Source organism: Cervus elaphus, chromosome 1 (genome assembly GCF_910594005.1).
Source record: "Cervus elaphus chromosome 1, mCerEla1.1, whole genome shotgun sequence".
In the NCBI taxonomy this organism is placed as follows: Eukaryota; Metazoa; Chordata; class Mammalia; order Artiodactyla; family Cervidae; genus Cervus; species Cervus elaphus.
The window spans coordinates 93,894,344-94,025,308 of NC_057815.1; the positions used below are offsets into that span (position 1 = coordinate 93,894,344).

At 41.1% G+C, this 130,965-nt stretch overlaps 3 protein-coding genes, 1 long non-coding RNA gene, 1 other non-coding gene and 3 pseudogenes across 5 annotated transcripts; 6 read left to right on the forward strand and 2 right to left on the reverse strand.

Moving 5' to 3' along the window:
- The first annotated feature begins 8,984 nt into the window (after positions 1-8,984).
- LOC122703043 lies at positions 8,985-9,990 on the forward strand (annotated as a pseudogene).
- Positions 9,991-16,403: 6,413 nt separating this feature from the next.
- Positions 16,404-19,636, forward strand: LOC122700328 (annotated as a pseudogene).
- LOC122700481 (olfactory receptor 4C3-like) lies at positions 16,411-26,537 on the forward strand. The gene is made up of 2 exons (XM_043913395.1): positions 16,411-16,487; positions 25,681-26,537. Exon 2 carries the CDS (start codon positions 25,719-25,721, stop codon positions 26,535-26,537), a length of 819 nt encoding a protein of 272 aa, XP_043769330.1. The 5' UTR covers positions 16,411-16,487; positions 25,681-25,718.
- Positions 26,538-29,087: 2,550 nt separating this feature from the next.
- On the forward strand, positions 29,088-53,486 carry LOC122700543. The gene is made up of 5 exons (XR_006342803.1): positions 29,088-29,157; positions 44,373-44,480; positions 51,907-51,969; positions 53,242-53,252; positions 53,354-53,486. It is a non-coding gene; the product is annotated as an uncharacterized LOC122700543 (long non-coding RNA).
- LOC122700129 (fatty acid desaturase 2-like protein FADS2B) lies at positions 44,318-85,824 on the reverse strand. The gene is made up of 12 exons (XM_043912781.1): positions 85,513-85,824; positions 72,769-72,879; positions 62,757-62,954; positions 60,950-61,051; positions 57,603-57,728; positions 53,404-53,464; positions 50,716-50,792; positions 50,457-50,569; positions 48,659-48,755; positions 46,683-46,762; positions 45,823-45,948; positions 44,318-44,449 (listed from the first exon to the last, which is right to left on the reverse strand). Exons 1-12 carry the CDS (start codon positions 85,822-85,824, stop codon positions 44,389-44,391), a joined length of 1,464 nt encoding a protein of 487 aa, XP_043768716.1. The 3' UTR covers positions 44,318-44,388.
- On the forward strand, positions 78,714-78,820 carry LOC122703954. Its single transcript, XR_006343683.1, has one exon. It is a non-coding gene; the product is annotated as a U6 spliceosomal RNA (small nuclear RNA).
- Positions 85,825-96,175: 10,351 nt separating the features above from the next.
- LOC122703050 lies at positions 96,176-98,357 on the reverse strand (annotated as a pseudogene).
- A 25,272-nt stretch (positions 98,358-123,629) lies between these two features.
- LOC122703060 (olfactory receptor 1013-like) lies at positions 123,630-124,559 on the forward strand. Its single transcript, XM_043917159.1, has one exon. The coding sequence runs from the start codon at positions 123,630-123,632 to the stop codon at positions 124,557-124,559; it is 930 nt and encodes a 309-aa protein (XP_043773094.1).
- Positions 124,560-130,965: the final 6,406 nt, after the last annotated feature.

Below are 130,965 nucleotides of genomic sequence, written 5' to 3' on the forward strand. Positions count from 1 at the left end.
CTCAGTCCAAAATCCCACTGATTACTGACAAGTGGCAATTCTGGCATTCCCTTGTGAAAAAGCATTTTCCAGAAAAGAAAATAAACTGCTTCCATGACTCTTATTAGGAACAAAGAAGCATCACTCTGAAGTGCACCCACATGTGGAGAAAAGGGAACCCTCCTACAAAGTTGGTGGGAATGCATATTGGTGCAGCCACTATGGAAAAGAGGATGGAGGTTCCTGAAAGAAACAAAACTAGCATTGCCACGTGACACAGCAATTGCACGTCTGAGCATTTACTCAGACAAACTAATTCATTTATTTTATTTTTTATTTTTTGCAGTTTTATGAAAACAGTTTATTTTTTTTTTTAATTTATTTATTTTTTCAGTGGGTTTTGTCATACACTGACATGAATCAGCAACAGATTTACACATATTCCCCATCCCGATCCCCCCTCCCACCTCCCTCTCCACCCGATTCCTCTGGGTCTTCCCAGTGCACCAGGCCCGAGCACTTGTCTCATGCATCCCACCTGGGCTGGTGATCTGTTTCACCATAGATAGTATATATGCTGTTCTTTTGAAATATCCCACCCTCACATTCTCCCACAGAGTTCAAAAGTCTGTTCTGTATTTCTGTGTCTCTTTTTCTGTTTTGCATATAGGGTTATTGTTACCATCTTTCTAAATTCCATATATATGTGTTAGTATACTGTAATGTTCTTTATCTTTCTGGCTTACTTCACTCTGTATAATGGGCTCCAGTTTCATCCATCTCATTAGAACTGGTTCAAATGAATTCTTTTTAATGGCTGAGTAATATTCCATGGTGTATATGTACCACAGCTTCCTTATCCATTCATCTGCTGATGGGCATCTAGGTTGCTTCCATGTCCTGGCTATTATAAACAGTGCTGCAATGAACATTGGGGTGCACGTGTCTCTTTCAGATCTGGTTTCCTCAGTGTGTATGCCCAGAAGTGGGATTGCTGGGTCATATGGCAGTTCTATTTCCAGTTTTTTAAGGAATCTCCACACTGTTCTCCATAGCGGCTGTACTAGTTTGCATTCCCACCAACAGTGTAAGAGGGTTCCCTTTTCTCCACAGCCTCTCCAGCATGTATTGCTTGTAGACTTTTGGATAGCAGCCATCCTGACTGGCGTGTAATGGTACCTCATTGTGGTTTTGATTTGCATTTCTCTGATAATGAGTGATGTTGAGCATCTTTTCATGTGTTCAGACAAACTAATTCAAAAGATACAGGCATGCCTGCATTCACAGCAACACTGTTTACATAGCCAATACAAGGAAACAGCCTACATGTCCATAACAGAGGAACGGATAAAGAAAGATGCGGTACATATATGCAGCGGAATATTATCCAACCCTCAAAAAGAATGAAACAATGCCATCTGCAGCAACGTGGGTGGACCGAGAGATTATAATACTAAGAAAAGGAAGTCAGGAAGAGAAATATAAACACCTTATGACATCACTTATATGGGGAATCTAAAATATGACACCAAAAAATGAGTGGGTATATGTATAGGTATAATTGCTTCACTTTGCTATACACCTGAAACTAACATAACATTGCAAATCAGCCATACTCCAATAAACATTACAATAAATAAATAAAATATGACATAAATGAACATATCTACAAAACAGAAACAGATTCACAGACAGAGAGAAAAGAGTTGTGGTTGTCAAGGGGGAAGGTGAATAGGGGAGGGAAGGAATGGAATGGGATTTAGGATTAGCAGAAGCAAAGTGTTATATACAGGATGGATAAACAAGGTCTGATGATTTAGCACCAGGAGCCATATTCAATATCTTGTGACAAATCATAATGGAAAAGAATATAGACATATATATATACATACATACATATATATACACACATACATACATATATATATATGTGTATATATATATATTCTGAGTCACTTTGCTGTACAGAAGAAATTAACACAGTATTGTGAATCAACTGTATTTCAATAAAATGTTTTTGAAAAGAACACCCATAGTTTTTTCCTTAGCGAGAATTGTGTCACATGCCTATCCCTAAGTTTATCACTAGAAAGGAGAAAAACATAGTCATAGCTACTTAAACTAATTCAGATTCACACTATGAACTGGGGATGGACCAGTTTCTCCCAAACACATGGCACCTGGTACCAGAACAAATGGAGACTTGGTTGAGAGAAAGGAGCTGAGAAATAGCTCCTCTGTGGACAACTAACACTATCTGCATACATAATAAGCCTCTACTGACTGCTCCCTCCTCACGCCTATAGCTTTATCTCTCCTTCCCTGTCCTCTCCCATCTTCCTTCCCCTACGTCTTCCTCTTCTCTTCCTCTCTCCCAATTTCTCACCCTCCCTCATCTGCTCTTTTAGCTCTTCCCATCGGTATTTAGACATGACCAACTTTCTCCCATTTTGAAAAACAATCATCTTCAATCCCATATCCCAAGACAGTACCTAAGTACCTAATTTGATTCTATGAGGTACTATTATTATCTTTCTTTATAAACTAAAGGAAAGTGAGGCACAGAGAAGTTGAATAACTTACCCAAGATTGCACAGCTTAGCTAGGATTCAATAAATGATGATCAATAGTATTATAGTAGTGAAGAAATGCAATATTTTCTCTCAACTTATTTCAGGAAACATTTTTTATGCATAAAGCACTAATGGATAATTTTATGTGCTATTTTTTGGCATTACTCCTAATAACCCCTATTTATTTAAGCTGCACTTAAGCTGTTTTACAGCTTCTGATAAGTTCAGTAACAAGCATAAAATCTTACAGTAAATAGGATTGATCATCAATACCCAGGTTTGTGTCTTTGGTATACTATTTCTCTAGGACTCCACCATGTCCCATTCATATAGAGGATACTCCTGGTCCTGGGTCTGAACATCTGGTCAGTCTTCCCTTCTACTCTGAAAGTATCTGGAAATTTCCAGAATGAAAACTCCCAACAGAGTGCTTAGGAAGATATCCCAGATGAGGGCCAAATGTGGAAATGAAGATGAGAAATGTCCTCTTTTCTCAATGGTCCTTTCTGGTCAATGCTACACAGGGGGTCTGTCTGCGGGATATGTCCTCCGTGCCACTGGTGGTAAGAGCAAGGCCTCTAGACAACGCACAGCTGGTCTGAATCAGCACCTCCTCCCCCACCTCCCCCACCTCATCCCAGCGCATGAATCACATCACGGAATCAATGTCCAGTGCCCTAAAATAACATAATTGTTAGAGCTCAAGCTTAGAAATTAGACCAGCTTGTATTTCAATCCAAGGTCTACTTATTAATTAAATCAAGGTCTACCTTTTAGATCTTGGTCAAAAGATGCTCACAGTAAGCATCAATTTTCATTTATATAAAGTAGGATTAATATATCCCACATGGAGATTATGTGAGAATTAGATGAAATACCACATGTAGGTAGCACAGTGATGCAAATACAGAGTGCTCATTATCTGTTAGTTCTCATTGCATCCACATTTCCTGTATCTCCTACAACCTTTCTAAGACTCAACTACACTGTCAGATTTTTTAGTGAGAGATGGCTGAACATCCATAGATTTCTGAACTATAATGACTTATGAATCAGTATTCAATACTTTAAAACTTAACCTTCCTTCTCTCTTAGTTTCTGTATTTGCCCAGATTCTACCAACCTTAAGAATAAAGAAGCCATGTATGTGAGTTAAGACAATTCTTTCCAGAAACTTGAATCAGTCGAGCCATGTGCTCTGGTTTCCTCTACAGAAAGTGACAACAGACACCGATGAGCTTTTGCTTTATGCCAAGCACCACTGTAAGCACTTCACACGTGCTAACTCGTAGAAACCCCACAATATCCCATGACAGGTACTCCTATCACCCTCGTCTTACAAGTGAGAGAACTCAGGTATAAAGAAAGAGGCTGAGGAGCTTGCCCAAGATCACATAGTTAGCCAACAGAAGAGGCAGCAAAACTCTTACAGTTAATCACAATTCACTATTCTGTTACTAAAAGCAGTTTCTCTAGCCTGGCAGTTGCTCAGTCGTGTCTGAGTCGTTGCAATCCCAAGGACTGTAGCCCCCTAGGCTCCTCTGTCTCTGGAATTCTCCAGGCGAGAACACTGGAATGGGTTGCCATTCCCTTCTCCAGGGCACCTTCTTGACCCAAGGACTAAACCCAGATGCCCTGCATTGCAGGCAAATTCTTTACAGTCTGAGCCAATCTAGCCTACACGCCTTTATCTCCAGGGCATTAGCAGTAGAATAGCAGTTCTACAGGGACTTAGATATTTCCACATGTTATCTTCCTCAATCCCTCCTGTAACTCTGTGAGACAGGTATTAACAAGGCTGTTTTATGAACACTAGGGAGCTCATGCATCCATTATCCCATGACTAGGACCTTCTGTGCCTTGGGTCCCAGAGTCCAAGATCATTTTATAAACACAGTCATAGAGCGGCTGCAAACCCAGCCCAGATGCCCCTCCTTCATCTCCTTGATCAAGATGCCATGGCCACAAGAGAGAATGGATAAACTGGTTTGGCTGCCATCCTGGTTGAAGCTGTTAGTTCTAACCCTCTGGGAGCTGAGAGAACAGAGACTCCCTAACTCCTTGCACTTGAGTAATACTTATTTAAATATTTCCCTGTAACCACACTTGAAAGTGTTGGTAAAGATGAACCCAGGAAGACCATATAAGCATAATCATCCCCGAATCACAGAAGCTGTGTGGTTTTGAGTCTTCAACACATTTGGATCCAGACTCCTAGGAACCAAATAAGATATCTATAGGCTTAGCACAGGCTTAGTAAGAAAAAGATTTGAAAGAGATAACTTCAGGGAATTGCTACCTCAAATCAACTTTTATTTGTTGCTGATTTTATGGTGCTTACAATTCTTAATTTTTCTACTTTAACAGTTTGCTATTTCCAGGGCTTTAAGTCAGGATAGATATCAAGTCAAGTGGCTCTTTTTAATACACTTCATCTGAGCAAAAGATAGACTGACAAATGTATAGTAAGACGGCATAAATGGAAATTTCCTCCAATGGTTAGGTTTTTTCCCATCACTTTCTTTCAAAGCCTAACACTTCGGAAGGTGTCAGACTAAAGAAATTTGTTATCTGAGCTGAGATGTGTGTACCTCACTCACATAATGGTATGAGCGAATAAAGTAAACCTAAAACACAGTCCATGAACTCAGCATTATTTAGGAATTCTCTTTCAGCAATCATTTTCAAATCATTAAGTAAGGAAAAGGAAATTTACAATTAAGATAAAAAGTGAATAAACCTTTGAAGCAGCAGTTGTTGATAGGTCAATGATCGCTACCCCCAAGCAAATTATGCTCTACAAGTAACACCTTGTTATGAAATGAGCACGTCACTTATTTCCCAAATGCACCCGGAGAGGTAAGCACAATCTGTGGCTGCTTTATCACGTTTTCCCAAGGGGATGCTTTGCTGTTGTTGCTCAATCGCCATGTCCACCTCTTTGCGACCCCGTGGACTGCAGCACGACAGTCTTCTCTGTGCTTCATCATCTCCCAGAGACTGCCCAAGTTCATGTCCATTGACTCGGTGATGCCAACCATCTCATACTAGGGTATTCAAATTACAGGTGAGTTAGGTTTAGACACCTATTTCTGCTGTCACAGATTTTTATGAATAATAAGCAAAGGAGTCACACAGAATACTATCTCTTTTATTAAATTATTTTTCTTATTATAAAGGTAATATATTCTCTTTGTAGGAAATTCAGATCAGAAAATTTTAAAAAGAATAAAAAATTTATCTTAAATCCATAATCCAAATAAGCATTACTAGACTTTAGAGCATTTCTTTCAGGTGCTTTTCTATGTTTATATGTCATTTTGGACCATTTAGATCATAATAAAGAAGCTGTTTAATATCTTGTGTTTTCCACTCAATATTATGTTGGACGAATTTTTTCACACCACATTAATTTTTCCTGTAAATAGCCCCAATGGTCACTTGATATTTTATAATTATAATTTGCTTAATTGTTCCTCTTTATGTAGACATTTGAATTGTTTTCACTTTTTTATTATCATACAAAATATAAAATATAGCTTGTGTGCAGTTTTTGTCCATAATCTTTATACAGAATAGATTCTGAAGGATAAGGAGTACTGGATCAAGGGGTATGACCAATTTTAAAGCCCTTACTATACAAAGTCAAACTTCTTTCCAGAATATTTTATATTAACACAATACTAATAAAACTATCATAATTTTTTGCTCATTTTCTAATGTAAAGTATTTCACTGTTTTTAAATTGTATTTCCTTGATGGCTTATGAAATAGGGATTTTTTTAAGGCATCTAATGTTTTTTCTAAGAATTTTCTTTTTATTAAAAAGTTTTGTTAATTTTTATAATTGTGTAGGTAGAACATTTTTTTTGTAAAAACTATGTCTATGATAATAGTTATCTATCAGACTTGTTGCAAATAGTTTCCCAATGTGTTCTATACCTTTATGTAGTTAAATCTGTTAGCTTTGTCCTAGTTTTTATACCACTGGATTTTGCTTAAAATGCTCTTCCCCACCTAGAGATTAGATATATATTTGTTCATTTGATTTTCTGTTTTTGAAGATATCTGTTTTATTAAAAGTCTTTAATGCATGCTACCTTTTTTTTCTCTCTTTTCCTTTTTATTTTATTTGGTGATGGCATAAAAGATATTTGAAAAATGTATATTCAGTTGTTAAAAAATCTTTTATGAACTACACATAATATTTCTTCAAATTTTCTTTAAAAATAATGGCCTTTTACAGTTTGACCATACTTGCCTCTTATTGAGCTTATCTGCTCATTTATTTCATTCATATTTTTAAAACTCTAAAAAGCATTTGAATTCCTTTATAGTCTACTAGTTTTCTATTATTTAATATGTTGATTTCTGCATTCAACTTTTTCTGAATATATTTAGTTGCTTTTCTAACCTCTTGAGTTGATTAATTAATTCACTTATTTTCTCTCTTTGTGTTCTTTCTAGATACCAACTATAATAATCAAGTATTTCAAAGATAAGAATAATGATAGGTCTGTTTGTTCACCTTTATACTCATCAAAAATTTGGAGTATGTGGCAAGTTATGCATTTTACTTTTAGTACAACATTTTGATCTATATAATAATAATATTCTTCAATTCCTCCATACCATCTGTTATTTTTCTTTATTTGTACATGAGAAAGTTTAGGTACAGTAAGACTAAGGTCATCACATAGCTTCTAACCAGTGAAAACAGAATTTAGAAATACCTTACTGCACAGAACACACGCTGCTAAACAAATTATAATGCTTGAGTTTCCTTACCTTAAAAGTACCTGTTTTCTAAAGAGATCTAGAGTATTTTTCATAGTCTTCCGTAAAGCGAGCTTGATTTACAAAATTCCTCTGAAACCTAAACATGATAAAAATTCTCCAAGTAGTGAATCATAATGTTTCAAATAAATCTGGGGGATATTGCATTCAGTTCAGTTCAGTCGCTCAGTCGTGTCTGACTCTTTGCGACCCCATGAATTGCAGCACGCCAGGCCTCCCTGTCCATCACCAGCTCCCGGAGTTTCCTCAAACTCACGTCCATCGAGTCGGTTACACCATCCAGCCATCTCATCCTCTGTCGTCCCCTTCTCCTCCTGCCCCCAATCCCTCCCAGCATCAGGGTCTTTTCCAATGAGTCAACTCTTTGCATGAGGTGGCCAAAGTATTGGAGTTTCAGCTTCAAAATCAGTCCTACAAAAGAACACCCAGGACTGATCTCCTTTAGGATGGACTGGTTGGATCTCCTTGCAGTCCAAGGGACTCTCAAGAGTCTTCTCCAACACCACAGTTCAAAAGCATCAATTCTTCGGCGCTCAGCTTTCTTCACAGTCCAACTCTCACATCCATACATGACTACTGGAAAAACCATAGCCTTGACTAGATGGACCTTTGTTGGCAAAGTAATGTCTCTGCTTTTTAATATGATATTTAGGTTCCTTTCAAGGAGTAAGCGTCTTTTAATTTCATGGCTGCAATCACCATCTGCAGTGATTTTGGAGATATTGCATTACATCATGCTATTTTATCCTCCTCAAAATATTCTTTTTTCTTCTTGTGTGGTGGTATTCTTAGAAAGTTTTATTTGAATGTAATATAAATTCACAAATATAACTGCCAGTTATACCTCAAAAGTGAAAGCACAAAAAGTGAAGTTGCTCAGTCATGTCTGACTCTTTGTGACCCCCGTGGACTGTAGCCCACCAGGTTCCTCTATCCATGGGATTCTCCAGGCAGGAATACTGGAGTGTGTTGCCATTTCTTTCTCCAGGGGATCTTCCCTAGCAAGGGATTGGGCCAGGGTCTCCTGCACTGCAGGTGAATTCTTTACCACCTGAGCCACCAGGGACGCCCTCAGTGATACCTCGTTAAGAAGTATACCTTAAGTAAAGAAGTTGTACCTTACTGGGGCCTTAAACATTCATTCCATTCAGTTTTTTCTGAGGTGTAACTACATTATCCCTAATTTTGAGTTGAGTTTACCTGATGTTTTATATTCACCCTGAAACTAGGTAAAAGTGATAATAGTAAATTCTGCAGCACCTCATCAGCCAAGTGACTAGAAAAGGGACACAGGGAGTAAATTCTCAGGAACTCAAGCCTCTGCTCCTTCGTGTGGGTCCTCTTTTTATTCCTCTTCCTACAGGAGAAAATACATGAGCATTTGGGGGGGAATACCCATCAATGTACACTTGTAGGAAGATGACTGGAATGTCAACAGTGATAAAACTGCATTTGTGTACATGAATGTGTATGTGCATGTGTGGGTGAGTGGGGGTGTGTGTGTGAGAGAGAAGACAGTTATGTGTTCATTTTGTGGCTAATAATAATGTGGCCCAACTTTAAGTCTTGGGTTTATCTGCCTAATGTTTTTCTTACAAAAAATAATTCTGAGAAAATATACTGGGATTGGTCTAAATTGATCCTCACAATTGTGATCCCTGTGCTATTCTCAGGGAAATCAGTTATCTGAACGCTAGACTGGACTCCGGGAACAAGTGAACAATGTGACGGAATTCATCCTGCTTGGCCTGACACAGAGCCCAGAGGTACAGAAGTTCCTGTTCGCTCTGTTTACCCTCCTCTGCTTTCTCACTGTGGCAGGCGACCTACTCATCACTGTGACAGTCGCCACTAGCAGAGCCTTAGGTTCCCCCATGTATTTTTTCCTGTCTTCTTGTCCTTCATAGACTGCTGCTGCTCTTCTACCATGGCCCCCAAAATGATATTTGACTTACTTGCTCAAAAGAAAGCCATCTCCCTCAGTGGGTGTATGACTCAGCTCTTTGCAGAGCGTTTCTTTGGAGGAGTTGAGATCCTCTTGCTTGTGGTGAGGGCCTGTGACCGCTACGTGGCCTCTGCAAGCCCCTGCAGTGCGCCATCACAGTGAACAGGCGCGTGTGTGGCCTCCTGGCGGCCATGGCCTGGGCCGGAGGGTTTCTTCACTCTCTGTTTCAAATTATTTTTATAGGCTAGTTGTCCTTCTGTGGCCCCAGCGTCATTGACCATTTCATCTGTGACCTTTTCCCTCTGCTGAACTCTCCTGCACTGCCACTCACGTCTTTGGTCTTTTTGTTGCTGCCAACAGGGGGCTGATGAGTATGCTCATCTTTTCTATTCTTATCACCTCCTGTGTTCTCATCCTCTGCTCTCTAAGAACACACAGCACTGCAGAACAGCAGAAAGCTCCCTCCACTTGCGCTCCCCATGTTGCTGTAGCGGTCCTGTTCTCTGTAGCCTGTATGTTTGTGTACCTTCGGCCCATGATCACCTTCCCTACTGAAAAAGCGCTGGCTGTGCTTTATACCATGGTAACACCCATGTTAGACACTTTAATCTACACCCTCAGAAACTCAGAGGTGAAAATGCCATGAAGACACTCTGGAGCCAAAGAGTAACCTTGGGTAATAATTTTTGTGAGTAGAGAAGATAAAATCTATTCATACTTAAGGACAAGAGTGACTAATAGAAAGGAAAATGATTCTGAAGTTAACATATGTGACTTTAAGTATATTATTCACCCCCTTGCTTTCTGGAATCTTTAATGGTTCATCTTTAATAAAATATCAAGATTTGATTAAATGATGACTAAAGCTCTTCAATTAGAAACTTATTTGCTTCTATAAATTACTACTAATCAAGGGATGTTGTTTTTAAAAAAATTACTTTTTAATCTTCCTTTTTCAGGGTTTTTTGTTTTTTTTTTTGCTACACTGAGTCTTCGTTGCAGCATGCGGGCTTTCTCTTGTAGCAGTGAGCAAGGGCATCTCTCTAGTTGACGTGCTCAGGCTTCTCATCACAGCTGCTTCTTAATTTCAGAGCACGGGCTCTAGGTGTCAGGGCTTCAGCAGTCGTGGTGCGTGGGCTTCTGCAGTTGTGGCTCACAGGTTTAGTTGCTTCTCAGCATGTGGGATCTTCCCGGGTCAGAGACTGAACCGTATCCCCTGCAATGGCAGGTGGATTCTTCACTGGACCACCAGGGAAGCCCTCAAAGGGGCATTGTTAATCAACTTAAAGAATCACAGAGGCTGGAAAAACTTTGAGTTACTGTTTTCAGTAGAATGATTCTCTGTAAAGCTTCAGATATACAGTATATAACCAATAGGCCAAATAATTAAAATAAGTCCTAACAACCACAGTATTTAAATAAACAATAAGTCCAAACAACCACATATTTTTTTTTAAATGAATAGTTTTAGTACTGTAGGCAAGGTAGGGTTATTATTGTGAGAGATGATGACCAGTGAGAAATGAATGAGTTTTGAGAAATGAGAGTGACATAAAGGCAGGACTCATTCCAAAATTAGTACCAAGTGCTGCACAATTCCAGGGGCACCCTTTACAGTGTAATCTGGGCTCTTATCAAAATGAATTATTATCTATGTCTAAAGCCAAGAAGGGATATAAAATTCTTCCAGGCACAACTGTAGAGCTATCTTGCACACAATTTCCCAGGCAGAGTTTTGTGGAGCGCTGTTTTTGTAAAAGATATCCAAATAGTTTTAGGGGGACAGATTTGTGCTTTAGCTAATGGATAGAAAAGTATCCTGTACAAACAAAAATTAAGTTGGTGAGAGGTAAATAATCAAGTGAGAAAGCATGCACATTCAAATTTGAATGGAAAATTTTAGACCAATTGTAAACCAATGAGATGGAAAATAATTTGAGATATAGACACAGTGCAAGTTTAAAGGAAATAATCCCAATAAAAGAAAGGGATCCAAATTGGGGCCAGGACTCAAGTTTTGGAAATCCATCAAAGTTACATCTACCTTCAGAAGGACTTGAATTAACCCAAATGACTCCATAGGAATACCTAAGGTGTTCATTGCATATACATTAATCTTCAGTGGTTTAGTAAGTAATTTATTCTAAATGGGAGACACTCAGTCATGTCTGACTCTGACTCCATGAACTGCAGTCCGCCAGACTCCTCTGTCCATGGGATTTTCCAGTCTAGAATACTGGAGTGGGTTGCCATTCCCTTCCCCAGGGGATATTCCTGACCTAGTGATTGAACCCATGTCTCTCTGTCTCCTGCATTGGCAGGTGGACTCTTTACCACGGCACCATCTGGGAAACCCCTGAAATGGGAGATTGTTTTTTTTTATTTTTTCGAGTGTTACCAATCCATTTGCTGATCACTAAGAATCCATATGTTACTACGATATTTTCCAGCCCCTTTGCTTTTAAACAGGAAGTAATATGTGTCACAGTTAGGCTAAAACATTGAGAAGTCAGTATGTTCCTCGCCAGGACTATTTCCATTTCTTTTTCCCTGCTACAGCAAGCCTGGAAGACACACACTGAGATGGCAGGGCGACCCAGTGAAGCAAGCTGTGTCAACCCATAGCTATCTGGAAAAGCTGTCCTAGAGAAGCAACTATCTCTCCGTGAATTAGGCCTGAACACAACATGAAAGTTGAAGTGTTAAGCCACTGAGAATTCAGGATTCATTTGTTGCCACAGCAAAATGATCCTTCCTGACCAGTTACCTTGACTCCTTTCATCTTTTAAAAGACTTATAAATATCAAGGAGAGAAAAGGTTTCCATCACTTTTGCAGTTATCTTCATTCTCAAAACACAGAATGAGTAAATGGCAATCTTTACAAAAACAAGTCCAAATAGAGCATTTTTGCTTCATTGGTCATGTATGGATGTGAGAGTTGGACTATCAAGAAAGCTGAGCACCGAAGAATTGATGCTTTTGAACTGTGGTGTTGGAGAAGACTCTTGAGAGTCCCTTGGACTGCAAGGAGATCCAACCAGTCCATCCTAAAGGAGATCAGTCCTGGGTGTTCATTGGAAGGACTGATGTTGAAGCTGAAACTCCAATATTTTGGTCACCTCATGAGAAGAGCTGACTCATTTGAAAAGACCCTCATGTTGGGAAAAATTGAGGGCAGGAGAAGAAGGGGACGACTGACAGAGGATGAGATGGCTGGATGGCATCACCGGCTCAATGGACATGAGTTTGGTTGGACTCCGGGAGTTGATGATGGACAGGGAGGCCTGGCGTGCTGCAGTTCATGGGGTCACAAAGAGTCGGACATGCCTGAGCGACTGAACTGAACTGAACTAAATGCACTACAGTAACTGAAGTATCTAAACCACATGTTCATACACAATCATGTCTTTCCCTCCACCTGAGATATAAGGTAATCTTGAAGAAAATTATTAACTAGCTATTGCTGCTCAGTCAGTCAGTCATGTCTGACTATATGTGACCCCATGGGCTGACTGTAGCCCTCCAGGCTCCTCTGTCAGTGGGATTTTCCAGGCAAGAATACTTAAGTGGATGACCATGTCTTCCTCCAGGGGATCTTCCCTACCCAGGGATCTAACCTGAGTCTCCTGCAGCTCCTGCATTGGCAGGCAGATTCTCTACCACTGAGCTACCTGGGGAGCCCATTATTAACTAGGAGTGACAACAAAAATTTCAACTCTAATGTGAACTACATCTTCAAAACTTCTTAAGCACATGTTCTGGCTGTTCCAAACAGTTCCTTCTTCCCACACATTCTTTTTAGTATATGTTCTAAATTTTCACTGATCTCCTATAAACTTTATCCCCACAAAATTTCCATGTATCTCAGGAGGATGCTATGCTCCCTACTTCTCAGGAAAAACTGGGACCAAAACAGAATCTTGCTCTTAATCTCAAGCCTCCTCATGAATAATTGTATCCATATCACATTTTTGCCCTCTATTGCGAGCTATTAATAGATATGCAAGGGTTCCAATTTAGTTTTAATGTAGCTATGTGTGTTCTGCATGCAACTGCCTTCTCTCCTCTTAGAAATCTTAGTTGCTAACTATTAAAATTTTAACCTTTGTTCATTAATCTTTATGCTCTAACTGAACCCCCATTCACACGCAAGCTGGGGTCAAAACAAGGAAACAGTACCTTAGGCTCCAATCTATGCGATCACTTAAGTCCCTCCTCAGTTATTCCTAACCTCAACCCTGCTCTTCCCTCTCCCACCCAATTCTCATTGTTAGCTTGTTTCCCTTTCCAATACATCCTTCCTTCTATAAATTAGGAGACCAGCTCTTCCTATTGAATTCGCAATCTCTTTGCATGATTTCACCGTTCTGTCAACTATCAGATCACACTCAAATGTCCTTGTTGTTGTTCAGTCACGAAGTCACGCCCCCCTCTTTGAGACCCCATGGACTGACTTGAAGTACGCCTGGCCTCCCTGTCCCTCACTATCTCTCAGAGTGTCTCTGGGTCTTGATAAATCTAAGGGATTGTGTTCCAGAAGAAAAAAAAAAAAAAAGGGATGATTACAAAAGCAGTTTCCTTCTTGTCTTCTCGAAATCAATGATCAATCAGAATTGCAATTATTTTGGGTCATTGCTAAGGAGGTCCCACTATGGGTCAGTCATCCTGTGTCTGCTGGCATCCTCCTCCCAGGACAAAACCCCAACCAACCAGTCAAGCTGATGGAATCGATGTTCTACTTATGTGAATAAGTATTTCTCTAAATTCCCAAGGACTCTGACATTTTCCTCAAAGACAGCCTCTCAATAGGGCATTGTTCTGTGGGTAGGGAGCATAACCATTCCTACTCCTGATCCATTCCTTAGGTAGAGAAACATCCTGAACTCAAAATGCCCAGTGAATTACATCACTCCAGATGACTGGTGGCAAGGTTGCAATTAACTCCACATCAGAGTCTGAAAAAGAGGAAACAGAAGCAAAGCTCTCCTACTTACAGTGTTTTTCTTCATTTTCATACAGGGGTATTCTACAAAGAAGTTTGGTTGAGTGTGATTTTCTCAGTCACTTCTGCACATAAGCATAATCCTTTATGTCCTCAAGATTCCCCATCATAGAGTAGGAAGCAAACCTCTATTCTCCCAAACAGATTATGATATATGGACACCTAGACCCTCATGGGAGATGGCAATGGCACCCCACTCCAATACACTTGCCTGGAAAATCCCATGGATGGAGGAGCCTGGTAAGCTGCAGTCCATGGGGTTGCTAAGAGTCGTTCACCACTGAGTGACTTCACTTTCACTTTTGACTTTCATGCATTGGAGAAGGAAATGGCAACCCACTCCAGTGTTCTTGCCTGGAGAATCCCAGGGATGGGGGAGCCTGGTGGGCTGCCGTCTATGGGCTCCCACAGAGTCGGACACGACTGAAGTGACTTAGCAGCAGTAGCAGACCCTCATGAAAAAAAAGTTGTATAATGATGTCTAGGACGTGAGGGGAGGGAGGAATGATAAATAATTATTTAATGAATATGGAGTTTCAGTCTGAGAAGGTGAAACATTATGAAGATGGTTGGTGAGGTGTTTGCACAACAATGTGGAGGTATTTAATGCCACTCAAGTGTGTATTTAAAATGGTAAATTTCATCTTATATGTGTTTTATGACAATTAAAAAAAAAAATCAGGGGAGTGGGACAGACTGAGTGAGGGTGGCCACTAACAGAAGCAGCATCGTTAACTGTTGAGAACAGAACTGAAAGCATTGCTTCTCTCTCTGTTCTGAGCTCCAGGAATGCATCAGTTTGGTTTAAAGTTAAAGGTAGGTGAGACATGTAAATCTATGGCTGATTCATGTCAGTGTATGGCAAAAACCACTACATTATTGTAAAGTAATTAGCCTCCAACTAATAAAAATAAATGGGAAAAAAATTAAAAATAAAACAGAATGCTTTCTGTAGTGTTTGTATTCTTTCCCTCTGGATGTCTTTATACACACATGCTTGGCTGAGCATGACTTTTTTCAAAGGCTACTCCAAGAAAGCATAGAGTGCAGTAAAATCACTATACATTCCTGTGGTTCTCTCTGTGTGTGGCAGAGCTACAAGCTCTATAACACACCATGAGACTCTGTCACCTAGGTACTCATCCCAGAGATAGTTTAAATGTTCATGACTTTTAAATTACTCGAAAGGATGCTCCACTGTAGTCTTCTCTCCCTCAGCTTTGAGGTGATGAAGAGCTGGCTGGAACTCTGCACAGAATCATGTTTCTTTCTCACCTGCCTTTAACTTTAAACCAAACTGATGCATTCCTGGAGTTCAGAACAGAGAGAGAAGCAATGCTTTCAGTTCTGTTCTCAACAGTTAACGATGCTGCTTCTGTTAGTGGCCACCCTCACTCTCAGTCTGTCCCACTGTCCTGATTTTTTTTTTTTTTAATTGGGAGCTGGGAACCTGCTATTTAAGTCTCCTCGGTCAGTCACTAATAAACATGTCACAATGTCCAAAGGTAATCTGGCCCAGACTGGCATTTCTACTCTGAGGTTAACCATATTGTACCAAACACTCATGTTTTCAGAGAGAAATCCATCCTCTGAACTCTGACCTATGCCTAAAATCACCCCATATATCCTTTGGCAAGGTCACCAACATCAAAATGAGCAACAAAATCCTAATACCAAGCTTTGCACTTACCTTACCTAAGTTTCCTCCTAAACTACAGCCAGAAGTGTGTGTGACTCAGTCATGTCCAGGCAAGAACACTGGAGTGGATAGCCATTCCCTTCTCTGGGGGACCTTCCCAACCCAGGGATCAACAACGTCTCCTGCATTGCAGGCAGATTCTTCACCACCTGAGCCAGCAGGGAAGCCCATGGCCAGAAGTATATTTTTAACCAAAGCTCAACAGCATTTCTAAAGCTCGTCTCTAATGTTGTTTGTGCAAGTCAAACAGGAGCAAAAAAAAAGTCCTTGGCTGATGCTTTAGCAAAGATTCCAACAGAGCCAATTACTAATCCTCTGAGGACTTGGGAGGTCAATGTATTACCAAGCCCTGAGCTGTTTTGAAATTCTATTTAAACATTTCTCTAGAGTCAGTGAAGAAAGAATTACAAACAAGGACCTTGAAGTAAATAACAGCCACAGAGCCATTCATCAACAAGGTGAAGGTCTGTTCGGGAGACCCTGCTCCCAAGGTCAGTATGAGTTAGAAGAAGGGCTTAAATCAGGAATAAAGGAGCTCGATCCATGGAGTCAGGAAGACCCCCTGGAGGAGGAAATGGCAACCCACTCCAGTATTCTTGTCTGGAGAATTCCACAGATAGAGGAGCCTGGTGGGCTACAATCCATGGGGTCACAAAGAGTTGAACACAACTAAGCGATTAATACTTTCACTTTCACATACATTCTACAATTTCATATACAAGTTTTTTCTTACTTTGAAGAATCAAATTTGAATAATTTGATGTATACATTTGAATAATATATGTTTTGAAGATGCATTTATAATCTCATAATAAGCCCAGAAAGTGAGTTAAAATTAAATCTGAAAGCTATCAAAGTTTCCTAACTAAAGCAGCTTGTTTTCTGAGTAAATCCAGAAAATGGGAGAGTTGTCTAGAGACAGAAGAATTCCACTGTCCTTCTCCTTAGTTTACAGTCTATCTACAGCTGTGGGGCAAATGCCTGGTGGGAAGAAAGCGATGTCCGGGTTTAATCTAGAAACTGAGGAATCCACAACCAAATGATCCAAGTTAGTGATAACTAATTCTTTTCCCCAAAATTTAAGAAGGTTAACTTAGCCAATTTCATTTCACTGAAATAATATTTGTAGTTAGATTCTGTAAATTGAAACTTAGCCTTTCTCTCTAAAAATGAATTTGGACACAATGACTTGAAAATGTCAATAGGAAATATTGTCTGGAATGTTCCCAAGCAAGATGATGTTGAGAACCACTAAAGCCACTTGTACAAGATTGGGATTAACATTTATGCCTCACTAAGTAGACTGATCCTGAAGATCTCTGTAATTATTAAAAATTCTTTCCTCTTTTCATGACTTCCATGCTACCACATTGAAGTCAGGATTTGTGAGTTAAATCTTTAAAGAATGATTGGCCATAGTCACCATCATTGGAGTCATGGAGAGAGAAAAACAGCTCAGGCATAAACTTTCCTGAAAACTCTAAACTATCTTACCTCATCTTTACTGAAACCTGAGAGATCATGATGCTGACTTCTGTGCCCAGAAATTTTTGAGGAAAAAATATGTGGTTATGGTTTTGGCAAGGATTGGGGAAAGAAGAGAAGAAGAAAGATAATGAATAAAATAACTTATAATCTTGGTTTCAACAATGTGTAGTCTATCTTGAAAACCTATATACAGGCTCACTCCCCAAGAAAAAGAATGCATTCTTATATATATTCAATATTTTTACATTAGTAATGAAAATTTCAAGTTCATCTTAATTGATAAAACTTATTCCAGAAGGGGAAATTGTATTATTTCAGGTGGTCCTAACATTTTTGTCTGGTCAATAGGAAACTCAGGAAAACTTCTTGACTTATATCACTTCATAACAAGATGTGAGTAGGGTAATATAACTAACCCAGAGCATTATTCTATGTGCGATGAAAGAACAATTGCACAGAAAGTTCATTTCAGAAATATTGAGAACGTTTCAGGGAACTTTGCATCACTTACATGTTCACATTCAAAGATGTGGAAAGAGTGAGCATAACTGTCTTATTGAGCCAGACACAACATCCGGGGCTGTTGAGTGAATTTGCATTTTGAGGGACAAAAACTCCATCTGCAGCTCTGCCTCTGCGTGTGCATGTGCATTAATGTGAAAAAAAGGAATAATGGGTCACAGAACACAGCTGGTATGAGTAAGGTTTGATTGGTACTTTTCATGTCTGATACAAAGTTAATTTTTAAAATATTGTGTCCATATACCTATGAATATTCATTCTAATAGACAAGCATTAATATAATTTTACAAAGAATTGTCAATGAAATTTGTCCCCCAGAGCAAAAGAAAGCTATCTGTGAGACATTCAGAGCTAAAAAGAAAATTTAGAAGTTAACTGCATGTCAATATTCATTAAAAAAATCTTGCTTTTATTGTGGTATTTATAAGGTATTGTCACAATATATTTAAATTATATGAATCAGGAGAGATTCAAACTCCTCCCATTCTTCTTTCCAGCTAGTTGTAAAATATCAGAGGTAAGTGAAAGGAGTAGCTCCACCAGTCTCAGGGACTTGGGCTAAAGAGACGATGAAATATTTTCTATCAAATTTAAAATACCATCACTCAGAAATACTGTGATCTTTTCAGATCAACCATGTGCTAATAACAACTCAAGATGAATTGATGGAGAGGATGAGCAATGTAACAGAATTCATCCTCCTGGGCCTGACCCAGAATCCAGGACTGCAGACACTCTTATTTGCTGTGTTTTTAATCATCTACTTGATCACATTGGCAGGTAACCTGCTCATCTCAGTCACCATCTTCACCAGCCCAGCCCTCGGTTCTCCTATGTACTATTTTCTGTCCTATTTGTCCATGATAGACGGCTTCTACTCTTCCTCCATAGCACCCAAGCTGATCTTTGACTTGGTCTCTGGAAAGAACACCATTTCCTTCAGTGGCTGCATGACTCAGGTCTTTGCTGAACACTTCTTTGCTGGAGCTGATTGTCTTGTTGACTGTCATGGCCTACGGCCGCTATGCAGCCATCGGTAAGCCCCTGCACCACATGACCGTCACCAGTCGGCCTGTGTGTGCTTCCCTGGCTGGAATGGCTGGGGCTTCAGGCTTTCTCCATGGAGGGATCCAGATTTTGTTCCTGGTTCAGTTACCATTCTGTGGCCCCCATGTCACTGACCATTTCATGTGTGATTTAATACCTCTCCTGGAGCTAGCCTGCACAGACACGCACACTCTGGGGCCCCTGCTTTCTGCCAACAGTGGGTCACTGTGTTTGCTGACTTTCTCAATGCTGGTGGCTTCCTACGCTGTCATCCTGCGCTCCCTGAGGACCCACAGCTCTGAAGGGCGTCGCGAGGCCCTGTCCCCCTGTGCCTCTCACGTCACAGTCGTCGTCTTATTCTTTGTTCCTTGTTCATTCCTCTTCCTCAGACCCACGACCGCCTTCCACTGACAAAGCTGTGACTGTGTTTTGCACCATAGTAACTCCTATGCTGAACCCTTTAATCTACACCCTGAGAAATGCAGAAGTGAAAAACGTCATGAAGAAGCTCTGGGGACAAATAATGAAAACTGGTGATGAATAAACCTTGTGTGGAGTATTTAGGCAAAAAAAGAAAAATCTAGTGATGTTTTACAGAAATTTTCTCCCCTTCTTAATTGATTGAACTGGGAAGATTCTCCTGTCTGGATCAGTCATCTCCAGGGGCTCACGCATTGTAAGCCAGGGTTGGTATTCAGAGGCCATAGTAGAGACAGTGCCAAGAGCCCATGATAGTCTTACGAGGCCATGAAGTGTTTTCATTTCTTTTACAACAGAAAGAAAGAAATTCATATAATCCAAATGCAGCTTAGATTATAGTCATCTATATAGCAATGCAGTCAGAAAAGATAATTTTTCACATTTTGATGGAGGAGAAGACCCAAGAAGATAAAAGTACCAAGGGTCCACAAAAGTCATAATGTTGCCCTGACTGTGGGTATGAGACAGATCAACAGCAATATTCTTGAACACTCGTTATACCCAGCACCATAGCTAGAGTGAAGTTTTATTTTAAAAGAGGGAAAACAACTACGCATGAAAAAGGGACAGAACAGTAGTAAATAAATTTTCAAAAAGTACATTTATACGCTTTTCCTGATCTTTCCAGGTTTGAGAGGTTTATAAATAAAATAAACACAGCAATAAAAAGAAATTCTTACTCATCACAATCCCACAAAGATAACATTTGCACACAAAAGTACTTTTTGAAAATTACATTTCATCATTCCCTGTAGTATACAAGAGTTTACAAAAAGAATTAGAAACAGAATTGGATGGCATAAAATAAACATAATTAATAAAGTCCATAGAGCTAAGGCAGAAAATATCTATACATTAAAGTCTGGTTTTAGACACAGACAAAGGAAAAGAAGATTCTGAAGACAAAACAGTGGTTATAGGAAATTTCCAGTGATTTAAGAACAAGTCATGGAGCTGTCATGGAACAGCACAAAATCACAAATCTGAGCTTGAGTAAAGAATCCATACCATGTACATAATGAAATTCTAAGAGATTCTACAATAGTCAGAGATTAAGTGCTTTGGACCAAATAGGCTTAATTTCTCTTATTGTCTCCAGCATTAATTATTCCAGTAAATGTTAACAAATTGTTTCACCTTTCTATTTTTTTCATCTTTAATAAGAAGAAAATAGAATTTCCCAGGTGGCTCAGTAGTAAAGAATGCCTGCCAAGCAGGAGACATAGGTTCGATCCCTGGGTTGGGAAGATCCCCTGGGGAGGGAGGACTTGGCAACTCACTCCAGTGTTCTTGCCTGAGAAATCCCACGGACCGTTGGTGGGCTACAGTCCGTGGGGCTGCAAAGAGTCAGGCACAACATCTCAGCTAAGCAACAACAACAAATAGGAAAATAACATTATATGCTTCCTTAAACTGTGCAGATTAAATGACTTCAAGTGGAAAACTGAGTCAGCTAAAATGAACAAAAATTGCTTGGATCACCAGCACAGGTTGGATGCATGAGACAAGTGCTCAGGGCTGGTGCACTGGGATGACCCAGAGGGATGATGGGGAGGCAGGTGGGCGGGGGGATCAGGATGGGGAACACATGTAAATCCATGGCTGATTCATGTCAATGGATGGCAAAAACCACTACAATATTGTAAAGTAATTAGCCTCCAACTAATAAAAATAAATGAGAAAAAAAAATTGCTCAGACTTCATTTCAACTTTCAGAGATTCCACAAGAGCATAAACTATGCTGGGAACAGTGGTTCCTAATAGAGGAGCCCAAGAGCACCGTTACTGTTATTCACTAACCAGGATGGTAGGGAGACCAAACGTCCATCCCAGCCTCACTTCACTCCAAAATGTGTCATCTCAGCCAATAAAAAGTTCTCTGAATGTTGAGAGCGAGTGCCTCACCAACTCCCTATTCTGGGATTAAACTGCACTTAAATATCTCTGTAGTGACAAATGGGAGAGTCGGTGGGATCAACTATGAGATGTTTGAAAGTGAAAGTCACTCAGTCACGTCTGACTCTTTGCGACCCCATTGACTATACAGTTCATGGAATTCTCCAGGCCAGAATACTGGAATGGGTAGCCAGTACCCTCCTCCAGGGGATCTTCCCAATCCAGCGATCAAACCCATGTGTCCCACATTTCAGGTGGCTTCTTTATTGGCTGAACCACCAGGGAAGCCCAAGAATACCAGAGTGGGGGGCCTATCCATTCTCCAGTGGGTCTTTCCAACCCAGGAATCAAACCAGGGTCTTCTGCGTTGCAGGCGGGTTCTTTACCAGCTGAGCTACCAGGGAAGCTTGAGCAGCACTTATTTCAGAAGCTCTCACTGGTAATGAATCCTTTTATCCTGTTTCCATCCTCTGGAAGAAAGAGAAAAAGGGAGAGCTCAGTTGGAGAGACCAAGAGATCCATCTCTGCACAGAGTTTGTGATTTATGGAGAAGACTTCAGAAACTTGTTTTCAGGAGAGTTCCCAACCAGGAATTTGAACATAAGCTGATGCCAGCATTACATTTCTAGTGTTCTTAAGCTTTTATTATCAGGTTAGCTCTCGCTGTATTTATAAAGGCTTTAAACAATAGATATTTTGCCATAATGAGTGATTATTTTGAAAACTATATATATATAAGCAACTGTGTATTTAAAAACTCAAAATTATCTTTTAAGCATCTAGTTGTAGTTCCCAAGAAACATGGAATGTCACAGAATGATGTAGGAAAAAAGGTGGTGAGGGTGACGATGATACTGGTAACGCTGACGACAACAGCTGTTTACTAAGCCCTTTCTGTGAATAAAGTCTTGACCTGAGCACTCATTCTATGTGTTTGGGAGGCAACAGATTTCTGACCTTAATTTATGACTTTCTTTAAGCCTCAAGCTGAGAAAACCTCTGTCTAAAATATTTCTTTATTTGAACATAATGGTGAACCTACCCTTAGGATGGGGTAAACATCAAAAAATCAATGCTAGTGTAAAAAAGATAATTATGACAGTTTTTCTTATTTGTGTCTTTACTCTGTGCAAAGAGCTTTTCTTTTGCTATTTAATTCTTATTAAAGCCCAGTAAGTACAGTAATGTTCATATTTATTTAACATTGTTTTGTGTAATATATGGCCTCCCCGGTGGCTCAGCAGTAAGGAGTCACATGCAATGCAGGAGACCTGGGTTCGATCCCTGGGTTGGGGAAATCCCCTGGAGAAGGAAATGGCAAACCACTCCAGTATTCCTGCCTGGAGAATTCCATGGACAGAGGAGCCTGTGGATTACAGTCCGTGGGGTCGCAAAGAGTCAGACACAACTTAGGGAGTAAACGACAAAGGATACTATATGTGAAAGCGCCTAGGACCTGCACTTAGAACTCGAAGATGATCAGTAAATGCTATTAATTTTTGTACTTGCTGTCCAGTCAGCAATTTTCCTAAAGACACGAACCCTCCAATATCTGTTCCTGAAATATCCTAACTCCCTTTTCCTCCTGACAACTTGTGGACTCTCTCTAGACACTAGAAGGACACTGGGCACTTTTAGGAAGTAAGGTGAAAGTCTCTTCCTTGTGAGACCAAAACTGCATTCAAAGGGATTAATTAACGATGGCACCACATTGTGTTCTAACCTGTGAATGAGGCAAAACCAAGCCCCAGAACTGTTTCAGCAAGTGATGCTGCGGGGAGAGCATTAGTCTTCAGAGAAACCTAGCAGTGATAATCACCGTGTTATCACACCCACCTTATAAGTCACCTTTTTCAGTGGCAAGAGAAAGTGTTTCTGAGACCATGTTGACGAGCATTGTTGGTAGAAAGCAGGGACGACAAGCCAGCTATTTTGTTTCAAGGCTTTTCTCCCTAACGTGAGCCACAGCATGGCTTGTCAATGATAGAGAAAGTAGATATTGGAAGCGGGTGGTGATGTTGGAAAGCACAGAGCCTGGAGTGTCGAGTGACCTGGGTTCCAGCTGCACCTCCACCACGAACCATCAGTTCAACTTCGGACAGTCTGCACCGCATCTTTCTGAGTCTTAAATCCACTACCTTTAAAACAGAGCCAACTGGAAAGGGTGGTTTTAAATGCCGTAGGGTTTTTCAGGAAATAAGAGGGAAATGGACAATGGAACAAATTCTCGGCTGCTTATGAATGAATGATGCCCTTTGGGGTTTTCTCCTAATACTAGTCTAAGAAACTTTCAGCTCAGATGCATTCCTGCAATCAACAGTACTTCCCCAGTCTGAGATCTGCCTAAATGAGAAAAGCAACTTTAATCTCATGCAGGAGTTTAAGCACATGAAACAGTGATATTTGCGTTGATATGCTTGGAGCTGGTCTAGGTGACCCTTTAATAACTCGCCCAGGCCCACCATTTCACGATGTTAGGATGTAAAAGAACAAAAACGAAGACAAAACACCTGATGACATACTTGTGCCCTCAGATCCAGTAAATGTAAGTTGTTGTCCATGGCATTGATGACGGTGACCTCAGCAATACCATTGCTGGAGTGGCTATCATATCCAGGCTCTGTACAAACACTTACATGCACTGTTTACATTGACCGCTCTTTGCAGACTCAGGGCGTAGCTACTCTTATTTTCATTTTATAGATAAGAACACTGAGGCTTTGAGAAACTGTCCATGATTACACGGAAAATAAATGGTACTGGAAATATTCAAACTTAAGTGAGTTTATGTGTCAGGATACTACGGTGAAGCCCACAGTTCTATAGCAGAACTGCCTGGGTGCAAGTCTTAACTCTGCAACTTATTAGCTGAGTATGCTTCTGTAAGTTTCTAAATGTGCCTCTCCCTTTCTTCCTCTGAAGAAATGAGGAGAAAAATAATAATCTATCTTATGGGGATGTTATGAGCTTATATAATATATAAATGAGCTTATATATTTAAAGCACTTAGGACAGTGCTTGCAAAGACTGTTACACAGGTGGCCATACACTCTTGGCCATAATGTCGTCCTCTGAAAAGGTCGCAGTCAGATGTGTTTCCTGCAAACTGTATTTGCCTTTGTAACCAGGCTTAGGAAGAGAGTGCGCAGCTTCCTGATCAACACAAGAATCTTCTCTCCAGCATTTCTTAGATTTGTGCGTCTCTTCCTCTGACACTCAATGATTCTCCTTTTATTCATATCATCCTCAGCAAGTTGGGAGATTTAGTTACTTTAAGAAGATTTATGTTTCCAGGAAAATAATAGATGGTTGGTGGGTAGGATGAGTGACAGTTTTTGTTTAATCAAAACTTAGACTAGCACAGACATTTCCTTAATATAATTAGGAGAATAAAGCATGAGTAGGAATGTTTTGTCAGATGAGATTATAATTTACAAGGACATTGGTCAAGACAGAGTATCTCTTCTCCCTCCTCCTGTAGCTTCCTTTATGTAGTGAATAGGTGGATAATCATAGAATCTTTCACTGATGGTCACTTTTTTTTTTAACTTTGACTCATCCCTGTAGACTGTAGGAGGACTGGAAGCCTTTAACTAGAAGGATTTCGCCAGGTCCAGAGAAAGTAAAGCCCAGACATTCATATAATGTGTGAAGCAAGGGGGAAGAGTAATTTAACTTATACATGATACTGCCCGCAGCAGAGGCAGAAGTGGGAGTAAATGAACAAGCAGAGAAACAGAGAACTGGGGCGTCTCCAGCTGCAACAAAGTCAACGTCTCCCTACTCTACTTCAGTTTGCTTTGCATCAATTTCTGCTACTATTGGAAGCATAACAGAAAATGTAGCAAACCTCACTGCAAAGAAGAAAGAGTTACTTCAAAGGGTATGAACTATGCATGCAGAGATTTCAGAAGATCCTAAATATTCATGGGTTTCTTGAGAGCTGTTGTATCTATGTGGAACCCCACTGAAAACTGTCAGAGATGTTCTCTGGTCAAGTTAGAAAATCGATGTCCACCAAATGTTCCACTTAACAAAATAAATTCTAGATAATTAAATAATTATTTTCATACAATAACTTAGGTATCTATTACCCAGTGATGCTAAAGTTAACAGACATGCTTACATTTTGTTGTTAACAGGATGAACTGGTACACAAATTTTGGAACAGAAAGGGTTAAGAGGGGTAAAGAGAAGTGGGTTTGGTCAAAGGAAATCTTGTAACATTTTGTTTCTCTCTTGACTTTATAGGAAATACTGGACTTGCATCCTCAGTGTCCTTGGACTATATGGAAATACCATACAATGTCACAGAATTTTTCATGCTGGGACTCTCACAGAACCCAGAAGCACAAAGAGTGCTCTTTGTGGCCTTTTTGACCATATATGGGATCACAGCTTGTGGCAATATTCTCATCGTGATCACCATCACCTTTAGGCCCACCCTGGTTTCCCCTGTGTATTTTTTCCTGGCCAACCTGTCCTTTACTGATACCTGTTATTCTTCTTCTACGGCTCCTAGACTCATAGCTGACTCCTTGCAGGAGGGGAGAGCCATCTCCTATGAGGGCTGCATGGCTCAGCTCTCTGGAGCTCATGTTTTTGAAGGTGCTGAGATCATCCTGCTCACGGTGATGGCCTATGACTGCTACGTGGCCATCTGCAAGCCCCTGCACTACACGCCCGTCATGACCCGGCATCTCTGTGCCCTGCTGGTGGGGCTGGCTTGGCTGGGGGGCTTCCTGCACTCCCTGGCTCAGCTCCTGCTGGTCCTTCAGTTGCCCTTCTGCGGGCCTCACGTGATCAATCACTTTGTCTGTGACTTGTACCCCTTGCTGGAACTTGCCTGCACCGACACCTCTGTCATCGGCCTGCTGGTGGTGGCCAACAGCGGCGTGAGCTGCGTGCTGAACTTCCTCCTGCTGGCTGCCTCCTACCCCGTCATCCTGCGCTCCTTGAGGTCCCACAGTGCAGAGGGGAGGCTCAGAGCCCCCTCCACCTGCGGGGCCCACTTCACGGCTGTTGCCGTGTTCTTCGTGCCCTGTATGTTTACCTACATGCGTCCATCATCTACTTTGTCTATAGACAAAAACATGGCAGTGTTTTAGGGTATCCTGACTCCTATGTTGAATCCACTCATTACACTCTGAGCAATGAGGAGGTGAAGAAGCCGTGACAAAGTTCTCCACACAGTGAGATCTTAAATGTAGCTAATAAGTTGGAAAGTAGGAAATAAAATGACTTTTTTTGGAAAGAGGAACAAACCAAAACCTGTTCCTTATTGCTGTGTACATCTTAATCCATCTTATCCATCCTTTCATCTTCACAGACTTTATGATTTACTCAGACCTTCATATGAATGGCCTAATTTGATAATAAAACAACTGTATGAAATGCATATGGCATGAATGATTATTATTCTTGTTTTAGAAATGAAGAAACCATATCTATTGATGTGGTTAATTGATTCATTAAAATTATCTAGCTTTGAACTGCCTGAAACAAAACTCAGAATCAGTTATTTTTGATCTGTCTTACTGATCTTTAAATGGCGATCTATGCTGACATCATTGGAGTTTGTGTGATAATCAATTGAGTTATAGAAATGAGAGGCAAAACCCTTAAAGCAAATAACTTCACTCACAGCCATATGTAGTAGTCTGTGTGCATGCAAGTCTGGCTTCTCTTCCTTCTCATCACCATTTACAGCATCAGTAGTACAGTTACTACAGTACAGCAGAGGGTGAGATCTCAGTTCTGGAGACAGACCCACCTGAGTTTGAGTCTCTTTTCCCATACTTCTTCACGGCACAAACTAGAGCAAGTGACAAAACCTTTATAAGCCTCTGGTGCTTGCCTTGAAAATAGACATAAAATAAACATGCCCAAAGAATTATCATAAGAATTAAATTAAACAATCTATGTAAAGTTTTTAATCCAATTTATGGCACATATGGCCCCCTAAATTTAGCTGCTATTTCTACTTCAACCTTCTGTAACCTTCCATAAAGAGGCTGCTTCCTTTCACTTTTCTGTATCTATTTAAAGTTTGAAATACATACTTCATTTAGAACAGAAGGGCTTATTTTTCAACAAATGATGGAAAGTGACATTTCCTTATATATTTACTGACTCTTTCTCTTTCAAACTCTAAGGGATCCTAGTGTTCTGAAAGTTTAAAACATGCACCCATGTTCATTTCATTCCTTTCCTGGAATGAGAGGAATGAAACTCTGACCATATCCATCCCAAGCTGCACCCTTTAGAAGTGTGGACTCCTATTGTCCTGCCCATAGTCTGGATCCCCAATCGGGAAAGAAGACTCCTCGAGACAATGCAACTTGCAATAGGGGAATTTATTACTGACTCGAGCCAGGGCCTCCCGCCCTCACCAAGGGTGTGAGGGCGAAAAGGCCCTGAGCCCCAGTTCTCTAGGGTATTTATTGGGTACAATCAGGTAGTTGGAGCAAGCGGATTGGTTACACAGTTGCAAGGCAATTTTTATTGGCCCAATCCTTGTGGGCTTTCAGCTTTCCCCTGATAGGTTCCCTTTTTCTTGCTAGGCACATGTTGATTGGCTGGCTCCAGGTGGCCTGATAATTATGTTACCCCGGGAAACCAGGCCTACTCCTAATCTAGGCTGCCTGTCATGGCGTTAGCCGTGACAGCCTCACAATAGTCGAGAAAATCCTTTACAATATATTGTTTAAGCAACAAGTGATAGATTTGGCATGGTTTCCACTAAAGAGTTGTGCACTCACATGGTTAATTGGAAGTTGGGAAACTGGAGCCCATGGCTCACTAATCCTCTGGCTTGAGATCTGGCTGCTGGTTCCAGGGGACTGAGTAAAGTCAGAAGTGGAAGGTGGCTCCCAGGTGTTACCTGTTGTGATAGGAGAAATCATGGTCTCACTTGTGCTCATAATCCTCTCATTGAAGGAAATGTGCCCTCTTCACCATTAAGATGGTTCAGTGTCTTTCTGTCCTGAGAATCTATTTGACCTTGTACCTGCTCTTGATTTTGATGGTCCAGGATGGGAGGAACCCTCATTACATTAATAATAACAACCAGCATTTGAATGAGTGTTCCTGGCTTATGAAAGTATTCTATTTACCTTACTTTATTTGTCTGTCCAAACAATGCATTGATGCAAATAGGCCAGATAATATTATACACTCACCTATTTTAAGGATCGAGGCAATGTGTGAGAGCCATGGCTAATTTCATGGTAGGGTACTGAGGAGCTGAAATTTGGACTGAGGTTCCTGACTTCTAATCCAATCATTCACCCTTATCTAATGCCCGACGGAAAATGTAAGCAATTTTTTTACTACCTGATTTTATCGAAAGGAGGGAGGCTTTCAAGGAAATAGAGTATCAGAGAAAAGCCACAGGGAAAGGGAACTTTTCCCAGGTTGAATTCATGCTATGTTATCCCAAAATCTCGAATCCACTTCTCGATTCTGCTGAACAACAGCAACATTTACACACAGCTTTTTCTTCCTGCCTCCTCCCTCCCTCCCTCCCTTCCTTCCTCCTGTAGACTGAAAGAAACGTACAACATGAGAGCTGTGAGTTAGGTTTTGTTGGAGCAAAATGAGGACTCCAGCCTGGGAGACAGCATTTCTGATAGCTCTGAGAAACTGCTCCAAAGAGCAACTGCTGCCTGACTTACAGTTTTGTTCTTTTATCTCTGAAAACATTTCAGTGTCTTGTTAGGGGATGAGGTAAGTGTCGTATATGATTTTAGTGAAGGGGGAACCTGCAGCCATGCACACATTTTGGCAGAGGTTTGCTGCTAGTCATGAGGAGCAAATTCACCATTAATGAGTTTAGTGCTTTTCTGGATATGAACAAATGTAATAACTGGGCTCATAAAATCTTCTCCTGAAAATATCTAACTATCTGAAGGCTTTTCCTGCCAGTTTTTCGAAGAGCACAGAGTGCCTCATTCCTATTCTCCACTCTTAATTCCTTTCAGAGGGTATGGAATGTCAGCAGCACTTGATTTATTCCTTGTAGAGGTAGCTGTCAAGTGCCAATTTGTAGTTGACAAATTCCTTCTTTCCTTTCTCCGCTCCAGCTCCCTCCCTCCCTCCCTTCCTTCTTCATGTCTTCATTGAGTGTCTCTATAATGTCAGGCAGTCTCTACTCTTATGGATATTGCAGGTTACAGTGGAAGACTAAGGAATCACACAAATGGATGTAAAAATATACCTCTAGTAATTACTACAGAGTATATCACAAGGACACCCCACTCCAGTACTCTTGCCTGGAAAATCCCATGGACGGAGGAGTCTGGTAGGCTACAGTCCATGGGGTCGCTAAGAGTCGGACACGAATGAGCGACTTCACTTTCACTTTTCACTGGAAATGGCAACCCACTCCAGTGTTCTTGCCCGGAGAATCCCATGGATGGCGGAGCCTGGTGGGCTGCTGTGTATGGGGTCGCACAGAGTTGGACACGACTGAAGCGACTTAGCAGCAGCAGTAGCAGCATATCACAAGGAGGCCTTGAATTAATGGGGAGGCTTCCCTGAAATCTTTGCCAAGCAAAGGGCTCGCTGCTTGAAGCATGTAGAAACCAATACTATGGCAGCAGCTTTTGAGAAGAGTGTTTTGAGGCCAACTGGCAAGGAGACATGGGAAGGGCTCAAATCTGTGTCTTTGATCTGGGGTTCGATCAAACATTATGAGTTGTGGAGGATGTATTATGAGTTGGCAGAAATGTTGGTGGAGCAGGTTTCAATTAGTGGGCTTTGGAACCTGTCCTTTTAGGATAAGATATGGTTGAAGCTTCAACATAGGATCTTCTAGGACGGAGAACCCTTCACTTCTAAAAGGATTCTGGCATTCAAGTTCTAGTCATGTCCTGATCCTTTGGTTCCCTGGGGGTGGTGCGGAGACTTAGTTTTTGGGTGTTATTTGAGGTCAGACATTCTTCCCTTGTGCCTGCTTTGGCTGCCTGGGCCTGAAGCTGAGGGAGGGAGTGGCACAAGGGGGGAGAGGGTTCCTGGAGGAAGGCCGGTGTTGGTAGTCTGCTGGCAATCACCAGGTTGCAGATTGCAACCTTATTCCAAGGGCAATGGGAATCCACTGAAGAATTTCAGGTAGGACTGTAACATAACTCTCATGAGTCATTTAGTTTAAATGGAAGCCTGCCCAATTAAGCCATCTTTATTCATGTGGCCAGTGAGCACAGGGCCGACATGATCCACAGGATTGATCATCTGAATTCTAACGCCATGCTCAGTGATCTGGGAAGTTGTGAAAGTAATAGACCTTGGTGTCCTCCTATGGGAAGCTTATTGAACAAGCTATTAAACAAAAATTCAACTGAGTAAATTTAAAGATTTCATTGGCTTTATTCAATGACTTCTGAATCAAGCAATATCCCAGTTAGTAAGCAGAAGGGAATTCTGAGGGGTTGTGCAAATGGAAGGTTTTTATAGGAAGAAAGGAGGGGCAAGGAAGCCATCAGCAAAGTATATTGAGGAGGAGGGCAGTGGTAGAAAGTGAAGATGGATCACTGTTCAGGGGTCAGATCTGACCAGGTCTAGCCTTGATGGCTTATTTATTCATATTAATAAGGTACTGTTTTTCTTTTTCCTAATCTGAAAATAAAAAAAAAAATCAGCCAAGGTTTTGGCTGTTAATTTGATGGGCACAGGATTCTCTAGGGAACTGTGCAAACTTTAGGATGAGTGTGGCTTCTCAGTTCCTATAGGAAGAGTCACCCCTGCCTGTCCCACCAGAGCCTGCAAGCATCTTAGTTTTCAACCCTGATCCAGATGAATGGAGAGTCCCTTCTACTGGTTAAGTTCTAAAGCATGTCAAGGCTTTGTGGGTGATACAAAGACAAATAATACAGAACCCTGGTTTATAAGAAGCTTGTAATTAAGTTTGGCACCAAGGTATTTTCACTAAGAAGTACCTAGAAGGCAGCAGGTAAACGGTAGGAATGACTGTTATCATTTCTCTGTTAGTGTTGTTCCTTACAGAGCCTCCTGTCCATGCTGGGCACATGAATGTTCCTTAATAAATAACTATTGACTGAATGATGATTGATAAAGCAGTGAAGAGTCTGGGGACCAGCAGTGAAGGGAAATGAGAGCTGTGGGTTGGGGGACTGTTATTACCTGAGAGTATCTCCAAATGCCTTCAACATGGGCTTGTTCACATACGGCAGTCCATGCTTGGCACACAGTGACTTCACCAGAGGTGCCACCTTGTGATAATTATGGCGTGGCATTGTGGGAAACAGACTAGGGAAACAGAGGATATATAAATCTTTTCAGACCTAAAGAGAAACCCAAAGCTCCCTCTCCCCTTTAACAAAATAAAATGGGATCAGCCACGCAGACCCAACCTTGACCTTGCACAATACTTTTGTTCTGGGAAGTTAAAAGACTTGCTGGCAGACTCATCTTATCCCTTCAGTTCAGTTCAGTTCAGTCGCTCAGTCATGTCTGAGTCTTTCTGACCCCATGAACAGCAGCACGCCCGGCCTCCCTGTCCATCCCCAACTCCCGGAGTTTACCCAAACTAATGTTATTGAATCGGTGACGCCATCTAACCATCTCATCCTCTACCGTCCCCTTCTCCTCTTGCCTTCAGTCTTTCCCAACATCAGGGTCTTTTCAAATGAGTTAGCTCTTAACCCTCTACAAGCCTTGTGGGTGGCAGGTGTTTAGGAAGAATTAAGAGAATATATTTTAGCTCCATCAACTGTTGATTTTTGGCCTGATCAAATGAAAGTGTACGATTTAGAACTTTCTACCATTTAGAACTACCCAGAGATCTGGAGATACTCAAACTCCCACCTTGCCCCTACTAATCTCTGTCTTAGTTTCTGTCTTTCTAACTTCCTTAGCAAGAATAGATGAATGTATATTAAGTCATGGTAAATAGCTAACAGTCCCAAGAAAGGAATAAGAAGTGAGGAGAGATGGATTTTTAATCCCAAGTTTTCATTAGTCAGCCAGATGACAGTCTTGGATGTAAACCTCTCCTTTAACAAAACTATGATGAGTAATTTTTTGCTGAAATTCTCAAGCCCTAATATGACAAATAGAAGGAAAAAAATTCCTTGGACAAATAAGGTCTTGTTCCTTCTTTGACTATCATAGACTCACATGGCTTAGACAAAGAGAATGTGGAAAGCCTCTCCCCTAATACTCTGGAGAAACTGACTCTCAATGTTTTAACTTGCATCAAGGCGTGAACTACCCATTTCCTCTCTGTAACTGGCCCATTGGTGAAGTATTTCCAGATACCATTTAGAAATTGCAGCAGGGACTCCACTTCATTTATTTTGTAACCTTAGCTCTAAAGACACAGATAAGTAAATATTTGAATTATAGCATAGTTAAGTTTGAACACAAGTTGGTTACCCAAGTGTCCTGATTTTTCTTAGGTTTTGCCAACAAAGCAAATGCAAAGAGATTCCTAAGCCCATAGGATTCTGGAAACTGAGTCACTGATACTTTTCCAAGATTTCACTCCATTTACTCACAATTGTGACACTTCCTCCATTTCTTTCTTCCTTTCCTTAACATTGTTGTTAATCCTTTAGAGAATCCTGGTTCATTTTTTTCCCTTAAGATTGCGAGTCTACTGCTCCGCTCTGGATTATATGGAGGGCAGTTACGAGTAACAGCCCTTGCCCTTTATCGTGAACTATTTCTCTTACTCACTGGTGCTCAATTTGGAAGTTCATGTGCCCAGTGAACCAGTCGTTGAAAAAGGACTGTTCAACATTACAGGTGGCCAAGATCTGCAAAGAAAAAGCTTACATTAGATGTAAATGAACCCATGACAAACAAGGGATTTAATTACTCTGTTATTCATCCATCATTCAGCAAGTGCTGATGGAGTACACATTTTGTGTAACAAACCATGAGGGATAGAAATAAGTCCCAGGTCTCAGGGACCTGACAATTATAAAGGAAATAAGGCATTTTTCTAAGAAGTATTGATAAGGCAATAGATATGAAGAAGTAAATATGATTTGAGAGGACTAAGTCACTATTTGCCCTCAAAATCAGAAGACTAAGGTGTCATGAGTAAGGAGTTTGGCAGATGGAAGTGGGATTGTAGGACTCTGGTAGAAATTATAGGAGTTTGAATGTTATTACCACAGAATAGACTTAAAGGACTTCTAAATGGGGAATAAAGCATACAAGGGCTTTAATCAAGGGTTTTGTGCATAGAAATACATTTATTAATATACACAAGTAGCTTCCTTTTTAATCTCATGTATTTTATTTTATTCAAAGACAGACTGAGAAGAAGTTCATAGGATTCTCCAGACTACTTAGAATGCTTATGAATGTGATTTTATTCAGTGCCTTTCTAAGATTTAATCCTTGTTAGGGTTGTTGCCATTTTGAATGTTATTTTTGCAGTTATTCTAAGTCATGGTTCCTCAAAGTGTACTTCAGAGCACCTTGGGGCTCCCTAGGACACTTTCAGGGGATCTTCAAGGTCAAAATGATCCCCATAATACTTCTGAAACAGTATTTGCCTTTTTCATTCTCATTCATGCATGCTTACAGCATGGGTTTTACCAGAGGCTATTAAACATGGGATGATGTCATCACTCTGATGTTAACCTTTATTGGCTTTATCTTGTTATTTTAAAATTAATAGATATTTTAAAACTCTCATATTCAGTTTCAAATACAGTAAGTATCAGTGGATATAACTTCCACAAATGAAAGCTCTTTGATGTTCTCAATAAGTTTTAAGAGTAGTTTCTTGACCACAAAGATTGAGAAGCACTACTGTGTGGAACGTCCACTGAATATGGAAATGGGCATGGAGGAGGAAGCAGTATGATGTCTGGATTCTCCACTTAATCACGGCACAGCCAGTATTAGGCTTAGGAGGCAGTGGTATTCGCATGGGTCACAAATCTTTTAATCGTTAACAGCATGCTTGCAGAGAAGGCAGTCTCCTCTCTGGGCCCCACCACCTATACAATGAAATGAGGGGGATTCCAGGGTTCTTCTTTCTGTTATTCTAGGAGTGTGAGATTCATTGAAAGATTGAAAGATTCATTGAAAGATTCATGTTGAGGCAGGTTTAGTAAACCTTGCCTGTAACGTGCTACCCAGTAAATGTTTTAATTGTGCATCACAGCTATGCAGTTCTACTGTTTAAGAATGAAAGCTATCATAGAGAATATGTAATGTCTTAGTGTGACTGTGTTCCAATAAGACTACAAAAACACACACTGGGCTGGACTGACCCTTTGGCTGTAGTTTATAAGACTTGGTTAAGAGCAAAAACTCTTGAGAGTCCCTTGGACTGCAAGGAGATCCAACCAGTTCATCCTAAAGGACATCAGTCCTGGGTGTTCATTGGAAGGACTGATGTTGAAGTTGAAACTCCAATACTTTGGCCATCTGATGCGAAGAGTTGACTCATTGGAAAAGACCCTGATGCTGGGAAAGATTGAGGGCAGGAGGAGAAGGGGATGACAGAGAATGAGATGGTTGGATGGCATCACTGACTCAACGGACATGAGTTTGGGTAAACTCCAGGAGTTGGTGATGGACAGGGAGGCCTGGCGTGCTGTGGTTCATTGGGTCGCAGAGAGCTGGACACGACTGAGTGACTGAACTGAACTGAACTGAAGAGCAAAGGTTCTGAAATCAAACTGCCAAGGTTTAAAACCTGCTTCTAGGGAACTCCCGCTGGTCCACAGGTTAAGACTGTGTACTAAACACAGGTTTGATTCCTGGTAGGAGAACTAACACCCTGCATGCCACACAGTGTGGCCAAATAAATAACTAAAACCTGCTTCTAGCAGTTAGCTGTGTGATCTTACACAAGTTATATAACTTATTCTACCTCAATTTTATCATTTTTAAAGTGGGAATACTCCGAGCACATAGCTACATGTAGCTACATGCAAAACAGCTGACAGTGCCTGGCCCCTGGCAAGCCTCTAATAAATATTATTTGAGGTAAGCAGATGGTAATCAGGATGCTTTGGTGGATGCTTTCCCACGAACAGCATTATTACCTGAGTGCTGAACCAGTCCTGGTTCTCCTCTTTGCTCACTTTCATTGGTATGTGGCTCATCTGGGTAACATATGCAATCCACGGACTCTCAAGAAACCTTTAAGAGAATAAAAGGAAGATGTGATCACTCCTTGGGGAGTTTCAGTTCCAGTCACTGGGCTTGCATACCCACTTGCAGATCTGGCTGAGCATTAGAGGAAATGGCAGTAACTCAAAAGATCCAATAAAGTGGTGGTTATTTATTTTTCATCTTTGTAGACTTTTTATATCTAAAGATGGCACACTAGGGAATCAGTCACACTCCCTGTCTTGCAGCCTACTGTACCAGAGCAGTGTCCCCAGTATTTTCTGAAGGCGTTGGTGCAAGGCTCAGAAAATACCTAGATAACTGAAGGTCAGGCTTCCCTGCTGGTTCAGTGGTCAAGATTCCATATGCCAATGCAGGAGATCTGGGTTTGATTCTTGGGTCAGGTAGATGTCCTGGACAAAGAAATGGTAACCCACTCCAGTATTCTTGCCTGTGAAACCCCCCGAGCAGAGGAGCCTGGCAGGCTACAGTCCACGGGGTTGCAAAAGAGTCAGACATGACTTTGTGACTAAAGCAACAACAACTTAAGGATATATGCAATGTGATTAAGAGCTTGGCTGTTGTCATCAGATAGAACTGGGTACAAGTTGTGATTTGGCACTGCTACTGGCCCTTATTTGCTCTTGAGTAAGTGATTTCATTCCTCTGAACTTTAGTTCTCTTACCAGAAAAACGAAATTGATACTATCTACATTGCCTGGTTGTGCATTTTTGATTACATCAAATAAGGTAATGCATGTAGAGTGAGTGAAGTCGCTCAGTCATGTATGACTCTTTGCGACCCCGTGGACTGTAGCCCACCAGCTCCTGCATCCATGGAATTTTCCAGGCAAGAATACTGGAGCGGGTTGCCGTTTCCTTCTCCGGGGGATCTCCCCCACCCAGGGATGGAGCCCGGGTCTCCCACAATGCAGGCGGGCACGTTGCCGTTTCCTTCTCCGGGGGATCTCCCCCACCCAGGGATGGAGCCCGGGTCTCCCACAATGCAGGCGGGCGCGTTGCTGTCTGAGCCAGCAGGGAGGCCCACCGTGAGCCGTCAGCCCACCGCCTGACGCAGCGGAGCCCCTGCCGCTGCTATGAGCAGGGATGCGAGTGATGAGGGAGGGATGCATCGCGAGGTGAACGGGGTGATTCAGTTTAAAGTGCTTTTGATGTGGGGAAAATCTCTAGTCATAAAATAACTTTTTAAAAAACTGGGCTCCTACTACCTTCAGTAAGAATTATGATGTCCAGCTGGATTACAGTTTGAAGGACTTGGTGATCAGGCACAATGCAATTGTCCTTTGAGAAACACGCAGGTCCACTTAAATGTGGCTATTTTTAAGTACACAGTACTGCAAGATTAGTGCTTGCCTGAATCCACAGTTGAGGAACCACATACTGGATAGATGACTATGGAGCCTGAATATCTTTGGATTTCAGTAACTGAGGTGGGTCTAGGGACTAATCCTCCTCAGATGCTGAGGGATTACTATACTGCAATTGGGAATTAATCACATGGGAAAAAAAGGCATTATTGGGAAATTCAGTTTCCAAGAAACTCAACTACTTCAGCTGCTTCACCCCACATTTTCTTGGAAACATTTCGGTTACAAGAATGTGGTCTGGTGTCATAATATGCTAATCATTGCTAATGTAAGTGAAGAATAGATATATAACTATTAAGAGAATCCAAATCTAGGGCTAAAAACTCCACATTGTGGTTTAGGGCAGCGTTCACTTTCTCATCTCTTCAGCTCTGCCTATTCCTTCCCCCAAAAAACATGTGTCAGAATACAAATTCAGTTTGTGTGAGTCAGCATTTGGGTCTGTTCCACTGTGACACAGATCCAAGTAACCCTTGTGCAGCTTTTTTCAATTGACTGAGCAAAGGGTTCCGAGTTGCAGGCTTTAACAATTCCTTTCACTTAGGAGTGTTATTATTATTATTTTTTAATCTGGAATGTGAAGTAAAGGGGGCTTTAAAAAGCATCACTAGGGACAAAGCTAGTGGAGGTGATGGAATCCCAGTTGAGCTAACTCAAATCCTGAAAGATGATGCTGTGAAAGTGCTGCACTCAATATGTCAGCAAATTTGGAAAACTCAACAGTGGCCACAGGACTGGAAAAGGTCAGTTTTCATTCCAATCCCCAAAAAGGGCAATGCCAAAGAATGCTCAAACTACCACACATTTGCACTCTTGTCACACACTAGTAAAGTAATGCTCAAAATTCTCCAAGCCAGGCTTCAGCAATACGTGAACCGTGAACTTCCAGATGTTCAAGCTGGTTTTAGCAAAAGCAGGGGAATCAGAGATCAAATTGCCAACATCCGTTGGATCATTGAAAAAGCAAGAGAGTTCCAGAAAAACATCTATTTCTGCTTTATTGACTATGCCAAAGCTTTTGACTGTGTGGATCACAATAAATTGTGGAAAACTCTGAAAGAGATGGGAATACCAGACCACCTGACCTGCCTATTGGGAAACCTGTATGCAGGTCAGGAAGAAACAGTTAGAACTGGACATGCAACAACAGACTGGTTCCAAATAGGAAGAGGAGTATGTCAAGGCTGCATATTGTCACCCTGCTTCTTTAACTTATATGCAGAGTACATAATGAGAAATGCTGGGCTGGAAGAAGCACAAGCTGGAATCAAGATTACAGGGAGAAATATCAATAATCTCAGATATGCAGATGACTCCACCCTTATGGCAGAAAGTGAAGAAGAACTAAAGAGCCTCTTGATGAAAGTGAAAAAGGAGAGTGAAAAAGTTGACTTAAAGCTCAACATTCAGAAAACTAAGATCAAGGCATCCGGTCCCATCACTTCATGGGAAATGGATGGGGAAACAATGGAAGACTTTATTTTTTGTGGCTCCCAAATCACTGCAGATGGTGATTGCAGCCATGAAATTAAAAGACATTTACTCCTTGGAAGGAAAGTTATGATCAACCTAGACGCCATACTAAAAAGCAGAGACATTACTTTGCCAACAAAGGTCCGTCTAGTGGAAGCTATGATTTTTCCAGTGGTCATGTATGGATGTGAGAGTTGGACTACAAAGAAAGCTTAGCACAAAAGAATTGATGCTTTTGAACTGTGGTGTTGGAGAAGACTCTTGAGAGTCCCTTGGACTGCAAGGAGATCCATCCTGTCCATCCTAATGTAGATGAGTCCTGGGTGTTCATTGGAGGGACTGATGCTGAAGCTGAAACTCCAATACTTTGGCCACCTGATGTGAAAAGCTGACTCATGTGAAAAGACCCTGATCCTGGGAAAGACTGAGGGGAGGAAGAGAAGTGGATGACAGAGGATGAGATGGCTGGATGGCAACACCGTCTCGATGGACATGGGTTTGTGTAGACTCCGGGTGTTGGTAATGGACAAGGAGTCCTGGTGGGCTGTGGTTCATGGGGTCGCAAGAGTCAGACACGACTGAGTGACTGAGCTGAACTGAATCTCCATATGGAACAGAGAGCATCAGGATTACAGCTGGATTCTAGGCAGCAATTACAAGGAGTTTTGGAATGCTTGTTAAGAGAAGAATGATTAATTATTCCTTAAAAATTATTGAATACCTGGTCAATGCCAAACATTGGAGTGGGCCTGGTGATAAAATGGTAATAACATACAGGGTGGTCACTACCCTCATGGAGTTTTCAGTTTTCAGTGGTTGCACAGGCAGAAATAAATTGTATAAGTGAGGCACATAGGACACAGAGCTCATGAAGGGAGATTTACCTAGTCAGTTAAATCTGGGAGAATTTCCCAGAGAAAACTATGCTTGTACAAATAATAGAAAATACTTTTATTATTTTTTATTGAAGTGTCATTGATTCACAATATTATTTTAAGTTTCAGGTGTACATCATGATGCTCCAGCATTTTTACAGTTTATACCCCACTAAAATTATTACAAGATAATGGCTATAATTCCCTGTGCTCTATAATTTATCCTTGTTGCTTATCTAGAAAATTATTTTTGAATGCCCCTGAAAAGTCAAGGCAAAATACACTGAAGAAATGAAGTTGAAGTAACATTGAGGGAAAAACTGGGACACTATTCCACTGTCATTCAGGCCTCCTGCTGTGTTCTTTGAACAGAAGCTTATTCCTGCCTTAGGGCCTTTGCACTTGGTTGATGCCACTGTTCCTTCGCTGCTCCTTCGAATCTGATTGCAGACTCTTTCATATTCTTCTTATGGTCACTTTTCCATGACCCTCCTTATTTTGATTAGTCCCTGCTTATCACTCTCAAAACATCCTTTTGTTTTCTTCAGATGTGACGATTTTGGATTTTCTTCCATTTATATATATATTTATTTATTTTTTATACTAGATTGTAAGCTTCAAGAACCTGGGCTCCTGGGTCTCTGGGTCACATTAACTGGTCCAAGTCTGACACATGATAAGCACTCAAAAAATATTGAAGTGCTCAATAAATAATGAAGGATAAAGGTTTGCACAAGAAGGTTTGTACTGAATTAATTTATTTTGCACGATATTAACCATGTTGTATTCCCTTCACGTTGCAAAATTCCAATAAAACTCCCTTAAAGGTGAAGCTGCTACACAATTCTTTATTGAAGATGAGAAATGAACTTTGTTATTTGCATAATCTGAGGTTTAGTTTTAAAAATAAGCCCCTGGAAATTTACTTTGAAGCACGTGAAAAGGATAGATTAATGGATATATAGACAGGTAGATGGATATATATAAAATAAAACAAGTTTACTAAAATGTAACTTCAAAATTTTGATTATGGCTAAACAGATAGATGTTCACTTGTAAATTCTTTCAACACAACTGTCTTTATGCAAATTTTCATAAATAAGTGTGTGCAAAAATATGTACCTGATTATATTCCTCCTCTGAGTAGAGTTAAGCTTAGTCTATATTTTGTGTCCTTCAGGTCAATGATTAGCAAGAGAATAGTCAAGAAAATCCTTTACAGTATATTGTTTAAGCAACAAATGATAGATTTGGTAGATTTCCACTAGAGCGTTGTGCACTCACATGGTTAATTGGAAGTTGGGAAACTAGAGCCCATGACTCACTATTCCTCTGGCTTGAGATCTGGCTGCTGGTTCCAGGGAACTGAGTAAAGTCAGAAGTGGAAGGTGACTCCCAGGTGTTACCTGTTGTGATAGGAGAAATCATGGTCTGACTTGTGACTCATAATCCTCTCATCGAAGGAAATGTGCCCTCTTCACCATTAAGATGGTTCAGTGTCTTTCTGTCCTGTGAATCTGCTTGACCTCGAAATTGCTCTTGATTTTGATGATCCAGGATGGGAGGAACCTTCATTACATTAATAACAACCAGCATCTAAATGAGTGCTCCTGGCTTATGAAAGTATTCTAATTGCCTTACTTTATTTGGTTGTCCCAGCAATGCTATGTTGCAAATAAGCCAGGTAATATTATGCATCCACGTATTTTACAGATTGAGGCAATGTGTGAGAGACACGGCCAATTTCATAGCAGCGTACTGAGGAGCTGAAACTAGGACTGAGATTCCTGATTTCTAATTCAATCAGTCACCCTTATCTAATGCCCGACTGAAAATGTAGGCAATTTTTTTACTACCTGATTCTATCAAAAGGAGGGAGACTTTCAAGAAAATAGAGTGTCAGAGAAAAGCCACAGGGAAAGTGAACTTTTCCCAGGTTGAATTCATGCTATGTTATCCCAAAATCTCGAATCCAATTCTCTGTTCTGTTCTTCCATGCTTTTTGCAGTGTCTGTCCCTTCTGAAAGTTTAAATCTCTGCTTGAATCTCTCCCAGTGAATTCTTCTGAGTTGGATAATACTCTTTAAGGATTGGGGAGTAGAGACTAGCTATCAGGCATTCTTACTATGCTGCTGCTGTGCCTGTCCTATGTTTCTTGTATCTTCCCCTCCCCAGGTGGCTGTTCTTAGTGAGGTGGAATGATAACTACTTTAATGCATATTCCATCAGCTCCTGGGAAACTATTAGTTCAAATGTGCCCACTGCTCATGATTTGTAATGCAACTTAATTCCCCTTTACTTTTGGTTTCTTGAATGTTTTTGAATGTTTACTACAGAGTCAGACATCCCTGCATCTGAGACTATACTCAACTTACCTGTGCCATCAGGCAAGTTGCTTGGCCTCCCTTAAGTCTCATGTTTTTATTTATAAAATGAGATTAATTATAAAACTTGCCTTTTCTAACTGTGTGAGGACTAAATGGAATAATACTTATGAAGGGTGCAACTCAGTATTTACAGCTTAGGAGATGCTCATAACTGTTGCTAAGAATTTTAATAATTCAGTTAGAATATAGAAATGCTCCTTACAAGTTTGATAAAATTCATCTTACTCTCTAATTAGAAGGAATTACATTTACAGCATTTTGTCAACAAAGGTCCATATAGTCAAAGCTTTAGTTTTTCCAGTAGTTATGTACAGATGTGAGATTTGGACCATTAAGAAGACTGAGCTCCAAAGAATTGTTGCTTTTCCATTGTAATGGAGAAGACTCTCAAGAGTCCCTTGGATAGCCTAGAGATTAAACTAGTCAATCCTAAAAGAAATCAACCCTGAGTATACACTGGAAGGACTGATGCTGAAGTTGAAACTTCAGGATTTGGCCACCTATTTTGAAGAGCCGACTCATTGGAAAAGACCCTGATGCTACGAGAGACTGAAGAGAAGTGAGCGACAGAGTATGAGATGGTTAGATGGCATCCCTGACTCAATGGACATGAGTTTGAGCAAACCCCGGGAGACAGCGAAGGACAGGGAAGCCTGCGGTGCTGCAGTTCACTGGGTCACAAAGAGTTCAACACAGCTTAGCTACTGAACAACAGCAACATTTACACACAGCTTTGTCTTCCTGCATCCTCCCTCCCTCCCTCCCTTCCTTCCTCCTGTAGACTGAAAGAAAGGCGCAACATGAGAGCTGTGAGTTAGGTTTTGTTGGAGCAAAATGAGGACTCCAGCCTGGGAGACAGCATTTCTGATAGCTCTGAGAAACTGCTCCAAAGAGGAACTGCTGCCTGACTTTCAGTTTTGTTCTTTTATCTCTGAAAACATTTCAGGGTCTTGTTAGGGGATAAGGTAAGTGTCGTATATGATTTTAGTGAAGAGGGGACCTGCAGTCATGCACACATTTTGGCAGATATTTGCTGCTAGTCATGAGGAGCAGATTCACCATTAATGAGTTTTTCTGGATATGAACAGATGTAATAACTGGGCTGAAAAAATCTTCTCCTGAAAATATCTAACTATCTGAAGACCTGTCCTGCCAGTTTTTCCAAGAGCACAGAGTGCCTCATTCCTGTTCTCCACTCTAAATTTTTTTCAGAGGGTATTAATGTCAGCAGCTGCAGCAGCACTTGATTTATTCCTTGTAGAGGTAGCTGTCAAGTGCCAATTTATAGTTGACACTTCCTTCTTTCCCTCCTTCATTTCTCCCCTCCAGCTCCCTCTCTGCCTTCCTTCCTTCTGCATGTCTTCATTGAGTGTCTCTATCATGTCAGGCAGTCTCTACTTTTATGGATATTGCAGGTTACAGCAGAAGACTAAGGAATCACACAAATGGATGTAAAAATATACCTCTAGTAATTACTACAGAGTATATCACAAGGAGGCCTTGAATTAATGGGGCGGCTTCCCTGAAATCTTTACCAAGCAAAGGGCTCACTGCTTGAAGCATGTAGAAAGCAATACTATGGGACCAGCTCTTGAGAAGAGTTTTATTTTGAGGCCAACTGGCAAGGAGACATGGGAAGGGCTCAAATCTGTGTCTTTGATCTGGGGTTCGGTCAAACATTATGAGTTTGTGGAGGATGTATTAGTTAGCAGAAATGTTGGTGGAGCAGGTTTCAACTAGTGGACTTTGGAACTTGTCCATTTATGATAGGATATGGTTGAAGCGTCAACCTGGGATCTTCTAGGATGGAGAACCCTTCACTTCTAAAAAGATTCTGGCATTCAAGTTCTAGTCATGTCCTGATCCTTAGGTTCCCTGGAGGTGGTGCGGAGACTTAGTTTTTGGGTGTTATTTGAGGTCAGACATTCTTCCCTTGTGCCTGCTTTGGCTGCCTGGGCCTGAAGCTGAGGGAGGGAGTGGCACAAGGCGGGAGAGGGTTCCTGGAGGAAGGCCGGTGCTGGTCGTCTGCTGGCAATCACCAGGTTGCAGATTGCAACTTTATTCCAAGGGCAATGGGAATCCACTGAAGAATTTCAGGTAGGACTGTAACGTAACTCTCATGAGTCATTTAGTTTAAATGGAAGTCTGCCCAATTAAGCCATCTTTATTCATGTGGATAGTGAGCAGAGGGCAGACATGATCCACAGGATTGATCATCTGAATTCTAACGCCACACTCAGTGATCTGGGAAGTTGTGAAAGTAATAGACCTTGAGTGTCCTCCTCTGGGAATCTTATTGAACAAGCTGTTAAAAATTCAATTGAGTAAATCTGAAGACTTCATTGGCTTTATTCAATGACTTCTGAATCAAGCAATATCCCAGTTAGTAAGCAGAAGGGAATTCTGAGGGGTTGTGCAAATGGAAGGTTTTTATAGGAAGAAAGGAGGGGCAAGGAAGCCATCAGCAAAGTATATTGAGGGCAGACACTTTTTTTTTTTCCCCGTTGGGGGAGGGATTACAAGGGTTTTCTCTGAGCCAGGGGCAGGAATGGAGAAGGAGTAAAACACAGCACATTGCCTACCCAAAAATTCCAGACTAGTTGATTAAGATAACAATTCTGGGGAAGGCTGTAACTGCAATTATGTCAGGTATTGTAGAGTTTTGGTACCATGGGCTTTAGCACAAGTGACACTTTTGGGGCCTGTGGTTTTCTCTTTAGCACCTGCACATCTGCATTATGTTTGTGGATGCATGCAGTAAGCCTCCTTCCAGAGGGCTCCGGACTTCTTCAGGGCCCTGCAAGAGGAGCAGACAAAATCATGAGCGGGTAAGACTCAGGTCAAAGGAGCTACTTCATGGAACATTTGCTCTTTTACTTAATACTTTACAACATTGTCATTTTCAACTATATCTGAAAGACCTCTTTCTATCTTGTCCGGCGGAGGGAGTCAAATACTCTGACTTATGAAGGTGAGTTCACATTTTCTATATGGAGGAGACTGATATTTTGTTTTATGCTTTTCTGTACTCCAAAGCATCACTTTCCTTTTCTCCAGTATTAAAAGAAAAAGCTCTGCTGAATCTCTGTAAGATAAACCATATGACTATAAACCAACTCGTCCTGTATCCACCTACCTCTCCTACTTTATAAAGTGAAACATTTTTCTAGGCTCTGGTGACACAGAAGTGAATAAGAGTGATGAGAGTCTTGTCCACCTGGAGTTCCTGGTCTGCACTGGGAGACACATATTACCCAACATGCTATTTAATCATGATTGTGATAAAAGTCAGACATGAAGAGAAGCAAGCATGTGACAGGTTTAGTCTTGGGGGAAAAGGAGGACTGAGATGAAGAAAAGACCTTTCAGGTGAACTTTGGAGAGTGAATGGAACTTGAGAAGGTGACGGGGGCGGGGGGAGGCAGGTTGGAAGATTATTCTAGGTAGAAGTAAAGGTGAGCAAGGATGTGTCATGGGCAAGGGGCAGGGAGTTCTGTAGCAACTGAAGGGGGTTCAGATATCTGGAGGCCAGGAAAGGAAGAGGGCAGTGGTAGAAAGTGAAGATGGATTACTGCTCAGGGATCAGATCTGACCAGGTCTAGCCTTGATGGCTTATTTATTCATATTAATAAATATTTTTTCCTAATCTGAAGATAAAAAATATTCAACCAAGGTTTTGGCTGTTAATTTGATGAGCACAGGATTTTCTAGGTAACTGTGCATGCTTTAGGATGAGTGTGGCTTCTCAGTTCCTATAGGAAGAGTCACCCCTGCCTGTCCCACCAGAGCCTGCAAGCATCTTAGTTTTCAACCCTGATCCAGATGAACGGAGAGTCCCTTCTACTGGTTAAGTTCTAAAGCATGTCAAGGCTTTGTGGGTGATACAAAGACAAATAATACAGAACCCTGGTTTATAAGAAGCTTGTAATTTAGTAGGGCACCAAGGTATTTTCACTAAGAAGTACCTAGAAGGCAGCAGGTAAATGGTAGGAATGACTGTTATCATTTCTCTGTTAGTGTTGCTCCTTATAAAGCCTCCTGTCCATGCTGGGCACATGAATGTTCCTTAATAAATAGCTATTGACTGAATGATGATTGATAAAGCAGTGAAGAGTCTGGGGACCAGCAGTGAAGGGAAATGAGAGCTGTGGATTGGGGGACTGTTATTACCTGAGAGTATCTCCAAATGCCTTCAACATGGGCTTGTTCACATACGGCAGTCCATGCTTGGCACACAGTGACTTCACCAGAGGTGCCACCTTGTGATAATTATGGCGTGGCATTGTGGGAAACAGACTAGGGGAACAGAGGAGATATACAACTTTTCAGACCTAAGGAGAAACCCAAAGTTCCCTTCCTTCTTTTAGAAAATAAAATGGTATCAGCCACAGAGACCCAACCTTGACCTTGCACAATTCTTTAGTTCTGGAAAGTTAAAAGACTTGCTGGCAGACTCATCTTATCCCTTCAGTTCAGTTCAGTTCAGCCGCTCAGTCATGTCTGAGTCTTTCCGACCCCATGAACAGCAGCAGTGAACTACCCGTTTCCTCTCTGTAACTGATCCTTTGGTAAAGTATTTTCAGATACCGTTTAGAAATTGCAGCAGGGACTCCACTTCCTTAGTTATTTTGTAAACTTGGCTCCAAAGACACAGATAAGAAAATATTTGAATTATAACATAGTTAAGTTTGAACACAAGTTGGTTACCCAAGTGTCCTGATATTTCTTAGGTTTTGCCAACAAAGCAAATGCAAAGAAATCGCCAATTTCTAAGCCCATAGGAATCTGGAAACTGAGTCACTGATACTTTTCCAAGATTTCACTCCATTTACTCACAATTGTGACACTTCCTCCATTTCTTTCTTCCCTTATCTATCATTGTTGTTAATTGAAAAATAGCATCCTTTAGAGAGCCCTGGTTCATTTTTTTCCCTTAAGTTGGTGAGTCTTCTGCTCCGCTCTGGACTATATGGAGGGCAGTTATTAGTGACAGCCCTTGCCCTTTATCATGAACTGTTTCTCTTACTCACTGGTGCTCAATTTGGAAGTTCAAGTGCCCAGTGAACCAGTCATTGAAAAAGGACTGTTCAACATTACAGGTGGCCAAGACCTGCAAAGAAAAAGCTTACATTAGATGTAAATGAGCCCGTGACAAACAAGAGATTTAGTTACTCTTTTATTTATCCATCATTCAACATGTGCTGATTGAGTATGCATTTTGTGTCACAAACCATGAGGGATAGAAATAAGTCCCAGGTCTCAGGGACCTTGCAACTATAAAGGAAATAAGGCATTTTGCTAAGAAGTATAGATAAGGCAATAGATATAAAGAAGTGAATAGGATCTGAGAGGACTAAGTCACTATCAGCCCTCAAAATCAGAAGACTAAGGTATTGTGAGTAAGGACTTTGGCATACGGAAGTGGGATTGTAGGACTCTTGTAGAAATTATAGGAGTTTGAATGTTATTACCACAGAATAGACTTAAAGGACTTCTGAATGGGGAATAAAGCATGCATGGGCTTTAATCAAGGGCTCTGTGCCTAGAAATACATTTATTAATATATTAATATATACAAGTAGCTTCCTTTTTAATCTAATGTATTTTATTTTACACAAAGACAGACTGACAAGAAGTTTATAGGATTCTCCAGACTATGTAGAATGCTCATGAATGTGACTTTTATTCAGTGCCTTTCTAAGATTTAATTCTTGTTAGGGTTGTTGCCATTTTTAACGTTATTTTTGCAGTTGTTCTATGTCAGGGTTCCTTGAAGTGTACTTTAGAGCACCTTGGGGTTCCCTAGGACACTTTCAGGGAATCTTCAAGGTCAAAATGATCCCCATAATACTTCTGAGACAGTATTTGCCTTTTTCATTCTTGTTCATGCATGCTTATACCATGGGTTTTTCCAGAGACTATTAAACATGGGATGATGTCATCACTCTGATGTTAACCTTTATTGACTTTATCTCGTTTTTTTTTTAAATCAATTAATACATATTTTAAAACTCTCAGTTTCAATTTCAAATACAGTAAGTATCAGTGGATATAACCTCCACAAAAGAAAGCTCTTTCACATTCTCAATAAGTTTTGAGAGTGGTTTCTCGATCAAAAAGATTGAGAACCACTGCTGTGTGGAGTGTCCACTGAACTTGGAAATGAGCATGGAGAAGGAAGCAGTATGATGCCTGGATTCTCCAGGTAATCACAACACAGCCAGTGTCAGGCTTAGGGGGCAGTGGTATTCTACATGGGTCACAAGTCTTTTAATTGTTAGCTGCATTCTCCCCGAGAATGCTGAGTCTCCCCTCTGGGCCCCACTATCTATACAATGAAATGAGGGGGATTGCAGGGTTCTCCATTCTGTTATTCTAGGAGTGTGAGATTCGTTGAAAGACTGTATCATGTTGAGGCAGGTTTAGTAAACCTTGCTTGTAAAGTGCCGCACAGTAAATGTTTTAATTCTGCATCACAGCTACACAGTTCTGCTGTTTTAGAATGAAAGTTATCAGAGAATATGTAATGTATAAATGTGGCTGTGTTCCAATAGAACTACAAAAACACAGACTGGACTAGATTGGCCCTTGGACTATAGTTTATTAAGCCTTGGTTAAGAGCAAAGTTTCTGAAATCAAACTCCCGAGGTTTAAAACCTGCTTCTAGGGATTTCCCACTGGTCTACTGGTTAAGACTGTGTGCTTAACACAGGTTTGATCCCTGGTAGGAGAACTAAGACCCGGCATGCCACACAGTGTGGCCAAATAAATAAATAAATAAAACTTGCTTCTACCACTTATTAGCTGTGTGATCTTACACAAGTTATATAACTTATTCATACCCCAATTTTACCATTTGTGAAGTGGGAGTACTCTGAGCATGTAGCTACATGCAAAACAGTTGACAAAGCCTGGCCCCTGTAAGCCTCCAATAAGTATTATGTAAGGTAAGCAGATGGTAATCAGGATGCTTTGGTGGATGCTTTCCCAAGAACAGCATTATTACCTGAGTGCTGAACCAGTCCTGGTTCTCCTCTTTGCTTATTTTCATTGGTATGTGGCTCATCTGGGTAACATATGCAATCCATGGACTCTCAAGAAACCTTTAAGAGAATAAAAGGAAGATACCACTTCTTGGGATGTTTCAGTTCCAGTCACTGGGCTTGCATACCCACTGGCAGATCTGGCTGAGCGTTAGAGGAAATGGCAGTGACTCAAAGGTTGCAATAAAGTGGTGGTTATTTGTTTTTCATCTTTGCAGACCTTTGATATCTGAAGATTACACACTAGGTATCAGTCACAGTCCCTGTCTTGCAGCCTACTGTACCAGAGCAGCGTCCCCAGTATTTTCTGAAGGCGTTGGTGCAAGGCTCAGAAGACCCTAGATAACTGAAGGTCAGGCTTCCCTGGTGGCTCAGTGGTCAAGATTCCATCTGCCAGTGCAGGAGATCTGGGTTTGATTCCTGGGTCAGGAAGATCCCCTGGACAAAGAAATGGCAACCCACTCCAGTATTCTTGCCTGTGAAACCCCCAGAGCAGAGGAGCCAGGCAGGCTACAGTCCATGGGGTCACAAAAGTGTTAGACATGACTTAGCGACTATAGTGACAACAACTTAAGCATATATGCAATGTGATTAACAGTTTGGCTGTTGTCATCAGATAGAACTGGGGACGAGTTGTGATTTGGCACTGCTACTGGCCCTTATTTGCTCTTGAGTAAGTGATTTCATTTCTCTGAACTTTAGTTCTCTTACCAGAAAAATGAAATTGATACTATCTACATTGCCTGGTTGTGCATTGTTTTATTACATCAAATAAGATAATGCATGTAGAGTGAGTGAAGTCGCTCAGTCATGTATGACTCTTTGCGACCCCGTGGACTGTAGCCCACTAGCTCCTGCATCCATGGAATTTTCCAGGCAAGAATACTGGAGCGGGTTGCCGTTTCCTTCTCCGGGGGATCCTCCCGACCCAGGGATGGAGCCCGGGTCTCCCACAATGCAGGCGGGCACGTTGCCGTTTCCTTCTCCGGGGGATCTCCCCCACCCAGGGATGGAGCCCGGGTCTCCCACAATGCAGGCGGGCGCGTTGCTGTCTGAGCCAGCAGGGAGGCCCACCGTGAGCCGTCAGCAAACCGCCTGACGCGGAGGAGCCGCCGCCGCTATGAGCAGGGACGCGAGTGATGAGGCAGGGATGCATCGCGAGGTCAACAGGGCGATTCAGTTTAAAGTGCTTTTGATGTGGGGAAAATCTCTAGTCATAAAATAACTTTTTAAAAAGCTGGGCTCTTACTATCTTCGGTAAGAATTATGATGTCCAGCTGGATTACAGTTTGAAGGACTTGGTGATCAGGCAGAATGCAATTGTCCTTTGAGAAACGTGCAGGTCCACTTAAATGTGGATATTTTTAAGTAAACACACAGTACTACAAGATTAGTGTTTGCCTGAATTCTCAGTTGTGGAACCACATATATGAATAGATGACTTTAGAGCTTGAATATCTTTGGATTTTGGTAACTGAGGTGGGTCCAGGGAATAATCCTCCTCAGATGCTGAGGGATTACTATACTGCAATTGGGAATTAATCATGTGGGAAAAAAGGCAAGATTGGGCAAATTCAGTTTCCAAGAAACTCATTCAACTATTTCAGCTGTTTTATCCCACATTTTCTTGGAAATATCTCAGCTACTAGAATCTGGTCTGGTGTCATAATCTGCTAATCATTGCTATTCATAAATAGCTCAGATAAGAAAGGTAAGAGGACCATCCAGAATAAGAGTGGGGGAATATTATTCTTTACTTACTTGACTAAGCACATGAGCCCCAAGGTTCCAAAGAGTCCATAGAAAGGAACAAATGTGATGAAATAGCGAATGTAAGAGCTGCTGACCCAGGCAATGTCCTGCAGAAAGAAGTGCTTGAAAGTTAAGCTAGTGGAAATAAAACTGGCTAAATCTTATATCCTGGTACTCAAGGAACCTGCATCTGGAAAGGACCAAGCATGCACAGTTCCCCTTTTCTACTAGCCTGATCGAGCTCTAGAAAAGGAATCGAGTTGCTCACCTCCCAGTACCTTCTTTGGTACATCTCTTTCATGGATTTCAGGTTAAAAGCTACCGGCGTGAAAAGGTGGACCCCAACTGAGGAAAAAAAAAAAAGAAAGAGGATAGTGAAAAAATAAGCAGATATGATTCCTGTGGAAGCGAGTGGGAGTTGATCTTAGCATGCTACCCCTGGAATATTTCCCCTGAGAAGGGATGCAAGATGGAGATCCACAGCCACATCCTGGATGCTGCTGGGCTTTTAGAGTCTCTGAGGCTGAACCAGGACTTTGGTTCAAGCACCCTTAGGGAGACTAGGGAAGCTTTGAAGATCTGAGTCATTCCTGATGAAGGCATCCTGGAATGCTTCTGCTCTGAGCTTTCAAGTTTTCTCAAGGTCCCTGGAATCCTTCAGTCCTTCATGATCCTTCGTGTTGAGCCCTGTCACAATATGTCGAGGTGGCAGATATAGAGCAGGCATACTGAGTCTGGTCTGGTAGTTATTTACCTGCTCATCCCCTAGGACCACTGAAGTTGCCTGGAGCACATAGGAGTCATATGGACAAGCTTCAGACTTTGACAACTCTCTCCTTGATCAAACTTGAGCCAGAAGCTCTGGAGTCCCCTTCCTGACTAGGCTCCAAACTTGACCTGCAAACTTTCAAAGTCTGTGAACTGTCAACACAGATGATTTTGTCCACCCTACACACTAAGAGACTCACAGAAATGCTAGAAATCGTTTCTAAGAACAGTTCAAGGCCATGCTCTTGGGATGACTCCAGCCCCCTTAAAATTCTTGCATGAGAAAGTTCAAGACTGTCCAAAGAACTTAATGCATGTTCAGTAGGCTTCTGACCTCCTTTTTCTTCGATCATTTGTTAGAAAACTTACAGTTATAAAATTCTTACTCTGTCCCTCTGAGATGGATCTTCCCTGACCCAGAAATGTCTTTCTCAAGGATTTGGGAGTCATCCCTTTGAAGTACAGTCTTAGAGGATCGGGCTCTGTCCTGCAGTCTTTGGAAGGGTAAGGAGTTTGACTTTGATAAGCACCAGTGAGAAGACACACATGGCTTAACCACATGACCAGCTTCCCCTCCCTTTATCCTCTTTCCCTAATTTCCTTTAGCATGTCCCAGTGTTTTAAAAGTCTCCCAACTTTCTTTTCTGAGAGTTGAGTTCAGCTTATACTGAAGTACCTTTCCTTACTACAGGAATCTGCATGGAAGCTGTCTCGCCACCTTTATGAAATGTCAAGCTTCATCTCCCTTTGACAGGTTAAGTATGACTCATTTGTACATGTCATACTAAGTTGAAGACATTTGAAAGAAAATGACAAAATGAAACAGTTCCTGAGGATGATGTGGTTTGTAAGCTGGGCATTCTGCAGTGAAGCTAAAATATTCACCCATTCCTCATAAGCTAAGGCTGTATTGTTTTACTACACACAGGAGGAGAGTTCAGACAAGAGACCCCAACAGTTTTTCTTATGTGAATACACATCTGTCTGGGCTGGAATAGTTCCCTTTCAAACTGGGGAACCAGTGTCCTCCACACCCTTTTTGGTCATGAAAGAGAATAACCGCACTAGGAGAAGTCCTCAGAATTCTAGCACTGGAAGAGGCTGCAGTGGTGGTTGAGCCTCGTGTCTTAAGAAATGGACTCACAGGCCACCCCGGTCAGGCAGGAGACAGATGACCACTGGTGGCCAGTGTTTGGGTGAGCCAGATCATCTGCAACCGCTTCTCAATCTTAACACTGCTGGCATCTTAGGGTCAGATAATTCTTTACTGTTCAGGGCTGTTCTGTGTCCTGTAAGGCATTTCATGACACCCCTGGCTTCTGCCCCATGGATGTCAGTACCATTCTCCCGCTTTGTTTTGATAATCAAAAAAGTATCTATACGGTGTCAAATGTTGGGGGCAACTATGCTCTTAGGTGAGCACCACTGATCTACAGGAAATGTTTGGAATCTTTCCTTATTTGGGTTTCTTTTCCAAATGAGTAAGCATGTTTTAGACGAGCATATTTTGGGGTCCTAAACTTTCCTTTGTGAGCTATCATCAGTTTGACTTGGTTAAGAGCAGAACATTTTTGCTTCTAATAGTTTCATTGGTATTAGCATTATTCAGCTACCCTATTTTCTCTCAAGCCTAGAACATGTCCAGATCTATCTTATATGTGTGTGTGTGTGTATCTGTCCACTAAAATATGTTCTCCAGCTGTATGTAAGCTGTGGGAACAGTCAACTTTCTTTCACACAGAAGCTCTGCAGATGACTTTTATTCACGAGACTCTGCTTTTTCTGGCACCTACTGTCAGTACTTGAGCATTCTTTTCCTATTTTTCCTCCCTATGCATATACACTATCCTTTTCTTCTTCATAAGTATTGTATTTAGTTTATCCAGCACAAGAGTCACATATTCTAGACCCCTTGATTGGAATCCTGCCTCCCATCCTTCTTGGAACATCTCCTTCCCTGTACAGCAGCCAGAGTGATGAGATGCCCATTAAGAATGCCTAATTACTCTTCTGTTTTCCTTTTCAGATTTCACCCAGGTAAGTCTGAAATAAAGCATGCTGCTTTTTTGAGGCACAACAAGACATGGGATCGTCTCTCTGTGGGAGGATTTCATTCATGCCTTCTGGTTTGACAACAGTTTGCTTCAAGGAAATGGGAAGATAAGGATTGTGGCCCCCTGGGACTCACCCGTGCAGAAGTACAGGTGCTGCTTCTCGTAGTTGATGAATTTGATTTTGTTCCTGCCATACTGAATGAAGAGAGAATAAAACTAAAGTAAGAACAATATAGACTTCTGTTATTATACTCAAGGTTGTGTGTGTGTGTGTGTGTGTGTGTAGAATCTCTATAGAAAGAGCCACCTGGTCAGAGTTCATTTACTGTCAAACTGAAGCCACTGAAGAACCAGAACTGAAGGGGGCGGAAATACTGTGGTGCCTTTTTCTTTATTTAAATGTGGGCAGTTCTTGCAGGGGTGGCTTATCCCATTTGAATTCAGGGATTGTGATTGTTTATTATTATTCCCATGGGAGCCATTTTAAAATATTTGTCCTGGTGTGGAACGGAATGGTGATTCAGGAGAAATATTTCTGATAAGTTTTTAAGGTCTTCTTCAAACTATGTGCTTAGAATTTTGCTTGAAGCACAGTCTGCTTGTATCTATTCATCCATTTAACAGGTATTTGTTGAATGGTTGTGTTATAAGACACATAGTCATAACCTCTAGTATCTACTTCATCTTTCCTCCTTTGACTCCATCGTGGATCTCATGCTGTGATTTACTCATTTTAAGGCTTGATAATATATAATCTTACCACTGGGAATTTGAGTCATTTCCTAGGGGTCTTCTTAGTTAATTTAGTCTGTGTCCAAATGTACAAAGGCAGCAAGTATCTTAAGAGGAAGCATAGAAGTAATGGTTTATCTCTATTACCTAAGAGACACTTAATAAATGTTTAGTTGAAGGAATTAATGAATGAATGATAATTCAGATCTCCTCTATAATTTTACCATATGTCAGTCACTTAAAACACTGTGAGCCGTGTTTAATTTTTTGCTTTTCCCATTCTTTTGATACCTTCCCTTCTACATATTTCTTCTGTTATTTCGATATTAGACTTGACCCTTCTTTCTCTTACTATTGTAAATAAAAATAAATGTCATGGTGATAAAGAAATGATAGTCATTTGCAGTTACTCCCAAGCTTCTGGATATTTAAGAGGTAGGAAACTTGAAAGAGGGAGTCAGTGGGAAATTTTGGAGAGCTGGCAAATGTAGGTCAAGGATTGATTTTTGAGTATTGCTCCAAAGGAGAAGTCTAACTTTTCCAGAGTATGAGTACAGGACCTGGCCCTAGAGGATCTAATTAATACTTATTAAAAGAATGAAAGTTTGAAGAAAGTGGTAGAAAGACTGACAGTAAAATGGGAAGAACAGAAACAGTTAAGGCTTACCAGAATTAGTTTTGTTGTGAAACAACTGAATTTTAGAAATTAAAACATTTTAAGTAAGGTGTTGTGCAGTTGTTTTGAAATTAAAGTATACAGAACCTAAGGCTCAAGGGATATGTCTCTAGAATGGTGGAGAAGTGATGATGTCTCCATCCTCTGTGAAGAGGCAGCATGAGAACTGGATACAGTTCTACAGAAGGCACTTCTGGAGGGGGTCAGGCTGCCTCATGAACTCCAGTGAGGCAACTCTCCATTGCTGTGAGGGAATGAGGAGAGAAGTCAAAATGTGATAAGTTTAGTGGTCAGCCGAGGAGTTCACAGGGATTCCTTGGTGGCTCAGACTGTAAAGAGTCTGCCTGTAATGTGGGAGGTCCAGGTTGGATCCCTGGAGAAGGAAATGACAACCCACTCCACTATTCTTCCCTGGAAAAGCCCATGGATGGAGGAGCCTGGTGGGCTGTAGTCCAAAAGGTCACAAAGAGTCAGACATGACTGATCGACTTCACTTCAGGAGTTTGCAGACTTTAGAGAGCTCTGACTCCTTTGCAGAGTCATTGTGAAGAACAACTGACTGAAGACTACAGTCAAGGTATCTTTCTTTTTTCCTTTATATCTCGGCAGGAGACTTTTTTTGCTAATTGGAAGAAGGTTGTCTTCCAAAACTGGGAAAACCTATTTTCAGAAAGTTGCACAATTCTGGTCACCACAAAGTCCATGGAGCAACTGACCAAGCTACACTCCTTTGTTGTTAGAAAGCTCCTAAATTCTTCCAGAAGGAGATAGAGCCTCTTCCTAAGCACTTAATTCTCAGGATCCATTATTTCTTCTCAAGGAAAGATACCTTTCTGTGCTTATCCTTATACCTTCTATGTTGAAATCAGACTCTGAAAATCTTGGTAATAATCCTTACATGCTGGTTTTTAAGCTGAGGTTTAAGAAAGTCAACAGCTAAGACATCCTGGAGTTTGCCGTCCTTTTTCTGCTGCTTAAGAAGTCTGAATTAATCAATGGAACAAAAAAGAAAGCCCAGAGATAAATCCATGTACCTACGGACACCTTATCTTCAACAAAGGAGGCAAGAATATACAATGGAAAATAGACAACCTCTTTAACAAGTGGTGCTGGGAAAACTGGTCAACCACTTGTAAAAGAATGAAACTAGAACACTTTCTAACACCATCCACAAAAATAAACTCAAAATGGATTAAAGATCTAAATGTAAGACCAGAAACTTTAAAACTCCTAGAGGAGAACATAGGCAAAACACTCTCTGACATAAATCACAGCAAGATCCTCTATGACCCACCTCCCAGAAATTGGAAATAAAAGCAAAAATAAACACATGGGACCTAATGAAACTTAAAAGCTTTTGAACAACAAAAGAAACTATAAGCAAGGTGAAAAAACAGCCTTCAGAATGGGAGAAAATAATAGCAAATGAAGGAACAAAGGATTGATCTCAAAAATATACAAGCAACTCCAGCAGCTCAATCCCAGAAAAATAAATGACCCGATCAAAAATTGGGCCAAAGATCTAAACAGACATTTCTCCAAAGAAGACTTACAGATGGCTAACAGACACATGAAAAGATGCTCAACATCACTCATTATCAGAGAAATGCAAATCAAAACCTCAATGAGGTACCATTACATGTCAGTCAGAATGGCTGCTATCCAAAAGTCTACAAGCAATAAATGCTGGAGAGGGTGTGGAGAAAAGGGAACCCTCTTACACTGTTGGGGGGAATGCAAACTAGTACAGCCACTGTGGAGAACAGTGTGGAGATTCCTTAAAAAACTGGAAATAGAACTGCCATATGACCCAGCAATCCCACTCCTAGGCATACACACCGAGGAAACCAGAGCTGAAAGAGACACGTGCACCCCAGTGTTCATCGCAGCACTGTTTATAATAGCCAGGACATGGAAGCAACCTAGATGCCCATCAGCAAATGAATGGATAAGAAAGCTGTGCTACATATACACTATGGAATATCACTCAGCCATTACAAAGAATTCATTTGAATCAGTTCTAATGAGATGGATGAAACTGGAGCCCATTATGCAGAGTGAAGTAAGCCAGAAAGATAAAGACCAATACAGTATACTAATGCATATATATGGAAATTAAAAAGATGGTAACGATAATCCTACATGAAAAATAGAAAAAGAGACACAGATGTACAGAACAGACTTTTAGACTGTGGGAGAAGGCGAGGGTGGGATGTTCAGAGAGAACAGCATTGAAACAAGTATACTATCAAGGGTGAAACAGATCACCAGCCCAGGTTGGATGCATGAGACGGGTGCTCAGGGCTGGTGCACTGGGAAGACCCAGAAGAATGGGATGGAGAGGGAGGCAAGAGGGGGGATCGGGATGGGGAAAACATGTAAATCCATATCTGATTCATGTCAATGTATGGCAAAAACCACTACAATATTGTAAAGTAATTAGCCTCCAACTAATAGAAATACATGGGAAAAAAAAAAAAAAAAAAACGAATTCTGAATTAGAGGTGAGGTCCTAAGTGTATTATGAGGCATTTGAGGTGAGTTTCATGTATAAATGAACCAAAATAACCTAAACTAAAAATAACAGCTTAGTTTCCTCCAACAGCTAGAATTAGTTGACATAAATAGATACATAGGTGTTTCCTGATTTAGCACTCCTCGAATGTACTGCCATGCCTTCTTATGAGTGATTTAAACTGAATGACTTTTAAAATCATAGAGTCATTCATTCCACATTTTCTTCTTTTCTTACAACACCAGATTCACTTATTTCAAATCTATATCCTGGACTTAAAAGAAGAAGAGATGTTCTGACAACATACTTGAATCCAGAATTTCCAGCCTGATCTCAAGACAAAGGTGTAGACCTTTCCAAGAGCCACTTCCTGAAACATTTCTCTAAGTGCCTAGTATTTCTAAACATACCTTGACAGGTTGTAAATCTCCAATAAGAAGAAATGGGTCTACATCAATATCTGGGTCTTTGAGGTAGATGTTTGTTTTGACATGGTGTTGGAAGTGCTGGTTATTCCACCATTTTACAGATAGGCCCTGAGGAGAAGAGAACATTCATTAGTTGCAAGATTTCTCTCCTGAAATATCTTTCATTATCAGAGTTTTCCAAAACTAAAGAAAATCAACCTTGAATATTCATTGGAAGGACTGTTGCTGAAGCTGAAGCTCCAATACTGACCACCTGATGTGAAGAGCCAACTCACTGGAAAAGACCCTGACCCTGGGAAAGATTGAGGGCAGGAGGAAAAGGGGATGACAGAGGATGAGATGGTAGGATGGCATCACCGACTCAATGGGCATGAGTCTGAGCAAACTTTATGAACTGGTGAAGGACAGGGAAGCCTGGTGTGCTGTGTTCATGGGGTCTCAGTGAGCCGGACATGACTAGCGCCTGAATAGTAACAATCAGCGTTTTCTGCCTACATCTCCAAAGTTTAATTAGGATATGGATTCCTGGGACATGCCATCCCCCATTCCTGGGTCACAGAATGATTTATTGGCTAGAGGCTCTAAAAGCCTACCAGCAAATAATTATCTTATCCAGGAACACAAATTCCAGGCTAAAACAACTCCTGATAATGAAGAAGAATAAAACCGATTAAATGAAATGTTTTTCCATCTTTTTTTTTTTTGGTCCTGCTTTTAAAAAGAGATATGAAATAGGTAGAGCAGAGAGTACACTTCTTATTTTATCAGTAAAGAAACCAGCTCTAAAACTAATTAGTTCTGGGGGGAAAATGGCCCCCGGGTTCCTACTTTAATAAATATTTTAAAGAGTCATGGATCTGAAGTCATCTCCTACGAGAGTTTGCCTCTGATCATCACATTTTCAAATTTCAATGATCTCATTAAATATAAATGAGAATAAAACTATTTTAGTTGATGCTGAGCTCATATCATTTCTGATTAGGTTGTTTGGGATTTTTTTTTTCTCTTTCAGTGAAAATCTGAAGGTTTTAACAGAGAAAAGGTTTTGGAAGCACATCAACTTAGTTGAATCCACTGGATTGTATAAATGCTTCTGTGTGGTTTGGGAAAATTATCTACCCTTTGATGTTCAATTTCATCTTCAGTGAATATAGTATAATGTAATGACATTTACCTGCATGGGTTGTTTAAGGAGACATGAGATTCTGTATGTAGAATGCTGGCATATTGAGATATTCAATTTCTCTTCCCTTCCCATATTTCATTAATCATTTATAGAAGAATAAGCAATAGTCATAGTTTTTATTGCATATCTGACATTTCTCAAAAATCTCAAATGTATATTTTAGATCTGCAGTGCTCAATAGAGTAGCCATTATCTATGTGTGGCCACTGAGCACTTAATATGTGACCACTCGAATTGAGGCAGGCTGTGTAAGTATATAATACATACTAGATTCAAAGGCTCAGAATGAAAAAAGAAATGTAAAATATATTAATAATTTGTATATTTCTTTCATGTTAAAGTGAAAATATTTGGAATATATACAGGAGTGATAAAGTTGGAAGAGGGTGTTTGCTGTGAGCAGTGTGTTCTCTCGGCAAAATTCTGTTGGCCTTTGCCCTGCTTCATTCACTCCAAGGTCAAACTTGCCTGTTACTCCAGGTGTCTCTTGGTTTCCTACTTTTGCAACCAGTCCCCTATGATGAAAAAGACATCTTTTTTTGGTGTTAGTTCTAGAAGGTCTTATAGATCTTCAAAGAACCATTCAACTTCAGCTTCTTCAGCATTGATGTTTGGGGCATAGCCTTCGATTACTATGATATTGAAGGGTTTGCCTTGGAAATGAAGAGAGATCATTCTTTCATTTTTGAGATTGCATCCAAGTACTGCATTTTGGACTCTTTTGTTGATTATGAGGGCTACTCCATTTCTTCGAGGGGTTTTTGCCCACAGTCATAGATATAATGGTCACCTGAATTAAATTCGCCCATTCTGGTCCATTTTAGTTCACTGATTCCTACAATGTCAATGTTCACCCTTGCCATCTTCTGTTTGACCACTTCCAATTTGCCTTGATTCATGGACCTAACATTTCAGGTTCTTATGCAATATCACTCTCTATGGTATCAGAGTTTACTTCCAGCACCAGTCACATCCATAGCTCAGCATTGTTTTCACTTTGGCTCCATCTCTTCATTCTTGCTGGAGTTATTTCTCCACTCTTCTCCAGTAGCAGGTACCTACCGACCTGGGAGTTCATCTTTCACTGTCATATCTTTTTGCCATTTCATACTGTTCATGGGGTTATCAAGGCAAGAATACTGGAGTACAAAATGAAGCAGGGCGAAGGCTAGCAGAGTTAGCTAGACTTGGATTAATGTGATACTGAATGGTTTGCCTTGGAAATCAACAGAGATCATTCTGTCATTTGGTTTCTCACCGAATCCTAGAACATCAGAGAAAAGCTGAGATTCAGCTGAAGTCCTAATTTTAGAGATGAGAACTCTGAGAGCCAGAGATGGAATCTGACTTGTTCAGGGTTGCACAGTGAGCATTATCAGAGCCAGGGCTGAAACCGGCTGTCATCAATCCTTGTACTGTTATCAGGTTTCCACCCATCATTCCATTCCTGCATCCATCCCTTCATGCATTCCACACATGCTTATGGAAGGCCTACTGCGTGTTAGGCACTCTGCTAGGCGCTGCATTTCAGGGGTGCATAGGGCAGTGTGCCTGTCCTCCTGGAGCATATGTGAGGGGGATAAGGCCAACTGCCCTGCTTTTTCCAGCAGACTGGGTTTTGCAACCCTCAACTCTTAAACAGAGCCATCTAACTTTCTGTGGTTTCTCTCTTTTGTTAAACTTTTCTCTATTCTGCATCTTTTCTTTTATTTATACATAGTCCTCCCAGGGATAAAATGGTTGGCTGGATTCCCCTAGTCCCCCAGAAGTACATGTCCAGATCCCTTCTAAGAATATCCCTACTCATGACTTTATAGGGTATATCTCCTGAGAGGTGTTTCTTTAGTGGTGTCCCAGGGATTGGGCCAAATAGTTTATTGGCTAAGAAAAAAACAGAACTTCTTAATAAAAATAAACCTTTCCTCCTAAACAGTTAAAATTCTAATTTTAGCATATATGTTATAATGTTATATATATATATATATATATATATATATATATATATATAGTCACTGCATTGTCAGTATATTTAAAGTTACTTGTGGAGTGTGTAGTAACATTTTTTGCTGATAAGTGTATGTAGAAACCACTACTTGGTGAGATGACTTTCAGAATCCCATCATACTCCTGGAACATTCTGTACCTTGAGATGACCCATCACAAATTTTTGCATCAGGCGGTTCCACTTGGACTTCTTAAATATGGATAGGTGTCCCATGTCATGCTGCAGAAATGAACCCTGAGCCTGGAAGAGACAGGGTTGCAGTCAGAGAAGTTGACAAGGAAAGAAGAAAGCAGTAAGTGGGCCCGCTGGTGGGTTCGGGACCCATGAGAACAGTGGAGGTCTCTGTATCTGTCACACTGGCTGAGTGCTTTCCCGTCCCTGCACCTTTGCACAGGTGGCTCTCGAAGCCTAGAAACTTCTCTCTACTGTCAGAATTGTCCAATGTGGAATGGAAGGAGGATGCCTTTGGAGTCAGGCTGACTAGGGCTCTGAACTGTCCTTCACCACTTTACAAGTTATACAACTCTTGCCAAGCTAGTCGGTGGCTCTGAGCTCAGTTCTTTGTCTGAGAAGCAGGGATTATAACATTATACCTTGCTCATTCAGCTGTCTTGCAGGCAAAATACATGTAAAATTCCTGATAATGCTAAGCTGTCAAATATTTTTTTCCTTTCTTGATTCCAGAAGTTGCTTTTCAAAGAATAAAGCAAGTTGACTTTTCAAGAAAAAAATTAGCATATAAAATTTTGTAATTAACATTGATGTTACTTCTCCATGAAATCATCCCCAGTTGCCTCAATTAGAATTAGATGCCTCTTTCTGCTTCAACAGCACATGCTTGTTTCTTTCCCTTCTGCCTTGTATCGTGTCTAGATATTTAAATGACCATCTCCTCCACTGGATGACTGCTGCCCAAGTGCAGGGTCAGGTGTGTTTCCCTTTGTGTCCCCAATACAGAGTTGTGGGCATAGAATGCCATTTTCAGAAGTCTGTGCTTCATTCAAAGCATTTATCAATTGCCCTGCTACATGCCAGTTGCTGATTGCCATTTCTGCAGAATCCATGATCCTATTATCATGGGATAATAAATAGACTCTCTTCATAGACTGGTGTATTGATAAATATTGGTGAAATGAGGCTTTTGGCAAGGGTCTCAGGGAATTTTTTTAAAAATACAGATATATAACTTCTTTTTAGTAGAATTTTTTATTATGAAGTAGCATGTATAAATAGTGAGATATATATATATATATATATATATAAACACATGTATAGGTATAAATTAATGTGGGGCTTTCTTTCTTCATGGTGGCTAAGACGGTAAAGAATCTGCCTATAATGTGGGAGACTCAGATTTGATCCCTGGGTCAGGAAGATTCCCTGGTAAATGGAATGGCAACCTACTCCAGTATTGTTGCCTGAAGAAATCCATGGACAGAGGAGCCTGGTGGATTACAGTCCACGGGGTCTAAAATAATTGGAAACAACTGAGCGATTAAAAAGAAAACAAAATAAGTTCACATATGTGCCCTAGTCTTAGTAAAATCATTGAACAACCATTAAAAATGTTGGTTGGATAACGAATGAAAGATATAGGTGAAGGTTACATGGCCCAGAACGGAACTTCAGTTACTGACATTGTGTGGATACTGTTGGGCAAAGGGTAGCAACTGTCAAGGATATTTACCACATGCCAGTCTCTGTGCTAGGCACTCTACAGAGTAACTTGTTTAGTTTTTTTAGAACATTTCCATAAAAAATCATTACCCGGTGTTACAGATGAGAGAACTGGGGCTCATTGGGTTTTGATAACTTGCTGGTGTCAGACACTGATGAGTAACTTGCCAGGAAGTGCCGGGCAGCCGTTGACACCAGTGTAAAGAGGGAAGAAAAAATTCTGAGGCTTCCCATAGAGCCGCTGCCTGGGCTTAGGACACCTACTTACCTGAGCAACCGTGAGAAGACAAGAAATGAACATTGTGACAAGCCAGCCACTGCCAAAATGCCACACTATTACCCAAGCCAGGGCTTCCAAAATCAAGATCTGGGCGAGGTGAAGGGAGAAGAACCCCAGGTTGGCATTGAACAAATTCATGGTCTCTAATGTCCTCCGCAGTTCTTGGAAATCTTCCACCAACTGGGACTGTGAGATAAACATGCAAGAAAGGAATTAGTTCCTTCAGTGGAGTGGGAGCACAGATGAACATAATTATTAATCTATTTTATCAATGTATGATACCTTAATTTGATGAACTGACATTTATTTATTTAATAAATATAATTAGGCATAATTCAAACAAAAAATGAAACCTTAAAAAATTAACTAAAATCAAAATGCTTAAAACAAGTTATGATAAATTTTTTTCCTGGAGAAGAGACAGATGAGTAGTGATTTGTAAACTCTCCTCAAATTGCTGTGGGACTTATAATTTACTTCTTTTTGGGGGGATGGGGGAGGTTCATTGAACAGATACATAACTCTAAGAATTCTCTTTTTTAAACTGATTAATTATTTTTTTTTTTATGCAGATCATTTCTTTTGAAGTCTGTATTGAATTTGTGGCAATATTGCTTTCATTTTATGTTTTATTTATTTATTGCTGTGAGGCATGTGAGATCTTGGTTCCCTGACGAGGGATCAAACCTGCGCCCCCTTCACTGAAAGGAGAAGTCTTAACGGCTGGGCTGCCAGGGAAGCCCCCATAAGAAGTTTCCTCCTTTCAGACAAAGGCCACGTTGACGTGTGGGCGACGAGCAGCGTCGCACTGCCGTCAGGTGCACAGCACGTGACCCACACGCACTGTTCCCTCAGAGCCCAGTCCCCGGTCGGCCATTGTGAGGTACTGAGTGTAGGTCCCTGCCGAACAGCAGGGCCTTGCTGGTTGTCCGCTTTATGTGTAGACGTGAGTATCTATTCATAACAGTCGCCTTTTTAGATCAATGTGCTGTTTGATCTCTGATTATACTTTGGGGGACTTTGCTATCTATACGGATCTCTGTTACTTTCTATGTTATCAGCTATTTAACGTGTGCAAAAGATTCCTTTATGAAAGATAGAGTTCACTTTGATTAGTTCTGTGAGATGAATTTCCTGTGAGATGCTCAGAAGCTCTACAGGAATGAGACAGGGTCTCCTGTGGTATTAGAGTGTGTGTCCATTGGTTGGAGGAGTCCTGATTCTGTGTACAAGTACTGTGCTTATGTATGTACGTCAAGTACTAGCACTGATTTACGAACTTGCACATACTCGAGAGTCAGCGTAAGGCCTGGGAAGAAATATCTCCTTAGCTTAATAACTATAATGTGTTTGAAACTCAGACTGTTGAGAAAGTAACCAGGGTATAAGAAGGAAACTTGTTTGTTCAAATATAAAAGAGAAGAGAAATTTGAAATAATAATAAAAAAGTGCTATGAACATAATCCTAGAAGCAAGAAAATTCATTTCAAATTCACTGATACAACTTTTAAATGATCCAGTGCCTGGGAAAGGTTTGGATGGGCTCATCTCTAGAGGCCCCACGAACATCAGAATTCTGGTGGCCATAGATAACTTTAAGAGATCACACAGTGTACTAGTCCACAAAAGAGTCTGAAATAGAGTACTTGGGTACAAAAAACAAAGATGAAAGATGATCTCTGTTCATTTCTAAGGGAAACCATTCAATATCAGAGTAATCCAAGCCTGTGCTCTGATCACTAATGTTGAAGAAGCTGAAGTTGGATGGTTCTCTGAAGACTTACAAGACCTTCTAGAACTAACACCAAAAAAGATGTCCTTTTCATCATCAGTTCAGTTCAGTCATTCAGTCGTGTCCGACACTTTGCAACCAAATGGACTGCTGCACGCTAGGTTTCCCTGTCCATCACCAACTCCTGGAGCTTACTCAAACTCATGTCCATTTAGGTGGTGATGCCATCCCACCATCTCATCCTCTGTCATCCCCTTCTCCTCCCACATTCAATCTACCCCAGCATCAGGGTCTTTTCCAGTGAGTCAACTCTTCACATGAGGTGGCCAAAGAGTTTCAGCTTCAGCATCAGTCCTTCCAATGAACACCCAGGACTGATCTCCTTTACAATGGACTGGTAGAAATCTCCTTACAGTCCAAGGGACTCTCAAGAGTCTTCTCCAACACCACAGTTCAAAAACATCAATTCTTCAGCGCTTAGATTTCTTTCATCATAGGGGATTAGAATGCAAAAGTAGGAAGTTAAAAGGTACCTGGAATAACAGGCAAGCATGGCCTTGGAGTACAAAATGAAGCTGGGCAGATGCTAACAGAGTTTTGCGAAGAGAACACACTGGTCATGACAAACACCCTCTTCCAACAACATAATAGATGACTCTACACATGGACATCACCAGATCGTCAATACCGAAATCAGATTGATTATATTCTTTGCAGCCAAAGATAGAGAAGCTCTATACATTAGCAAAAACAAGACCTGGAGCTGATTATGGCTCAGATCGTGAACTCTTTATTTCAAAATTCAGACTTAAATTGAAGAAAGTAGGGGAAACCACTAGGCCATTCAGGTATGACCTAAAGTAAATCCCTTGCAGTTATACAGTGGAAGTGAGAAATAGATTCAAGGTGTAAGATCTGATAGAGTGCCTGAAGAACTATGGACAGAGGTTCATAACATTGTACTGGAGGTGGTGATCAAAATCATCCCCATGGAAAAGAAATGCAAAATGGCAAACTGATACTTGAGGAGGCCTTACAGATAGCTGAGAAAAGAAGAGAAGTGAAAGGCAAAGGAGAAAAAGAAAGATATACACATCTGAATGCAGAGTTCCAAAGAATAGCACGGAGAGATAAGAAAGCCTTCCTCAGTGATCAATGCAAAGAAATAGAGGAAAACAATAGAATGGGAAAGACTGGAGACCTCTTTGAGAAAATTAGAGATATCAAGGGAAAATTTCATACAAAGATGGGCATAATAAAGGACAGGAAACATATGGACCTAACAGAAGCAGAAGATATCAAGAAGAAGTGGCAAGAATACACAGAAGAACTACACAAAAAAGATCTTAATGACCCAGATAACCACGATGGTGTTGTGATCACTTACCTAGAGCCAGACATGCTGGAGTGTGAAGTCAAGTGGGCCTTAGGAAGCATCACTACCAACAAAGGTAGCAGAGGTGATAGAATTCCAGCTGAGTTATTTCAAACCCTAAAAGATGATGCTGTGAAAGTGCTGCACTCAGTATGCCAGCAAACTTGGGAAGCACAGCAGTGGTCACAGGACTTGAAAAATCAATTTTCATTCCAATCCCAAAGAAAGGCAATACGAAAGGATGTTCAGACTTCTGCACAATTGCAATCATTCCACATGCTAACAAAGTGATGTTTAAAATTCTCCAAGCTAGGCTTCAACAGTATGTGAACTGAGAACGTTCAGATTTCTAGTTGGGTTTAGAAGAGGCAGAGGAACCAGAAATCAAATTGCTAACATCTGTTGGATCATAGAGAAAGCAAAGGAATTCCAAAAGACATCTACTTCTGCTTCACTGACTATGCTAATGTCTTTGACCATGTGGATCACAACAAACTGAGGGAAATTCTTCAATAGCTGGAAATACCAGGCCGCCTTACCTGCCTCCTGAGCAACCTATATGCAGGCCAAGAAGCAACAGTTAGAACTGGACATGGAACAATGGAGTGGTTCTGTTAGGTAGTTAGAATAGGGAAAAAGAGTCCAAAATGACGGTGGCTAAAAGACCTGGAAGGGAAAGCCCATGAAAATAGAACAAAGGAAGGTCCGAGGACCAGAGTGAGAACCTCAGGTAAAACAAACAACGCTCTTGCCTAAGTCCAATTTACATAAGACAGGCCCAGGGACAGAGAAACATATAAAAAGAGGAGCCAAAGCCCTCTTCTCTCCTTTTTGCTCCCTCCCTCTCCCGCATGATGGGGCGATCTTCTCTTCGCGTCTTTGGATCGAAGTGCCCTCATGCCTCAAAGATGGATTTTCCTGCTATTATCTAAATAAATAGAGCTGTAACACTGATTTATTTAAGAGCTATAACACGGTCCGTTTGAGACCTGAGAGCTATAACACGGTCTGTCCTCCGAGAGCTGTGACCCGCCAAGGGGCTTTAATGTCCGTCACTCCAAATATTTGTTGTGACAAGACAAAGAACCGAGGAGCATACACTCGCTTGACAGTCCCAAATTGGGAAAGGAGTACATCAAGGCTGTATGTTGTCACCCTGCTTATTTAATTTCTATGCAGAGTATATAATGAGAAATGTTGGGCTGGATGACGCAGAAGCTGGAATCAAGATTGCTGGGAGAAATATCAATACCCTCTCATATGCAGATGACACCCTTAGGGCAGAAAGCAAAGAGGACCTAAAGAGCCTCTTGATGAAGGTGAAAAGGAGAGTGAAAAAGCTGGTTTAAAATGCAACATTCAAAAATGAAGATAATCGCAACAGGTCCCATGATTTCATGAGAAACAGATGGGGTAAACAATTAAAACAGTGACAGACTTTATTTTCTTGGGCTCCAAAATCACTGCAGATTGTGACTGCAGCCATGAAACTAAACTTTGCTTGATGCTTGGAAGAAAAGCAGTGACAAACCCAGTGTATTTAAAAGCAGAGACATTACTTTGCCAACAAATGTCTGTCTAGTCAAAGTTATGGTCTTTCCTGTAGTCATGTATAGATGTGAGAACTTGACTATAAAGAAGTCTGAGCACTGAAGAATTGATGCTTTTGAATCATGGTGTTGGAGAAGACTCTTGAGAGTCCCTTGGACTGCAAGGAGATCCAACCAGTCCATCCCAAAGGAAATCAGTCTTGAATATCATTTGGAAGGGCTGATGTTGAAGCTGAAGTTCCAATCCTTTGGCCACCTAATAGGAAGAGCTGACTCATTGGAAAAGACCCTGATGCTGGGAAAGACTTAAGGTACAGGGAGAAGGGGATGACAGAGAATGAGATGGCTGGATGGGCATCACTGACTCCATGGATATGAGTTTGAACAAGCTCTGGGAAATGGTGAAGGACAGGGAAGCCTGCTGTGCTGCAGTCCATGAGGTCACAATGAGTCAGACACAACCTAGCGACTGAACAACAGCAACAGGGCGCTTCCCTGATTTTACCATCACGTTCACTGTACTGTTGGGGTCACTGAACCCCAGAAGGGTGGTTAATGTGAAGTCCTCCGCAAGTGACGGAAGCTGGACTTTAGCCTGTACTTCCTGACATTCAGTTCTGTGCTCAAACATCAATTGTCTACATACATATCTCTGGGTAATCACAGATGCACAAAGAAAATTCATATCAGATCTTTACCTTCAGTGATCAGCACTGTTTTAGATAGTGAATAATTATAGCTCTCAGCCATGAATGGGATTTCTTTTCTTTAGAGAAAATATTTAGGTAAAACAACTAAACTCTGCACCATTTCCTCTTTTTAACCTAGGGCATCCTGCCCTAAATAATTCTGTAAATTTAGAGGCTTGTAAATTACTTGTGTGACTGTTGGGCTTATGATGATTACAATATCTAAAGTTTACTGAATATTTGCTACATTCCATACACTGTTCTAAGCACTTTAAATGCCTTTAACTCTCAGTAATCTCCCAATAACAATTATGTGGTTGGTTCTATTGTTGCTATTTTACAGAGAGAGAAACTGAACCACAGACAGGTTTGGTAACTGGCCTAGACTCATATCCCACAGTCTCAAGCCTTTCAAAGTTAGGGTCCCAAGACGGATGCACCATGGTGGAAAGTTGTGATCAAATGTGGTCAGAAGGGAATGGCAAACAACTTCAGTATTCTTGCCTCAAGAATCCCATGAAAAGTATGAAAAGGCTAAAGCTATGACGCTGAAAGATGAGCTCCCCAAGTAAGTAGATATCCAATATGCTACTGGGGAAGAATGAAGAAATAGCTCCAGAAAGAATACGAGACTAGGCCAAGGCAGACATTACACCCAGTTATGTATGTGTTTAATGACAAAAGTAAAGTCCAATTATGTAAACAACAATATTGCATAGGGACCTTGAAAGTTAGGTCCATGAACCAAAGTAAACTGGATGGGGTCAAGCAAGAGATGGCAAGGGTTAGCATCAACATTTTAGGAATCAGTGAACTACAATGTATGGGAATGGGTGAATTTAATTCATATGACCAATGTATCTACCACTGTGGGCAAGAATCCCTTATAAGAAATGGAGTAGCCATCATAGTCAACAAAAGAGTCTAAAATGCAGTACTTGGGTGCAGTCTCAAAAATGAGAGTATGATCTCTGTTTGATTCCAAAGCAAACCATTCAGTATCACAGTAATCCAAATCTATGCCCTGACCACTAATGCTGAAGAAGCTGAAGTTGAATGGTTCTCTGAAGACCTACCAGACCTTCTAACACTAACACCAAAAAAAAAAAAAAAAAAGGTGTCCTTTTCATCATAGGGAATTGGAATGCAAAAGTAGGAAGTCAAGAGATACCTGAAGTAATAAGCAAGCTTGGCCTTGGAGTACAAAATGAAGCCAGGCAAATGCTAACAAATTTTTGCCAAGAGAATGCACTGGTCATAGCAAACACTCTCTTCCAACAACACAAGAAATGACTCTATACATGGACATCACCAGATCGTCAATACTGAAATCAGATTGATTATATACTTTGCAGCCAAAGATGGAGAAGCTCTATACATCAGCAAAAACAAGACCAGGAGCTGATTATGGCTCAGATCATGAACTCCTTATAGCCAAATTCAGACTTAAATTGAAAAAAGTAGGGAAAACCACTAGGCCATTCAGGTATGAACTTGCAGTTATGCAGTGGAAGTGACAAATAAATTCAAGGCATAAGATCTGATAGACAAAGTGCTTGAAGAACTGTGGACAGAGCTTTGTAACATTGTCTTGCAGATGATGATCAAAATCATCCCCAAGGAAAAGAAATGCAAAAAGGTAAAATGGTGTCTGAGGAGGCCTTAAATAGCTGAGAAAAGAAGAGAAGTGAAAGGCAAAGGAGAAAAGGAAAGATATACCCATCTGAATGAAGATTTCCAGAGAATAGCAAGTAGAGATAAGAAAGCATTCTTATGCAAACAAAAAGTAGAGGAAAATGATAGAATGGAAAAAAACTAGAGATCCCTTCAACAATATTGGAAATGTCAAAGGACCATTTCATGCAAAGATGGGCATAAAAAGGATAGAAATGAAAAAAAAAAAAAAAGGGACAGAAATGGTAAAAACCTAACAGAAAAGAAGATATTAAGGAGATGTGGCAAGAATAAACAGAATTATACAAAAAAACTCTAGAGATCCAGATAACCACGATGGTATGGTCATTCACCTAGAGCCAGACATTTTGCAATGTGAAGTCAAGAGGTCCTTAGAAAGCATTGGGATGAACAATGCTAATGGAGGTGTTTTAATGCTAATTGAGGTGGTGGAATTCCAGTAGAACTACTTCAAATCCCAAAAGATAATGCTACTATAGTGCTACACTCGATATGCCAGCAAATTTGGAAAACTCAACAGTGGTCACAGGACTTAAAAAGTCAATTTTCATTCCAATCCCAAAGAAAGGCAATGCCAAAGAACATTCAAAGTACCACATAATTGCTCTTATTTCACATGCTAGCAAGGTAATGCTCAAAATCCTTCAAACTAGGCTTCAACAGTACATGAACTGAGAACTTCCAGATATACAAGTTGGATTTAGAAAAGGCAGAGGAACCAAAAATCAAATTACCAATATCTGTTGGATCATAGAAGAAGCAAGAGAATTCCAAAAAATAAAAATAAAAATTAAAAAAATCTGCTTCACTGACTACACTAATATTCCTCTAGGTTTACTGTTTCTTCTGATCCTTTGTGGATCACAACAAGCCGTGGAAAATTCTTAACGAGATGGGAGTACTAGACCATCTTACCTGCCTCCTGAGAAACCTGTATGCATGCCAAGAAGCAACAGTTCAAACCAGACTTGGAACAATGGACTGGTTCAAAATTGGGAAAGGAGTACATCATGGCTGTATATTGTCACCCTGCTTATTTAATTTATATGCAGAGTACATCATGTGAAATGCTGTGCTGAATGAAGCAGAAGCTGGGATCAAGATTGCTGGGAGAAATATCAACAACTTCAGATAAGATCATACCACTCTAATGGTAGAAAGTGAAGAGGAACTAAAGAATCTGTTGATGAAGGTGAAAGAGGAGGGTAAAAAAGCTGGCTTCAAACTCAACATTCAAAAAATGAAGATCATGACATTCAGTCCAATCACTTCATTCAAATAGATGGGGAGAAAATAGAAACAGTGACAGGCTTTATTTTCTTGGGCTTCAAAAATCACTGCAGCCAGTGATTGCAGCCATGAAATTAAAAGATGCTTGCTCCTTGGAAGAAAAGCAGTGACAAAGGTAGACAGCATATTATAAAGCAGAGACGTTAGTTTGCCAACAAAGGTCCATATAGTCAAAGTTATGGGTTTTCCAGTAGTCATGTATGGATGTGAGAGTTGGACATGAAAGAAGGCTGAGAATCAAAGAATTGTTGCTTTTGAACTGTGGTGTTGGAGAAAACCCTTGAGAGTCCCTTGGACAGCAGGGAGATCAAACATGTCAGTCCTACAGGAAATCAACCCTGGGTATTCATTGAAATGACTGATGGTTAAGCTGAAGCTCCAATACACTGGCCACCTGATGGAAGAACAGAATCATTGGAAAAGACCCTGGTGCCTGGAAAGGTTGAGGGCAGGAAGAGCAGAGGGCGACAGAAGATGAGATGGTTGGATGGCATCATGGACTCAATGGACATGAGTTTGAGCAAACTGGGAGATAGTGAGGAAACATGGAGGCCTGGCGTGCTGCAGTTCATGGGGTCGCAGAGTCAGAGGTGACTTACTGACTGAACAACACCATCTCAGCTCCTACACCTTGTCACAGGAACCGGGCTCTGTGTCCAGGCTGTCAGCCTGAGGGCGCACTCATCTCAATACAGTGCATTGCTTCCTGAAACACAGCCTTGAGGGATGCACTTGGGCCTAAGGAGTCAGCCTAAGTATTCATCTTGGGCCTGCATGTAATCAGTCCTGTCTCCTCAGATTCCTCCTATCCCCTTGAGAGTTTGTTTCTTCATTTCTTAAAGTGGAAATGTAATTCTTATTCTTTCTGCCTCACAGCGATATCTGGATCACCACTTTGTACAAATTATTTCAAAAGAATGGTACAATTGTAAACTGTTTTAAAACATGAAGTGCAAAAGAAAAAAAATGCCATGCTTAATATTAGCTAAAATCCCTTTAAGCTTTATGTGCAACCATTCTAGAAACTCTAGTCTTATGGAGGTGCCTGCCCTCTGCAGACAGTTTTTCAGTCAACCAAAGTCTTGGCGAAAGAAAAGTGGTGCTTTTCATGGGGAATACCCAAAGGTTTGGAGCCAGAAGGAGGTGAACTGGAGTTCCTGTTCTTTGCTTTTCAGAAGGTAGTTTATTCTCCTAGAATTGTAATTTCTCCGATTGTAAAAAGAACTATAGTTAGGATATAGTCACATCATTGATTCAACAGCTATTTATGGAATTCCTACTACAAGTCCAATCCTGTGCCGGTAGGTACTGAGGACACATAGTCTCTGCTCTCATGGAAACTAACAGCGAGCATCAAACAATTATAAGAAGTCATGGAAAAAGAAAAGTTATGTGTAAGTTGCGTGGCAAGAAGTAGGTAGTTAGACACATGGAATTACTGTTTGGCACAGGGCCAAGCATTCCATTCCTTTGTTTCTCAGAGGTTTAAGAATTCTGAGGATCTCAGGAGGATGACATTATTTTGAAATACTTGGAATCCTCTTATTTATGCTATTGCAGACCCTCTCAGACATGATGGCTGGTTTCCCACAGAAAAGGATAAGTTGGCCTTGAAATATACCTTGTCCCCATCCCTCTGCATACTCTTGAGTCCTGAGACCTCACTCACATTTTTGTTTCTCTCCTGATTGGGCTCTTCTAGAGCAAGCTCTCCGATGAGCAGTGGTTTGAGGTACAACCGCACAATGTCAGGGTCCGGATGCATGGCTCTGAAGACATCCTGTGAATCAGAGAGAACTGTTAGAGGCTTAAAAAAGACATGCTTACAACACAGATATCTCTCCCCTTTTTTATCTCATTCTGTACCGACCTTAGGAATCAGCACAGACTATGTTATAGAGCATTTAATTCTAATTCTAGGTTGACACTTCAAGTTCATTGTTCAGAATTGTCCTTGAAATTCCTCTATGAAAGCCTCACAGTGGTGATCCACCCACTGAGTGCATGGCTTACGAGGCAAGTCCTGGGTAGAAAGTTGATCCCCAAGCATTGGAAGAGATCGTTGTTTATTTGATTGAGCACCAGAAGAAGTAGTTGGCTTTGAGATTATGGGTCATGGTGAATCTTTAGAGTCAAACCTCAGGCTTGGTGTGGAAGTAGCCCACATTATTTGGGGCATGCAGCAACCAAGACTGCCTATGCAAATCACATCTATCAGAGTTTCCCTTTTAGTTCTTGACCAAGGACCAGGGTACAGAGGCTCTTGCATTAACTTATTTCCAAGGAAAGACAAGTTAAAGTTGATGATGATAAAAAGTGTCTAAGAGAGCATGGGAGCAAAGCCCTCAAATTCTTAGTTGTTTAAAGTAGCACTTTCTTGGCTAAGTTTATCACTGAAGAAGCCTTAGCACTCTTTCTAAAACAAAACAAAACAACAACAACAAAAAAATAAAAATAAAAAAACACCATAGCATTCTCTGTTGGGGCTTGAGACAGGCACAAAATAGAGCTGACCCACTATATTTTGCCAAATCCATTCCCATTTTAAGTAGTAACTCCAAGTGGCTATGAGAAGGATGTTGATTCTCAAGTCCTGCTTAAGTTTGGAAATAAGAGATGGAGTTTTTGTTTTTTTGTTTGTTTGTTTGTTTGTTTGTTTTTCTCTTTTCAGGAAAGGAGGCTTCTCCAAGACTAAGATACTGGACTTCTTGCTATTATGACTTTGAGAATAGGAAGGATTAAGTATGAAGAGAAATAACCAAGGTTTTAATGTGAATGTGTGGAATCCATACACAATACTTTGGAGTGGTGGTGTTGCCTAGTGCTGATTAAGAAACTGGATCCCCGAGCAGCCTTCCTCCACCTAAGTTCAGTACTTGTGGTGTAATTGTGGACAAGTCTCTTGACCAGTCCACACTCCTGTTTTCTCTTCACTAACATGGGAGTGAAAGTAATAGCTACTCAGTATATAAAGTTATTATAGAAATTAAGTGAACTGATTAGAATCTGAGTGGCTTATAGTAAACTCTCAAACATATTAGTTCTCTTTCCTATGTGTATACCTCTGGGCTTCCTTGGTGGCTCAGATGGTAAAGAATTTGCCTGCAATGCAGGAGAGCCCAGTTAGATCCCTGGGTTGGGAAGATCCCCTGGAGAAGGGAAAGGCTACCCATTCCAGTATTCTTGCCTGCAGAATTCCATGGACAGAGGAGCTGGTGGACTACAGTCCATGGCGTTGCAAAGAGTTGTACACAACTAAGCGACTAAGACACACAGGGATAAGAGCTACCTGCCTTCCTTCTCTTCAATAAAATATCACAGTTCAGAGATTTTCTTTCCATATTCCACTCGGAGTGAACTCTGAATTGTTTTAGTGAATACAGTGAACCCTCCATCTTCAAAATCTAAAGCAACTTTAGATATATCTAGAACTACATGCAAGCCTAACATAAAGTATTTTCATATGTGTAGGCTTGTGTGTGTGTATATATATATATATATATATATATATATATATATATATATAATCAATGAGGTTATTCAGAGGGGTGCAATATCAACTCTTTAGACTCACTTTTCTAGATTGACTGATGTAAGAAGGGATTTGCATCTGCTAGAACCAGTCCAGGCTCTACTGTTCATTCTGCCTTTGCACACTTTCTCTGACCCCCTCGGGAAATGCTGCTTTCAAAGATGTGTTTTCGTGTCACATTCAATGACTCTAAAGTTAGTTTACCTAACAGGATGAGAGTCATTCGGTGATTACCAATGTGACTAAACGTTTCAGGGTGGCCCATACTGAAAAATCATGTTCTGCCTGTTGTTAAGGAACAGATGAGGGTGAGAAACACTCTGAGGGATCAAGATCAGAGTGTAGAGGAGGGTGAGGCCCTGGATTTGCATCTTACTCTGAGCAGTCATCCGGAGCCCTGGAACAGTGTGCTGATGCCAATGTTCCTCTGGGTTCACTGTTTCTTCTGATCTTCAGCAAAATTCACAGGTCAGTACTGTGACAACAGAGACTGAAGACCCGCAGAGTATTCCAGAATGGTAAGAACTGCCCTGCTGTGTGGAACTCTTTTCATTGTGTTAATGGGCAGTACAAAAGTGGCTTAGGTGGTCTTAGAATATTCAATTTGAAGGAATGTGCCTATTAGAGTCTAGATACAGAGTAAGTTGTGAAATCTCTAAAGAGTTGTTTTTTTTTTTTTTTTGTTTTTAATTAACTTTCTTTGGCAAGTATGCTCCTCCTGAAGAAAGTCTGGGCTAAATAAGGGAGAGGGAGTAACACCTTCTTTTTTTTTTTTTTTTTTTTTTTTACTGTATCCTGTGTACAAGGTGCTCTATGGGCCAACTCATCATCATCAACTTAGTTTTGTGAGGTTTCATCATTTTTGTTATACATATAAAGACTCCAAATCTCAGGACATTTCCACAGTATGTGGGAGAGCCAGCATTTGAACTCAGTCTATGTGGCTTTAAAGCCAGGAAGCCATGAAGATCAATTCCAACCTTAACATGAACAGTTCTTTTCCTGAAAGAAGGGTGACAGAAGATTGTTTTGGGATCACTATATGCATGCTAGGCAGTTAGTAAAGGTGTTTCCCACCTTAGGTTTTAATCACGTGCATCACTTTGTCTGTGGCCCCAACCAGCTTCTCCAGGTTTGCCTCTCACGACACCCTTCAGGCCTCACTCTTTCCAGTGTAAGTCTCCCTGTTCTATAAACATTCCATGACCCTGTGTAGTTCTGAAGCTTCGTGATACATACGGCTCCCTTTACCTTGACTGCTTTCCTCCATTTTTTCAACTTAAAAAGTTTCTTCTCATTCTTGAACATCCAGATGAAACATGCCTTCCTAACATAGTCAGGAAAGTTATTTATGATCTCTTCCGGGCTCCCATGACACTGTGTTCCTAAAGCTTTTCAAATGATGTTGCAGTGAAACTGTATTCACAAAGGCCTTCTTAGTGGCTTTTGGCTATTTTGAAGACTGGGACCATGCACTATTGATTAAATTATACCTGATGTTTCTTGCTGTGCCTGGAATATGACATGGGATCAAGAGATGTCTCATCAATAAGGGAAAGGGTGAATGAATAGAGCAGTATATGATTTCTCTAACGAGGAGAAAGTTGAGAAGTATTGAGTTCAAAGGATATGGGTTTTAAGCACTGCTGTCTCTTCCCCACTCTCAGCATCTCTATTTTCTGACCTTTTAGTTACTTTATCATCTCTCATTTTTGTCTGTTAACTTTTGATTCACTTCTCAACCATCCTGTCTATTTCCTAGCCTATTCATAAATTTACACTGTAGCTCCTCTTAAGACTGATTATTTCCCAAAAGTATCAACACGGAGGAAAGGTGTGATTATCTTTGCTTTCACAGTGACTGGAAATCCTGCTGATTTTTTGCTGTTATTTAACGGGGGATGGAAAACTGTCCTTTATTGGAAGAGCAGTATGATCTCTAGTGGGAGAGACAAGTATGTAAAGTGAGAAGGCCTGAGAAGAATTATGTCCTTAAATTTTAACTACTGTATACAGGCTGTGCCCTGCATCAAGGCATTTGGCCTAGAGGGATGTGTGGGTTGAAATCCAGGAGACACTCTATTTGCCAAATCTTGTTCTGCAATCAATCAAAGTGTGTGCCTATAAAATTTACACCAAAATACAGCATAGGGAGCAGTGCAGGATGTTGTTTATATTCGGAAAATGCTTAATCTCTCAAGATTCGTTTTGTTTTCTAACTGTGGATACTACTTATTCTCCCACATGGGCTCATTCATTCCTTCATTCATTTATTCAGTCATTACAAAACCTTGCTGAAGACTTAGCTTAGCATCAAAGAGCTTAAGCTTTGGAATCAGATGCCATTAAATGATGATATTTTTGTATAATTATTATTTGGTTCATCTGAAGTAGGTTGAAATTTCCACAAATTCAGAAAAAAGACAAGCATCCATAGTGAATATATGTATATAGTCACAAAATCAATATAACTAGAACATAGATTTTGATTTACTTATCTCAAAAAGTTCACCAGGGGACTGTCCTGTCAGTTTGGTGATTAACACTCCATGCTTCCATGGAGGGGTGTGGGGTCCATCCCTGTTGGGCAACTAAGGTCCCCCACGCCTTGCAGCACAGCCAAAGAAACAGAAACTCACCAGAATATTCAATACCCAAACACGGACACCCATTCCTACATCTTTGGTAATTTCTCTTCTGGTTCCTTCTCAGATCTGACCTGTTTCAAGGCAAATGCTACATCAAGGTCCCTCGTATTTCTGGAAGATCACAATTTTTGAGTAGGCTGATTTATGGGGAGAATACAGTCTGTGCCTTCGTTCTGGAAAAGATCCACTTTGGAGTGGAGAATGTTTACATGAAGTCACCAAGATTCCCCTCCACCCTCAGGGATAAACAGAGGGTTATTCTTTTTTTGTCATAACTCACTCTATTATTTGAGAACTTTCATTATTTGAGATTTTTTCCTGTGATATACTTACCTGAACTCCAGTCCAGACTCTCTATCTCCACTGTCCCCACCAAACATGTTCATCTTCCTGGCTTCATTACCTCGTAATGGCAACTACCACCCACCTACCTACACGAGTCATCCATCAGGCAGTTTAGACTCCTTACTCCTGCTTACTTACCCAGCCACTTATCCCCTGTTTTAAGTTATGTCTCCTGGTTATCCATCCCCTCATCCTCATTTCTGTTGTCAGTGCCTTATTCAGGACTTTAGCCTGTTCCCTGGACTCCTTCCTTCATTTTGACTATTTAATTTTTTTTTTTTTTAACATGGGACCATAGCCTATTAACAATGTTGTGATAATTTCAGGTGGACAGCAAAGGGATTCAGCCATTCAGATACCTGTATCCATTCTGCCTTGACTTACTCTTCTTGATCTTCAACGTTTACTTAACCTCCATGCTGGCATTTGAAAAAGAGTTCCTCTTCATGGCCATTGTCACCCATTAGCACTTTAACTGCCCTTGTCTCTTTACTCTTGTACCTGTTTTTCAACTTGAACCATCATTCAAATGAGAATCAAATTAAAGTTTAATTTTTTAAAAAAATATTCACAGCCCACAAAAGATGCAGTTATTACTGATGAGAGCTTTCCTTTTACAAGCAGCTCAGAATCCTGGTTGGTTTCCTTGTAGGACTGGGTGTAGGGAGGGAGGCTGGGCTAGAGAAGTGTCATTACCTGCAGTGGGAGGAGAAGAAGACCTACAGTGATGGTAAAATCCAGAGTCCTTCGCTCAGAACTCAAGACCCTTTCTCCCCCTCCTCCTTCTCTTATCTCATTCTTTACTTCCCACACCCTTCATCCTCTCTTTCTCCTTCTCCTCTTCTCATCCTCAAGCCATCATATTGACCAGGATTGTGCTAAGCAAAGAATGTGGCCAAGCCGGGACACCTGTTCTGCTGGTGCTTACTCACGATGTGAACCTGATAAGTATTCCACCTCTGTACACATCCTCTCTTCCCTGGCCCTGGCCTTGCCTCTGTTGATTCCACATGGCTGACTCTTTTGGACTTTCACACAGCTCTATCCTCTTTGCCCTTGCATTCTTCCAAGCAGTTGAAACACATTTTGGTGCTCGCTTCGGCAGCACATATACTAAAATTGGAACGATACAGAGAAGATTAGCATGGCCCCTGCGCAAGGATAACATGCAAATTCGTGAAGCGTTCCATATTTAAAAAAAAAAAAAAGAAACACATTTTGCTATATTTCCTCTTGGCTTTTGTCATATTTTTCCTGTCATATTGGATTTTTACTCTGATGAAGAGTTTGAGTTTCTCAGTGTCCCTCTCAGAGTGTGATGTTTAGACACAAGGAGGTGGCTGACCATGCACATTGGGTGATAACCCTGACTTCTTTGTTCTGAACATTCTACTCTTGTGCACACCTCACAAGATTGTGTTTACATCTTTTGTGGAGCCCAGAAATATTGTCAACTAACTTATATAAAACTTGGGACTTTCCAGGTGGCACTAGCAGAAAAGAACCCTCCTGCCAACGCAGGAGACATAAGAGATGCAGGTTCGATCCCTGGGTAGGGAAGATTCCCCAGTAGGAGGGCAGGACAATCGACTCCAGTATTGTTGCCTGGAGAATCGCCAAGGACAGAGGAGCCTTGGGCTAGAGTCCATAGTGTTGCCCAGAGTCAAACATGACTGAAGCAACTCAGCACAACTTAGCATGCAGCATGCTTCATTGGATGTATTGTAATCCATATAATTAATTCCTCTTGTTGGACTTTCATAGGTAAGCTTTTCCAGGTGAGAAGATCTGAGCCTTGATTTTATATATTAGCATTGTGCATTAATTTCAAATCCTACAATTTGAAAAATATCAGGTAAACAATACATGCAATAACAGGAATTCATGTGCCTGTGCGTTGTATAATAGACTTACCCTCTTCCAACAACACAAGAGAGGACTCTACAGATGGACATCACCAGATCATCAACATCGAAATCAGATATATTATATTCTTTGCAGCCAAAGTTTGAGAAGCTCTATAGAGTCAGCAAAAGCAAGACTGGGATCTGCCTGTGGCTCAGATCATGAACTCCTTATTGCCAAATTCAGACTTAAATTGAGGAAAGTGGGGAAAACCACTAGATCTTTCTGGCATGACCTAAATATAATCCCTTACAATTATACAGTGGAAGTGAGAAATAGATTTAAGGGACTAGATTTGACAGACAGAGTGCCTGATGAACTATGGATGGAGGTTCGTGACATTGTACATGAGACAGGATTCAAGACCATCCCCAAGAAAAAGAAATGCAAAAAAGTAAAATGGCTCTCTGAGGAGGCCTTAGAAATAGCTGTGAAAAGAAGAGAAGTGAAAAGCAAAGGAGAAAAGGAGAGATATACCAATTTGAATGCAGAGTTCCAAAGAATAGTAAGAAGAGATAAGAAAGGCTTCCTTAGTGATCAGTGCAAAGAAATAGAGGAAAACAATAGATTGGGAAAGACTAGAGATCTCTTTGAGAAAGTTAGAGATACCAAGGGAACATTTCATGCAATGATGTGCTCAATAAAGGTCAGAAATCATATGAACCTAACAGAAGCAAAAAATATGAAGAAAACATGGCAAGGATACACAGACATACTGTCCAAAAAATCTTCACAACCCAGATAATCACGGTGGTGTTGCCACTCACTTAGAGCCAGACATCCTGGAATGTGAAGTCATGTGGGCCTTAGGAAGCATCACTATGAACAAAGCTAGTGGAGGTGATGGAATTCCAGTTGAGCTACTTCAAATCCTAAAAGATGATGTTATGAAAGTGTTGCACTCATTTGCCAGCAAATTTAGAAAACATAGCAGTGACCACAGGACTGGAAAAGGTGAGTTTTCATTCCTATCCCAAAGAAAGACAATGTCAAAGAATGCTCAAACTACTGCACAATGCACTCGTCTCACATGCTAGTAAAGTAATGCTCAACATTCTCCAAGTCAGGCTTCAATATTGCATGAACTGTGAAATTCCAGATGTTCAAGCTGGATTCATAAAAGGTATAGGGACTGGAGGCAAACATCTGCTGGATTATTGAAAAAGTAAGAGAGTTCCAGAAAAACATCTATTTCTGCTTTATTGACAATGCCAAAGCCTTTGACTGTGTGGATCACAATCAACTGTGGAAAATTCTGAAAGAGTTGGGAATACCAGATCACCAGACTTGGCTTTTGAGAAATCTTTATGAAGGTCAGGAAGCAACAGTTAGAACTGGACAAGGAACAACAGACTGGTTCGAAATAGGAAAAGGAGTTCGTCAAGGCTGTATATTGTCACCCTGCTTGTTTAACTTAAATGCAGAATACATCATGAAAAACTCTGGGCTGGATGAAGCAGAAGCTGGAATCAAGATTGCTGGGAGAAATATCAATAACCTCAGATATGAAGATGACACCACCTTTATGGCAGAAAGTGAAGAAGAACTAAAGAGCCTCTTGATGAAAGTGAAAGAGGAGAGTGAAAAAGTTGGCTTAAAGTTCAACATTCAGAAAACTAAGATCATGGCATCCGGTCCCATCACTTCATGGCAAATAGATGGGGAAACATTGGAAACAGTGGCTGACTTTATTTTTGGGGGCTCCAAAATCACTGCAGGTGGTGACTGCAGCCATGAAATTAAAAGACACTTATTCCTTGGGAGAAAAGTTATCACCAACCTAGAGAGCATGTTAAAAAGCAGAGATGTTACTTTGCCAACAAGGTCCATCTACTCAAGGTTATGGGTTTTTTCCCAGGAGTCATGTATGGATGTGAGAGTTGGACTATAAAGAAAGCTGAGCACTAAGGTATTGATGCTTTTGAACAGTGGTGTTGGAGAAGACTCTTGAGAGTCCCTTGGACTGCGAGGAGATCCAACCAGTCCATCCTAAAGGAGATCAGTCCTGGGTGTTCATTAGAAGGACTGATATTGAAGCTGAAACTTCAGTGGTTTTGCCACCTGATGCAAAGAGTTGACTCATTTGATAAGACCGTGATGCTAGGAAAGATTGTAGGCAGGAGGGGAAGAGGATGACAGAGGATGAGGTGGTTGGATGGCATCACTGATTCAATGGACATGAGTTTAAGTGAATTCTGGGAGTTGGTGATGGACAGGCAGGCCTGTTGTGCTGCAGTCCATGGGGTCACAAAAAGTTGGACACAACTGAGTGACTGAATTAACTAACTCTAGTAAAATTCCTTGGAAAAAATGACAACTTATCTTAGAAAAATTAACTGATAATGTCATATTTGAGTGCTTAATCTGTGCCAGGTATAAGAAGAAAACCTTTATTTTATCTCTGCTGACTTTGACACCATACTAAGATAGAAGTATCATTATCCCACTTTCTAGATAAAGGAGCTGAGGTTCCAAGTGCTTCAGCAAAGCTTCTCAGGACATTCCTGGTAAGTGGTGCAGCCCAGATACAAACCACACCTCTTTCATCCCCAAATTTGTACTCTTAATCATTACAGTGGACACCACAAAAAGTTTTAGAATGATTCACCACATGAATGAATGAATGAATGAGTGACCCTATGGAACAAATTACCTTGGTATCATTATGTACTTTTCATGAGAAGGATGGAGGCTTAAAGAAGAGTTTCTATGTAAATAAGGAAAGATGCCCCCTCTGGGCAGGTACAGCTATGGTCCAGGGCTTGTGCACAGAGATCATATTTGGTGCACATTTGCCCTTCAGGGCACAGCCGACAAACACTTTTTAGGCTGTAGAGAGAGAGCATTTGACCTCAGGTTCTCTGACTTAATGTCCTTCTCTCCTTCCCTAGAGAACATGCCATTTCTCCACCAAGTATTCCTCTGTTCCCAGTTGGCAACAAACAATCAGGACTTCTAAGCAGGTGGTAAACAGAAAATGTGAATCACATCTCTGAGGCTATGGATGCTGTGATATGAATAACAATAGTTAGTGTTTAATGAAATGTGCATCTGATATTATGCTAAACACTATACAAGCTTTAGTCTCATTTACCAGTTAGATGGGTAAGGTCATTCCCATTATGCAGATGATGAAGCTGAGTTCCAGAGCATTTCAGTGACTTTCCCAGGGTTATATAACCAGTACACCGCACCTCAGGCTCCATGTTTTCTGAGTGGCCATGGAATACCATGGTTGTCAGAGTTCTCCTGGCACACTTCCATTCTTCTCTAGCCATCATCCTCTGGAGACTTTTAACATTCTGGATCTGCCTTCTAAAATCTAGGGTACATGACTGAGCATGCTCAGGGTATTCATACTCAAGACACAAATCCTAAAGTGTCGTGGGTATTTTCCCATAAAGTTCTGATCATTTATATTTTATTAATCAATTCTTCCTTGTTGACTAGAATTGAATGCAGAATCATGGTCTTTCTCTAACTTCTGGGAGGTAAAAACTCACCAGCAAATGACAAATTCATCAGCTGAGCTGCTTCCTGCAAGCAACATTTATCAGTTATATCCAAGGTGGTTGAAGACACGTATTTTCTAACACATCCTCTGAGCTGATTCTGTGACTTTTGTTAGAAAAGCATCATCCATATTTTCTTTGTGTTGTGGAGATGAGATCTGTGGTATTTTTTTCCTTTTTTTGTCACATTTTTTTTAAGTGAAGTATAATTGCTTTACAGAATTTTGTGGTTTTCTGTCATACATCAACAAGTATTTTTTCCCTTTATTTTTGTTCATCTTTCCCCTGATTCTTGCACAAATGCTTGTCACTTGGCTTCTTCTATCCTCAGCTCTCTGGCTTCCTAGGGTCTTCCTGACACATGTGAGATTCCCATCATGGCCCACAAGCTCACAAGCTTTTCCTTTCCCAGGAAAACGTGGAGTTTTGTTTTAAAAATATCAGATCAGACCAGAGTGGTGGAATATCGAAGGGTCTGCTCAAGAAAGGCATTCCTCTGACTGGAGAATCAAGATGAGAAGATGGTAGAAAACCCTGATTAGACAGAGAAGTTGAGAAATCGGAGGGAAATGAGGATTGTGGAAAGAAGATGTTGCTATTGTCAAAAAAACAAAATATTTCTTTTTTTGCAAACTTGCCATATGTTTGTGTATTCTGTTTTTATCAGTCAGGTAACACTCACAGAGCAGAGTTTCATGAATCAATATTTTTAATCCTATGCTTTGAAACCAGTTGGAAAAATTATATACTAACGTGAAAACAACAAGGAAAACATAAAAAAAAAAAAAAATCTAAGTTTCTACTCTGTAATATGCTAATTTTCTGATCTTGAATTAGTTTATTTAACACCTTTTATTCTCCATTTCCTCATGTGTATAATGTGGAGAAAAAGTTTCTAATTGGGCTAAAATCAACTTTCTTATAGAATATTTTAGAATGGATTCCCAAATGCATTTAAGATTTGAGAAACCTCCCTCTTCAATATTAAATGGAAACTTTATTTTTAAGATCAGCTATAAAGGGCTTTATGGTAAAAAAAACCTACCTGATTTAAAAATTTGTCACTGTTATTTGTGTGCTCTGAGATACATTATTTTAATGTTTTAGTATCAGTTTTTCCATCTTTAACATGGGAATACCGTTCACTTTCCTTATGATGAGGTTTAAGTGAGGTCATGCATTTGAATATGTCTATCAGTCCTGGATGTTCATTGGAAGTACTGATGCTGAAGCTGAAACTCAAATACTTTGACCACCTCATGTGAAGAGATGACTCATTGGAAAATACCCTGATTCTGGGAGGGATTGGGGGCGGGGGATAAGGGGACGACAGAAGATGAGATGGCTGGATGGCATCACCGACTCAATGGACATGAGTTTGAGTAAACTCCGGGAGTTGGTGATGGACAGGGAGGCCTGGCATGCTGCGATTCATGGGGTCGCAAAGAGTCGGACACGACTGAGTGACTGAACTGAACTGAACTGAACTGATGGTGTCTTTGGGCTTTGCAAATGATGCTGATGGTAAAGAACACTCCTGCCAGTGCTGGAGAGGTAAGAGATACAGGTTCAATCCCTGGGTTGGGAAGATCCCCTGGAAAAGAGCATGGCAACCCACTCCAGTATTCACACCTGGAGAATCCCGAGGACAGAGGTGCCTGGCCGGATGTGGTCCATAGGGTCGCAAAGAGTTGGACGCAGCTGAAGCGACTTAACACACATGACACGTGGTATTTTAGGTATCCCTTGAAAGTCTATTTTTTCAGCTATTTTGTTGGATGGGAGTTATTAGGAAAAACAGTGAAGGAAAGTGGTTAAGACTGAAAGTTAAGAAAAATAAGTGTTTTGAATTTGAGATCTGCTGGCTGGGTGAACTTGGGTCAGTCACTTAACCACTCTGATTTCAGTTACTTTTTCCATAAAAGTGATTGTATTACCTGTATCACACTTAATGAACTACACGACAAAAAAGAACTCTACAAAGTCTAAAAGCCTGTGTCACTGTACGCCTTCAACATCGTTCAACATTTTGATGCTCACCAGATGAAATGTTGTCTGTTTCAGGCACTCTAGTTGTAGGAGTCTGAGAAATTTCTACTTGAGTGAAAACCTTTTTTTCCAGATTTTACTCACCTATTTGTAGCTTTCTTCTTATAAGACAATGACTCCATTTCAAAACAAAACAAAACAAAAAAACATAATGCCAAGAACAAAAACCAAAATCTGAAATACACAGAGTACCTACTGTCAGCATCTGAGCCCACCCCAAACCTAGTGTAAATAATAGCTAGACCTTCAGGCTCAATTAGCTTTCAAGTTTTGCTGGATAGGAGTCCTGAAAAATTGGTTTGGGAGGAGATGAGTGATCATGGAGCTTGAACACATACTTGAAATGCTTTTGGAAAGACGGCTAAGGTCCCAACCACCCAGCCGCTGGAACAGAGAGAGAGGGCAGACTTCAAGTTCCTTACCGTGACGTCTTCCCCAGCGTAGTAGTTGAGGACCTTGCGCCCACCGGGATGCCTGTCCGCCCAGCCAGTAACATCGTAGACCTTGCGATTGATCACCAGCCACTGGTCAGTCTCCTGACTGTGTCTCTGGATCTCCTGCCAGGTGTACCTGTTGAGGCTTTTTCTGGGCAAGTCGCATTTCTCATTTGCCTCCTGCCTTGCAGAGAACTTGGCTTTCCCACTTTCTCCTGGTTTCCCGTTTGCCTGATGCCTCACACCTAGATACATCTGGTTCTCATCTACAAGGCTCTCAGGCTTTTCTTCAAACGTCATTGTCTTTGTACTTTTAGAATTTTAATTCTCACCTGATTGAACTACAGAATGACCTTTTCCCTCTCCTTTTATTCCATGAAGAAAGAAGCCTACACAGAAAACTTTTTAGCCAACTTGACTCTTGGCAAACCTGATAGTGAGCTCCTTCCCAGGGTCTCACTTCTCTGTCCTGAATCTTTTTTGTCCTGATGAAGACCGGACTACCTTCCCCCACCACCTAGAACATTAGTCTACCTTTCTCTCTTCAGTTTTTCTCTCCCTGCTGACTGACCTTTTAGCAGCATTCTTATTCATCATTAAACTTCCCTTAGTCAAAAGCTGGAGCCAATCACAGCCCAGAGGATGGTGTGGCCTGACCCTGGAAGGAGAGGCTGGGCTCCCTCTCTGCTGACCGCCTACACTGGCATCACGCTGGGTCAGGTGCATTAGCTCTCCCCCATGTCTCTGAAAGGAACAGTTGTTTTCATTCAACACATGAGCAGAAGATTTTAAAACCTTTAGGAGGATATGAACGCCTCCTGGAATTGGGAAATGTTCTTTCCTGGTTGTTGTTAAGATTGGAAATTTTCCTTTTATTCTGGTTTTCTCAGATTACTTAAAAAAAAAAAAAAAAAAATTCTGTTTTTGAACTGAAGCATAAATACTTTAGAGAATTTTCTGGCTCTCTGTCATACATCAGCAAGAATCAGCCGCGGGCACGACCACACCCCTCGCATCTCCGCCCCCCTTTCTGGTTGCCACGGAACCAGGTGCGCGCGCCCGAGTCACACAGCAGAGTGCGCTTCTGACCGTTGGGCTTTCTCCCCAAGGGTTTACATTTCTGAAGAAAGCATTGTGACTTTAAAATGTTTGCAACACCCAATTGAGGTTACATTGGTTTATAACATTATATAAATTTCAGTGTGGAAAATTATATTTCACCTTCTGAAACACTACAGCACGCTCACCACCAAAAGTTTTATTTTCCATCAGTCACCATACAGTTGACCTTCTTTACCCACTTTACTGTCCTCCCAGTTCTTCCACTAGAGTAGACACTGCACTGTTCTGTATGTTTATTTTTAACTTATTTCATTTCTGTATTCCATAAGGAAGTGAAATCATATGGTAGCTGTCTTTCTCTACTTGATTTTTCACTTAGTATAATGTTCTCAAGAAAATGAAGTTGCTCAGTTGCGTCCAAGTCTTTGCAACCCCATGGACTGTAGCCTACAAGGGTCCTCTGTCCATGGGGTTTTCCAGACAAGAATCTGGAGTGGGTTGCCATTTCCTTCTCCAGGGGATCTTCCCAATCCAGGGGTTGAACCTGGGTCTCCCCCACATTGCGGGCAGATGCTTTGCCATCTGAGCCACCAGGGAAGTCCAAATTGTCAAGGGCCATCGCTATTTCCAAAAGTGTTAAGATTTCACCTTTCAATCATTTTAATTATCTTTTAATGATTCCTGATCATTTTTATCTGTTTTGTGTTCTTCACTGTATTCTTCAGTTGACACTCTGCTTTGGTTTTGTTTTATTTATTTATTTTTAGCTTTTTAAAAGTTGTTTGATTTCCTTTTTGGTTTCTTTAGTTGTTCCCTTGTGTTTTGTTTTTTTGTTTTGTTTTGTTTTTGGTTCTGTTTTCATTTCTTATGTGTGTGTGTGTGTGTTATTTTGTTCTTGTTTCTATTTACAATTTGGGGTTTTGTCTTTTCTTTCTTTTTTCCTTTTCTTCAATCCTCATTATGGTTTTGATTTGCATTTCCCTGATGATCAGAAATATTGAGCATCTTTTCATATTTCTGTTGGCATATCTTCTTTGGAAAAATGTCTATTCAATTCTTCTGCCCATATTTTAACTTGGTTGTTTGTTTTTTGGATGTTAAGTTGCATGAGCCATTTATGTTGAGTCGTTTGGATCTCTTTTTGCTCTTATCATTTGCAAATATTTTCTTCCATTCAGTAAGTTGCTTTTTTGTTTTGTTGGTGGTTTCTTTTGCTGTGGAAAGCTTTTAAGTAGGTCCTATTTGTTTATTTTTAGTTACTTATTTTATTTTTTGCTGTGCTTGGTCTTCATTGCTGAGCATGGGCTTTCTCGAGTTGCAGTGGGCAAGGGGTACTCTTTGTTGAAGTGGCTTCCTTGCTGGGCAGTGTGGACTCTAGGCTCACAGGCTTCAGCAGGTGTCTTGTTGGCCCTAGAGTGTGGGCTCAGTATTTGTCGTTCAGTTGTGGCTTAGAATCAACAAAGATAATGGCTTGGGGATTGGTTTTTCTGGTTCAAAATGATATTGTCCTCATGGTTGGTAATTGACTGAAGAGATAAAGCATTGGCAGGGATAGAAACAATTCTCTAACTCCTACTAAAACTTAAGGGAGTGTTGGTCTCATCCCTTGAGCCAATGTCCTAAGAATACACAGGAAATAATTCTAAAGTTGGAATTTAGCTGTCTCTGTGGTGTGGTGTTGTGTTTTTGAGATTGGCTCATGCTTTGGAACATTATTCTGAAAGAATGAAGTTAGATTCTGGTTTATAGACTCCATGGTGGGGACTGGGCTGAATGACAGGTATTGCCAGTAAAACTCTTTTATGAAACCAAGTAGAATTGGTAATTCATGGTGGGAGTATATGATTATGTAAAAACAGCATGTGGTTTTTTGAAGAATGAATTTCCTCTGCTAAGTCTATGGCATCTACCATGACCTTGTCAGTAACCTAATGTTTGTGATCTTTGAACTTACTCCTTTGCACCTGGGCCACATCCAAATCACAATATTTGTAGTATGATGATAAACAAAATGGGCTCTCCTCTCACAAGTAAGAGAAACACACCCAGGAACAGAACATTTGTTCGAAATGATGGTGATCATGATTTGACAATGGTAACAACCAGTCCATCCTAAAGGAGATCAGTCCTGGATGTTCATTGAAAGGACTGATGCTGAAGCTGAAACTCCAATACCTTGGCCACCTGATGCAAAGAGCAGACTCATTTGAAAAGACCCTGATGATGGGAAAGATTGATGGCAGGAGGAAAAGGGGATGACAGAGGATGAGATGGTTGGATGGCATCACCGACTCAATGGACATGAATTTGGGTGAACTCCAGGAGTTGGTGATGCACAGGGAGGCCTGACCTGCTGCAGCTCATTGGGTCACAAAGAGTTGGACACGACTGAGTGACTTAACTGAACTGAACAATAATAAAACATTTATTAAGCACCAAAGATGTATCAGCAGCATTCTAAACCGTTCAGTTGCATTAGAGAGGTGAATTCTCACAACAATCTTATGAGACACACTAAAACTTGAGTAACTTTCTGTTATTTACACAACTCACAGTGGCAGGACTGGCAAATCATTTACGCAATGACTAATCTGCTAGCCACAGTTACACTTAACCGTGAAACTTCCTTCTGCTGCACAAAAACTTTGTTTCTGCATTATGCTTTGTTTGGGAACCTTCTTACTTTACCTGGCCAGGAAAACATCTATATATCCATTAAGACTCATTTAAGGAAACCTGAATATTTCTTTAAGTCTCTTGTGTTTTCTTGGTACTTAGAATATTTCACTACCGACTAATGTTCATATGGGCCTGTTTGCCTTCACTGCTAATCTCTAGACAATTCTTGCTTCTTTTTATCCTTGGGACCAGGTCAATGCATAATAAATGCTTTATGAGTGAATAATGAAAGAATTACTCTAAGAGCTTAATTATTTGAGCAGAGCCATTTTCAAACAGTAAGCAGCCCAAATGAACTGTCCTCAGAGAAGTGCCATTGAAGAATTGCGCAGCCTCTGATGATGTAGTTCAATTGGAACAACTATGTCTCTGTAATGTGACCCTTCTCCTCTAAGCCACGGAGGCTGATTCAGGAGAGCTACTCAGCTCCGGCTGAGCCAGGGAACTTCTTTTGGAATTAGCTATTACCCCGAGAGCGCCAGGCTGCGACAGCGCAAGAGTGGCGCAGAGGAGCTTCCCCACTCTGAGGTCACCGGCGGCGGCCGAGACGACCTACCCCACGTCCGAGGTCAGGGGCGGCTGCCAAGAGGAGCAACCCCATCTCCAAGAAGCAGCGGCTGCGCGGGCGCAGGAGGGCAGAGAGGAGCTTCTCCACGTTCAAAGTCAGAAGGGGCGGCTGTGAGAAGATACCCTTCGTCCTAGGTAAGGAGCAGCGGCTGCGCTTTGCTGGAGCAGCCGTTAACAGGTAACCCACGTCCAAGGTAAGAGAAACCCAAGTAAGACGGTAGGTGTCGCAAGAGGGCATCAGAGGGCAGACACACTAAAACCATAATCACAGAAAACTAGCCAATCTGATCACAGGACCACAGCCTTGTCTAACTCAATGAAACTAAGCCATGCCGTGTGGGGTCACCCAAGACAGTCGGGTCATGGTGGGGAGGTCTGACAGAATGTGGTCCACTGGAGAAGGGAATGGCAAACCACTTCAGTATTCTTGCCTTGAGAACCCCATGAGCTGTATGAAAAGACAAAATGATAGGATACTGAGAGAGGAACTCCCCAGGTCAGTAAGTAGGTGCCCAATATGCTACTGGAGATCAGTGGAGAAATAACTCCAGAAAGAATGAAGGGATGGAGCCAAAGCAAAAGCAATACCCAGTTGTGGATGTGACTGGTGATAGAAGCAAGGTCCAATGCTATAAAGAGCAGTATTGCATAGGAACCTGAAATGTTAGGTCCATGAATCAAGGCAAATTGGAAGTGGTCAAACAGGAGATGGCAAGAGTGAATGTTGACATTCTAGGAATCAGTGAACTAAAATGGACTGGAATGGGTGACTTTAACTCAGATGACCCTTATATCTACTACTGTGGGCAGGGATCCCTTAGGAGAAATGGAGTAGCCATCATGGTCAACAAAAGAGTCCAAAATTCAGTACTTGGATGCAATCTCAAAAATGACAGAAAGATCTCTGTTTGTTTTCAAGGCAAATCATTCAATATCATGGTATTAATGATACCATGATTAATTATGATACCATAATGGCTTGATTAATCCAAGCCTATGCCACAACCAGTAACGCTGAAGAAGCTGAAGTTGAATGGTTCTATGAAGACCTACAAGACGTTTTAGAACTAACACCCAAAAAAGATGTCCTTTTCATTATGGGGGACTGGAATGCAAAAGTAGGAAGTCAAGAAACACTGGGAGTAACAGGCGTATTTGGCCTTGGAGTACAGAATGAAGCAGGGCAAAGGCTAATAGAGTTTGGCCAACATAATTCACTGGACATAGCAAACACCCTCTTCCAACAACACAAGAGAAGACTCTACACATGGACATCACCAGATGGTCAACACCAAAATCAGATTGATTATATTCTTTGCAGCCAAAGATGGAGAAGCTCTATACAGTCAGCAAAAACAATACTGGGAGCTGACTGTGGCTTGGATCATGAACTCCTTATTGCCAAACTCAGACTTAAACTAAAGAAAGTGGAGAAAACCACTAGACCATTCAGGTATGACCTAAATCAAATCCCTTATGACTATACAGTGGCAGTGAGAAATACATTTAAGGGACTAGATCTGACAGACAGAGTGCCTGATGAACTATGGACGGAGGTTCATGACATTGTACAGGAGACAGGGATCAAGACCATCCCCATGGAAAAGAAATGCAAAAAGGCAAAATGGTTGTCTGAGGAGGCCTTACAAATAGCTGTGAAAAGAAGAGAAGCAAAAAGCAAAGGAGAAAAGGAAAGATATTCCCATTTGAATGCAGAGTTCCAAAGAATAGCCAGGAGAGATAAGAAAGCCTTCCTCAGTGATCAATGCAAAGAGAAGGAGGGAAACAACAGAATGGGAAAGACTAGAGATCTCTTCAAGAAAATTAGAGATATCAAGGGAACATTTCACGCAAAGATGGGTTCAATAAAGGACAGAAATGGTATGGACCTAACAGAAGCAGAAGATATTAAGAGGTGGCAAGAATACACAGAAGAACTGTACCAAAAAAAATCTGCATGACCCAGATAATCACGATGGTGTGTCACTCACCTAGAGCCAGACATCCTGGAATGTGAAGTTAAGTGTGCCTAAGAAAGCATCACTACAAACAAAGCTAGTGGAGGTGATGGAATTCCAGTTGAGCTATTTCAAAACCTGAAAGATGATGCTGTGAAAGTGCTGCACTCAATATGCCAGAAAATTTGGAAAACTCAGCAGTGGCCACAGGACTGGAAAAGGTCAGATTTCATTCCAATCCCTAAGAAACACAATCCCTAAGAATGCTCCAACTATCACACAATTGCACTCATCTCACACGCTAGAAAAGTAATGCTCAAAATTCTTCAAGCCAGGCTTCAGCAATATGTGAACTGTGAACTTCCAGATGTTCAAGCTGATTTTAGAAAAGGCAGAGGAACCAGAGATCAAATTGGCAACATCCACTGGATCATTGAAAAAGCAAGAGAGTTCCGGAAAAACATCTGTTTCTGCTTTATTGACTAAACCAAAGCCTTCGACTGTGTGGATCACAATAAACTGTGGAAAATTTTGAAAGAGATGGGAATACCAGACCACCTGACCTGCCTCTTGAGAAACCTGTATGCAGGTTAGGAAGCAACAGTTTGAACTGGACATGGAACAACAGACTGGTTCCAAATAGGAAAAGGAGTATGTCAAGGCTGTATATTGACACCCTGCTTTTTTAAATTATGCAGAGTACATCATGAGAAATGCTGGGCTGGAAGAAGCACAAGCTGTAATCAAGATTGCCGGGAGAAATATCAATAACCTCAGATATGCAGATGACACCACCCTTATGGCAGAGTGAAGAAGAACTCTAGAGCCTGTTGATGAAAGTGAAAGAGGAGAGTGAAAAAGTTGGCTTAAAGCTGAACATTCAGAAAACTAACGCCATAGCATCTGGTCCCATCACTTCATGGGAAATAGATTGGGAGACTGTGGAAACAGTGTCTGACTTTATTTTTTGTTCTCCAAAATCACTGCAGATGGTGACTGCAGCCATGAAATTATAAGACACTTACTCCTTGGAAGGAAAGTTATGATCAACCTAGATAGCATATTAAAAAGCAGAGACATTACTTTTCCAACAAAGGTCCATCTGGTCAAGGCTATGGTTTTTCCAGTGGTCATGTATGGATGTGAGAGTTGTACTGTGAAGAAAACTGAGCGCCGAAAAATTGATGCTTTTGAACTGTGGTGTTGGAGAAGACTCTTGAGAGTCCCTTGGACTGCAAGGAGATCCACCCAGTCCATCCTAAAGGAGATCAGTCCTGGGTGTTCATTGGAAGCATTGTTGCTGAAGCTGAAACTCCAATACTTTGGCCACGTCATGCGAAGAGTCGACTCACTGGAAAAGACTCTGATGCTGGGAAAGATTGAAGGCAGGAGGAGAAGGGGACGACAGAGGGAGAGATGGTGGGATAGCATCACCGAATCGATGGACATGGGTTTGAGTGGACTCTGGGAGTTGGTGATGGGCAGGGAGGCCTGGAGTGCTGCAATTCATGGGGTCACAAAGAGTCAGACACGACTGAGCAACTGAACTGAACTGAACTGATTATCTTGAATGGAGGATATGTAAATTTAAGTGCTATTGACCACAGCTGCTCTCCACCACTTTGGCCAGGAAGCCCAAAGGCTTGTCTGTAGCAAGTGCAAAAAATGAGGAAATACCAGTAAAAAAAGTTATGATTACAAATTCAGGAAAAGTTCCTGGATGGATCTGTTTAGTATTCCAGTGACTGAGAGCAATAGGCTCCAGAGAAAATAATCATTTTTATTTTGTCCACTATCATACTCTCAAGTCTAGCAGAATAGGAACTTAATAATTATTTATTTAGTGAATAAATAGGCAGGGTCCTAAAAAGATGAAATACCTGGAAGAAGGAAAGGGACAGCAAGTCTTGTTCTTATATCTCACGTAGGATTATAGTTGTTTGATGTCATCATTTGCACTTAGGATCTTCTGTTCTGAAAAATGTTGCAAAATTTACTTGGGTGGATTAGATGGTCATGAGCACTTGGAAAACTTTTGTAAATGTTGAATTCTGGGTATCAGCCTATGGAAATTCTGATTCAGTTAGTTCAATTGGGATTTCCAGATTCTGAATTTTCTGAAAGTTCACCAGATGATTTTACTGAGCAAATAGGTTTTTAGATTTTCTTGAATTCCCACACCCTATGGTTCATTCATCTCCCAGTTCTAGTACTAGACTTTTTATTTCATTAAGTTTGTTTTAGATAACATCAATTTGTCATTCATTCAGGGATTACTGATGAAATGATCAAATGTATGTAAAGAATAGCACAAACTGATTGCTCTGCTTTTAAAATTTCTTTCTGATTTAAAAAATCAGTTGCCACCATCCTTCAATGAAGAAAACACCAATTCTTACTTTTGGTTCAGAAGTTTCAAAGTACCATGTAATCAGAATGTAAGACAAACCCCTCTTTTATGTGTGAAGGCATGAATCACTAATATGACAAGGCCAGAGAATGTGAGATTTTTTAAAACCCTCTGTTTATCATTGTAAGCTGGCCTCCTTAATACTGACCCTTTCTATTTGCTATCCACAGACTTAGTTTTAGTTCAAGATAAACTGGAAGCTGAAACTCTGACCATAAACTTAAATTGCACCATTATGAATTGTGAATGGGTCTGTACTTAGAAATCCTGAGAGTCATGGTGCTGGTGACTACCTATTCAAACAGGTGTTGCCTAAACTGTGATAAAGCAACGATTACTTAAGGCATCAGGGTTCTAACCCTCATTATTGATTGTTGTTGTTGTTGTTGTTGTCTCGGTCTGTTATGCTCGATGTCTGAATCCCCGAGCGGGAAGAGAGAAGGCTTCCAAGACAATGCAACTCGCAGGAAGGGAAGTTTATTACTGACTCGAGCCAGGACTCTCCGCCCACAACCAACGCAGTGGTGCGGGTCAGAGAGCCCTGAGCCCAAGCTGTTACACAAATTTATAGGGTGAGAAGCAGATTGGTTACACGTTTGCAAAGCAATTTCATTGGTCAATACTTTCACGCTCGGGACTTTCCTGGGGGTTTCTGCCCCGTTCCTAATTTCCTAATTTGCAAACATCGGTGAAAGCTAATTGGTCCTAATTGGCAAACAGTGGTTATTGTTAAGTGAAAGCTACCTGATAGTAGGAAGGCCTACTCCTAATCTAAGTTGTGTTACTTCTGCTCGCCTCACATTCCCCCCTGTCTGTTGTTCAAGTAGAGGAATCTTCCTCTTCTCCATCTTGGGCCGCTGACACTAAGTGGACCCAGGAGGGTGGAAGTTAAGGTAGTTGAAAACAAGACTCAAACCATCTCTGCTGGGCTTCCCATTCTCTCTTTCTAATCAAAGCCACCTCAGACAAGGAAGTCAAAGACTTCTCTAAATGATTGATTCTCTTACCACTCTTGTATGGTCTGCATAGAAACCTCGCAGACACTACCCTGTTGGAGAAAAAATCAAGTCATCTACAGCAGCTCGTAGGGAGTAAAGCCCTTGGCCTTGCAGAGATAGTAAAGATGGTTCAACCATATCTGAGGTACTTGGCCCTGCGGGTTGCGCCACACTCAGGTCTACCAAATCTCTGTTTCCTACGTCCCATTCCCGGGGCCCATCACAAGAGGTTACACAGCTTCAGCTCCTGCAATAATCAGCAGGAGAATTAAGAGATCTCCCGGCAGACGAATCAAAGGATTTGACGGGTGAGGTCTTGCCTTCCATTCTGCTCCTGTTCCGGTGTGGTTTGCCACACGTGATTGCAGTGAACCCAGGGTCCAATTCCGTCGACCTTTACAGCAGTAGGAGTGGTAAGGAAAACAACATAAGGGCCTTTCCATCTAGGTTCTAATACACACAGGAGGGGTCTTCCATACAGAATCTCAAAAGGGCAGCTTATAAGGGGCGTTACATGCCTGAAAGAGAGTGAAGGGTTAGGGTCACCCAGTCCCTGTCAGTCTCTATTGCCAACTTCGTTCTGATTCATTCTCTCAACCTGTCCTGAGCTCTGGGGATTATATTCACAATATAACTTCCATTTCGTCCCCAGAGCTTGGGCCAGCCCTTGTACAATCTGGCTCACAAAGGCAGGTCCGTTATCAGAGCCCATAGTCACCAGCAGCCCGTACCTAGGCACTATCTCCTCTAAGCTCTCCCTTTCACTCACCCCGAGAAGGTATCTACCATAACCAACAGATAGCGATACCTGTACTTGCCTGGCCTTACCTCAGTGAAATCTATCTCCCAGTGTTGCCCTGGCTCTTCCCCTTGGTACCTCGTTCACACTTTGCAAGCCTGGATTATCTCTCGTCCCGTTGTATTTTCCTCAAACACTGATTAACATGCAGATTCAGTCCATATTTGCTTTCATTTATCTATTGAGTGTACCCAAGCTTCTTCTTCAGACTCTGGCATCTCAGGGGGAGGAGGGCGAGGGAGCCTGAAGTAGACCTTCACAGAATCATAGATAAACCACTGTAGTGCAGTCAGAGTGCCAATCATGATGATACCCTTCCATACACCTCTAAATCCAAGTCTCTTGAGGATCTGAGAGGCACTGCTACCCTTCTCCTTATTCAACACAGACACCACGGAATCGGCAACAGTACGTTCAAAGCAGGCAAACTTCATGGTATCTGTCTCATCCAAAGAGGAGCAACCCCCTTGTAGAACGCCTTTAAGCCTTCTTCCTTATACATTTTGGGAGCTGCATCCCTCAGAGTGTTACCATAACCTGGTTGGGTTTGAATTCGAACTTTAGCAGTTTCCATAGCCTCACTCAGAGCCTCATTAGGGGAGTTCTTGAACCCCTGTGGGAGGCGGGTCCAAGTTAATTGTCAGCAAAGAATTCAGCACTGGCAGAGGCAGCCAAATACAGTGATGTGCGCCACAGATAGGCATTCTCTCCAAGCATGTAAAAGCCAAACTTGCAAAGCCCCTGCAGGGAGTAGCCAATGAGGGTCGGGGCCCATCCTTTGGCCAAACCACGGAAACCATCCTCTTTGAGTGTAACTGAAAATCCATTAAGAATGCCCTTGTACTTCTGTGGGTCCACCTGCATACGGCATTACACCAAATCCAGAGGAACAACAGCAGTGTGTGTCAGACCACAACTTAAGACCCCACCAAAGCCACACAGCGCATAAAACTTCGTGGAGACATATTTGGCTGTTCCAGCTTTCCTTTGCCCATCTCTTACATAGCTGCTCCCATCGGTGAACCATACTAGCTCACTGCTGTCTAGGGGTACATCAGTTAAGTCTTTTCGTGCTGCCAGGGCCTCAGCCAGTATCTCGCTGCAATCATGGAGTTACAAACAGCTGGAATGGCTTATTTGGGTTAGGCAGGGCAAGGGCTGGGGCTTCTAGTAGGGTCCGTCTGAGTGTCTGGAAAGCCTGTTTCATTGGCTCAGTCCAAGTCCAGTTTGGGGTCTCTTTACTTCCCTCATACAAGGGCTGGGCCTTCTCAGCAAACCCCATGATCCACAGTCTGCAATATCCAACAGTCCCCAGAAACTCTCTCACCTGGCGGGGGGTCTTGGGCCTTCATGGCCTGGGTTAGCCACCTTTGCCCCTGCCTGATCTTATACCCCGAACAGGTGACCTCTTGCTGGGCTATTAATTGTGTAGCAGAAGGACCTCTGGGTGGCAGGTCCTCACTCAGAGCCTCTTGAACCTCTGTGGGATTACCGGTTGGCCTTCCCCCTCAGTCCACTCAAAGGCAAATATCTCCTGGCTCTGGGCCGCCAGGGGTAGGCTGAAAAAGGCATCTTTCAAGTCCAACACAGTGTACCAAATGTACTCAGGCAGCAAACTGCTCAGGAGGGTATACGGGTTAGAGACAGTGGGGTGTATGTCACTCACCCGTTTGTTGACTTCTTACAGGTAATCTGTCCCCCCTGGCTTCTTCACCGGCAGTAAGGGGGTGTTCCAAGGGGATTGACACCGCTTGAGAATTCCGGCATCCATGAGACGTTGAATGTGGGGAGTGGTCCCCCGCCGAGCTTCCTGGCTCATGGGGTACTGTCTCACCCTCACAGGAGTTGCCTAGGCCTTTAGCTCGATGACGACCGGATGTGTTTGGCCAGTCCCATCCCTGCCGTTTCAGCCCAGGCCAACGGGTATTTATTCATCTCTTAAGGCTAGGGATCATTCTCCCAGCTCTGTAGGAAAATCAATGGCCTCTCCTTTCTTCCACAGAATACTGCTATGACACAGGAATGGGATCTCATTTTTCTCCATTTCCTGCTTTAACCACTCTCTCCCCAAGAGTTCTCACCTGCTTAAGCCCCTCTCTAGAAGGGACAAATGTTTTCACAATATCATCAATAGCCCACCACTGACCAGCAAGGTAAAGTGCCACAGCCGTGAGTGAGTCCTCAGGTGCAAAGAGAGCAAGAACTTTCTGGGTCTGATCTCCACCATAGAGAGGTACAAAGCCTACATTTGACAGGCTAATACGAAAACATTCCAGATTTTCAGGGTCCCCATACCTCAGATCTAACATGTAATCTTCAGCAGAATTTTCCAGTTCCTCATGACTGCAATTATCCAACATATCCACAGGGAATGCCATCAGCCACAACAAGTCTCTTCCAAGTAGAGGGGCTGGGCATTCTGGTATCACCAAAAACAAATGGGACTCCTGGTGGGTCCCCAGATTTACTTTTCATTAATATCTTTTTGTCCCCGTGGCTCCTTGCACCAAGCTGGTCTACCATGAAGCCAACGGGTTTCCCTTCCACATGTATGGTTACCCAGGATTCGGGGAGGGGTGCCGAGTCTTGACTCCCCTAGTCACTGTCTTTCCCCGCATATAGAACTCGAGTTCCAGGGGAGATTCTCTGTCTCTGGGTCATACCTCTCCTCAGGTCCCTCTTAGGGCACTCGTTTTTCCAGTGCCCCTCTTCTCTGCAGTAGGCACACTGATCTTTCTTTAGGGCATGCCTTTTTGGTTTCTCTTTTTCTCCCGTCCAGGGGGTCTCGAGGTTCCCTCAATTCTGTTCCGGCTTTTATCCCCACAAAAAGAATCTGGGCTAGCTCCCTCTGGTTCTTCCGGTTTTCCCTAGTTCTATCCTTCCTGATCTTCTCAGCTAATTCCCTTTCCTCCCGTCGAATTCATTCTTCCCTTTCTTCTGGGGTCTCCCTATTATTAAATACCTTTTCAGCTGCTTTCAATAAATCCTGTATCGTCTGTTCTCCCAATCCCTCTATCTTTTGTAATTTCTTCCTAATATCTGGGGCTGCCTGATTTACAAATGCTAACAGAACTGCAGTGCGTGACTCCTCAGCCTGGGGGTCCATAGGTGTATATTGCCTGAAAGCTTCCATTAACCTCTCTAGGAAGGCTGCCAGGCTCTCAGTAGGCTCTTGCCTTACTAAATCGGCTTTCTTGCTGTGGCCTGCAGGCCAGCCATCAGAGTCTGGCGGTACACTCGGAGACGCTCCCTACCTTCCACTCGCTCAAAATCCCAGTTAGGCCACAACAGAGGAAACCCCTTTTCCACGAGATGAGGCTGGGTGGTTGGCCTCCCGTCAGCCCCTGGGACCCATTTCTGCGCTTCTGCCAGAATTTGCTCCTGCAACAGCTGCTGACAATCATAGTGAAAGGAGAGTTTCACCTGGTTGGGCTCTAGTTACTGAGGCTCACTTATTGTAGGGCCTTCAAAGTCCGCCAGAGTGTAGCCCTGGCCGGGACTCATCAATTGCCCCACAACCATTTGCCTGTTCACTGAAACTCCTGCCTGAAAAGAGTCCAATTAAAAACCAGAGACAATGCTGGCACACACAAACACAGACAAACACAGAGAGCCGAAGACAAACACACAGACAGACAAACGTCGGCCGACAACACAGCGCTGGGTTTTCGGGCCCCCTGACCAGACCAGACTCGGGATCAGGAGAGGAACTCTCCTTCCCACAGAGCCGGCTGCCTTCCAGCGCACTCGCTGGCCTCGGCCTTACGCCGGCTAGAAAAAGCTTTCTCCTGTGCCAGGTACCTTCCTGCTTTGCAGCAGGACCCCAGAATTACTCTGGACTTTTCCTGTGCCAGATACCTCCCTGCTTTACAGCAGAGCCCCGGAATTACTCTGGACTTCCTGTCCTGCCTGAGACAATGCTGGCACACACACAAACACGGAGAGCTAAAGACAAACACATGGACAGCTGACAACACAGCACTGGGTTTTCGGGCCCCCTGAGTTTTCCTGAGCACCGGTGATATTATCTATCCTTCTCCTCTGTCCTGGAAGTGTTCTCTTCCCCCGGTAAAGGGATCCCGGATGAGCCCCCAAATGTTATGCCCGATGTCCAAATCCCCGAGCGGGAAGAGAGAAGGCCTCCAAGACAATGCAACTCGCCGGAAGGGAAGTTTATTACTGACTCAAGCCAGGACTCTCCGCCCGCAACCGACACAGTGGTGCGAGTCAGAGAGTCCCGAGCCCACGCTGTTACACAAATTTATAGGGTGAGAAGCGGATTGGTTACACGTTTGCAAAGCAATTTCATTGGTCAATACTTTGGCGCGCGCGGGACTTTCCTGGGTGTTTCTGCCCCATTCCTAGTTTCCTAATTGGCAAACATCGGTGAAAGCTAATTGGTCCTAATTGGCAAACAGTGGTCATTGTTAAGCGAAAGCTACCTGGTAGTAGGAAGGCCTACTCCTAATCTAAGTTGCGTTACTTCTGCTTGCCTCACAGGTCGTGTTCAACTATTTGTGACCTCCACTCACTGCAGCACCCCAGGCTTCCTGTCCTTCGCCAGCTCCTGGAGTTTGCTCAAATTCATGTCCATTGGGTCAGTGATGCCATTTAACCATCTCATCCTCTGCCATCCCCTTCTCCTCCTGTCCCCAATCCCTCCCCACATCAGGGTCTTTTCCAATGAGTCAACTCTTTGCATGAAGTGGCCAAAGTACTGGGGTTTCAGCCTCACAATCAGTCCTTCCAATGAACACCCAGAACTGATCTCCTTTAGGATGGACTGGTTGGATCTCCTTGCAGTCCAAGGGACTCTCAAGAGTCTTCTCCAACACCACAGTTCAGAAACATAAATTCTTTGGTGCTCAGCCTTCTTTATGATCCAACTCTCACATACAATCATGACTACTGGGAAAACCTTCGTTTGACTATATGGACCTTTGTTGGCAAAGTGATGTCTCTGCTTTTTAATATGCTGTTTAGACTGGTCATTGCATTCTTCCAAGGAACAAGTATCTTTTAATTTTGTGGCTGCAATTATCATTTGCAGTGATTTTGGAGCCCAAGAAAATAAAATCTGTCACTGTTTCTACTTTTTCCCCCTCTATTTACCATGATGTGATGAAACTGTATGCCATGATCTTTATTTTTTGAGTGTGGAGTTTTAAGCCAGCTTTTTCACTCCTTTCTTTCACTTTCATCAAGAGGCTCTTTAGTTCCTCTTCACTTTCTGCCATTAGAGTGATATCATCTGCATACATGAGGTTGTTATTTCTCCTGGCAATCTTGATTCTGGCTTGTCATTCATCCAGCCTGACATTTCACATGATGTACCCTGCTCAGAAGTTAAATAAGCAGGGTGAAAATAAACAGCCTTGATGTATTCCTTTCCCTATTTTTCACCAGTCCATTTCCCTATCCCATTCTATTATTTCTCGTCCTGCATACAGGAGGCAGGTAAAATGGTCTAGTGTTCCCATCTCTTTAAGAATTACCCACAGTTGTGATCCACACAAAGGCTTCAGTGTAGTCAATGAAGCAGAAGTAGATGTTTTTTCTGGAATTCCCTGCTTTTTTTTTTTTTTTCCTTTGTTTGTTTTGGAATTCCCTTGCTTTATATATGATCCAACGAATTTTAATAATTTGATCTCTAGTTCCTCTGCTTTTTCTAAATCCAGCTTATACATTTGGAATTTCTTGGTTCACATACTGCTGAAGACTTGCTTGAAGGATTTTGTGCATTAGCTTGCTAGCATGTGAAATGAGTACAATTGCATGGTAGTTTGAATATTGTTGATTAGCTGGATACATCACACAACTGCTTTTCTTTTTGGGGTCTCCATATCCTCATCTCACATTAAGTGATGCATTAATGTTGTTCTTAAGGACTCAGTGATCCCAAAGAATACTGAATTAAAAATCAAAAGCAATTTTTTGGCTGATCATTGCACACTGCATTGGATAATATCTGAGAATCCTTCCAGCTCTTAGGTAAGAAGAAGCCCTGTCTGTTTTCCTTGCTCTGGTAAAGTTAGGTCTTCATTGTTCTCGCTTAACCACAGATAAATTATACTTCTGATTCTGCTCTATTGCTTATGGGATTAAATCTTCAGATAATATTACATTTCATAATAAATATTTATCTCCTGTGAACATATCTGCCAAACAGCCTGCTAGGCGTTCTCAGGTGACACACAGGAAAGGCCGCGTGTGTGACCTCTGCTCACAGTTGTTTCCTGTCCCCACCCGCTCACTCCTTCTGCACTCCTGTTAAGGTCTATGTGTGACATCACAAAGTCACCATGCTTATGTTAGTCCACACCACACTGCTTTTCTAGGGTACTCCTGCTCATTCTTCAGAATTCAGTTTAAACAAGAACCTTTATTGTTTCATGCTCAATCTTGATAGAGAGAAACTCCTCCTTTGTGTTCTCACGATTCCTTCAGCATGGTGAGATTACTGCTTTGGGCACGTCTTGTTTGTATTTCTGTCGCCACTATTGTCTCTTTCCTCCTCTAGATCATCAATTGTTTGAAGGCAGGGAGCATGCCTTTTTCACTTCTGCATTTTTCAAACCAGGCACTAACTCGTGTTCAGTATTCACTTACAGAGTGAATGACTGGTTCAGTGGATAGCTAAGGCCCAGAGTTGTGCACACTCCACTCTGTCATATATGCTTTCTGTGATGGAGGTGAGGGGGTGAGTGCAAGCCCCACTTAAACCCCCAGCTCCTGTCTCACCTTAGCAGTGCCAAGCCTTGTGACTGATTTCAGTGAGATCCCTGCCTGCTCTTTCTCACCTGGTCAGAGTGTCCTTACGTCTTTAATTCTCGGTGCACTCATTTATCTTTGGATGTGCTGTTAACATTCTTGTATCATTTACATACTCTTTAAGTCTGATTGCAAAGTCTGCTAAGCAAATTCTCATGAAGGGCAAAAGGTGATTTCTGAAGGCCTAACAGTAGTCATGTATGGATGTGAGAGTTGGACTGTGAAGAAAGCTGAGTGCCGAAGAATTGATGCTTTTGAACTGTGGTGTTGGAGAAGACTCTTGAGAGTCCCTTGGACTGCAAGGACATCCAAACAGTCCATCCTAAAGAGATCAGTCCTGAGCGTTTATTGGAAGAACTGATGTTGCAGCTGAAACTCCAATACTTTGGCCTCCTGATGCAAAGAGCTGACTCATTTGAAAAGACCTTAATGCTGAAAAGATTGAAGGTGGGAAGAGAAGGGGACGACAGAGGATGAGATGGTTGGATGGCATCACTGACTCACTGGACAAGAGTTTGAGTAAACCATGGCAGTTGGCGATGGACAGGGAGGCCTGGCGTGCTACAGTCCATGGGGTCGCAAAGAGTCGGACATGACTGAGCGACTGAACTGAACTGCAACTATGGTGGAGGTAATGAAGATAATGGTGACCTCCTTCAAAAGATCCCATGCATGTACTACAACACTCAGTGCCCCCAGCCCTGCAGAAGGCCACCACCAACCCACGTCTCTTCTGGAGACTCCTGGAAACTCACAGGCAAGTCTGGGTCAGTCTCTTGTGGGGTCACTGCTCCTTTCTCCTGGATCCTGGTGCCCAAGGTTCTGTTTGTGCCCTCCAAGAGTCTATTTCCCAGTCTTGTGTAAGTTCTGGCAGCTCTATGGTGGGGTTAATGGTGACCTCCATGAAGACTTATGCCATACCCAAGTCTGCTGCACCCAGAGTCCCTGTCCCTGTGGCAGTCCACTGCTGACCCGCACCTCCACAGGAGATGCTCAAACACAGTTCTGTCTCAGTCTCTGTGGGGTCCCTGAGTCCTCGTGTGCACAAGGTTTGTTTGAATTTTATGAGCGTCTCTGGCGGGAATGGGGTCTTACTGGGGTTTCTCTGACCTTGGACGTCATTGTCTTTCAGATGAGATGGAAGCCACTGAGGCCTTGAGCAGAAGAGTGACTTGTTCTGATTTCTGTTTTTTAAAAAATCACCTGATCACAGTCCTGAGATCCTACTCTACTACTCTTCAGGGGAAGATGGAAGCAGAAAAACCAGTTGTAAGACTGTCATAATAATCTCAGTGAGAGAGTTATTAGTATCTTGAACCAGAGTAATATCAAGGAAAAGGGTAAGAAATGATTGAATATGGATGTATGGATGTAGTATTTTGTAGTAGACAATAGTATTGATGAAGGGATTTTTTTTGTGTGTGTGTGTGTGGGGTGGAAGAGAAGGAAGAAAATCAGGGCGACTTCAACATCTTTGGCTTGACTAACTAGAATAATGAAAATACTATTAATTAATGTATGACTCCTCTCTCCATGGAATTCTCCAGGAACGAATACTGGAGTGGGTAAGCCATTCACTTCTCCAGGGTATCTTCTTGACCCGGGGATTGAACCTGGCTCTCCTGCATTGCAGGCAGATTCTTTACCATCTGAACCACCAGGAGAGCCCAATATGTGGAAGGCTGTAGATGGGTCAGGTTAAGAGGGGTTGATCAAGAATTTGATTCGGGACATATGAATTTTGAGATGCCTATAAGATATCCAATTATATTTGTTGAAGAGGTGTGTGGAGTGTGTGTTTAGGAAGACTTCTGTTGGACATATGAATTTGAGAGTCAAACCCATATGACAATGAAATTAGATGAGCTAATCAAGGGAGTAAGTATAGACAGAAACAAGTCTTAATAACATGACAGAGACCTTTCCTAGCATTCCAGACCCTTAAATCCAACTTTTTACTGGGCGTATCATTAGATATCCTGCAAGCATCTCAAATTTAACATGTCCAAAACACAGTGCATGTTTTGACCTATCCCAAAGCTTGCTAAGTAATCACAGCACTAATATGTAGTTCAATTATTTTAATAGAAATATTCTTGAGCTCTTATTATATGTCTGGCATAGTAAAGAATCTGCCTGCCTTGCAAGAGATCTGGTTTTGATCCTTGGAAGAGGAAGATCTTCTGGAGAAGGAAACGGCTATTCACTCCAGTATTCTTGACTGGAGAATGCCATGGACAGAGAAGTCTGACAGACAGTTCAATGGGTCAGACACCACTGAGTGATTAATACATTCACATGCATTATTATAACCCTCACTATGTCATCTGGAGAATATTACTATTTTCTTTCTATTGAAAATAAAGGAAACTGAGGTTAGGGGGTTTGAATAAATTACCCAGTGATGAATAGCTAGTTAAGTGAAGCAGTTCAGTGAAGATTCCAGGTCTTTTGTATCCAGAACTCATATTCATAACCACCATGTTATATAGTATCTTAATATTCAGGAAGAATAAGTCTGGAGATTCTTATGAATCCTCAAAATCATGATTTATCACATTGTTTTGTATCATGGGGTCCTTTGGAAATGCCACATGAATTCCCTAGAAATATACACATATGCAAAGAGATTCAATATTTTGTGTACAGTTTCAAAGGCACTCTAAAATCTATGCAAGAACTATTACCACTTAAAGATCAAAGACCTCTGGAAAAGAGTTTTTGCATTCTGTCCCTCACATTTTCCATTATAATCTACAATAAACATGTACTGAAAAAAATTAAGTGACTCAGACTTTATTTATTTTTTGGCATATTAGATTCATATAGGTTATAAATAAATACTATACAGCTTACTTCAAACTTCATTCCTACCTCTAGTCCTTCTCAAGTGCCAATACCTCATATCTGTATAAAAACTTCTATTACTCTCTTGAATCTCTATTCAGAGTTTAATATAATCACAACCATGAACATATTTATTAGTCCCTACACTAATCTCTTTTTTATACAAAGTTAATGAAGCAGAGATATTAAGATTAGGTGGCAAGAGAACAGAGAACTATGCAAAAAAGATCTTCATGACCCAGATAATCATGGTGGTATGATCACTCAGCTAGAGCCAGACATCCTGGAATACAAAGTCAAGTGGGCCTTAGGAAGCATCTCAATGAACAAAGCTAGTAGAGGTGATGGAATTCCAGCTGAGCTATTTCAAATCCTAAAAGATGATGCTGTGAAAGTGCTGCACTTAATATGCCACAAATTAGAAAACTCAGCAGTGGCCTCAGGACTGGAAAAGATCAGTTTCATTGCAATCCCAAAGAAAGGCAATGCCAAAGAATGTTCAAACTACCGCACATTTGCACTCATCTCACACGTTAGAAAAGTAATGCTCAAAATTCTCCAAGCCAGGCTTCAACACGGCATGAGCCATGAACTTGCAGATGTTCAAGCTGGATTTAGAAAAGGCAGAGGAAACAGAGATCAAATTGCTAACATCTGTTGGATCATCAAAGAAGCAAGAGAGTTCTGGAAAAACATCAACTTCTGCTTTGTTGACTATGCCAAAGTCTTTGACTGTGTGGATCACAACAAACTGTGGGAAATTCTTTAAGAGATGGAAATACCAGACTACATTATCTGCCTCCTGAGAAATCTGTATACAGGTCAAGAGGCAATAGTTAGAACTGGACATGGAACAACTGCTTCCAAATAGGGAAAGGAATATGTCAAGGCAGTATGTTGGCACCCTATTTACTTAACTTATATGCAGAGTACATCATGAGAAATGCCAGGTTGGATAAAGCAGAAGCTGGAATCAAGATTGCTGGGAGAAATATCAGTAACCTCAGATGTGCAGATGACACGACCCTTCTAGCAGCAGAAAGTGAAAAACTAAAGAGCCTCTTGATGAAAGTGAAAGAGAGTGAAAAAGTTTGCTTAAAGCTCAACATTCAGAAAACTAAGTTCATGGCATCCGGTCCTAACACTTCAAGACAAATAGATGGGGAAATAATGGAAACAGTGACAGACTTTATTTCTGCTGGCTCCAAAATCACTACAGATGGTTACTGCAACCATGAAATTAAAAGATGCTTGCTCCTTGGGAGAAAAGCTATGACCAATTTAGACAGCATATTAAAAAGCAGAGACATTAATTTGCCAACAAAGACCATTTAGTCAAAGCTATGGTTTTTCCAATAGTCATGTATGGGTGTGAGAGGTGGCCTATAAAGAAAGCTGAGTGCTGAAGAATTGATGCTTTTGAACTCTGGTGTTGGAGAAGACTCTTGAGAGTCTCTTGGTCTTCAAGGAGATCCAACAAGCCCATCCTAAAGGAAATCAGTCCTGAATATTCATTGGAAGGGCTGATATTGAAGCTGAAGCTCCAATACTTTGGCCACTTGATGCAAAGAACTGAGTCATTGGAAAAGACCCTGATGATGGGAAAGATTGAAGGCAGGAGGAGAAGGGGATGCCAGAGGATGAGATGGTTGGATGGCATTACCGTCTCGATGAGTTTTTACATCCAGTTTGAGCAAGCTCCAGGAGTTGGTGATGGATACAGAAGCCTGGCGTGCTGCAGTCCATGGGGTCACAAAGGGTTAGACATGACTGAGTGACTGAACTCAAGATGGAGAAATTTTTTCTGAGACTATGTTTTCCTAGTGAGAATTTTCATTCTCATTTTTCTTTAGTTATGTAGAAGCCAAATTAATCTTATGTGTATACATATGCATACCATGTATATATATATATATATATATATGTGTGTGTGTGTGTGTGTGTATATATATATATATATATATACTCAGAACATACATATATATATATATATGCATGTGTTATTAAAATGGTGCATATAAAATCACATGTTCACTAATATTATTTTTTAAACATTTTATTTATTTTTAATTGAGGGAGAGTTTCTTTCCAGTAATGTGTTGGTTTCTGCCATACATCAACGTGAATCAGCCATAGGGATATATATGTGTTTCTCTCTCCTGAACCTCCCTTCCCTTTCCCACCCCATCCCACATCTCTAGGCTTGTCACAGAGACCCTGTTTGAGCTCTGAGTCACACAACAAATTCCCACTGGCTGTCTGTTTACATATGATAATGTACATGTTCCCATGCTACTCTTTCCATTTGTTCCATGGTCTCCTTCCACACCTTCTATCCACAAGTCTATTCTCCATGCCTTTATCTCCATCGCTGCCTTTGTTACATGTTGAATACCTTTTCTCTGTTCTTCCAAATCCATTCTCTATCCTTTTTAATCTCATTTCTGCTCCAGGGTGCTCAGCTGTACTAACTGCATCAGTGGACTCCTTTGTTCTCTGCATACTTAGTGTGTTTAGCCAGTGGTTGTGACTAGAAGGGAAGAGAGTAGGGTCAGAGTGTTTTTTCCCAGCCTCTTTTCTTGCAAAATGCCATAGCTGGCTTCATCCCTTGACCTAAACCATAGATTCTTCTGGAAGGCCCATTTCAAAGCTTCCCCTCCAGTGCTCATAACCTCTTTCTTTTCTTATATTTTTTCCTCCAGGAATAGAAGAGGTAACAGCTTTCAGAAGTTATTAGTTCTAGATTTATCACACTAGTCTGGAAATTCTGCAAGCCTTAGACATCCCTTTGTAGTAATACCTTTATTAAACCCTCACCAAATTAACCAGTTTGTGTGGCCTTCAGCTACCTTCCATGTTTATAACTGATACTGGTCTTAGAGCAGTCTCAGGAGATAAACATTTGAATATAATTGGATTATTCACATATTTGAAGATTAGACATATACACTCATCCCAGTGGGAAATGTCACAGTGGTGACATATAGCATCTTGGAGTGGTTTACCGTGCCCTTCTCCAGGGAATCTTCCTGACCGAGGGATCGAACCCAGGTCTCTTATGTCTCCTGCACTGGCAAGTGGGTTCTTTACCACTAGCGCCACCTGAGAAGCCCCTGCAGTAGCATCAGACTTACCTAAGTGATTGCCAGTGGCATCATGGAGTAAAAGCTAGGTGGAAACAAAGCACTGAGGGATCACTTCCTGTAGCAGAGAAGCTTGCAGATGGAGATTATGAACATTATGGGGGGAGTTGGCTTCTGCTGCAGTTTAAACCTGAGACTATCCAACTGATAAAACAAGCAGGCAGCAGCAAGCTTAAACTATGTCTTTGAAGAAGTCTCTCACTTCCTCTGGTCCTTGGGAAACTATATTTGAGGACAGATGCTATGACCACAGTATAGCAGTGCAGTTACCTCCCCAAATAAGCTTGTTTGGTATTTAAGGAAAGATAAGAATATGACCAGAAGGGATAAGGTTCTGAGGCATAGGCTAGGGGCATTTGGGCAGAGAACTAAAAATCTGAGAATTTCTCATCTCAAATCCTTAAGTCTAATTTCAAAACCCAGTAATTCCTCCCCTTTATCCAGGGAATAGGAACTGCCCCAGCACTAAGTCTCGTTACTGACTGCACCTGGAGGGTTAAACACAAGCAGATACAAGCCTCCCTTACACTCAACCCCATCAGCCTGCCTTTCCTCTGTGTTTGGTGTGAAACTTCAAAACTCACATAGCCCAGACAGTGAAATGCCAAATCTGATCTGCTTAGAATTTTAGGACATCACCAATCAAGGTTGACAGGAGTCTGGAGAATATCTATAGGAATGGATTCTGAGAGCATGAGACCAAGGACAACGGAACTTTAAGTTTAGTATGGCTAACTGTATTGGCACAGGAACACCAAGCAAGGATTTGGGATTTGAAATCAGAATGTCAGACCAACCCGGTATAATATTGAAGATGGACGACAGAAATATTGTAAATAACCTATTAGGTGTGATCTTCTCCACTGCTGCCTAAAGATCACCCTCCTCACCTCTCACCTGGCTTCTCCAAGGGCTTCAAGAACATTCACTTTCCCAAGGTATTCATTAGAAGGTCTGATGCTGAAGTTGAAACTCCAATATTTTGGCCACCTGATGCAAAGAACTGACTCATTTGAAAAGACCTTGATGCTGGGAAAGATTGAAGGCAGGAGGAGAAGGTGATGACAGAGGATGGGATGGTTGGATGGCATCACCGACTCAATGGACGTGAGTTTGAATAAACTCTGGGAGTTGGTGATGGACAGGGAGGCCTGGTGTGCTGCAGTCCACGGGACTGCAAAGAGTTAGACATATCTGAGTGACTGAACTAACTGAACTGAAGAAACATATTGTTTAGGGAGTCATTAGCACCCTTGTAAAGCTCAGCAGGAGCTACCGTCAGTATGCTATGGGTGATGACAAGAGAAGCTGCCATGGGATTGGACTCCAAAACGTTAGAACCAGGGTGCAGGGCATAGCTGTCAGTCTCACACTAGAAAGAACGGCTTAAGTGGACGTTTTCCCGTCAGGTTCTCTGAAGAGTTAGCTACCGACTGCTGAGGGTCAAGGCACATGTATACACATATTTGTTTACTTACAGAAATGTTATATACAAAAACTACCTTAGAGGTGAATGGGCTGAGTTCCTTGTCAGATGAAGGGACTAGAAAATAGGGGGGGAAATTGATGTGTTCAAGGTCACATAGGTAAACACACAACTTTATCAAGAACCTGGTCCTCCTGATAGATTCTAGGGTACCGTGATATCTGTTCATAGAAAAAGGACAGAAAGAAAGACAGAAGTGAGAAATGAAGGAGAAAAAGCTCCAATAGCTGTCACACTGAAAGGGAATATTAAGCATTTTAATAATCCATTAACTCATGACCCTTCCCCAAAACCTTCCATTAAAGAAAAAAGAAGATAATTGTATTTTTGTGGGATTTTAGAAATCACAATAAAGTAGCATAGGAATTTTACCCTTTATTTATTTATTTTTAAAGAAAGCCAGTGTTTTCTGATACTTTCTGATGAAGTTTTAAAGGAAAGGAAATAGTTTTGAGCACTCAGGGAAATAATGACACTTGGTCTCCTTTACCTTTACTTTGCCCTTTCTTCTTTCTTTTTTAAAGAGCTTTTTTCTTTTGATGTGGACTGTTTTTAAAGTCTTTATTGAATTTGTCACAATATTGCTTCTGTTTTATGTTTGTTTTTTTGGCCATGAGATATTTGGGATCTTAGCTCTCTCACCAGGGTTTGAACCCACATCCCCTGCATTGGAAGATGAAGTCTTAACCACTGGGCAGTCAGGGAAGTCCCTGGAAGATGCTTCTTGCTGAGCACATATGGTTCCTCTATAAACAGTGGTATTGCTTTCACACACATTTGGTAAAAGTTCTTCAAGAAAAGTAAATTTCCCTAGTAAGCTCAGTTTGGAATATATTGTTTGGCTGTCTACATATGGATAAATGGTAATATAAAAATGCAAAAGTTTTAAGTATATTATTATAAAAATGTCAATATTTATGTACAATATATTTATAAACACTGGCAAAGCCACATTAAATCTTTTTAAAGTTCTATTACATAGAAATGAAGTAAAATTCATATTTTATGATGACTCAAGAAAAATTCAGAGGTACAAAAAGCATTTTGATGTCCTCTGACCTCCTCTCTCCTCTGCGCTGTGCACTGTATCAGCATTACACGACGACCCATCAACAGAAACACGTGCTCAGCCGTAAAGACCAATCCCCTCCCAGCATCAACGACTCATTAATAGAAAACCTTGCTTCTTTATCTTGTAAGGAGCTATGGGCATATTTAATTTGGACTGTATAAGCTTTCAACGGGCTTCCCTGGTTGCTCAGTTGGTAAAGAATCCTCCTGCAATGCAGGAGACCTGGCCCAGTCCCTGTGTTGGGACGATCCCATGGAGAATGGAAAGACTACTCACTCCAGTATTCTGGCCTGGAGAATTCCATGGACTGTATAGTCCATAAGGTCACGAAGAGTCAGACATGACTGAGTGACTTTTACTTTTTTCAGCCTGTCAATAATCCATCATTTAATGTATGCCCCTCTGTATCAAAAGACTTTTATAACTGTGCCTTGACTTCTTGCTGCAGTTAATGGGGTTGCCAAGAGTCGAACACAACTTAGCGACTGAACTACAAACAACAATGACTTCTAAAGTGCAGAAGGGTTCTCAGAGGTTTTGGAGATGTTATAATTGTCAATTTGCCTTGAATAAAATTTTCCATTTCTTTCTCAGATTGACTAATTTTTCATTGACATAGGTAATATAATAATTCATGCCTGCTTGCTACTAAAAGGAATTGAGTCATGCTGAAATATAAAGATGAAAAATGATGAAAGCCCCCTTTACTTCATATTCTTCAAATACAACTTTCTTCTCTTGAGATAATGATCTTGCGTCTTAACATTTTAAATGGACTTTTTTCTTTTTTTTAAAGAAATTTTGCTTCCCAGCAAAATTGAATGGAAAGACTTGAAATAAATTAGTATTCCCAGATGGAATCTCTTTTGCCTCGGGTGTCTGTCAGTATAACTGAACTTTTATGTTCAGGTAAGTGTCCCACTTGACCAGAAGCTTTGTATATCTAATCTACCAGGCCCCAAAGCAACTCAACTCTGAGCTCTAAAATAAGAGAGAGCCTGATTAGCACAGAAGCTGAGAGGGATTAACTTAGGATGATTTGGAGAGAGCAACTGGAAATGAACCATAAGTGTTATCAGCTCACCAAGCTTACTGGAAGCCATATAAGGTGTTTGGACTTGAAAACAACAGAAATGGACACAATACCATCATGAGGACATAACATGATCAGATTTACATTTTCAAGGTTTACTCTGGAAGTTGATCAGAGAATGGATTGAAATGAAGGAAAAGTTTACTCTTGAATTTCTCTGAAATCCTTAGTCCTCTATTCCCTGCTGTGACCAGTCCTCTGATAAAGGCCAGAAAGAGGTATTTAAAAGTCTTGGAGAAATTACTAGGAATTGCATAAACTGTGAACTTATCCAAAAAACAACACTCAAAGACTCTCTGTTTCAATTTCTCTTCTAACCAGGAATGTGTATTTATATAGCAATTTTACCTTGAAAGACTAGGAAAGTCTTGAAGACAAGATCCTTTAAAGTATTAGTTGGTAATGAAAGTATCTCTTCTGTAGTTTTACACAAGAAACTACAAAATCTTCAGAAGAATGAATAAATAAATTTGGTGAAAACTTTAAAACGTTCTATAAAAAGACCAAACCATATATTCATCATTCTGACTTTTTAAGTTCTGATAGTTTACAATAAGCTACATGCCAGAGGGCCACATCCTGGAGAAGCCTGCCCTTGGACCCATCAAGGTCAAATATGCAAACCCCACCAGTCATGCCCTCTTTCTGCATTGCTGCTTCTCAGTCAGTTCAGTTGCTCAGCTGTGTCTGGCTCTTTGAGACCCCATGAACGGCAGCACACCAGGCTTCCCTGCCTATCACCAACTGCTGGAGTTTGCTGCTTCTAATACTCTATAAAATTTGCTGTTATCCAAAATCCCTAAGAAAGAGTTTGCACTTTCTGTGAGGCACTGTAGTCCCCCATTCATGGATTGTTTTCCCTTGAATAAAGGTATCAAACCTGGTGCTAATTTTCCTTTTTTTCTTTTTCATTTGACAAAAGTACCCATGATAAAATTCTTTAACAGTTTTTGCTTGTTTGTTTGTTATTATACTTCTGTGGAAGAGATATTGTATTGTAATAACTTGCTTGGAATTACCTTTTCCATGATTAAATGATCTTTCTTAAAAGCAGGAACTGCATGTTTGTTCATTTTTAATTGTAAGCAATTGCAATGCCTCTGTAGTTGTTGGGGTTTCCATGTGTATTTATTTGATTTTTAAATAAATGACCAAAACCTTTGGAGTTGGGGGTAGGCTAGACTACATTGCAGTTCAAGCTCTTGGGAAGCATCATCTTCCCAATAGTCAGTGACTCTCAGGTCTGTTTCTTTTCTGCTTTTGAGGTCACCATCACCAACAGATGGTTTGGCAAAAGGTAAAGATAGACCATACTATTCATGGGGTTCTCAAGGCAAGAATACTGAAGTGCTTTGCCCTTCCCTTCTCCAGTGGACCACGTTTTGTCAGAACTCTCCACCATGACCCATCCATCTTGGGTGATCCTCCACAGCATGGCTCAAAGTTTCATTGAGTTAGACAAGGCTGTGGTCCATGTGATCAGATTGGTCAGTTTCCTGTGATTGTGGTGTTCAGTCTGTCTGCCCTCTGATGGAGAAGGATAAGAGGCTTATAAAATTTCCTGATGGGAAAGACTGACTGAGGGGGACACTGGGTCTTGTTCTAATCAGGGCCATGCTCAGTAAATCTTAAGATTTTCTGTTGAAGGGAGAGGCTGTGTTCCCACCCTGTTATTTGACCTGAGGCCAAACTATGGTGGACATGATGAAGATAATTGCGACCTCCTTCAAAAGGTCCCATGCACGAACTATTACACTCAGTGCCCCCAACTCTGCAGCACCACCACCGACCCACGCCTCCGCCAGAGACTCCTGGACACTCACCGGCAAGTCTGGGTCAGTCTCTTGTGGGTTTTCTGCTCCCTTCTCCTGGGTCCTGGTGCCCAAGGTTCTGTCTGTGCCCTCCCAGAGTCTGTTTCCCAGTCCTGTGTAAGTTCTGGCGGCTCATATGGTGGCGTTAATGGTGACCTCCACCAAGAGGGCTTATGCCATACCCAGGTCTGCTGCACCCAGAGCCCCTGCCCCTGTGGCAGGCCACTGCTGACCTGGACCTCCACAGGAGATGCTCAGCACAGTTCTGTCTCAGTCTCTGTGAGGGCTCTGGGTCCTGGTGTGCACAAGGTATGTTTGAGCCCATTGAGTGTCTCTGGCAGGTATGGAGTTTGATGCTAAACACAATTTTGCCCCTTCTGCCATCTTGCTGGGGCTTCACCTTTGCCCTTTGAAAGTAGGAAAAGCCACTAGACCATTCAGGTATGACTTAAATCAAATCCCTTATGATTGTACAGTGGAATAACAAATAGACTCAAGAAATTAGATTTGATAGACAGAGTGCCTGAAGAACTATGGAGAGAGGTTCATAACATTATACAGTAGGTAGGGATCAAGACCATCACCAAGAAAAAGAAATGCAAAAAAGCAAACTGGTTGTCAGAGGAGGCCTTGCAAATAGCTTTGAAAAGAAGAGAAGCTAAAGGCAAAGGAGAAAAGGAAAGATAATCCTATTTGAATGCAGAGTTCCAAGGGATAGCAAAGAGACATAAGAAAGCCTTCCTCGGTGATCAGTGCAAAGAAATAGAGGAAAACAATAGAATGGGAAAGACTAGAGATCTCTTGATGAAAATTAGAGATACCAAGGGAACATTTCATGCATAGATGGGCACAATAAAGGACAGAAATGGTATGGACCTAATAGAAGCAGAAGATATTAAGAAGAGGTGGCAAGAATACAGAAAAGAACTGTACAAAAAAGGTCTTCATGACCCAGATAACCACAATGGTGTGATAAATCACCTAGAGCCAGATATTCTGGAATGCGAAGTCTAGTGGGCCTTAGGAAACATCACTATGAAGAAAGCTAGTGGAGGTGATGGAATTCCAGTTGAGTTATTTCAAATCCTAAAAAATGATGCTGTGAAAGTGCTGCACTCAATATGCCAGCACATTTAGAAAACTAAGCAGTGGCCACAAGACTGGAAAAGGACAGTTTCATTCCAATCCCAAGGAAAAGCAATGCCAAAGAATGCTCAAGCTACCATACAATTTTACTCATCTCACGTGCTAGCAAAGTAGTGCTCTAGATTCTCCAAGCCAGGCTTCAACAGTAAGTGAACCGTGATCTTCCAGATGTTCAAGCTGGTTTTAGAAAAGGCAGAGGAACCAGAGATCAAATTTCCAACATTCATTGGATCATCAAAAAAACAAGAGAGTTCCAGAAAAATCATCTACTGCTTTATTGACTATGCCAAAGCCTTTAACTGTGTGGATCACAGGAAACTATGTAAAATTCTTCAAGAGATGGGAATAGAAGATCACCTGACTTGCCTTCTGAGAAATCTGTATGCAGGTCAGGAAGCAACAGTTAGAACTGAATATACAACAACAGACTGGTTCCAAATAGGAAAAGGAGTACATCAAGGCTGTATATTGTCACCCTGCTTATGTAACTTATTTACAGAGTACATCATGAGAAACGCTGGGATGGATGAAACACAATCTGGAATTAAGATTGCTGGGAGAAATATCAATAACTCAGATAGGCAGATGACACCACACTTATGGCAGAAAGCAAAGAACTAAAGAGCCTCTTGATGAAAGTGAAAGAGGAAACTGAAAAAGTTGGCCTAAAGCTCAACATTCAGAAAACTAAGATCATGGCATCTGGTCCCATCACTTCATGGCAAATAGATGGGGAAACAATGGAAACAGTGAGAGACTTCATTTTGGGGGGGGCTCCAAAATCACTACAGATGGTGACTGCAGCCATGAAATTAAAAGATCCTTGCTCATTGAAAGAAAAGTCATGACCAACCTAGACAGCATATTAAAAACCAGAGATGTTACTCTGCCGACAGAGTTCCATCTAGTCAAAGTTATTATTTTTCCTGTAGTCATGTATGGATGTGAGAGTTGGACTATAAAGAAAGCTGAGTGCTGAAGAATTGATGCTTTTGAACTGTGGTGTTGGAGAAGACTCTTGAGAGTCCCTTGGACTGCAAGGAGATCCAACCAGTCCATCCTAAAGGAGATCAGTCCTGGGTGTTCATTAGAAGGACTGATGCTGAAGCTGAAACTCCAATACTTTTGCCGCCTGATGCGAAGAACTGACTCATTTTAAATGACCCTGATACTGGGAAAGATTGAAGGCGAGAGAAGAAGGGGATGACAGAGGATGAGACGGTTGGATGGTATCACTGACTCAGTGGGCGCGAGTTTGAGTAAACTCAAGGAGTTGGTGATGGACAGGGAGGCCTGGTGTACTGCTGTCCATGGGGTCTCAAAGAGTCAGACACAACTGAGGAACTGAACTGAAATAAACTGAACTGAAAGATAGACTGTGAATGACTGTGCATAGGGTTTTATAGCCAGAAATAAAATTGGTGCATCTTACTTTTGTTTTTACTCAATTGGCCAAAGTCATGGGATCCTTCCCTAACTGTAGAGTGAGCTAATAATGGAGTTTCTTGTATTCTCAGAAAAGCAGATGGGTGTGGTGATTATCTAGCTTCCTTTATTTCAAGGAATGTAAGTGTCTCTAAATATATATATATGAAAGTGAGAGGGTAACAGACAGGAAGGCCAGGGGTCTCCAAACGGAGGAAAGAGGCTGCAAGTGCCAGACATTTTTATCTCTCTTAAGCTGCAGGAGGAAAAAAAAACAGCGATATTTTTTCTTCTCTATACAAATTTAAAAGGAGGTTTCTCTTAAAATGCTGTGTTGCCATGATACCTGGTTTCACCTGAAGCTAACTACTCTCAAACCTTGAGTTAACCAATACATTTCTTTTTTTATGGAAATGTTGTCTTAAGCTATGTTAATCTACCCCAGACTCTATCTTCAAGTTGGTTCCGACAAAACCGGCCTAACCTACTTACTCAGATATTGTTCCCTAATCTATGTAAATGAAACTATTTGTTGGTATTCTGCCCTTCTACAAGATTCAAGTCAATCGTTTTATGGCCAGGGATGAATTATCTGGTACCATTCTAAATTTTATGACATTCCTTTCTTTTCATTAACAGACTGTGAGTGACTACATAACATACAGCTAAAGACAAGGAGGGGGGGTACTCTTTTGCCCCCTTCTGATGCCTATGTCAGAAGCTTTCTCTATCTCCTTTATACTTTAATAAAACTTTATTACACAAAAGCTCTGCGCGATCCAGCCTCATCTCTGGCCCTGGATTGAATTCATCTCCTTCGGAGGCCAAGGATCCCGCATCTTATCGTTCAGCTACAACCTTTCAAAAGGACAAATTATTGCTTTTCAAATGATTGCTTCCAGTGATGATTGTTTTCATAATTATGATTCAGTCCCTCAATTGAAATTCTTTTATATGAAAAAGAGTAACCCTTCAATTAAGACTTCTCTTTTTTTTTTCTTTCACAATGTCTACAATAAAATTTCAGTATATCCTTTTTTATATCTTCATGGTCCTCTTGGCAATGTTTTCATAAGATTTTAGCTAGTTGTCTTTTTCTTGTCTTACATCTCAACTGTACTGATGATAGGGATCTGTTGATGTTACTTTATGGGTTATTCACATTTGTCCACCTCCCATAGTATCTATTCCCTAAATACTCCTCAGACTCTGCTTATGACAATTAATATAATCCAACCAACCCTCAGGTATGTACCTGTGTGTTCCCAGAGAAGTCCTTGTACTCCCCATCTGGGTTGTGTTTGAAACTCTCTTTAGGACCTAGAAGCAAAGATGAGTGTTAAAGGCAAGGATTGAAAAGATATAGATGTCTCCTGTCCTGTAGACTACCCTAGACAGTCATTAAAATATTTTTTCCCTCCTGAGAGAAAGGAAAGTGGATTTCTAAAAACAAGGAAATTTCAGAGATATTTGGGTGCTCAAAATTTTCATCATCAAGTCCCATATAAAGAGAGTTTTATTTAAGATGTTATTTGACCACACCATGCATCTGACTAAAACTCATAAATGGCTCCTCATCACTACACTTTGAATATATTACAGCATCATTAACATTGACTGTTGTTGTTTAGTGTCTAGGTGTGTCTGGTTCTTCTGCCACCCCGTGGACTGTAGCCCGCCAGGCTCCTCTGTCCATGGGATTTCCCAGGCAAGAATACTGGAGTGGGTTCCCATTTCCTCCTCCAGGGGATCTTCCCCACCCAGGGATCCAACTCATATCTCCTGTGTCTCCCACATTAGAAGGTGGATTCTTTACTGCTGAGCCACCTGTGAAGCAGCATTAGAAGTGTTGAACAGTACTAATTGTATACATGGGCTTCCAGAAAGTTTTGAGCCAAACTTATGGTCTGCACAGAGCAGTAAGTGGGACTTGTTAAGTGTGTAGCAAGCTTTATCCTTGCCATTTATGTCCAGCACTTGTTTTTCCATTTCACATTTTCCTACTTTATATTATTTACCTGGGTTTTATGTCTAACCCTAAGCCACTGCCAAACCTTTTATTTTTGTGTATGAAAGCATTTGTATATATATTCATGTATGCAGACATTCACACTTGTGTCTATTTTATGTCTTAATAATGGTAGAAGAAAATAGGAAAGTTTAGGGAAGAAATGTCTCCTGCAACTTTTATTTCTAACTGTAATTCTGAAAACAGTCCTAGCAATTGCTCAGTTTGTGCAAAAGCAAAATGTTAAAGAGTGGGACATTTATGCATGGGAAATACATGATATTAATAGCAAGGTTGCTATTGAAAATCCTTTGGAGGTAAACCAAATATAACTGAAGGACAGATTGCAAAGATGAAAAACATCAAGAAATCAAAAAAGATGTAATTTGTAGTTTTAACTTCTAGTTCTCAAAGTGCTTTCTCACATCTGTGCTCTCATAAAATTCACTGAACTAAGGTAAGTGAAAAAATATAATTGTTAATATTATTTAAAATAGTTTATTTGCTAAGTTATGTCTTTTGTGACCCCATGGACTGTAGTCCACCAGGCTCCTCTGTACATGGGATTTTCTAGGCAAGAATACTGGAGTGGGTTGCCATTTTCTTCTCCAGGGGATCTTCCTGACCCAGGAATTGAACCTGTGGCTCCTGCCATAGCTCCTGCGTTGCAGATGGATTATTTAACTGCTGAGCCAGTGGGGAAGCCTCTGTTATTTAAAATTGGCAGCAGCTAATTGAGATCAGAACCCAGGTCTCTTGGTTCTTGGTTATTCTTAAACTGTTTTCAGGGATATGTTCTGTTAAAAATAATCTTTCCACCTGACAGCACTGAAATTCAAAAATAAATTAAATGTCTCTTATTACAACCCTCTTTTCTTATTGTGAAGAATTTCTATTTTGACAAAGTCTATAGCTTTCATATTTGTTTTAAATAATATAATTTTAGATTCTTACCATATCTTAGGTATGAATCTGTCTGCCAATGCAGGAGATGCAGGTTCAAACCTGGGGTTGGGAAGATACTCTGGAGAAGGATATGGCAACCCACTCCAGTCTTCTTGCCTGGGAAATCCCATGGACAGAGGAGCCTGGCAGGCTGTAGCCCATGGGGTTGTAAAAGAGTGAGACATGACTTAGCAACTAAACAACAATCATTTTATGTATGATTCCAAAAGAGCAAAATTTTACTTGCTATCTCAATTTTAAGTTTGTGGCTTAGCAAGGTGGCCAAGATGAAATTTCTCCCTAATATATTTTCAGAGCCTTGGACTCATTAACAAAAACTTTATGTCTCTTGCCAATTTAGAACACTGACAAATATAAGTTAGCTGTTTTTTTATTGTGGTACATTGAACTAAGGGCTCTATGGGTTGTAGCGTAGGCAAGCAGAGATGATGCTTCCTCTATTGCTGTCAAGAGTCCAGGCTCCTGCTTCTACCTTAAAGGAAAAAAGAGTGTTAGATGTTTTCTTCTGTGAATATCTTTATTAGTTTCCTATTGCTGCTATATCAAATTACCACAAACATGGTGGCTTAAAACCGCAAAAATTTATTTTCTCCTCATTTCTGGAAATCAGAAGTCCAAACAGTATAATCAGTCCAAAATCAAAGTGTTGGCAGGGCCAACACTCCGTCTAGATGGTCTAGTGGAAAGTCCAGTCCTTGCCTCTCTGACTTTCTGTGGCTGCTGGCTTTCCTTGAGGTTGCATCACTACTGTCTCTGTCTCTGCAGTCACATTGCCTCTTACTCTAGAGTCTGTACTCAAGTCTCCGTCTTCCTCCATTATATAAGGATGTTTGTGATTGTTTTGGGCTTCCCAGATGACTCAGCAGTAAAGAATCAGCCTACAATGCAGAAGCTGCAGGAGACTTGGGTTCAATCCCTGGGTGGGGAAAATCCCCTGGAGGAGGAAATGGCAACCCATTCTTGGGAAATGCCATGGACAGAGGAACCTAGCTGGCTATGGTCCATAGGGTCGTAAAAAATTGGACATGACTGAAACGACTTAGGACGCATGCACAGATAATCTCCCTATCTCAAGTTTCTTAATTTTAATAACTTTTTCTCATCTAGAATAACATTCACAGATTCAGAATCGAGCCAGGGTCTCCTGCATTTCAGGCAGACTCTTTATCAGCTGGACTACCAGGGAAACACGAGGAATTAAAATCTGGTTGTATTTATGGACCATTATTCAATGTCTCATAGTACCGAAATAATTTGTTCATCCAGTTGTTGTTTTTTTTTTTTTTTTTTTTTAATGTCAATTCTATGGGAAATCCAAGCCACATTATGAACATAGTTTTTCTTTGATGAATCTTTTCACTTCCCTTCTGGATGCATAGAAGGGTCATACAGTTATCTATGGTCTCAGATTCCTAGTATCTAAGTTAATTGATTTTTTAATTTAAATCACACATTTTCTATTTCATCATTCTTTGCTTTGTGGAGTAAAAACTTGAATAGAATATAAGTATTGCCTTCAAGGAAGTTAAAGCAAAATGCACTTCCAAAGAGAATGCAAAATATAGTTAGAATAATAAAGTATGTTTCTCCATGTGACTATCTGGAAAATGACAAAAGAATTCAAGTACCTGAGGAGGAAAACAAAGCATTTCTTTAAATTGCTTAAAAAAAAAAGAAAATTGCGTACTTGGCCCCAAATCACCCTAGGTGCAGAGGGGAAAAGAACCATGCTTTCTCAAAAGGAGGAAAATTAGATTAAAATATGAGGTGGCACACACTATGTTATGTTCGTCTGCTCTTTCAAGGCAGCATACAATGGTTTCCTAGGTATCAAAAAATGATATACAGTTCAGCATAAACATGTCTTAAAAGTAATAGCATATATGTATCAATTGCTGAATTTCCATGATTTAAAATGGCATATGATGATATATTATCTTTTCATAAGTTTTTATTGGAGTACAGTTGATTTACAATGTGATAGTTTTTCATGCATAGCAAAGTGAAACAATTATACATATACATATATAGATTAAAAAAAAAAAATCTCTTCCCATATAGGTCGCTATAGGGTATTGAGTAGAGTTCCCTTTGCCATACACGAGGTTCTTACTAGTTATCTATTTTATACATAGTAGTGTGTATATGGCAATCCCAATCTCCCAATTTATTCCTCTCCCCACCCTTTCCCTTTTGATTTCAACGTTTGTTTTCTACATCTATGACTTTATTTCTGTTTTGTAAACAGGTTCATTTGTACTATCTTTAAATATATTTCATATAAGCAATATCAGATGATATTTGTCTTTGTCTGACATTCTTCACTCTTTACGACAATCGACAATCTCTGGGTCCATCCATGTCACTGCAAATAGAATTATTTTGTTCTTTTTAATGGCTGAGTAATATTCCATTGTGGACTTCCCAGGTGACTGTGTGGTAAAGAATCTGACTGCCAAGCAGGGGATGCAGGTTTGATTGCTAGGTTGGGAAGATCCCTTGGAGAAGGAAATAGCAACACACTCCAGTATACTTGCCTGGGAAATCCCATGGACAGAGGGGCCTGGTGGGCTATAGTCCCATGGGCTTGCAAATGAGTTGAACACAACTTAGCAACTAAAATAAAAATAACAATAACAATAGTCCACTGTATTTCTGTACTACATTTCCTTTGTCCGCTCCTCCATAAACAGTGCAGCCATGAGTTGGGAATCATGGTTTTCTCCAGGGATATGCTCAGGAGAGGAATTTCTGGGTCACCTGGGAGTTCTATTTTCACGGGTTTTTAAGGAAACTCTTTAGTGTTCTGCCTGGTGCTTCCCTGGTGGCTTAGAGGTTAAAGCGTCTGCCTGCAATGCCGGAGACCTGGGTTCGATCCCTGGGTCGGGAAGATTCCCTGGAGAAGGAAATGGCAACCCACTCCAGTATTCTTGCCTGGATAATCCCATGGACGGAGGAGACTGGTGGGCTACAGTCCATGGGGTCGCAAAAAGTCGGGCATGGCTAAGCGACTTCACTTTAACTTTACTGTTCTCCATGGCGGTCATACCAATTTACATTCCCATCAATGGTGTAGGAGGGTTTCCTTTTTTCCACACTGTCTCTCTTTCTCCAGCATTTATTGTTCATAGAATTTTCGATGCGGGCTATTCTGACTGGTGAGAGGAGATATCTTCTTGTAGTTTTTATTTGAATTTCTCTGATAATTAGCTATGCTGGGCATAATTTCCTTGCCTGTTGGTCATTTATAAGTCTTCTTTGGAGAAATGTCTGTGTAGACCTTCCTCTGATTTTTTGATTGAGGTTTTTGTTTGTTTTAATATCAAACTACATAAGCTGTGTATTTAGAGATAAATCCTTTGTCAGTTGGTTCATTGGCCAATGTTGTTTTTTTTTTTTTTTTCCCCTTTCTGTGGGTTATTTTGTTTTGTTTATGGTTTCTTTTGCTGTGCAAAAGCTATTAAGTTTGCTTAAGTCCCATTATGTTTATTTTTGCTTTTATTTTCATTACTCTAGTAGGTGGATCAAAAATAATCTTATTGTGATCTATGTCAGATCATGTTCTGCCTATATTTTCCTCTAAGAGTTTTATAGTATCTGGTCTTACATTTAGATATAATCCGTTTTGAGTTTATTTTTGTGTATACTGTTAGAAATTGCTCTGATTTCATTTTTTTCCCCCATGTAGCTGTTCAGTTTTCCCAGTACCACTTATAGAAGAGACTATCTTTTTCCCATTGTGTATTCTTGCCTCCTCTGTCTCAGATTAGGTGACCAGTTGTGAGTGGGTGATATACTGATATCTTAAATTATGGCATATTTATTAATCCATTTACAGAAAAGAACCATAGAAACCCAAAATCAATGGATGAGAAAAATTTTACCATAGTGAAGGAGTTCATACTTTTAGGATTTACGACAGACCCGTGGTTACAGAGAGTTCTCTTTTACATCTTCCTGATCATTTATATCATCAGTCTTTTAGGGAACATCACCCTGATCTCTCTGATCTGTTCTGATTCTCGGCTCCATGTACCCATGTATTTCTTCATTGGAAGTCTGTCATTCCTGGATCTCTGGTATGCTTCTGTCTATGCCCCCCAAATCCTGATGACCTGCATCTCTGATGACAAACGCATCTCCTTTGCTGGCTGCCTAGCTCAATTCTTCTTTGCTGCTGGAATGGACTACACTGAATGTGACCTGTTGGCTGCCATGGCTCATGACCGCTATGTGGCCGTCTCCAGCCCCTTGCTTTATTCCCAGGCCGTGTCTCCAAGGTCATGTGCCAGTCTTGTTGCAGCATCATATTTTGGTGGCTTTGTGAACTCAACCATCGTCACAAGTGAAACATTTACCTTGAACTTCCGTGGGGACAATGTCACTGATGATTTCTTTTGTGATCTGCCTCCCCTTGTCAAATTGGCCTGTGATGTGAAGGAAAGCTACCACGCTGTGCTCTATTTCTTGCTTGTCTCTAATGTCATCACTCCCACTGTGTTTACCCTTGCCTCCTATCTCTTCATCATCGCTGCCATCTTGAAGATCCGCTCCACCCAAGGCCGCGTGAAGGCCTTCTCCACCTGCGGCTCTCACCTGACAGCTGTCACCTTGTGCTATGGGTCAGTTCTCTTCATTTACTCCTGGCCAAGTAAGAGCTATGCCCTGGAGAGGGATAAAGTGATGTCTGTGTTCTACACAGTGGTGATTCCCTTGTTGAATCCCTTGATCTATAGCTTAAGAAATAAAGATGTTAAAGATGCCTTGAGGAAAATGATAGAGAAAGCAGTTTAATAAACAAAGAGTGTTTTTTTTTATTTTTTAATTTTTTTTACAGATTAATCTCTACATCATTAATGACAGCTTGCAGTCTCAGAAATAAATAAAAAAGAAAACAAAGAAATTATTAAATAATGTGGAAATACCAGCCTGTATTTTTTTTTCAGTTGACAATAATGTATGTGAATATGCTTTTGAAATAAAGTGGCTGGATTCTGAGAATTTTGTGAGAGATTGGATTTCTAAAACAGTATTCATGGTTGCCTGCATATATACTATCTTAATCTATGAAATCTTAATCTATGAAGTGAAATGAAATTCGTTCAGTCCTGCCCAACTCTTTGTGACTTCATGGACTATACAGTCCAAAGAATTCTCCAGGCAAGAATATTGGAGTGGGTAGAAGGTAGGTTCCCTTCTCCATGGGACCTTCTCGAGCCAGGGATGGAACCCAGGTCTCCCACATTGCAGGTGGATTCTTTACTGGCTGAACCACAAGGGAAGCCCAAGAATACTAAAGTGGGTAGCCTAACCCTTCTCCAGCAGATCTTCCTGACCCAGGAATCAAAGCAGGTTCTCCTGCATCACAGGTGGATTCTTTACCAGATGAACTACCAGGGAATAATAAAATTGATTATTGAATCATTGTCACGATTATATGGATTAAATTACTTGCTTAAAATCTTGCAGCTCACAGGTGAGAAAACAAAAGTACAAACCTTGAACTTTCGGTTCTGAAGATCCATTTGTTAGGAGAATGAGTTAAGAGGTCACAAGTAAAATACCTCTCACAAAATTCCCTTAAAATAAATTTATTTTTCATTCTGATAATTATTTCTTTGTTTGCCATGATATATTTCTTTGGCAATAGATGTAGAAGATAGCAAATGTCTTTACTTAGATTCACTGTGAGTTTTCAATAAAGGATTATTTCCTCCAAAAACTAGAGAATCAAGAACAAGAGTATAGCAAGTATAAGACTTAAAGCCATGAAAGCAAAAGACCCTTGCTCCTTGAAAGAAAAGTCATGACCAACCTAGACAGCATATTAAAAAGCAGAGACATTACATTTGACAACAAAGTAATGTCGAGTCAAAGCTATGTTTTTTTCCAGTAGTCATGTATGGATGTGAGAGTTGGACTATAAAGAAAGGTAAGCACCAAAGAATTGATGCTTTTGTTTTTTTTTGTTTTTGTGGGTTTTGTCATACATTGATATGAATCAGCCATAATTTTACACGTATTCCCCATCCCAATCCCCCCTCCCACCTCCCTCTCCACCCGATTCCTCTGGGTCTTCCCAGTGCACCAGGCCTGACCACTTGTCTCATGCATCCCACCTGGGCTGGTGATCTGTTTCACCATAGATAGTATACATGCTGCTCTTTTGAAACATCCAACCCTCACCTTCTCCCACAGAGTTCAAAAGTCTGTTCTGTACTTCTGTGTCTCTTTTTCTGTTTTGCATATAGGGTTATCGTTACCATCTTTCTAAATTCCATATATATGTGTTAGTATGCTGTAATGTTCTTTATCTTTCTGGCTTACTTCACTCTGTATAATGGGCTCCAGTTTCATCCATCTCATTAGGACTGATTCAAATGAATTCTTTTTAACGGCTGAGTAATATTCCATGGTGTATATGTACCACAGCTTCCTTATCCATTCATCTGCTGATGGGCTTCTAGGTTGCTTCCATGTCCTGGTTATTATAAACAGTGCTGTGATGAACATTGGGGTGCACGTGTCTCTTTCAGATCTGGTTTCCTCGGTGTGTATGCCCAGAAGTGGGATTGCTGGGTCATATGGCAGTTCTATTTCCAGTTTTTTAAGGAATCTCCACACTGTTCTCCATAGTGGCTGTACTAGTTTGCATTCCCGCCAACAGTGTAAGAGGGTTCCCTTTTCTCCACACCCTCTCCAGCATTTATTGCTTGTAGGCTTTTGGATAGCAGCCATCCTGATTGGTGTGTAATGGTACCTCACTGTGGTTTTGATTTGCATTTCTCTGATAATGAGTGATGTTGAGCATCTTTTCATGTGTTTGTTGGCATCTGTATATCTTCTTTGGAGAAATGTCTGTTTAGTTCTTTGGCCCATTTTTTGATTGGGTCATTTATTTTTCTGGAATTGAGTTGCAGGAGTTGCTTGTATATTTTTGAGATTAATCCTTTGTTGCTTCATTTGCTATTATTTTCTCCCAATCTGAGGGCTGTCTTTTCACCTTACTTACAGTTTCCTTTGTAGTGCAAAAGCTTTTAAGTTCCATTAGGTCCCATTTGTTCAGTTTTGCTTTTATTTCCAATATTCTTGGAGGTGGATCATAGAGGATCTTGCTGTGATTTATGTCGGAGAGTGTTTTGCCTATGTTCTCCTCTAGGAGTTTTATAGTTTCTGGTCTTACATTTAGATCTTTAATCCATTTTGAGTTTATTTTTGTGTATGGTGTTAGAAAGTGTTTTAGTTTCATTCTTTTACAAGTGGTTGACCAGTTTTCCCAGCACCACTTGTTAAAGAGGTTGTCTTTTTTCCATTGTATATCCTTGCCTCCTTTGTCAAAGATAAGGTGTCCATAGGTGTGTGGATTTATCTCTGGGTTTTCTATTCTGTTCCATTGATCTATATTTCTGTCTTTGTGCCAGTACCATACTGTCGAAGAATGGAACTGGAGGAATCAACCTGCCTGACTTCAGACTCTACTACAAAGCCACAGTCATCAAGAATTGATGCTTTTGAACTGTGGTGTTGGAGAAGACTCTTGAGAGTCCCTTGGATTGCAAGGAGATCCAACCAGCCCATCCTAAAGGAGATCAGTCCTGAGTGTTCATTGGAAGGACTGATGTTGGAGCTGAAACTCCAATATTTTGGCCACCTGATGCGAAGAGGTGACTCATTTGAAAAGACCCTACTGCTGGGAAAGATTAAAGGCAGGAAGAGAAGGGAACGACAGAGGATGAGATGGTTGGATGGCTTCACGGACTCAATGGACATTTGTCTGAGAAGACTCCAGGAGATGGTGATGCACAGGAAGGCCTGGGTGCTTCAGTCCTTGGGGCAGCAAAGATTTGGACATGACTGAGTGACTGAACTGACTGACTGACTGACTGACATATTGGATTAAGGCTTATCCTAGTCACCTCATTTTAACTTAACCATGTCTCTTAAGGCCCTACCTACTTCCCTGGTGGCTCAGCAGTAAAGACCCCGCCTGAAATGCAGGAGATGCAGGTCCAATCCTTAAGTTGGGAAGATCCCCTGGGGAAGGAAATGGCAACCCACTTCAGTATTCTTGCCCGGGAAATCCCATGGACTGAGAAGCCGGCCGGGCTACAGTCCATGGGGTCACACAGAGCCAGACACGACTATCACTACCATCTACAAATACAGTTATATTCTGAGTTAGTAAGCCAGGGGAGGTTAGGGCTCCAACAAAAGAGTTTTGGAGGGATACAATTCAAGCCATAATAACAAAGACGAGTAGGAATTGTCTGATGAATGAGAAAAGGAAGTGCAGCCTTCACAGAGAGAAGAGCATATGGCAAAGAAGAAAATTATGTATTGCATGATTCATTTTGGAGAAGTCTAATTAATACAATTTGGAGAGTTTCAATTATCAGATATATTTAATAGTAAGATTGTGACTTAGATCCATTTAAAGAGCCAATTTTTAATAAAGTACTCATCATATTGTTATATCCTAATTAACACATTATCCCCATACTTCAAATGAACTCTAATTATGTCTTTGGAGACTATGGTACATATATCTGGGCTTCTGTGTGGAAGGGATCCCAAAGGGCTACTGAAGAAATAAATGTGTCAGGTCTAACAAAGGCTAAAACTTTAGAGGAGACAAAAAAGAATATCACTCCCAGGTGTGTCCTTCTGGTCAAAGGTAAGCATCTCAGATCAGAGGCAGTTAAGTGATTTGGCTTCTCTTTGACCTCAGTTGGTCTTTCCTGGTAGCACAGACAGTAAGGAATCTGTGTGCAATTCAGGAGACCTGAGTTTTATCCCTGGGTTGGGAAGATCCCCTGGAAAAGAATGATTACCCATTCCAGTGGTCTTGCCTGGATAGTCCCATGGACAGAAGAGCTACAGTCCATGGGTCACAAAGAGTTGGACACAACTGAGAGACTTACAGTTTCACTCGACCTCAGTTGAAATCAGAAGAGAGGTGCAAAGTTTGTCTTATGCCACACACACACACTTCTAAACAGAGGTCCATTAATGATATACATAACTCTCATCTAAAATTAAAATTCACTCTGATAGTTATGCTGACTCACCACATATTCTTTTACACAGTGGAGAAAACAAGAGGACATACAAGGTCTAGTGATTCTGATACTCTGTGTTGACTCAACTATAGGTGTAATATTTTAACTTCTTGGTGCTCATTTTTTAGGTGCAAACTTCAGGGGGAAGTTTGAAGAGGAAATAGGAGGGAAAAAAGAGTAGATTGATTCCAAACTTGTAGTGTGAGAAGCTAGAAGAATAGAGTTTGTTACCTGATATAACAAATGAACAGAGAGATCACTTTGGAGGACGGAAGGTTAGGAATTCAACTGCAAACTTCTGAAGTTTGAATTATTTTGTTACTCATCTCTTAGGAGTATAGAATGTTAGCATTAGGTATCTTTTACTCTGTGTGTGTGTGTGTGTGTGTGTGTGTGTGTGTGTGTGAGTCATTCAGTCCTGTCTGACTCTTTCTGACCTCATAGACTGTGGCCCGCCAGACTCCTCTGTCCATGGAGTTACTCAGGCAAGAATATTAGTATGGGTTGACTTCCCTTCTTCAGAGGATCTTCCTGACCCAGGGATTGAATCCGGGTCTCTTGCATGGCAGGCAGATTCTTTACCACCTGAGCTACCAGGGAAGTCCCTTTTACAGGTAGAATTTTTAATTTAGAATAATGACCCCAAATCTATGGGTAGATTTATAGGGATTCTTGAACCCTCTAAAATTTTGTTTGTTTAAACATACATGCAGTTTTGGAGGTTGGGGTGAACATACATTGCTTTTGTTAGGTTTTCAAAGAGGTCTAACCTTCCAAAAATTAAGAGCAGTTAATTATTTTCCTGATAAAGAAATTAAGGAATGTACACAAGTTCACATGATTGATTATTATAGAAAGAAGTATGACAATGTAAATCTTCATGTTAAAATAAGGATATATTTCATCTCTCACTTAAGCAAAGATGATGATACACTTAATGTCTACAAAGAAACATGCATAGCATAAGGGTTGTTAATCTTTTCTGCACACTGTATCATTGCAGGCAAGGTTACATGTTCTTATAGTTATGACAGATTTTATAGAGGTTATAAGAGGTTTTAATAAATGGGAATCACAGAAAGTTGGTGCTAGAAATGGAACAAATACATTTCTTCATGTGATAAACTTGTGTTCCAGAGAGGACAGGTGACTCTCTTAAAATTGTACAGGCATTATGTCATTATGTCTATTAAATCTCAATTTTTTAAAAAATCACACAAATGGTAAGTGTCAGACCCTGTCCCTATCACAGGACTCCTTCATCCAAGGCCAGTGAGCTTTGCACTCTGAACGTGATGCTCCTTTGTCAAATTACATTCAAATAGGTAACAAAGATACTTACTCAAAATATTAAAAAAAATTCTGAAGGACATCACCAGTCTAAATATTACTGTCTTCTTGAAAAAAAAAATGGCTTTCATTATTTAATTTTCCTTACACTCAGGTTTTATAAGTCAGATATTATTATTCTTTCTTAGAATAAAATTAGCTTCTACTGGGTTTAATTTTTGTCCACAACCTGGGCTACTCATTTAATCTAGAACACTGACATTTTCCTAGCTTTTAAAAGGTATAGAGATGTGGGATGGTGGCTGTTAAGTACTTTCCCAAGATTGCAGAGCTATCAAGGGATGAAATCAGGATTTGAACTCAGGTGACAGTCCAACCTGGTGGTTTTGCAAGGCTGCCTACACCAGCCCTGTCTTCTCAGAGCTAGGCAGGCTGATATGCCTGCACACAGGTGCTAACTCAGTGACAGCTAGATGAGGAAGAATGGACCCACTCACATGTCTGGGGTCCAGCTTAGTGTCAGCTAGAGTCAAAAAGAGAATGCAGTCAGATGTCTCATTATTCAGAATGCTAACCCAGGTTTATTTACATGGTTCAGTTTAGTTCAGTCACTCAGCCATGTCTGACGCTTTGCAATCCCATGGACTCTAGCATGCCAGGCCTCCCAACTCCTGGAGTTTCCTCAAACGTATGTCCATTGAGTCAGTGATGCCATCCAAACATCTCATCCTATGTCATCTTTATCTCCTCCCACCTTCAACCTTTCCCAGCACTAGGGTCCTTTTTTTTTTTTTTTTTCCCATTTATTTTTATTAGTTGGAGGCTAATTACTTTACAATATTGTATTGGTT

Coding starts and splice junctions, on each gene's coding strand:
- LOC122700129 (XM_043912781.1), bottom strand. CDS start 85,824: ATGACGTTTGAAGAAAAGCCTGAGAGCCTTGTAGATGAGAACCAGATG. Junction 72,880..85,512: donor ACGCTGGGGAAGACGTCACG/GTAAGGAACTTG, acceptor TCTGATTCACAG/GATGTCTTCAGAGCCATGCA. Junction 48,756..50,456: donor GGGCTCATGTGCTTAGTCAA/GTAAGTAAAGAA, acceptor ATTCTCTTAAAG/GTTTCTTGAGAGTCCATGGA.
- LOC122703060 (XM_043917159.1), top strand. CDS start 123,630: ATGGATGAGAAAAATTTTACCATAGTGAAGGAGTTCATACTTTTAGGA.
- LOC122700481 (XM_043913395.1), top strand. CDS start 25,719: ATGGAAATACCATACAATGTCACAGAATTTTTCATGCTGGGACTCTCA.